At 40.0% G+C, this 129,545-nt stretch overlaps 5 protein-coding genes across 10 annotated transcripts; 4 read left to right on the top strand and 1 right to left on the bottom strand.

The window, feature by feature from the left end:
- The first annotated feature begins 309 nt into the window (after positions 1-309).
- Positions 310-27,940, top strand: LRRCC1 (leucine rich repeat and coiled-coil centrosomal protein 1). Of its 3 annotated transcripts, XM_083859264.1 has the most exons (19): positions 310-683; positions 763-968; positions 1,325-1,390; positions 2,138-2,305; positions 4,174-4,343; positions 4,444-4,653; positions 5,578-5,780; positions 6,509-6,668; positions 7,004-7,152; positions 16,551-16,755; positions 19,030-19,169; positions 20,470-20,671; positions 21,775-21,960; positions 23,140-23,314; positions 24,042-24,205; positions 25,046-25,254; positions 25,447-25,584; positions 26,919-27,054; positions 27,690-27,940. In XM_083859264.1, the coding sequence occupies exons 1-19, from the start codon at positions 634-636 to the stop codon at positions 27,819-27,821; spliced, it is 3,069 nt and encodes a 1,022-aa protein (XP_083715390.1). In that variant the 5' UTR covers positions 310-633; the 3' UTR covers positions 27,822-27,940. The 3 variants fall into 3 exon arrangements, with proteins under 3 accessions (XP_083715390.1, XP_083715392.1, XP_083715391.1); XM_083859265.1 differs by lacking the exons at positions 310-683; positions 763-968 and having other exon boundaries at positions 1,003-1,390; positions 2,227-2,305; XM_083859266.1 differs by lacking the exons at positions 25,046-25,254; positions 26,919-27,054; positions 27,690-27,940 and having other exon boundaries at positions 25,447-25,579.
- Positions 27,941-31,329: 3,389 nt separating this feature from the next.
- Positions 31,330-46,026, top strand: E2F5 (E2F transcription factor 5). Of its 2 annotated transcripts, XM_083863329.1 has the most exons (9): positions 31,334-31,570; positions 37,612-37,721; positions 38,389-38,550; positions 39,721-39,764; positions 41,538-41,602; positions 42,495-42,762; positions 43,451-43,651; positions 44,096-44,140; positions 45,443-46,026. In XM_083863329.1, exons 1-9 carry the CDS (start codon positions 31,439-31,441, stop codon positions 45,550-45,552), a joined length of 1,137 nt encoding a protein of 378 aa, XP_083719455.1. In that variant the 5' UTR covers positions 31,334-31,438; the 3' UTR covers positions 45,553-46,026. The 2 variants fall into 2 exon arrangements, with proteins under 2 accessions (XP_083719456.1, XP_083719455.1); XM_083863330.1 differs by lacking the exon at positions 43,451-43,651 and having other exon boundaries at positions 31,330-31,570.
- Positions 46,027-46,135: 109 nt separating this feature from the next.
- RBIS (ribosomal biogenesis factor) lies at positions 46,136-51,351 on the bottom strand. Its single transcript, XM_083863351.1, has 3 exons — positions 51,192-51,351; positions 47,714-47,830; positions 46,136-46,303 (listed from the first exon to the last, which is right to left on the bottom strand). The coding sequence occupies exons 1-3, from the start codon at positions 51,309-51,311 to the stop codon at positions 46,235-46,237; spliced, it is 306 nt and encodes a 101-aa protein (XP_083719477.1). The 5' UTR covers positions 51,312-51,351; the 3' UTR covers positions 46,136-46,234.
- Positions 51,352-52,056: 705 nt separating this feature from the next.
- Positions 52,057-70,852, top strand: LOC310909171 (carbonic anhydrase 13-like; the record flags this gene model as incomplete). 3 transcript variants are annotated; one of them, XM_083860739.1, is made up of 9 exons in its annotated part: positions 52,057-52,141; positions 59,056-59,253; positions 59,612-59,660; positions 60,345-60,370; positions 62,902-63,020; positions 66,303-66,398; positions 67,541-67,603; positions 68,473-68,628; positions 70,739-70,852. In XM_083860739.1, exons 1-9 carry the CDS (start codon positions 52,111-52,113, stop codon positions 70,850-70,852), a joined length of 852 nt encoding a protein of 283 aa, XP_083716865.1. In that variant the 5' UTR covers positions 52,057-52,110. The 3 variants fall into 3 exon arrangements, with proteins under 3 accessions (XP_083716865.1, XP_083716866.1, XP_083716867.1); XM_083860740.1 differs by lacking the exons at positions 59,612-59,660; positions 60,345-60,370; XM_083860741.1 differs by lacking the exons at positions 52,057-52,141; positions 59,612-59,660; positions 60,345-60,370 and adding an exon at positions 58,533-58,635.
- A 39,240-nt stretch (positions 70,853-110,092) lies between these two features.
- LOC310909179 (carbonic anhydrase 3-like) lies at positions 110,093-120,756 on the top strand (the record flags this gene model as incomplete). The annotated part of the gene is made up of 7 exons (XM_083860768.1): positions 110,093-110,129; positions 110,207-110,404; positions 113,696-113,814; positions 115,735-115,827; positions 117,449-117,514; positions 120,046-120,201; positions 120,637-120,756. 7 exons carry the CDS (start codon positions 110,093-110,095, stop codon positions 120,754-120,756), a joined length of 789 nt encoding a protein of 262 aa, XP_083716894.1.
- Between the last annotated feature and the right edge of the window lie 8,789 nt (positions 120,757-129,545).

Here is a 129,545-nt window from a genome sequence, read left to right on the forward strand (position 1 = left end):
GGTTTTTTACTCCTGACAAAGCCCAGAAAGCCTCACTGAGGTTATCACTCGGTGGCTGGGCAGGGGAAGAGGCTCCCAGGGAGGCGGTGACAGTCCCAGGCCTGGCAGAGTCGCACAGTCTCAGACTCATGGCGTGACTCCTGGGCCATGGATAATCCCTGTGTATTCCTTCCATCTCGGGATATTCTGTGATTCTGTGAAACCCTTAACACCGGGCGAGCTCTAAAACCCCCCGCCACGTCCCGAGAAGAATTCAAAGCAGGCCGGTCTGTAAACCCGGCCCCTTCCTGGGCCCGCGGCAGGAAGCGGCAGGAAAGCGACGGGAAAGCGACGGGAAAGCGACAAGAAAGAGACAAGAAAGCGGCAGGAGAGCGGCAGGAGAGCGTAGTAATTGGCAGGAGACGGCAGAAGGCAGCAGGAGGCAACAGGAAGCAGCAGAAAAGCGGCAGAGAGTGGCAGGAAAGCGGCAAGAAGCGGCAGGAGGCAGCAGGGAGCCCAGAGGAGCCCAGCGGAGCCCCGGGGCGGGTCCTGCCCTGGGCGGGCCCTGGGCGGGTCCTGGGCGGTTGTGTCCGGCCTGGGGCGGGCAGCGCTGCCGGGGAGACGAGGGAGGTTTGAAGCGGGGAGCCCGGCGGGATGGCGGGGATCCCCGGCGAGCTCAGCCTCATGGACAGGGGCGTTAAGAGGTGAGTGCGGCCGGGCCGGGAGGGGAGAGGAGAGGCCGCGGCCGAGCTCTCGGGTGACGGTGAGCCCTTCTCCCCACAGCCTGCGGGACGTGTCCCTGAGCTCGGAGCTGCACACGCTGAACGCCCACTGTAACCTCATCGCCACGATCCAAGGGCTCGACCACCTCCGGAAGCTGCAGCACCTGGATCTGTCCTCAAACCGGATCCGCCGCATGGAAGGGCTCGATTCCCTGGCTGAGCTGCGCACCCTGAGCCTGTCCTGCAACCTGCTGACCAAAGTGGAGGGTCTGCAATGTTTATTTCTGCCCGTTTAGCAAGTTACAAAGATGTTCTAAGAGTCGTCTTAAAGTTTACTTCTGGAATGTTTGTATATAATTAAGGTTATACCAAGTTAGTATGGGTTGGTATGCTAACCATATTCTAAAGTAAATTTTAAGATGAGTATATGTAGTCTTCTTAAGTGTTATAGCAAATGCCTTAATTTAGAAGGAAGACCTGATTTTTGTATTATAATTATAGTTTAATATCATACTTTGTGGTTATGATCTTTAAAGGTTCACTTTGCAGGCTTTGAATTTGATGAAAGCAGAACATTCTTCTGAAAATCCTACTGTTTCTATTTTTCCCCTCGTTTCGTTTAGGACTGGAAAAACTCTTTAATTTAACTACACTGAACTTGTCATATAATCGCATACATGATCTCTCTGGTAAGTGATGTGCCATGTGCTGTGCAATACAAAGCTTTTGTCTCACTTTAATTTTGAAAAACTTGACCAAGTGTATTTTGAGAGGCTCCTAGTGCTTCAAGTGCCAATTTCCTGAATAATTCTAATAAAGGTGGCACTTGCTGCTCTTCTGTGCTTTAAAGATTTTAACAGCAAAGATTGTTCTGAACTAGAATTTATTCCTCTGTGTTGGGTGAGGCCAGGTTTGTTCAGAAAGTAGTACAGTGAACATTTCAGACTTACTTCTAAAACACTCATATCTTCCATTTTTATAGAACAGAAATGCAACTTTACATGTGATATGGAAGTTCTCTTGTATATCTCTGTTAAAATGGTCAGTTGTTCTTATGATTTCATGCTACAAGATCAAGAGAACTTATAATGGGAAATTAAAAGAACATTGGTAACAATTTTTTGTCAATGACCTTGTGTTATAAAATGAAACTTCAGGGAAAAGGTTTATTTTTACATGCTTTGGAACAGTCAGAGATTATCTGTTTCTTTAAGTAAGCTCACATAACTAGCTTAAGTGTTGTACTTTGTGGTGGAGTAGCATAGGTAATTAACATGGAGACAAGGATATGGAGAAATTTCTCTCATTTCTAGTTATGATATATTATGTACTGAATATTTTTCAACAAGAGGCAATTTGTTCCAAACCCCATAGTCTAGGACTGTAGCAGAAAATATTACTTTATGGTTGTTTGGTTTTTTCCCTGAAATTTCCAGGATTTCGACCCCTTCATGGAACCAGACATAAGATTAGCCACATTTACCTTCACAGCAACTGTGTAAGCAATATTAATCACTTACTACAGTGCATGAAGGGGCTGCACTGTTTGACAAACCTCACACTGGACAGAAATGGAAAAGCCAATCCAGTTTGTCACACAGCAGGTATGGATCTGATCTTATGTAGATACTTTGTGCTCAGTAGGTCGGTGATTTCCTTTAAGCTGTGACCCGTTTTCTGAAAATTGCAAATTCATTCATAAACTGGCCAGCCTGCAGAAATCTAAATTCTGTCCAAATAAATTCATTTTCCATTTTAAAAAATCCTTTTATTCCCCTCATAGCAAATTCTCAAAATTGTAACTTATATGCTTTGATAAGGCTCAACATTTATGCTTGTGAGTCCAGAGGGCCACCAACATGATTAGAGGGCTGGAGCAGTACTCCTGTGAGGAAAGGCTGAGAGAATTGGCATTGCTCAGCCTGGAGAAGAGAAGGCTTCAGGATGACCTCATTGTGTCTTTGCAGTACCTGAGAGGAGTCTACAAGAAGGAAGGACAGAGACTCTTTCCAAGGGCATGTAGTGACAGAACAAGGAGAAATGGCTTCGAACTGGAGTAGGTTTAGATTAGCTACTAGGAAAAAATTCTTTACTGTGAAGAGTGGTGAGATACTTGAACAGGTTGCCCAGAGGGGTTTTGTGGATACCCCATCCCTGGAAGTGTTCACAGCCAGGTTGGATGGGGCTCTGAGCCACATGGTCTAATGGAAGGACAGGAGTATTAATATTGTAAGATGGAAAGGTGGAGAACGCAAACAATGTACATAGAGATACTAAACTGTATAGACAGAGGGCAGGCACAGGAAGTAGGTAGTCTGCTACTGATAGAGACCTCCAGAGAAAGGTCAGAAACAGTTAGCTTTTCCTTCTTTTCCCCCTGCTTTGGTTAGCAGTTCCAGACTCTAGGATCCTCTGCAGTAATTAGCATTTTCATCCAAATTGGTGCCCGGTGTTTCACTAGGCAGCATGGAGACAAGTTGGAGAATGCATGTGGATACATCACTTTCAGTTGGCTCAGAGCATCTGGTTTAGGGGTCGGGTTTTCAGGCTATTAAAATGTTACACTCTAAGTTCAAACAAGTTAAATTGTAGCATCCTATATTGGTGTAGGTGGTTTTATTTTCTTTGTGTGTGTGAGAGGGAAAATCTCTTAGGGGAAGGTGGAAGTGGTATTGATGCTTTTGCAAGAGTTCAAAGATAATTTCATTACAAGAATAGGACAGCAGGAATTACAACAATACAAATAGCAACCATATTATGAGCACACAGTTGATACAGGTAAAATGTATGTACAATCAAAAGAAACATCAAAGGTAATTGAGGAAAGCCAAAGAAGGTTTTAAGTAATGTTTTTAAATTAACTCATCATGTTTTGCAGATACATTTAGGCACTAAAGAAAAGCAACAGGACTCTTAAAGTTATCTGATCAACTTAGAAAATGCCACTAGTTTTCTTCTTGCAAGTATTTACATACTTCTTCATATCAATGTCTTTGGTGGCATCTTCAAAACTTCAGTGTTCAGCAGCCCAAATTCTAATAAACTAAGAAGGCTAAATTCAGTGCTTTATAGTTTCATAATGCCTTATTCCATTCACTGGCAAAGGATGAAGTTGTCTAAGCCTTTTCAGAACTTACTTTTCCCTTACATTTGTCTGCCCTTCCACTTGCTACAACTGTTTGGGTGCAGTAGGCTGATGTTGAAAGGTTGTCTGTGCAATTGCAGTGTGCTGATGGTGGCTGGAAAATCCCTATATAGATCAGGACTAGGCAGGCAGCTTCCCAGTTGATTTAATTTGTAATGATGTCTGTTGAAAGCCTTGAGTGGGGTAAAGTGATTTTTGTAAATCACTCACTACTTTCATTCTTACATTAAAAATGCAATGAATCATTTAAGATGACAAGGTACCTAAAATACACCAGGCATCTCCTTGGAAGGTTGATTTCAATTTAAATGTGGTCTTTTTCTCAAGGTTATAGAGAAACTGTTCTTCAGTCATTGCCCCAGCTAACAGCTCTAGATGGAAGAAATATTTCTGGTGAATCAGTGGACCTGGCAGAAGAAAACGGTTCAGATTTCCAGTGTTTAGAAGACATTTTGGGCTCTTTGGTTTCGTCTGGGTGCCCTCCTTCCCAAGATCAGGTGCCATAGTTTGTGTGTACTGGTTTTAAAATTGACACATTCTGTTTTTATCTTGCATGCAACATATTAATGCTACAAGGGTTGTCTTTCTTTCTGATAGAACAACGTTCCCTTACCACTGGCAACACCACACATCGACCAGGCGCTGGCTCAGTTCCGGCAGCGTACAAAGACTCTGGTGCAAGGTGCCACCAGCTCCTCCACGGAGCTTGTCTCATCTTCTGATCCTGAGAAGACCCAGCTTGATAAAATATACAGTGAGATGAGGATTAAAAGAATAGAAGATCAGATTTTACAGATACTGCAAAAGGTAATTTTTTTTTTCTGTGATTGCACAGCAAGTTTTGTTTGTAAGATAAGGTGTGCCTTTCTGATAATGAAAAATTTGATGACCCAGACTAGAGCATTTCTGCTCTAGTATGGTATGTGTGGACTGACTGTATTAATATGTTCCTAATCATTTTGAGAAGCTGGAAATGAAATAAAAACAAGTCTTTAAAACTGAAGATTGCACTTCGATCATGAATCATTCCATACAGAATAAAAACCATCCTGTATGGGACTAGCAGAGCTATCTGGTCATATTATATTAGAAAATGTTTTTTTTTTTTTTTTTTTTTGGGTTTTTTTTTTTTTTTTTTTTTTTTTTTTTGGTTGTTGTTTGTTTGTTTGTTTGTTTGTTTGTTTGTTTTTGTTTTTTTTTTTTTTTTTTTTTAATCCTGAAACCATCAATATACTAATTGAACCAGAGTAAAACATGAAATGCACCAAAGTGCCTGGATTATACAGTTGGTGAAAACTAATTTTACCAATTGGTCAGCTTGGTCTGATATATTCATCACGTATTAGAGTTTACGTTGTTGACATAGGTAACATAAGTTTGCCAAGTCTGTTTGGTAGTGGTGTTTCCAAGGCATTTTTGGTTTTAAGTGTTGTGTTTGTTTTACATTTTTCACCAACTGCCTAAGGATTTTACCAAATTTCAGGTATTTCAAATGGAAACAACTATATGTTCTCAAGCATCCTGGATTTACTTTAGCTTTAAAATAACAAAATATTTCAGCAAGGAGGAAGGTATTGGGAAAGTAAAGAGCTGCTAAGAATTGCTAAGTTTTTTGTCAAAATTATTTTGTGTGAACTTTTTAGAAGTATAAAAAGAGCGCCTGAATAAGTGTTAAAAATTAGCCAATCAGAAATTGTAAAATTTGTATCTAAAACTTTGATGTCTTCTTAGGTATCTGATAATTTGAGACAGGAAGCTGCTCCAAGTGCTCTCAAAGCTAAGAGAGACACAGATCCAACTTCTGAGAGTGAAACTGAGAGTGGAAAAGAGAACAGCAGAAAGGTCATGAAAGGAAGCAAGATCCCCACTTACCGTAAAACTGCCTTATCTACAAAAGGTCATGCAAGTCATCTAAAGAAGAAAATAACTGACAGGTATCCCAGTGTTTACTATATAAAGCCAAAATGAATTAAACTGAATATTGTCAGCATGAACATACTTTTAACTTGAAACATTTCACTGAAAGTGGTAGGTTGAGTAAATCAGGTCAGTTAATAGTGCCCCAAAAAGGAGTTGCTACTGAGGCTTCATTCAGTTGTTTCTCCATATGAGCTGTTTCTTTCTTCAAGTGAGAAGGAAATTGAATTAAAGATTCCAAAACAAATGCTTTTGAAATCCTAACAGCTTATATTTCCATCTTTATTTTAAATTGTGGTGACAAAAGAATTCTCCACAGATGGAACTGAGTAATTAAAAAATAAAAGATTCATGCTGTCAGAACAATGGTCAAGAATATATATCCTTAATGAAGAGAGGATGCCATAGTGATTTGTTTGATTTATATAGTAAATATCAGAATTGATGAGTAGAAGACAATACAAATTGGAATATATTTGCTCAGTCAGCCACTGCAGCTCTACAGCTACTCTATTCTTATGAAATTGTTTCATGTCTATGTGATTGTGAGATGGTTTTAGGTAGCATCTTCTAGTTGTATCTTTTTAGAGCTGAATATTTGAATTTAGCTGTTTCTGTGGTCTGATTGCAAGTTATTCTCTAAATAGTTTTGAACTCACTAGTATGCAGCTGCTGCACAGAACTGTAAATTCTTTTCATTTAAAAGTGTCTGAATCTGCTGTTACTGTTTAAACTCTGCATATAGGGCAGAGAAGAAGAGTTCCTTGAAGTGTCCATGCTCCAGTCAGAAAGACTCTCATTTTGAAGTAGTGGGAAGAAAAGCTGAAATACTAACTGGAAGAAAGAGCAATATGGAAAAAGTAGAAGAATGTAATTCAGATCCCATAGAGGAATCAACATACCGAGTAGGTTTTGCATCATTTCAAGTTAAATATGAGTATATCTTCATCTAAAGCCATATGTCTCCTGGTCAAACTAAAACTGGAGGTAACAAAAATAATTGCATGTAGATACTAAAAGTATCAAAAGTAGTGGAGTTCTTGTAGTGTCAACTGGGAGAGGATGTATTTCATTTCACTTTTATGGGAGTTTTTGGCCTGGTTGCTTGCACTTTCTCCTGTCATACATGAATTCCAGAAAGACAAAAAAGTCTTGTTCTACAATTATAAATATTGTTTGTTATTTTTGGCTATGCTAGAATGTTTCCTAGTAAGTTGATGCTTATCACATTCTTGCTAAGGCACTGATTCAAGAACTGGATCAGGAGAAAGAAAGGAGGTGGAAAGCAGAGCAAGCAGAGAAGAAATTATTAGAGCATGTCAGTGAGCTACAGAAGCATGCAAAAGAAGAAAAGAATACTCAGAGTATGACTATATACACTACAGACAGGTAGGGAAACAATGCTGCAGTCTAAGAGTTTGTTATGGGGTTTTTTTTGTTGTTGGTTTTTTTTTTTTTTAGTGTCCAGTAATTCATTTCATAGGCTTAAGAAACAGGGACAGCTTTAAACAATATACTTGGAAAATAAGGCATCAAGAAGTAGTGCTAGAATGTCTCTCAGTATTATCTAGTGAAATTCCCTTCTGGAGCTTTCTTCCTGTTCTTGTCATAGAACAATATCAGTATGCCACTTTCCTCCATTTCTAGCCATTACTTTCCAAACAATCTGTATCATAACTGTACCTTCAGCTCAAGCTCTAGTAGCTTATCAAAGTTATCTAGTCTCATATCAAACTTCTGCCTTCTGTGTCTAAGTCTCCCTGTCCACATATACCACATATAGCACATATAGAGCATTCTTGGCTTTTTTCTGCACAGCACATTAGAACAAAAACGTTTCTGGCAGGCCAGAGTTGGCAATGGATTGCGCAGGGCAGGCCTAGCATGCAGTGGTTCGGCTTTTCCAATGGGTGCAGCTCCGGCCAGCCCTGCCGCCACTACAACCAGGGGGCCACTTTGCCAGAGGCGTGGGCAAACCCGACCACGGTGCGGATAGTGCGCAAAATAGAAAGGCGGGACTCTCAGGATGTGCAACCAAGGAGGTGCGTGTTCCCCAAGGCAGCGCTCCGAGAGAGACGCTGACCTCGGGATGCCACGGCTCTTTATTGAGTGGGTTACAGGGGTGGGATTGCGTGGGACCAATCACAACCTTTTGCCAACGTATAATGAGGGAATGCACAACTTTTGAACCAATAATAAGTAACTTGGGGAGGAGGAATACATGATGAGGGGGTGGGGAAGTTATATAACTTAAAGATTGACACTTAACAGAAAAGTGGTAAACAACTATTATGGGATAGGGTTACCAGGACAACCAAGGTTTTGGCAGGAAAGTCTGAGGGAAGGAGAGAAGGAGAGGGAAGGAGAGGCCATCTTAAACAATAGTAATAATTACAAAATTATAAAACACAACTTATAAAACCAAACTGGAGCAGTGAAAACCCAACTGGAATTGAATTTAAGCACCACCACATCTCCCCCTTTTTTATTTTTTTGTGATGGATTTTAGTAGTATCTGTTCGGGGGATAGATTTCCTGAAACTGTTCTTGTTCCATGAGCCACCTCTCGTCATCAGTCTCCGGTGTAAAAGTCTTCTGGGTCAGGGTATTCCTCGTCTTCCCATGGCGGGAGTTGCTGCATCTCAATCTCTTCGACGGGAGGAACACTGGCCCAGACGTTGTTCACGCTGAGTGAAGAGGTGGCTGCAGTGATGGCTTTTTGAGTGACTCGTCGGATGATGCCAAACGCAATTCCAATTATGAATAACAAAAACAAAATTAGGAGTAAAATATAACAAAATAAATTAATCAACAAAAAGCCAGTGAGGAATGGGGAAGGAAGGAGCGGACCTCTCTTCCTCCGGACCAACGGGCTTCCTTTTTCTTCACCAAGCTACATTTTTCACTTGATGGTCTGACCCTTTGGAGGCCCTGGGAACATAAGGTCTCACCCACTTGGCCGGCACCCATTTAAGTTCGGTGGGTGTCGATACGCAGGCGTACCCGCATCCCCAAGTGATTAAATCGTGTGGACCTTCCATTCTCATGGTCTCCGGGTCCTTGACGAGAACTGGCGGTTTGGACTCTAATTTTAAATTTGGGTTCCCTCCAAAGTGTCTAATTATTGGGGGATTCATAAATTCGAATGAACAATTTAGGAAATTAATTGTGTGCAAGGCCCTGGCTAATCGAATTTGGGGTGACTCCAATTTTAGAATTTGTCCCTGTTGATTGAGGACTCTTTTGATGTTTTGGTGTGTCCTCTCCACAATTGCTTGGCCTGTCGGGGAGTAGGGGATGCCAGTCTTGTGTTCTACTCCCCATTGCTGGAGGAAGTTGCGGAACTCCTTGGAAACATAGCTTGGCCCGTTGTCCGATTTGATGGTCTTAGGGATGCCTAGGAAAGAGAAGGCTTGGAGAAGGTGTTTAATGACATCCCCTGCCTTCTCCCCTGTGTGGGCGGAGGCATAGACTGCTCCAGAAAAGGTGTCCACAGACACATGGACGTACTTCAGCCTCCCAAACTGGGAGACATGAGTAACATCCATCTGCCAAACCTCGTTGCTGCTCAGCCCTCGCGGGTTCACCCCGGCATGCAGGGTTGGGACTGCATGTCGCTGGCAGCTGGGACAGGTCGCCACAATGGCCTTGGCCTGATCTCGGGTCAGTTTGAATCCTCGGACCAGACCTGGCACATTCTGATGGAAGAGTTGGTGGCTGAGCTTCGCCTGCTGGAAAACGTCGGGCAGTGGGGCCTTCTCGACAGGGGCAGCAAGAGCATCAGCCCTCCTGTTTCCCTCCGCTATGAACCCCGGCAAATCCGTGTGCGACCTGGTGTGCATCACGTAAAACGGTTGCTCTCGGTGGGAGATTAGCCTTACCAGCTTCGAGAGCAACTTAAACAGAGCAATGTTAGTCACTTCTTGGAGAACTGAGTTCTCCGCTCTGGACACCACACCCGCAACATAGCTCGAATCGGTTACCAAATTAAATGGTTCAGAGAACCTTTCGAAGGCCCTGACGACTGCGGCCAACTCAGCAATCTGAGGGGATCCTTCCACCTCAGCAACGTCAGACTCCCACTGCTGAGTCTGAGGATCTTTCCAAGTCACCACTGACTTGTGGGACCCTCCGGACGCGTCTGTGAAAACTGTCAAGGCTTCGAGCGGTCTTTTGCTCTGAACACTCCTTAAATTTAATTTAAATTGAGCATCCGAATTAAAAATTTTGTGGGCAGGCCGATGGATTGAAATTTGACCAGTGTAACTGTCCAGGGCAAACTGAAGTGCTTCGTTCTCTTGAAGCAAGTGCTCTAACATTGCCTTTGAAATTTGGCCCGTACTCAACCGAATTGGTACGTGGATCACCTCAAAGTCGCAACCGGCCAGTTCTCTAATGCGGACTCTGGCCTTCCGGATTAGTTCAGCCATCAACTCCTGTGGGCGTGTCATCCTCTTGGACCTGTGGTGGCTGAGAAAGACCCATTCTATAATAAGAAGAGGATCTCTCCCGCCTCGGTCCTTCCGGGGTATGCTGGTCACCCCGTTGTCCCATTGGAATATCATTCCATGGAGGTGCGGCAGATTCCCTAGAATGACAAAGCGGAAAGGCAAATCAGCATGGCATCGATTTGCCTGTCTGGTGGACATCAACTCTTGAACCCTTTCCAGTGCTTTCTGTGCCTCCGGGGTGAGTGACCTAGGGGAACTCAGCCCCTCTCCCCCTTTCAATAAATTGAAAAGAGGTGCTAGGTCCTCGGTGGTAAGACCCAGCCAAGGCCTCACCCAGTTCAAAGCCCCACACAGCTGGTGCACATCCGCTAAGGTCTCGATGTTGGTTTGGATAGCCAATTTTTGCGGAACAATGGTCCGCTTATTAATTTCGAGGCCAAGATATTTCCAAGGTGGCATCTTTTGAATTTTTGCTTCCTGCAACTCGAACCCTGCAGCAACCAGTGCAGCCACTGTCAGGTCAAGCGCATGCGTCAACAGGTCGTCGCTGGGGGCGCACACGAGCACATCATCCATATAATGAAAGATGATGGCCTGGTGTGCAGCTGCACGCACGGGGGTCAGCAAGGAAGACACGTACCACTGGCAGATGGCGGGACTGTTTTTCATCCCTTGGGGAAGAACTCGCCATTGATACCTCTTCCTCGGGGCCTCTCAGTTGATGTTAGGAACCGAGAACGCAAACCGCGGAGCATCGTCGGGGTGAAGAGGAATTTGAAAAAAGCAGTCTTTGATGTCAATTACTGCCAGATTATAATTTTGGGGCAACATGGCTGGGGAAGGCATCCCTGGTTGGAGAGATCCCATATCTTCAATGACCTCATTAATTTGTCTGAGGTCCTGGAGAAGCCTCCATCGGGTCTTGTCGGATTTCTTGTCGGTATCATGAACACCGGGGTGTTCCAAGGAGAGGTGGTCTCCTCTATGTGACCCTTTCGGAGTTGCTCTTCCACGAGCTCATTCAGCGCCTTTAATTTTTCTTTAGAAAGCGGCCACTGCTCCACCCAAACTGGAGAATCTGTTTTCCAATTCAGTTTTTGGGTGGGGCGCTGTTCAGTGACTGCAGCCCGAAAATTTTGTGGAGGGTCAGGGAATTCAATTGTTGCCCCCCACTGGGCCAGGACATCTCTCCCCCACAGAGGTGCTTTGTAGTTCAAAACAAAGGGCTTGATGTTGGCCAATTGCCCATTGGACCCCTTAATTTGTACCATGTTTTCAGATTTTTTTGCCAATTGAAGGCCTCCAACACCCTCAACTTGTTCAACCACTGTTTGCAGTGGCCAACGTGACGGCCATAGGTGTTCAGGGATCACCGTTACGTCCGCCCCCGAGTCAAGGAGACCCTTGATGATGGTGGTCTCCCCGCCCACCCTTAATTTGCACACCTCCTCAGGTCTGTCATGTGTAATGTTCATGACTGTGCTTATCTGGGGGTGGCAGGTCTTGCAGTCGCCTTCGGGACACACCCTTTCGGGGAGTGATGGTATTGCCTGGGCGACTATCTGTCCCTTTGACAGATAAATGGGTGGACTCGTGCAGCGGAGCCAGAGTTCAAACCACTCAGGATCCGCAGGAGTGGTTTGGGGAACAATCTCGATCTCCGGCGGGGTATGTTTACAATCCCCCACGACTACATATGTTGTGCCAATTTTGTGCCAGGTACCTCGATTTTTAGATACCGCCACGCGGTGCCACTCATCATCACGGATCCACAGGGCATCAGATAATTCAAGATGAAAGGGCACTCCTTCGCTTGTTGTCGTCAAGGACTTTCCTGCGAAAGGAACAGGCACATTCGGGTCAGGATCATCAGGTGAAAGACTCCTCAAAGGGGAGTCCGTTGACTCGTCCGGTGAATTCCCTCTCGGACTTTGCAGAGGGTTCCTCTGCTGCCTCTGGGAAGAAAAAGTCAAGCTCGTTAAAATGTCATGTCCGGTGCAACTCAAATCAACATTCCCCATTCCCCCTCCCCCGGCTTGGACCGCCCGATTGGGGTCATCGCACTGGGCGGCTCCGCGCTCCCTTATTCGTTTTTTTGTTGGGAGCCTCCTCCCCTCCCATTTCCTCCTCCTCCCTCTTTCATTTGTTTAAATTCCTGAAACTCATGTCTCAGGGGGCAAGCTTGCCACCAATGACCTCGCTTGCCACATAAGACGCAAGGCCTGTCAGCTGCATTTCTAGATGACTGTCTCCCTTGTTTTGGTACCACGGCCGCGTTGTCCTGATGGAAGGTTGGGGTCGCTGCGGTTGCTGCATTCACGGTTTTCTTTCGATGTTCCGGCCTTTCTGGTTTTCCCGGTGTCATCAGGGGGACTACCTCAGTTACCACCTCGACATAGTCCTGTAATGTCGGCTTGGGATTCCGTGGAAGGGTGAGCATGGCTTGTTTGCAGACTTGATTGGCGTGCTTGAATGCCAGTGACATGACAAGCCTGTTCCTTGCCACTTTGTCCTCTTCCTGCTGTTCTATGGCTACCGTAAGCCTTTCCACAAACAACAGGAAGTTTTCCTGAGGTCCCTGAAAAATATCTAAATAGGATTCCATGGGGCCGGAAGGCCGCATGGTGGAAAACGCTTTCACAGCAACCTGAGCAATTCGTTTCAACAACGGCCTTGGGAGGCTTTCAGCTTGTTTTTGTGGCATCTCCCATTCTCCCTCACCCATTACTTGTGACAGCGTAATCATGTTTCCTTCATTGTCTACAGCCGTGTCAGGATCGTTTGACCACCCTGGGAGGGCGTCCTGCAAGTGCCTTTTCCAGGTTGCAAACCAGAGCTGATACTCAGTTCTGGAATGCAAGCACCGGAAAAGGTACTTGATGTCATGTGGGACTACATCACTCCCGGTAATCTGGCCATCCAACAAGCCAAGGAAGTACGGACTCATGCGGCCGTACTCCTTGAGGGCCTTCATGAGTTCCCTGACCACGTTCTGGGACAATTGCTGCCAATTTGCCTCCTCATGCCCTCCCCTACCCCTCCTGTAGGTAACTGGAGCGAGAGAAGGGACATGGGGGTCATCACTTCCTGGATCCCACCCCTCCCCCTCCAAGCCCCAAGCGTGGGAACCGGAAGAAGGGGCGTGGGAACCGGGAGGCAGTGGGCGGGACTTGGGTGTCACCGAGGGGAGTGGCTTGCGACGGGAGGGGGGCGTGTCAGGGTCTGGGAAAGGCACGCCTTCGGAGGAGTGGTTTTGGGTGGAGACTCGGGAGGAGCGGCAGGTGGGGGGGTCATAGGGAGGAGTTTCAGGAGAGGGACGGCCTCGGGGAAGAGTGGAAGGGGACAGAAAAGGGTTGGTGGGAGAAAACTTGGGAGACTGGGAAGGGGAAGGGAACGGGAGCGGGGCCATGGCGGCAGCGGCGAGCGGCGCCTCCGGCAGCGGGATGGCGGGCAGGGTGGACAAAGAGGACGATCGCGCCATGCGGCCGCCGCCATTCCGCGCCTCTGCCGCGCGGGCGCCGCGTGCCTGCACCTCTCCCGCGTGGCCGCCACGCGGCTCTCCCGCGTGGCCGCCGCGTGCGCCTTCCGCATGGGCGTCGCGTGCTCCTGCCACGTGGTCGCCATGCGCGCTTTCCACGCGGTCGCCATGCGGCTTTTCCGCATGAGCGCCACGTGCACTTGCCACGCGGTCGCCATGCGGCTCCGCGCGGGCATTTTGTGTGCATTCTCCTCCGCTAATGCTGAACCAAACTCGGGGTTTGTTTAGGGAGGTTCGGGGAAGGGAAAATTCCTCGGGAGCGTGGCCAGGGCTCCGTCGGATGTCCCGGGCAGACTGCCCTGTCTGCCCCGGGCGGGGGGTCGGCATTTTGAGGGAGCCAGGGCTGGCGGGCTGGGGTTTGCCCGCTGCGTCCCTGAGAATGCCGCGGCGGGGTGACGGGGAGCGGGACACAGAACGGGAACAACGGGGGGAAACAGGGCTTTCTCCAGGAGACCGCTCTTTCTGCACTCCTTTCATATTTCTTACGGCGGTCCGAATTTTTTGGGACCAGAACAGATATTTCGCCGCTTTTTTGTCCCCAGAGGCGGCCAAATTGGTAAGTTTAAGAACGACAGGCTCCCAAAATCGGAGCTCTGTCACAGCCTCCGGGGTAGTCTTGGGGAAATGCAGAAAGAGCATGTGCACAAACTGCTTCAGCTCTCCTTCGGAAAACTTAACATTATTAAAACTGAGAACGCCAACAAAACAACGAAACACGCCTTTCTGCTCTGCCGAGAGCTTGGCACCCATTTTTAACTTCCAAACCGTACCGCAACACAAAAATAAACTAAAAATCGAATCCCAGCACGAAAACTCCGGTCAGGCAGTCCCCCCCACTGCCTCCGCCCCGGAGGTGCCTCGTAAAACAAAAAAACCCGCTTTAAACTGCGTCTGTCGCCCGTGCGCAGACTGAAAACGGGGTGGGCTCCGGCTTGCAGGGCCCGCCGGGTCCGCCGCGCCCGAGCCGGCCAAGGGACGAGCACGGCGCCGCTCCGGTCCCGCCGCTCTCGCGGTCCCGGTCCCGCCTGACCGGGAATCGAACCCGGGTCGCGGCGGTGAGAGCGCCGAATCCTAACCACTAGACCACGGACTCGGCCGTGTCGCTCCCGATCACCGCGCGCGGCTTCCCGATAGCTGGGCTCAGGCGCACCAGCTCGGAGCCGCGGAAACACAAAACACAAACCAACAAAACAAAATAAAACCAGGAACCTTTAAACAAAAACCCGAGAGAGGAAAACAACCCCCCCCCCAAGTGCCGCGCGGCTTGATCCCCCCAGGACATCAGCTCCTGGGCTGGATCCCCCTTTTTGGGTAGGGTGAGGGCTAGGGGCTCACACTTACCCTTCCCTTGGTTCCTGCGTGGGTACGGCGGTTTGGTCTGGGATCAATCCGCACCGAAGAGGACTCCACTGGGTGCTGCGAAGCTACCCTCTTCGTCCTCCCGGGAGCGCACCTGAAGGCTGCTTCCACCAGGAGGCGCGACGACAATGAAAAATCCGTAAAGGTCCCGATCGACCGGATTCACCCGCGACGCTCTCGAACTGAGTGCGCCTCGTCAGTGCCGTCGCCGTCGGGTCGTCTGCTGTTTGCCCACGCGTGACAGCCCCACGTTGGGCACCAGACTGCAGTGGTTCGGCTTTTCCAATGGGTGCAGCTCCGGCCAGCCCTGCCGCCACTACAACCAGGGGGCCACTTTGCCAGAGGCGTGGGCAAACCCGACCACGGTGCAGATAGTGCGCAGAATAGAAAGGCGGGACTCTCAGGATGTGCAACCAAGGAGGTGCGTGTTCCCCAAGGCAGCGCTCCGAGAGAGACGCTGACCTCGGGATGCCACGGCTCTTTATTGAGTGGGTTACAGGGGTGGGATTGCGTGGGACCAATCACAACCTTTTGCCAACGTATAATGAGGGAATGCGCAACTTTTGAACCAATAATAAGTAACTTGGGGAGGAGGAATACATGATGAGGGGGTGGGGAAGTTATATAACTTAAAGATTGACACTTAACAGAAAAGTGGTAAACAACTATTATGGGATAGGGTTACCAGGACAACCAAGGTTTTGGCGGGAAAGTCTGAGGGAAGGAGAGAAGGAGAGGGAAGGAGAGGCCATCTTAAACAATAGTAATAATTACAAAATTATAAAACACAACTTATAAAACCAAACTGGAGCAGTGAAAACCCAACTGGAATTGAATTTAAGCACCACCACACTAGCACATCTTCAGAGAGGTGGTTGTCACCATCCTTGTGTGTTCTGAGCAGCAGCCTTTTTTTTAAAAGATCTCCTTATTTTTGGAGATGTCTGCTCCATTTGTCTTTTTCTTAACTGCATTGTAGGTATCAAAGCCACATTTTCTTTCCTTTAGGAAAAAACAAGCCACGTGCTTCCTGAGTTACCATCCATGACTGACTGTGAAAATTTCCCCTTTTGCCCTTTTTGTTTTAGGTTATTTCTACCTTAATTTTATACCTATCTACATTTATACCATCTTCTATAAGGGCCTTATTATGTTCCTGTAAAGCAAAGTAATAATGGAATGTCACTTCCTAAAAGATGTATCTATGAGGTTGTCTCAATCTCAGTTGTTTTTTTTAATGAATATAGTAATGCTGCACATGACAAGTAATAGTTTACATCTCTTTAAACAGTTTATTTTGACAGTGCTATAAATAGTAGAACTCAATAAAAAACAAGATCGATTGCTACAACAGCTACTAATGCCTTTTTCTCAATGTGTTTGGCATCAAACTTAAAAGTAAAATGTTTGTAATGCAACTTCATGGTGTTTATTCTCAGGTTAAAGGAATTGATATTGAAAGAGAGAGATGCTAAAGTAAGACTGCAAGCAGATGTCCAACAGCTGAAAGGTGAAACTGAAAGGCTTACTAATGAGCTAAATCAGGCAAGAAATAAAGAAGCAGAATATCAGAAGGCCATGCAAGCTTTAGAAGAAACACTATCCAAGATGGAGACACAGAGACTGCAGCAGCGAGTAGTAGAGGTAAACATTTTTCATGAGTAAATAATGCAATGGCAATAGGGTGGCTACCATAGTCCTGAATACAAAAAAATACTAGATTTTACCAGGATTGAGTCTAGGTTTTCCACAGTAAAAACTGGGGCTTTTTTTCTGCATAGTAGTAGTTAATAACAGGTATCCATTTTAATTGTTAATTAATGTATTTTTAAATAGTGGCCTTAAGATAAAGGAGAACATGTATTTATGTACTTAACACTGAGAATTGATATTTTCTGAAAATATAGAGTGGCAAAGATAAGTTTTTAAAGTTGCTAAAATCAATAGGCATTTAACTACTGAGATGGAAATCTGGTGGTTCTGTTTGTTTTGCTTATATAAAGAATTAGATGCTTTTAATTGCAACCAGAACAGAACAGTAATTGCTGAGAAAGTTAAAGATTCTGGTTAGTTTGTGTGATGTTTTGGGTTTGGTTGGTTTTGTTTTTACAGCTGGAGAATATAAGGATGCTTTTGTAGTCAGAGGTTCTTTGTTGGGTATACAAATATTTAAGATCAAGATGCTGCACCAGATACTGCCACTATTTCTGAAAAATTAATTGCTGAATTTTCAGTGTCCTCCAATATCTATTCCTTTTGTTCATATTCTTATGTTAGTTCATGCCTGTGTCACTGAATTAGGGAAAATGAATCTTAACACATCCATCCTGAAAAGTCTTTGAACTGAGAGTGTGGTGCTCTAGGACGTGTTGTTGTTCAGGTTCCCTGAAAGGAGTGGGAATCAGTGAGTGTGCTGACAGACAAACTGTGAAGTACCATCCAAGACACCCTCTACTTTTAGCCTCTCCTGTTTGGGCACTTGAGTGGCCCTTCCACTCCTTCCTTAGCTGTAGATACCCTGGAGCTGTTATGGAATCTAGAAGTTACTTCAGTTTAGATCAGGTATCTGATCTAAAAGCCTGTCAGTTTGAAAAGTACTAAATTTAGTGATTTGGAGAACAGGAGAGTGGGATTTGCACATGTTTTCTATTCTATAAGAATGGAAACACCTTATTGATGTATGAGGCTTTTATTTTTCCTTCAATGAGTTTGTAGAAATAAGTCATCTCTTGGTGGTAGGAACATTGTTTTTATTAAGGGAAGGTCTTTGTTCCTGTCTTTAAGATCCTGTAGCAAATATTCCTTAATAATTATGTTTCAAAGAATAATCATGAAACTCTCAAAATTCCAAGATTAAGAAATTCTAGAATATTTCATAGAGCTTTCTCATTGTACATCCTGGCAATTACTTTCAGGGGTAAATTATGGTTATTCCACCATACATTATGGAGCCACCACTGTTTAAGGCCTTCAGTCAGCATTTCTAATGACTTCTTGAAGGGATTCAAGATGAGTAAGTTAACTGTGCATCTAAATGTGTACCCTATTCTCTTGTTCTTCCTTGACATTTTTGTCAAAATGTGTTCTTGCTTGACATTTTTTAAGTGCTTCAATTTAGGAGAGAATTGCTTGTCTTCTTCCATCAAACAAAGGAATACAGTGTGGTGTGTCTAGAAGTTACTCACTGAACTATTCATGAAAAGGCTTAACATGTAGAACATAAGAACTGAGCCTTTGAAGGGTCCTGATTTTGAATTACCATCTAATGAGTAATCAAAACCTTTTTTATAACATTTTTCATGTCTTTTCATCTTCATGTTGAATCAGAAAAGAGTTTTGTATTTAAAAGGCTTAAGTCTATAAAATGGAATTACTCATAAAAGCTTGCATCAAATGGAAAAAGTGGAGTATGCCATCTGGTGTTTATACTGATTCTACATTTTTTCTAAAATCATTAGAAAGCAGCTCTGTTCAGCAACTGTACAAATCAGAAAGATGGAGATTTTTACAAAAGTGGAGTTAAAAAGTGAAGTTAATGTTGAATACATCTGAAAATGTTTTGTTTGAAACTAATACAAATATTAAAATAAAAGAGTTTCTGATTGAGGAACTTATTCTGCCAATGCACTTCTTCCACTTCTGCAGGACACCTTGAAGTTCTTTACAAATTAGGTAAATGCCCTTTGTTCTTTATTAAAGTTGCTTTTTGAGTTGTAGAAAATTAAGACTTTATTTTAAACAACTTGTCTTAAGTTTCTTCAACTGTTACAACAAACTAGGAAAAAACTAAAACAAAGCCAAACAAAAATCCCCAAACAAAAAACTCTTAGAAAGCACCTGTTCGTTTGTGTTCTAGTATAAAACATGAAGACTAGATTACAGTTTTAAGAAAATCTTGCTCTTGTCTTTATGACACAGATGAAACAGGTGCAAGAAGCAGAGCTCAAAGCATCAGCAAATGAAAGAGAAGTGCAGTTACTTCGAATATCCATGCGACAACAGAAGGAGAAGGTAAAACAGCTGCATGAGCTTCTTGTGTTAAGAGAGCAAGAGCAAAGGTATGGAGTCATTATTTTCCTTTCACAATTTAATAGAGATGCTTGTGTTGCCAACATGTTTTGTTTAAATGTGTTCTAAAGTACAGATGTGTTTTTTGTTTGGGGTTGGTTTGTTTTGGATGTTTTGATTAGTGGGAGAAATGGTCTTTGTAAATATGTAATGTCTTTTTCTTGCTCATTTAAGAATGTCTTGTAGATTCCCAATTCATAAGTTCATGTAGGCAACTTCCAGCCTTTCCTGTGAAAGGTCCTTGTCTTATGGCCAAATTCTCTATTTTAAATACTTGATCTGTAATCCAGGAATAATCAGACAAAAATAAAATTGTATTTGAATTACTGTGTGAAGAGCTGCATATGCTACAATAACACAAAGTGCTCCAAAAAATCAGTCAGCGTCTGCAGTACCTTGCTTGTTAGGCAGAGGGTGAGTTATTTGAACTATTTCAAATAACTGCCTGGCTGTTTTTCTCTTTGAAAATGTCCCTTTTTTGGAGAATACTTGAGGCTAAGTTCTCTGGTGTTCAGCTAATACAATCAATGTGTACAAACTATACCAAGAAGTACCATAAGGTGTAGTATTATATAAGGAAGGTTGTTAATAAAATAAGCTGGGTAAATTTGCTAAATCTTACAAGAGAAAATGTATTCAGATACTAATAAAATTGCAGATTTAGAAGGGAAGACTCTTACAGCTTTGTTTTAAGAACTTCCAATAATTACTTCATAAAGCTCTAAAAGATATAATGTGAAGAACAGTGGGTGTTTTGTTTTTTGTTTTGTTTTGTTTTGTTTTAAAGTAGATGAACAGAGTATTGTTAAAGTACAGGGTACATTTGCTTCAACACTGTCCTTTTAGGTCCCTGTTGCTGCTGCTTTTCAGGTTTTGAAGCTGAGTGAATAGCAGCAGTTGTTGGGTGAGGGTAAAAGGAATGACTGACTGCAAAAGAGTGTGTCTGCCTGTACAGGGCTTTTCTCTGATTCCAGTGTCATTTCTAGATGTTTGTTAACAGCAAAGCAAACAAGTGCTAAATCACAGCAAAAGCACAATTGAACAATTTCTACAAATGTTTGAATTAAAAAGTAAGAATATTCCTTTGGGTGTTTTTAACAATAGTCAACAGAATTTTCCTCATGCCAAGGCCATTGTCAGAGAAGACTGAAGGCTGTCTGTGATATGAAGGAATTTATCCCATTTATTATGTAATTCATTATCCTTGTTCAGTAAGACCAAGGAAAAGAATTAAAACAGCATTGTGAGGTCCTGCTGTTCATGTCACAAGTGTATGCTTGGTAATTTCAGGAAGGAATTTGGAACCCGAGTTGCTTTAAATGGACCTGAATTTCAAGAGGCTTTGTCAAAAGAAGTGGCTAAAGAGGGGCAGAGGCATGAACAGCATGTTAGAGAATTGCAGGAGAAAATTAACATGTCAAACCAGAAGTATAGAGAGTTAGAAGATGAATTTCGTTTAGCTTTAACTATCGAAGGAAAAAGGTTTGAAGAGGTAAGACTAAGAGAACATTTCATCTCACACTAGGTGGAGTTTTAATTCTCTTAAATGTGTGGGTTTGGGTGGATATTCTGGATGTGGTTTTGGTGTTTTGTTGGGTTGGTTTTTTTTATCCCTATGATCTTTGCTCCAAGTATTGATGCAAAAATAGTGGTAGAAAGGTTTAAAATAACAGTGGTTAGAACAATGACAACAAATGCCAAGACAGCACTCAAAAACCCTAGTATTTTTGTTCATACATAGAACTTAATCAAATAAAATTTAAAACCCCCTTCTGTCTGATATTATTAATTTCTTTTAAAATATGTTGACCTTCAATTAGAATCTATTCAATTACAGTAAAATCTCTCTTTTGGTTTGTGTTTTGATAAGGTTAGCGTTAAATATATATATATACAAATGTATTTAATAATATAGCTCCTTATTGTGTAAATTTTCAAAATTGAATTTCGGATATATATTTTGAAACTCAAATTCAAAACTTGCTTGCTAAATTTCTTAGAGAATTTACCTCTGTGACTAGTATTTACCTTTTTTATATATTAAATAAAATATTAAATGCTTCTCCTTAAACTTGGTTTTCTTTGTTTTAAATAAGTTTTAAGTAGATGGGAGAAGAGAGGAAAGAAAAGACAGGGGTTTTACCCTTCAGATCTTTCTGTTGCAAGAAAAAAAGGCTTGAATTAACTTTGTCCTTCTTTTGAGATTTTAATGTCAATTCTAAAAATGAGATTAAATCTAGATCCCAAGTATGATTTTTCTGGTCTACTTCCCATCCACCTGTGATTTTTTTTTTCTGTGTGGGTTTTGCTTGTTTGTTTGGGATTTTTTGCTATGCTTTGTTGGTCTTGCGTTTGTTTTTTGTTTTTTGTTTTTGTTTTTTTTCCCACAAATATGTAGCTGGGTAGAACCAGTTTTTCAAGGTGAAGTTTCATGAACAAACCAGGAGAAAACTGGTTTCAGATATTCACTAATTTCATATACAGTTGATGAATTTCTGTGTCTTCACTTGAAATTCAAATGTCACTTGTGTTTATATGTACACAGTTTTTTCCAAATGTTAGCATTTTTTCAAGTCTTGTCTTATAAAATTTTAGGTAAAACAGGGTTTTGAAAAAGTTTCTGCTGATCTAGTTGAACACAAACAAGCCCTCTTTGAGTTGGAACAAAAGGAAAAATACATGGCAAGCCTGATCCAAGACCTGACAAATTTAGTGGAAGAACAGAAAGTAAAAATTGCAGAATTAACAAAATCAAACGAAGAAGCTACAACAAACCTAAAGGTATTTGTCTCAAAACATTTCAACTACACAGATTATTTTTTGTGATGTTTCATCTATAAAAGTTAATGGTTCCATACAAGCTTGATTAACTGAAAGACACAGGTTTCCTGTTTCACTAAAACCCAGTTGTGCATGTCAGCCTTTATTCTTGCACCTTGCACTTCTATTTCTCAAAAACTTTGCTCCCCATATAGAAAAATGTTGACTCATTTCATGTTTTGGAAAGTGCTCTCCTTGTCTTGTGAGCAGTAGCAGTTTGTACATATCAATTGGCCAATCAAATCCACATTCATAGCTCTGACCCCTGTAAATTCAAAGAAATGGAACATGCTTCTGCATTGGTCACTGTATATGAACTAAAACCGCAATTGAACAAATAATGCAGTAGTTATTGGCAGCTTAGTATCTCCTAGTTGTATAATATTAGAAGTATTATTCATTGTCAATTGTCAAATTTAATTGTCAAATTTGAATCTTAAATACTGTGGGCACAGTTGCTTTGTGATAGCACTATTCTATTATCTGTAAATATTTTTTTTAGATTTTAAGGACATAACACTTGAATAGTGGTGTGATCCAGTCCAGCTTTGTGCTAAAACTTGGGTGCAGTACAATCCCTGCACAGCTGTTTCTCCCCTCTACATGTTGTTGTTAGGGTGCCCAAACATTTTGCTGTTGTACAGAATAGGATTCTCCTAGTCAGTGATGCTTTTAAGAACAAATTGAAAAATACATATATTAAATAGCTGTAATCTGTAAAACAAAAAGTAGCTTGGATAATTCAAGATACACATTTATCATTGGAAATGAAAGTACATCCCAGCTTCTGTCTTCTTCTGATTCAGTTTTTAATATCTTTACTTTATCTTTTGCTTTTCTTGACTTGTGCATTTATAATTCTAAGCAGGTTTTTATGATGACATTGATACTTTAGAGTGGGTATTTAGAAGTCAGCTTTACAGTTTTCTGGGATTGAAGTATGTCTATTTTAAGCAAACATTTGTGTTTCACAACTAGAATGAGATAGAGATAGAACCCTGAATGCAAGCAGAATATTTTTCAGCTAACTTAATTTAGTGTATATAAGGATTACTTTCCTAACCCCATCAGTATTGATTTGAAAATTTGAATATTGTTTCAAATGATCTTACTGTCTTTTCCCAATGTTTGTTTGTACAGTGTAGAACTGGAGAACTTGAAACTGTGATTGAGGAGGACAAACAAAAGGCTGTTCAAGTTGAACTTCTGAAAAAAGAAAACAGAAAACTTATTTCCCAGCTGACAGCCCAGGAATCTGTGATTGATGGATTAAAAATGGAAAGAAAAATATGGGGACAGGAGTTGGCAGAACAGGGTAAAATAGTGGGATTTTTTCTTTTGAAGAAAAAATGGTGGTGTTCAATATCTTATGTTTCAAATAAACACTCCAATATAGTTTTAATCGTGACGGGGTCATATGATGACTTCCTGATCTTATCCAGTTGTCAAGATGATGTGCAAAAATAGATGTTCTGTGGCACATGGGCTGATACAGGATCTATAACAGCAGTTGTGGGAGTCAGCTGTGAATACAGTTTATCTGTTTCCTGAAAATGTAAAAATACCATAAAGTTGTACAAAGAACTTTCAAACATGAAACTAGAAAAACAAGGATCTGTAAATAATGTTATGTAATGCTTGTCTAGCAGGAAAGTCTCATATGGAAATTTTGGTATATATCTTAAAAGAGTGTTAGATGCTGGTAGCAAAAAAAGAAAAAGTTTGGGCATTTTTCATTTTTCTCTATTCCTGTGACTCAGCACCACCTTGTGGTCTTTTGGGGTCTGTAAGTATTATTGTCAACTATTTTTCAGAAAAGTTTTCAGAAAGGTTAAAACACAGACCTTCAGTTCTGCATTTCCTCTTTAGTGTTACCTACCTACAGATTAAATCCCTACAGTGTTTCCAGTGGGCAAAACAGTCAATACTTTGGTTTGTAAAGTCCTTACCTTTGCTTCCCCCGGCTCAATCTCCCAACATTCCAAATATTGAAATCATCTATAAAATGAGTTACTGTAATGTGAATATCCTGTTTTGTCCAGGAGCTCATCTTGCGCAAGATCGGGGGAAATTGGAGGCAAAAATTGAAGTTTTAACAAATGAGATTGACACGTTAAAAAAGCAAAAGGAACAGGACAGTGATACCATAAAAATTAAAAACAAAATAGTGGATGATCAGACAGAAACAATTAGGAGACTAAAAGAAGTAAGTGCCATATCTGACAATTTATGTGCTTAACTTTCACTGCAAGTCTTAATTTTAGCTATCACAAAGCCTGTAACAAAAGCTGGGTGTGCACTCGTAGTTTTCCAAATCACAATCAGGCTCTTAGTGGCAATTCATTTCACTGAGAGCAGAAGAGGTCTTTTTATTAAATTGAGGCACAGTGATGCTACTTTGAACCTCTCATTAAACCATATTAATGTACAGACTTTCTTCTCTTTGCCGTGCTTCAGTTTATTCTTGATAATGATTTTAAGAGAAGTGAAACTAGGATAGCATAATTCTTCCTGAGTGTTTAAAAGAAAAGGAAAAATAATTTTTAAAAGGTTGCTTCACATTTATTTTACAACATAAATATTTTTCTTTGTTTTCTTTTTGTAAAACAGTATTTTGGCAGCAGAGGTAATATGTTTTGTCTAAATAATTCCATTTGTCTCATAAAGAGACTTAAAACTTTAGTTGCTTAACTAAAATTTTATAGCATGTTATGTAAGAGCTAGATGCATTACTAATTGTTACAGATTGTGAGCTCAGTGACTTACATATAAGTTGTTTATTCAACTCTTATATAGAATAAGAGTTCAAAATAACCTTTTTCTTATCTTGCTTTCAACATCAGATTTATGTTTTGATGACTTTTTTAAAAAATCAAATGAAAATTAAATAACTACTATCACTTTACTAAGTGTTCTTCATATGTTAAGAAGAGTAAACTTTCATGATCTTCTCTGCTGTATTCCATCATAAACTAAACACACACTCTTAAGGGGTAACAATAAAGTTAAGGGAGTTTATGTGTTCTAAAATATTTATCTTCTAAAGGGCTTACAAGAAAAAGATAAACAAATCAAAAAACACCATGAAGAAAATCGGGAAGCTCAGAAATTGCTTCGAGCACAGTTGGATGATAAAGCTGCTGAATGTGCAAAGCTAATGGAAAAATTAGAAAGGCAAAATGAAAGAAAAGAGAAATTAGAACAACTGCTAGAAGAAAAAGAAGTAGAACTTGATGACATTAGGAATGCACACAGGTGATACATACAAATCATAATTCTTTGGGATCATTGTATGCAACACTGCTCTGAAGTTGTTCTATAGTCAGAGAGTACTTGCTTGCTATTAAAACCCACAGAAAGGAGGAAAAATGGAAGCATGAAAAACTTTATTGCCTTCCTAAGAAGAGATATTTACATTCATTGTAAATATGTGCATTTTATTTTCAGTGCACTGAAAAAGAGGTGGCAAGGTAAAGGAGAGCTGTTAAGCCAGCTGGAGGTGCAGGTTAAACAAATGAAGGAGAACTTTGATCTCAAAGAGAAGAAACTGATTGAAGAGAGAAATAAAAGTCTTCAGACCCAAAGGTGAACACTTTAATAGTTTATTTTGTGACTATGCAGTTACTGTAGAGTTGTACTATTAATAACTGTGCAGAAATGCTTGATTATGTGGTGAAAGAATGTGTAATACCTTTTTAACTACTTGGTGAGCCCAGTTACAAACTGGGCCTAGAAGGAATTCCTGCTGTAGAGGTGACTTACTTCATGGAACCGGCATTGTTACAGCATTTGGCATCTGAACTTCCTTATTTCCATTTTCTTTGAAAATAAACTCATACCATTGGCCTCGTCCCATCGATCCAGCCTGCCCTGATCCCTTCTGTAGAGCCTTCCTGCCCTCCAGCAGATCATCACTCCTGCCCAACTTGGTGTCTTTTAATCACTGTTTCAGTTTGTGACTGTTTCCAAATTGCCTGTCATTCTTTTCCCATACAAATAGTAAGATTTTTAATCTATTTTCTTGTTCCTCTTGTACTGTCAATTTCTTTGATCAATTAATAGTTAAATATGAGATGATACAGAAACAAGTACTCATAACCCAGAAAATTATTTCATGTGCTTGGAATGATGGAAAAGTTTGCTAGACTGATACCTGTGATAAATTTAGATTCTTACTGTGATTGTTACCTTATTCTTTGGCCCCCTTCTCATGTTTTATTTTCTTTCTCCCAACTATTCTTGAGAAAATACCAGCTAGTTAATAAGACTGCATAAAAAGAAAAAAAAATCAGAATCACAACAAATCAACAACAAACAATAATAACAAAAAAGCCAAACAAAACAAACCATCTGAAACAGTCAGTAGTATTGGGATTTGGAAATTGTAGAAGATCAATAATGAAACTGAAATTTTTGTTCTAAATAATTCTTGTTTGTTTCAGAATTTTGATGTAAATTAATTGCATAAATTTGCTTTGCCTACATATTTAAGAATTATCCCCTAAAAGCAGAATTTGCTTGGAGTTAAAGAAATGCTTCTTTATGGTGAAGGAGACGCTTTTCTGTTTCTGTGAGACACAGGCTCACAGGCCATTCACAGGATCACACAGTTCATTCACTTCTTGGGAACCAAAAGCGTAAGATGTTTGAAAACAGGTGGAGTTCTTATCCATGTTGACAGTACCAACCCCTAATCTTCATATCCTTTGCTAGTAATTAAATGCCTCTCCTTAGAGAATGCCAGAGGTCCAAAACATAAAGCTAAAACTTATACTTGAGAAAAGAGGACACTTCTGATGCCAATATATAATTGTCTTCTTGCTTAAGTTATTAAAACCTTATCAAAGGCAGAACTGGACAAAGCAAAATTCTTCAGCTGTTTGCAGGACTATGATTTTTTTTTTCCTATTTTTTTTTAGGATTGCTGTGCAAAAGCTCCACGAAATGGATAGTGCTTTCAGAAAACAACTTGAGTCAGTGTTGGCAGCACATGAGGAAGAAATCTTGCACCTGAAAAATGAAAAGGAAAAACAAATTGAAGCAGCAAATGAAAAAGTAATTTTAATACTCAATTTATACATATATTGTATTTGCATTTTTATTCTACAGCTGTTACAAGAGTGATGCTTGGAAGTCTCCTGATTGAGTCTATCAGGCTGACTCTGGATGGAAACAGTCTTGGTTTAGTACTCAATCTTTGCACAGCAAGAAAATCTCTAGATTTGTGCCATCATAATGTTTTATATTCAAGCAAAGTAACGCTCCATGCTGTGCAGCTATTATTAATCAATAGCTAAACATTTCCTTATCTATACAGGCAAGGGTAATAATGACTATGCCAGATAATCCATTTAACTCACCTATGCCAACCTTAACTATTACTGTTTCTGTCATCCACTGCTTTCTTCCTTAACATGACAACTGCTGCTTTTTTTTCCATAAGTTTTCTGGATTGATATGGTGCTCGCTACCTTCGAGCACATTAATACATTTTTTTTAAGAAAAAATACTGCTGCTGCATCCAGTATCAAGAGTAATGCATTGCATATTCAAACATAAGCATATAAATCCTGCATTGCTTATTAAAAATTAAAAAATTTGCCAAGTGTTAAAAATTGCTAAGATTTTATATGGGTTTAGGTGTATTAAAAAAAGCAAGAATTGTATTTCATCTCTGTGTGCTCTTTCAGGTCTACTCTGTTGAAGAAGAAATGCGGGAGCTTCTGCAAGAAATGGCAAACAATAAAAAAGCCATGGAAAATAAAATACGACGACTTACAGATGCATTGAATGATATTCAACAAGACTTTGAAGATTATTAATATTTATACTAAAAGTGTGTATATCACACAAGCAGTTTCATCCACTACAATGCACTTTTCCTTGTTTTCTAGAGAATTAAGTCTTTGTTGTATATTATGATGGTTCAGGGAGCAGAGAAATGTTGTTACATTATTTTCATAATAAATAGTTATTTCTAACCTTTGATTATTTTTAACTTCTGTCAAAATGGGTCAGAACATGTATAGATGAAAAGCATCATATGCAATTAGCAATTAGCATGTTTAATAAGAGAAAAGGAAGCTGGAAAGTTCTAAGCCAAGAGCTTGAAGCTTTGCTTCAGTGAGGTAAAGATTCTTATAATGAGAGAACCAAGAACGCTGAATCACAGAAGGGCTTGGCTTGAAAGGGACCTTAAATATCCAGTTCCAACACCCCTGCCATGGGCAGAGACACCTTCCACTAGACCAGGTTGCTCCAAGCCCCATCCTACCTGGCTTTCAACACTTCCAGAGATGGGGCATTCACAAACTTTTTGGACAACCTGTTTTAGTGTCTCACCACCCTCACAGTAAGGATTTTTTTCCTATTAACTAATCTAAACCTACTGTCTTTCAGTTTAAAACCTTTCTCCCTTCTCCTGTCACAACATGACCTGGTAAACAGACTCTCCCCATCTTTCTTGTACCTGAAAATGTGTTTAATCTGCCACTGTTGGAGAATGTGCAACTACAGCAACTCAGAGTGGCTTTTTTGGCAGCAGAGTTTGGTTTTCTCCACAGCAACAGGCTTCCTACCAGGCTTTTGAAATAGAGGATATAATAACCTCAGAGCTTCTTATGGAAGCAAAACATAAGCCTTACATTAATATATTGTTACACTTATTTCATGGTAGAAGCTTTACTATCTCCACTGTACTCAGGCATTTACTTCACTTGCTTGTTCTCAGAAGATCCTAAACTTTTACTGAACTACCCCGTCCTCTGAAGCATTTCCATGCTGCTCTAGAAAAGGGAGCCGTGAGCAGTGAAATCCCGGGGACTCGCTGCTACAGCAGGTGGAGCTATTTCCTCCCCATTGCACCTAGCCGTAGCTGAGGCACAGTCCTGTTGCTCCAGTGCCCACAGCAGCCCCTAAGCCGCCTTTACTCAGCTGTTCAGAGCCCAGGCTTTAGCAGATTGGCACAGTGTAACTGACAGTGCATTTTGGTGCCTAGCAGCCCTGTAAAAGTGCTTTATTTGATGCTAGTTAAAAGCCCTGGCCTTTGGGTAACCGTGGGAGGCCTGCTGGGTTTGTTATCAATTTGATAACAAAAGCTTGTGTGAACCAGAGCTTGATACCAGCAGCTTAAGGGTGGGATGAAAAAGGGTGGGATGAAAACACGGGCACAATTTGAAAGCAGAGGCTGTGGAAGCAAAAACAACATCCTGATGATCAGTGACTAGTCGTTGGCAAAGCACAACCTTGCAATCTGGGAACAGACTCTTTGTTTTAAGAATGGAAGTAGCAGTGGCAAAGAAATTAAATTTTAAAAAAAATTAAAATAAATAAATAAATAAATAAAAATAAAAAATATAAAAATATAATAATAATAATAAAGGCAGCCCAACCACTGAATAAGGGGCCTGCAACAGCCTGGGAAAACAGCCCCCACCCTGCTTGGCACAGGGGGAGGTGTGTAGGGCTGGGAATTGTCTAGAGATTGCACAGTCTTATAAAAGGGTAAAATTCCAAATTTGTGAAGGGGACAGAAAGCAGACACCTGCTTCAGTTCTGATTCCCTGCATCGACTTCCCACATCTGACCCATGAAAACACCAGGAATGAGCATCAGCACTACTGGGGAGGTGTCTGCACTGTGCCACTCTCAGCTAAGGTAAGAGAGAGCTGTTAAGGACTGTTAGCTTGGAATCTGTGCCATTGGTTCATAATATGTAAAAACTAAGAAATAGTGGTAATGGTTGGCAGGGTGTAAGAACAAACTATCAGTTCTCCAAAGGCAGAAGAATTACTTCTTACTCTTGTGCTCTATATACTCTGCCCACAGCATGTGAGGGAAATGCTCACCTGGAAAGCTGTACAATAGCATTTTCATGGATATCATTGGTGCAGAAAGCTTGCACCACTCCAGAGTGCTTTCTGTCATGTTGATCAAGTGTTTCCTGGGGAACTTCTTTTTTCTTTGCTCATTATTTGACCAACCTACACTTTGGGTGAAGTAATTGGATACCTGGAATGCACCAGGAAGTTACAAGAACTATTCTTACCCTGATCCAATTTCTTAATATCTTCTCTGAGTTTTAACTCCAAAATTGTTGTTCCGAAACCTATTTTCTGATTTCACCATAGGGAGTTGTTAACATTTTTTAACATCAATTCTTTCTATTCCTTGCTCTTGGCTCAGGAATTTCATATTACAGTACTTGGGAACATGCATGTATTAGTAGTGCTTGGGACATTTTTTTTTTTCTTGCAGATGACTCTGTGTTTGGCATTGTTTCCCTCTTTATGCTTACATGGCTTCCTTAGAAGTTTTAAATAAGTGTTTAAATTATTTTTACCTTAAAATTGGTGAAATAATAAAGACATGGTGCAGAAGAAAGCTATACTGAATTTGCCTATTCACAATGATAAATTTCAACCCAGCATGACTGGAAAGGCATAGTTTAATAAAATAAATGAATAAATTTAATTAAATAAAAACATAAAATGTGAACACTGACCTTATCCAATGCAAGGCATTCCCTCATGGATTAATCATGACAATTTAAAATCAATTCCACTATTAGACTTTGCTTTCATTTCCCACCTAGAGAACTATCTGTTCCAATCAATACTAATTATGGAGTGAAGAAATCCTTGAGTTACTGGAGACCAGGAGAGCTGTGATTCCAGGCCCAGAGTGTGTCACCATGTCCTGTTGCCCTGAGGATACGCTGGCATGAGCGGGCAGAGCTCCTGTGGGGACCAGGCTCCACTGCCTGGTGTGTGATGGGGAGCCGAGGCTCTGCCCTTCTTTAAGTGCATGCCCGGAATTCTTACACAGTATGGACCTTACAGCTTCTCTGCTTTTATTCGACGGTAACTGAGGGGAAGAGGCGAATTACCTGAATTCAGGTGAAGACCTGAATTAAGGCCAAGTCTATGTGGACGCCAGTGGAAGGGGCTGGGTGAACATCCAGAATTCTCTGTGCCCCTGGCCAGATCATCAATCAGCGCGTCGTGTGCCTGGCCTGGGGAAGTGTGAGAACATCATCTGCAATTAATCGAGGTGTTTTTATATCAAATGCAAACCGTGAAACGAACGACAAGGAGCTATCCAGGAGAGGACAGGCGGGACATATCTTTGGCCGGCTCCAGGCCTGCGCTACCCGACCTGGGGGCCCTGAGCTGGAGCCGGGGGCCGGGCACGTGCAACCCCAGTCTCTCAGGCCGAGGGACCGCCCGCCCCGCTCTGCCCCGCCCCGCCCCGCTCTGAGGGCCCGTCCCCGCCCCGCTCTGAGGGCCGGCCCGTCCCCGCCGCCTCTCGCCCCTCGGCCCGGCAGCGCCGGTGTCCCGGCAACGGCGGCGGCGTCACTTCCTGCGGGCTGGGCCGGGCCGGGCCGCGCTCCGCTGGGGCCGTTGCGGCGGCGCTGGGACACGTGGCCCCGCGGGCGGCAATGGCCGCGGCGGCCGAGGCGGCGGGAGGCGGCGGCAGCAGCAGCCGCCACGAGAAGAGCCTGGGGCTGCTGACCACCAAGTTCGTGTCGCTGCTGCAGGAGGCCAAGGACGGCGTGCTGGACCTCAAAGCGGTGCGAGGGCGGGGGGGCGGCACCGCCGGGTTCGGCCGGGCACGGGGCAGCGCGGGGGCCGGGCAGGGGCCTCGCTCATTCCTGCCCTCCTGCCCTCCTGCCTTCCTGCCCTCCTGCCCTCCTGCCCTCCTGCCTTGCCTCCCCGGGCGCTGAGGGGCTGCGGCTGCCCGGGGCCTGGTGACAGCCGGGTGCAACACGCCTTTCGGCTCTTTATAAATGGGTGTAAGGGGTACCGTGCGTTAAGTTTAGCTTGCTGAGGGTGGTGTTATTTACTATGCCCTGTTTTGGGCTCCTCAGCAGAAGAAAGACAAGGAGCTGCTGGAGAGAGGCCAGCGGAGGGCTGCCGAGTTGGTGCAGGGTCTGAGCATCTCTGCGGGAGCCGGGCCCGGTTTTTCTGGAAAAGAAAACACTGAGAGCAGGTCTCATCAGTGCATATATATATATATATATCTTATAGGTGCCTGCCAGGAGGGTGGGTGCCAGACCCTTTGGTGGTGCTCAGTGACAGGACAAGGAGCAATGGCTGTAAACTAAAGCACAACAAGTTTCACCTCAACATGAGGAAGAATTTCTCTACGTTAAGGGTGGCAGAGCACTGGAAGAGGCTGCCCAGGGGGCTCATGGAGTCTCCTGTCCAGGAGACATTCAAAACCTGCCTGGATAAGTTCCTGTGCACCTGCTCCAGGAGACCGAGCCTTGGTGGGGGTTGGACTGAATGATCTCCAGAGGTCCCTTCCTGCCCTTACAATTCTGTGATTTTTTTTACTGTCTTATGTTGTTCCTTGCACTGACTCACTGTATGGGCAGCTGTTAAACCTGTTTCTTGCCCATTCCCCTCCTTTTAGAAAAAATGATGTTCAAAATCAGGCCATTGCCACCTTATACTTTCTATTATGTGTGAATGAAAGAAGCTGAAGTGGCATATGAGTGACAACTATGCTTCCTATGACAAATCCTTGTCCCCCAGCTCTGCAGCCTGCATTGCCTCCAAGGCATGAGAGCATTGGGCTGCAGCAGCTGGAGCGGCTCCAGTGATGCCCTGGGCCAGCCCACCTTGGCGAGGTCCTGGTGCCAGGAGGTCACTGTGGTGCAGGAGGGATCCTTGGCACCGTGTCCTGCCATTCCCTGTAGAGTACTGCTGCTGTGGCCTCTGGGCTGTCGGGTGGGCACTGCATTGAGGCAAAGGGGTGTTAACCTAACTCAGTGAACAGCTGAGGTGTTCAGCAGAGTGCAGCAAGAGGCTGGCTTGGTGCTCTGCTTAAAGCACAGGAAAGTTTTCCTTTCTGGAAAACCGACCTATTGTTTGATTACTCCTAATTACTCTTACTTTTATGCATCCCTGTTCAGAGTGGATGCACTTTGGTGATGTTACTCTGGCTAATGAAACGTCAGGGTGAACAGGAAAGGACATTGATAGGTTTTATATTCCTCATTTAGTTATGCAGTGGTCTGGATGAGCTCCTTAGTATTAGGTGCCTCTTTATCTAGGAAAACAGAATGAAGATGTCCAGATCTTTGGGATTGTTGTGCACTTTCCTTTGTTTTCTGTAATGTCCTGAGAGATATCCAGGGCAATCTGAGAAGCAAAACATACTCAGTTCCTAAGACATCAGGCCCAAAAGCTTGGCTAAAAGTGCCAAAGAGGACTTGAACAATAAAATCGGACTGTGTAGTGGGTTGGAATAATGCTTCTTGTCTCTTTAGTGAGGAAGGTACCTACTCAGAGGGAATGAAAGGGTTGATAGCCACAGAAAAGTTAAGTGAACATTGCAACCAATCGCAGACATTCCTGCTCAAGACCTATTGGGGACTGGGTTCTGAATTACAGGTTACAGTTTGTTGAAAGTAAATGCTAACTGCAGTGCATAAATTGTTGGTATTTTCATTAGAAGTGACTCAGAATATACATTTCTGTAACTGGTTTTCTCCTAAATAAGCCATATATGTAAAGAAAAATGCAGACCAGTTTGTGTTACATCAGTGTGCTCAGCAAACTGAAGAACAGGATAGTCTTGAAATGGAAGAAATTCCAACAAATTATTTGTCCAGTGCAGTGAACACCTTTTAAGTGTCTCCCTGCTGGGAAGTGTTGACTGTCTCATGTTGCGCTGCTGGTTGGTATTTCTGTAGCAAAACCAGCACTAGAAAGAAAAAAAGAACAAACTTGAAAACAGATGGACTTCCAGTATTGCGATTTAGCAATTGAGAAGGAAAATCTCTTCCATGGGACATTTTCTGGTGATCTTTAATACCTCTATAATTATAGTTTACAGGCTGTAAGAGGAAGCTGTGAAAATGTTTTAGTGCTGGACACTTCTCTGGTAACATCTGAGAAGTTGTGGGAGTGGAAGTGAGAATTTTCTTTACTTGAAATTTGAATTTTGCATTTATTTAAAATCAAACAGCTATTCTAAAGTAATGACATACTCGTCACAGAATAGCCCTGTATAAAGAAATCTAATTATGGAATTAAGTATAAAACACTAAGGGATGATATAGAAGGGAAAGAAAACTAAATTTCTATCTGCAGCAACCCATGAATTGCAGAGAAGAGAGAAAAAGAGCAAAATGGGTGAATAAGGGATAAAACACCTGAATGGATGCTGTTCATGGTGTACATACAATACTTCTGCCCTAGTTTCTTAAGTGGGCTTTGTTTCTAGCAGAATACCATCCCTGCTCTAATGATGGTTAAATAGTGTTTCTGATCATCAATGCAAAACATGAGCTGTTCTAAAATCTACTTGTTTTAGAAGTGTACTGGTCAAGGACAAATAACTGCCTTACACTTGCTGTACTCCACAGAAGAAGAAGGAGCCTGTCTATTAGATTTTTACATTCCCTTCCTGTTTGTGTTGCAATGACATTCAGTACTTTTAAGACAATTTGACAAGAGCGCCATTCAATTTAAAACTCTCACCAAACTGTTGACAGCTCTCCTGGGGAGAAAATGTTGTCATGTGGTAGAGGCAGAGTTCAGAAGATGCAGGATCTTTCCTTTGACACATGGAGAGAGCAAGCAGGCAGTGCTGGCCCTTGTGCTTTTTTTGTTAAGGTTCTCAGTAATGACTGCCACGGTGCTCTGTCGAGTTCCTCGACTCTCTAGGGCTAAGGGAGCACATTTACAGCTGGTGATTTCTGCTGCCTTTGGCTCCCAGGGAGCAATCACGTTGTGGAGTGGGGCTACAAACTCTCAATTGCCCTTTTCCTGGCCTTTCTTTCTTATTTCGAGGCATGTGTGGCTGTCTGCAGCTGAACCTGTGCTGAACAGTGCCTTTTCTGTATTCCAGGAGCTGCACAATCAGAATGTACACAGAACCATAGCTCTGTGCTTGGATACTTTATTCCAGCTCTGATCCTGTCTGTGAGACACTCATGAGTGCTTGGCTTGATTACATACTTAAAGTATGAGGAGGTATTAGGAGGAATAATGATGGAGTTCAGCAGCTTGACATTAGAAAGATTTTATGAAAGAACTCTGAATGTGGAAGCAATGTCCACCATGTTAGCAGGGCCATTGTTGCATGTGTCCCTTTCTTGTTGCAGGCTGAGAAGCAATGAGTTTTGACAGTGTTTTTGACAACAGATTTGACTCAAGAAGCTCTTTTAATTATTTTAATTATTAGTGAACCATTTATGTGGAGGAACTTAATTTGTGATCCATGTACCTGGCAGAAGGTATCACACTGATAACTGCTAGAATGTCAGGGAAGAACTTCTCAATTAAAGAATATCTCAATTTTAAAATATTTGTGAATTTTTGTAAAGATAATTAGATTTCAAGGTCTGTACCAGAAAGCCAGTGAATGTCTGGTTTAAACTTCTCATCTTGGGAACAGGCCCCAGCTTGTTTTGGAACTCCTGCTGTAAGTAGTTGAACTTCATAGCAGTGGCTGAATTGTATACAGGGCTAGTCAAGCCAAATACATATGTAACTGTGTCCATTTTCCTATGAAATGAGCCCCTGTCTTGGGGATCTGGAGCTCGTAGTAGTGAATCTGCTGCTGTTGATCATGGGAGCTGTGCTTTGGGCATACAAAATGCAATAGCAGTTAGACTGGAACAATAACTTCAACTCTGAAACATTTTAAATTGGACACTCAGAAAAAGTGACTTCTTTTTTTAAAAAAAATAAATAAAATCTTAAGCCTTGGTTTCATAGCTCCCAATGTATGTACATTGGTATCTTTTGCTACCAGTACAGTTTGAAAATACATTTAGATCAGTAAAGCATTTCTATTTTGTAGTCAGCCCTTTGGGAAAATCTCAAGAGGTAATGAAATCTGTCTCCAGAGCAGTTTCTTTATCATTCAAGTCATGAGTGGTAGACTAAGTCCTAGGTCAATATGTGGAGCAGTGGGGAAAAAAAGCAGAAAGTTGAATAGCATCTAAGTGTGTGCTGTCCATTCCTTGTGCTGAATAATGTAAACAGCTTGTAGAATAACTGAAGACTGAAAGATGTATGAGGTGCTGATTCAGCATTGTGCAAATGGCACGAACTCTGTCACTTGCTAGATTTTTAAGGGTCTCTTTCAGTCCTTGGAAGCAGTGTGTATGTATGCAGCAAAAATAGCAGATTAAGATAGCAGGTACATACCTACTGAGACAAGGGATCAAAGAGCTAGTTTCCTTGGAGAGAACTAAACTGCACTTTGTATGTATTTGCATGCATCTTGTTTTGTTAGTTAAGAAAATATTTTAAGACTCATACAGAAGACCATACAAAGGATAAATGCTGTTAATGGTGTCAGTGGAAACGGTGTTTAGTGGGTACATCATTGTCAAGGAGAAAGAGCAGTGTTTATATTTCATGGTTATAAGAGTTTTTTAAATCACTGTTCTTTCTTTTTATCCTTTCAACTTTATTTCAGTAGCAAAAGGTAACTGTACTGTACTATTAGGCAAAGAAATTTGGTTTTCCTTCCAGGTTATGGTTGTCTTGAGATGTACCTTTCTTTGCTATGGACTGCTTACAAAAAGGATACGTTTAATAGATTGTTGGAACAAGCTGAAATAAATCATTATGCTCCTGTAGTAGAAATTATTTGCCTTTATGCATTAGTTCAAATTCAGAAGTCTTTGCCTACCCTTCTCTTTATTTTTCTTCTTTTTTATTTGTTTAATATATACAATCCAATGTAAACATTGTATTTAAGTGTCCCAAGTAACTACAGAGTCAGACTCTTCTCTGCTTTTCCTTCTTTTAGTGAATATGCTTTGAACTTGAGCTGCTTTTCAGGTGTGGAAGGCGTGACTAGCCCATTTGCTTATTTTATCTTAACTCTTTGTATCAGTTACACAAAAGTCACCATGGAGAGAAAGAAGTAAGGCACGAAGTGGTTTTCTTTGCCTGACTTTGCCTTGTTCAGAGGGGTGAGGTGTGACAGCCCTCAGATGCACTGCACAGCTGGCTATGTGTCAGCAGCAGCATCCCTGGCAGCTGCACCAGGGTGCTGGTGCTCAGAGAGACAGATTGAGTGAGCCCTTTTGCCCTGCAAGGGGCACTTGTGCAAGTACAATGCTGGCCTGGAATACTGCAGCTCTCCTGCAGCCACTTTGTGGAATTACAGCCGTGTTGTTTCGTATCCTGGCACCACTGAATCCAAACAAGGGCTCTAATACCTCCAGTGTCAGTGGAAGGAGTTAGAAACTTAGTGTGGTCTTGGCTTCAGAGGCTTGCCCCACTGCAGGGTGTTGCTGCTTGCCTTCTATACCTTTTCCTGCCCTCCAGAAAGAAGATAGCAAATGAGTATCTCCAGATACCGACCACAGTCTTTGCAACACCCTGGAGCTCCCCTCTCTGTTGTGAGCTCCTCCCCTCTCTGCTGGGGGATGGCCTGCTGGCCTTCAGCCAGGGGACTTCTCCCTGTGCTTTGTTGCACTGCCCACAGGTGCTGAACTTCAGAATTCATGATGGTATCTGGCTCTTGTAGAGTGGAACTTTCTCCCTTCAAAGTTATATTAGATGGCATTTTTCCAAGGGAGTGGCTTAACTGTCTTTCCCTCAGCGTGCAAGTTGCTGATACTTGTTCTCCCGACAGGCTGCTGATACCCTCGCTGTGAGGCAGAAAAGAAGGATCTATGATATCACCAATGTTCTGGAGGGGATTGATCTCATTGAGAAGAAGTCAAAAAACAGCATTCAGTGGAAGTAAGTTATGTCAGTTCTGCAAATCTTCACATGCCTAAGAGCAAGAAAAATTGCCTCTTTCTACTTCTTCTGACTATATATGGCACCATAGGATTAACATTGTGAGCAATGAGCAATAGGATGTTGTAGAAGTACAATAAAGTTGCAAATGAACTGTATTTGTTTTCCCTTTAACTTGTGTCTGTGATACATAAAATCAAGTTTAAAGCCCACAGAAGAGAAGAGTGCTACTTTATAACTGGCACTTGTAGTTGAAAAATTCACCCAGATTGAAAGGGGGGGGGGAGGGATGAGGTTGTCAGGACACACTGTCTCCACCTACCTGCCCTACCACAATCTTTGCCTATTTTCTCTTAGGTCTCTGAAGGTAAAAGCTCAAGATAAAAATTATAGGGGCAGGAGATAGGCCCTGCCAAACAGAAAAAAAAAAAACCACCCCTGCATTCCAAAAGAAGATACATTTTTGTTGAGGGAAATTCTAAATTTGACCTGAAATTAAGAATTTTCATTTTCCTGTCAAAATGCTACTGAGGGGTTAAATGCTCATTTCCTTCATATTGAATAGTAGCACATTTTTCAAACATTGAAAATAGTCTTAAGAAATTATCATTGGACGTTTGCTTTAGATTTTCACATGTGATTACATGAACCCTTATACCTTTTTAAGAGGAGTAGGTGCTGGCTGCAATACAAAAGAAGTCATAGACAGACTGAGGTATCTGGAAGCTGAAATTGAAGATTTAGAGCTAAAAGAAAAAGAATTGGATCAGCAGAAACTGTGGCTTCAGCAAAGTATCAAGAACGTCATGGATGATTCTACAAACCACCAATATCCTTTTAATTAATTGTGTGCATTCTGGAACTAGAATTAAAGCAACAATTAAAGTGTAGGTAATGGATAAAGCATAATGTAACTCATTTTATCCTGAAGCAAGTTAAGGCAAGTATTTTTTTCAGGTTTTGCTTCAACAAAAGAAGATATAAATCTTATTTACATGATTTTTTAACTTCTATGACTGTGATTAGTAACATGAAAATAATATAGCATATATATGTGTACAGCAGTAACTATTAAGCCAATAGTATAATCCTAGTGTCTTACTTGAAATTAGTTATATTGCTTTCCAGAACTTGAATTTATATTTTGTTACCAGTGCTTTACATGAATCTTTTTTGTTGCTTCATTCTTTTGAAAAGATTAAGCTATCACCCAAAGATAAATGGAGTTGATAAAATCCTGAAGCTTGTTGGGTTTCAAACTGGAAAAAAGAATCCTGTATATAAATACCAGAGAGTTCCAGCTGCATTGCTTATAAGCATGTGTTAGCTGTCTTGCCTGAGAATGGGAGCAGGAAAGTGCCCTTCTTATCTATAATACTATTGATAAGTAAAAAAACTTAAAATTACTGGAGTTTCTGTTCAGAAACTGTTTCTGTAAAATGGAATTTGTAACAAAGGAGATTGAAGTTAAATGTTAGGACAAACTTTTGGGAGAGCTAGCACTGAAATTGATCCCCCAAGGGAGGTGGTGAAATATCTGTCACTGGAGATTTTGCAGAAGAGGAAAGACAAACATCTGTCTGGAATGTCTGAACAGTGGATTGATCCTACCTTGAGGCAGAGGAATGGGATGACAGATGAGTTCTGAAGTTCCTTCTAGCAGTATTTTTGTGTGATTCTGGGAAATATACCTGAATTCTGTATTGTCAAATTAGCAAGGTAAATGGTATTCTTCAAAACAAGATTTTACATGTTCTCCTTTTTTTAGAAGAATCTCTTCTCATTCAAACTACACAATTATTTTTCTTTTTGAATTTTCTTTAAAACACAGAACTCTTGTTATTTGCAACGAGCCATTCTGAAAGTCAAAAAGAATGCCTTGATCACACCTCTAACCATAATAATGTTATAGTTTAGGCTCAGTTTGAACAAACTTCTGAAGAGCAGGAAATACCAGTTTGATATTGTTTTAAGAAAAGTGTTCCTTGACATAAGTTACATTTTCATATGTCACCCATGAAGATATCTGCAACTGCTTCAATGGTAAGTTGCTGCTAGTATTTCTAAAGTGGGGGAGTTCTTGAAAAATAACTTGCTAACTAACCTATTTTTTTTTTCCTGCTAGTATTTTGAATTGAGAAGTACTTAATAATGATCAGTACTAGGTAGAGGTCTCAATGTTCATGGCTACCAAGTTCTGGCATTTTCTAGTTGTAGTCACAGATTGTATAGAATGAAAGCTCAGCTGGAGTCCTGGTTTTGGATTTTTTTTTTTTTTTTTTTTTTTTTTTGGTATTCATACTTTTCAGCAGCTTGCCATGGGCCATTAATGGAACCAGAGACAGGACATGTTGGTCCAACCCTCAAAAAAAACCCAGGAAGATCCAAATTTTGTATCATTTTCTGGTGGCAACTGTGGCCAGACAGAGCTTGTGATGCTGTATAAATGGAGCCAGCAGAAGGTCAGTGATGGGGCATTGCTATTAAATCTAAAGGATTCCTGGACAGGTGCTTTGAAGAAATTGCCAGGAAGTGCTGGCAGAGGTTACTTCCCTTGACATCATCTCCTGATCCTGGGGCACCCCAGGGAAGATTGTTGTTCAGCCTCCAGCTAGGCTCAAAACCATCTTCTCTTTGCCACAAGGAAGATTTTTTTTTTTTTAATAAAAGCACAAGATTAGAAAACTACTGCAGAATTTAACAAAAATGAGCTGTTACTGAAAAGTTAGTCATTACAAAACACAGAGGCACCTGGCATGGTGCTCACATAGTACTTCACCTAAGTGTTTCTTAGGAGGCAGAGAAAGAAAAGTGTTATTCCAAATTAAGTATGTACAAAAATGATGTGCAGGTAGGCAAGTGATCTGCAGTTATTGTGCCAGTGCTGTACATGTAACTGTGGTCCCGATTTTAACCAACACATTTTAATGTGCATAGTAAGCCACAGATGAGTGTGACAGACAGCTGTTACATCCCAGTTGTATGTGCTGTGGAAGCCATGAGCTTAGATATGTGGAAGTGGGGCACTGAAGATGGACATTAGTACCTCTTCTTTCTTCTGTTCTTCTTCTGTGGTACCACTATTCATCAAAGCCATGAAGTGAGCTAGACCAGAGAGCTGGTTTAGCTGAAGTCATATGAGGAGCAGCTGAGGGAGCTGCTGTTGTTTAGCCTGGAGAAAAGGAGGTTCAAGGGAGACCTTATCACTGTCTACAAGTACTTGAAAGGAGGCTGTAGCCACGTGGGGGGTCACTCTCTTCTCCCAGGCAACCAGTGACAGGACAAGAGGACATGGCCTCAAGCTGCACTGGGGAGGTTCAGGTTGAAGATCAGGAAAAATTTCTTCAAGAAAGGGTAGTTAAGCATTGGATCAGCTGCCCAGAAAGGTGGTGGTCACTATCTGTGGAGGTATTCAAGAAACAACTGGACATGACACTTAGTGCTATGGTCTAGTTGACAAGGTGGTGATCAAAGGTTGGACTCTATGATCTTGAGGTCTTTTCCAACCTAAATGATTCTTTGATTCTGTGAAAAAAGGAACTAATTAAATATTTTCACCTTATGTTATATATACAACTAGAAGACAAATGGGTAAAGAACATGATAAATCTTGTACTGTTGTGAGGAAAGTTTTTTGTAACAATGATCTAAGTATTGGAATTTTGTGATTTATACTATGCAATATACTTGGATCTTAGAGGGACATGTCCTACCACAAGTTTATATATGCTAAATTATGCAGTACTTTAAGTGGATGCTATACAAGACCTGAGAAAAATACACTTAACACTTTCTTAAAAATTGCTGTTTAACCAGGAGATACACTTCTAGCAATTCAAGCACCTTGCGGTACACAGTTAGAAGTACCTAGACCTGAAATGGTATGTACTGGTTTCTTGTTTACCTTAAGTATTCTAGAGAATAGTGGCAAAGAGGAGTTGTTTCAGAGCAGAGGATTTATCTCTGTCCATGTGCAAGAGGAAGGGAGAAAGGGTTAGGATTGTTTCAGTTGAGAAGAGAGAGGCCGGACAGAAAAAAGTGGGTTTTGTTCACTTAGACTAATGTAAACCCTGCCTTCTATTAAAATAAAAATACACAAGTGGGTTTCTTCTTCTCTCTTGCTTTAAATGTTGCAGCTTTCAAAATAACGCATAGTTGTCATGAATTCTCTTGAGAACTCAGTGACTTTTGTGTGTCAGGTTTCTCTGTTATATTGTTAAAATGGATCTCATACGAAAAAGCCCGTTAGTCTTGTGGTAATAGACTGGATAGAGAAACAGACTGCTGTCTCACTTTAGCCAAAAGGATTGAATTGGCAAGATTTAAGTAGGAAGCCAAATTTTTTACTTCTGTCCATCTTTAACTTCTTTTTTTTTGTTGTTGTTGCAGTGCTTGGTTTTAAATAGTGTTTACATAGTTGGGAGAGAGCATTGTATGAAGCGTGATAGCCACTGTGCTTATAGAAGGCTGAAATTCACCTGAGAAGTTTCACAAGGAATTTTTAGTGAGGCTAAGCACAGTCTAATGACAATAAAAGCATCCAAGGCTAGAGCCATGAAGTGATCAATGGTACTATCTTTGTCCATCTCTGCTGAAATCAGTTCAGGCAATGGTAAGGTTCTCTGCAGGACCTAAATTAGCAGCTGTGATGTTGGATTTTGGTTTTTTTTTTTCTTTTTGTTGAGGACTAAAACAGCTGATCTTAGTCTTCATCACCTTGTACAGTTCCAAGTTCTCAAGAACACTAACTTTGATAATACATCATCTTTACAGGGACAGAACGGACAGAAGAAATACCAGATCAATCTTAAAAGTAGTTCAGGACCCATCCATGTGCTGCTTATAAATAAAGAATCGAGCTCCTCCAAGCCTACGGTGTTTGCAGTTCCTCCACCTGATGACCTTGCACAGCCCTCATCTCAGCCTGCAGCTCCAGCAACTCCACTTAAACCAGCTGCAGCTCCTCCACATCCCCCAGAACAACATGAGCCCAGCCAAGGACAGGAGTTACCACAAACAGCAGCTGCTGACACACCATCAGGTAGATCCAGGGTTTTTCCTACCTCTGATGGGTGGGGGAGGAAGGCAGCTGGAGGGAAAGAAGAAACTGTTAAGAAGGGTGGTAGACAAAGGAAAGATCAAGAATTTGCATAAGCTAGCAGCTGTCCATTAAAAAACTGCTCCAGGGGCTTAGTAACAGCTCTCAGGAGGTTACAGACACCTCTTCCTCTTCTGTCTGGTGAAACAGATAATTCCCTCACATCATCTTACACTGAACAGGTTTTGGATGTAATCCTGTTAATTATTCTGAGGTGCTTCTCCAGAATGCATTATGGAGCAAAATTGCAAACCTCTTGATGGAGGATATGATTTGAGCATGTACCTTTTAACGAGACTGGTAATACAGGCACCAGTTCCAGCTATTATACCACAAGGTGGCTTACCTCTTACCTTCTTCCACATAGCCACAGTAAGAGGCTGCCTGAATATTGGGTATTTTTTCACAGTAATAGTAAATCAATAGGTAATAGGAAAAGATTTAAGAAAATGCTGTATTACAACTGCATGCCCGAGGGGTCCCGATTACCTTCGTTTATTAGCCTTTAATTAATTGACAGTTAATTAAATCGTGCCCGTGATTGTGGAAGGGGAAGACTCCTCTCACCTAGGGGCAGGTGCTGTGTTCTGTTTCCCCATCACACTTGTAACACACCTTCCTGTCCATGCAGATGGCAGTGCCCAGCGGGACAGCGCAGCCCCTGCAGCCCCTTACTCCAGCCTCCCGGAGCCAGAGCTGTACCCCAGCCTGGCTGGAGACAGTGCCCAAGCCTCAGCCAGCTCCAGTGACTACCAGAGCTTGCTGCCTCTGGATGTCAACTGTATTCTCAAGCCAAACTCATTTGATATTGCAAAGATGGAGGAGCCTGCAGGTAGGGAAGCAGTAGTTCGTGTCTAAATATTTCACTGGTTCCCTGAGCCCTTCTTTGTGACCAGATAAACAATGAGTTACACAAAGGAAAAAAGGAAAAAAAAGGCCTCTGTTTATCTTCTAATGAAGCCACTGATCCAGCTCTGAGGAGCATACTAATTTTGAGCAAATGAGTTTCTTAGCCACCAAATAAGCTTCATGTTGTATATGTCTCTTAGATTTTAAGAGATAAGTGAGAAAAATGTACTAGGGTGGGGGGGGAACTGAAGGATACAAAGATAAGTATATTTTACACTTACATGGCATGCTATCTCTGCAGCTCCCACACTGCACAAGCCATAGTGTACTTGGCAATTCAGTGTTTATGCAAACAATGTGCTGACTGCTATAAATACATATTTTAAAAACTACACATACATAAAGAATGTGTTCCTCTCTTTCACAGGAAATATCAGTGGAGATATTATTGATGAACTCATGTCTTCTGATGGTAAGTATTTAGAATCTTTTTTAATAATCACAAGTAGCTGCATGGTTTTTGTGTGAACAGCACTTAGAAGGCATCTGTTAAATCTGATGCCAAGAGTCAGTATGAAACTGTTCCTTTCCCGTGTTGCCTCCTCTGTCACTCTTGTCTTTGCTTCCCTTTCTATTCCCTGCAAGAGTTTTATTTAACAGTCAAAATATGAAAACCTTAATTCAACAAGCACTTACATGCATGAATAACCCACCAGTACTTAATTTAGGGACAAAATACAAGCTGATGACTAGTGTGCCACCTTAAAAAAAAATAAACTGGTTGAATTCTGTTCTGCCTAAAGCTTTGTGCCGGTGCTTTGAGTATTTCAGAACATAGTTCTGGATGCAGACTGATACATGTCCAGCTGTGGTACACTAACAGAACAAATGTCACCCACTTCTGTTCTTGCACCTTTGGCCATGAGTGCAGCACTGAACCACAGCTACCACAGAATTCCTGTGCTCCCTACCTCTCTGCCACTCTTGCTGAGGTGCCAGGCAAGGAGGTGAACTTGACTCACTTTGTTCCTTCTGCCCTGTGTTCTCTAAGGCCTGTAATAATATCTGCTCTTCAAGCAGACCATCTCAGGGCTCATCCAGAAAGAGACATGTGGTTATAAGATCCAAGGGGCAAGATGGGATTCTGTGAATGTGCCAGTATGTGATTAACATGGAAACAGCTTCTACTTCTAGAGCAGGGATGGCATGCCCAGCTCATGCACACTGCTCTGAGTTCTGACAGTGCAGAGGCAAGTGAAGGCTGAGTGAGGCTTCTCTTCTTGCATTCTCCCCACAAAGACAGCTTCAAGTCCATGCTTGAAATGCAGTGCACAGACAAACTGCTGCCTCCATTTCCCTTCCGTAAAAACAGAGATAATGCTAAGTTCCTTACTTATTTGAAGGCTGATACATGCAATATTGGAACAAGACAAAGGAATATAAATAGAAATTATGGCATTCTGGTTAAAGTTTTCAAAAGCTGCTCAGGAACTCCTTTGCTGCAGAAGAAGAAATTAAACACCCATATTCCACAGCTATCACTCCACTTCAGCAAATGTACTTAAAATACCATGCAAAAAATGGTAGATACATCACTTACTGCCTTAGTTTGAATGCAGTACAGGTTTTCACAGTGTGTATCCCAGTGAGCTTGTCAGATTATCAAGACTATTTTAATTATTAAAACTAACTCTGATGACAAACATACTGAATTATAATAAGGCTGATTTTCCAAAAGTGTTTTAATTTAAACTAAACTATTCCTGCTTTACAGTTTTCCCTCTCTTACGACTCTCTCCTACTCCCGGAGATGACTACAACTTTAACCTGGATGATAATGAAGGAGTCTGTGATCTCTTTGATGTGCAGATACTAAATTATTAGATATTGTGTCAACCAGACTACTTATCTACCTCTAACTGTAACATTCTAGACTTCTTCATAACCTAAGTATTTGAATAATGAATGTATAACTTCTTAGTTCACTGACTCTGGGAGTATATTTCCTTTTGCTTCCTTTAACTACTTCACAAAACAAATTCAAGAACAAGAGAAAAAGGGCTCTTATCAAAAATTCTGGCACTTTTTCACCTGAGTGTTTTTCTGTCCAAGTCCATTGTTTGGAGCTTTCTTTAGTAAGAAAAATGAAAATACTTTGCAGCCTTTTGATCGTTTTTTAAAAAATGATTAGGCTTCTTGCTCACAGTTAACAGCATTTTCTTTGAAGCTTTACTGCCAAGAAGCTCTTTATATTCTTTTTTAACTTTTCAAACAATTTTGAAGCTTTCACTGCCAAGTTGAAAAGTGAAGGGTATCAACTTGAGTTATGTAAATTGTTTCAGTGAACCAATTTTGTGAAGTGCCTTCTGTTTTAGCACTTTAAGTTTCTCACACTGACTTCTGACATTCCACTTTCCTAGATGACAGGAAAGGTCTGTTTGTAGTTTGTATTAAAGTGTGCCAATGCTTGTATATTAACAAGATTTTTTTAATAAAATTGTGCAAACAAAGCCATCAGTATTTGTGGTCTTTCATTTCTTCCAACCCTTTCATTGTCCGTTTTGCGTTACAATTGAGATAATAGGCTTGTGGCAGCATCCACATTTGCTGGTTCCTCTTCTGGATTTGTGGAAACCTAGGGAAAAAAAAAACAAAAAACAAAAACAAACCCAGACTGATAAATACACATTGTACAGAAGATTAGTTTGTCTTTTATATATTTAATTTAGACTAATTTTTCAGTCATACTTCAATAATTTGGTGGGAGTGCAGGATACACTGAATTTGAGACATAAGCAAGAAATGCTTTGGGAGCATCATACCAGTAACATAACACACAGAGCCCAACCGAGAGAGGCTCAGCTTTTAGTTCACAACTACTCTCAACAACACTTCTGCAACTTTGGAGAAAATACTATTAATACAGCCCGAGTGATTAGATTCAGCAGTCATGTAGAGCCCTACTGGCACAGGAGCAGTAGTACAGTCTGAATTCTGGGAGGAATAAATAACAAGCCAGCAGGGATGGGACCACTGGCTCCAACTGCCTTGAAATCCTGGCTTGGCTTTATCCTGTGCTGGCAGCACTGTCACTTATGTTTTACTTTTCCCTCAGCCTCTCCTTAAGGTATTTGACACTTGTTTAGTTGCTCCCAGCTGTACAGAAACTTCATCACCTCAGGCACACTGAGAACTTATGTCCACTTCTCCAAACTCCACCTTCCCTCAACAGCAAGGATGGGATGGATTCATCTGCATCTCATCCTGAAGCACTGTTTTCTCGCTCTGAAACTGCCTAGAGCATCAGTCAGGAGAAAGAGTTTATATGGAGGAACTTGTCAGGAATTAAACTTTATGAATTAATTCTTGTGCAAGACTGCAAGTAGGCCTGTATAGAAAAAAACTAGACAAAGGCAAGAGAAACATGTCTTGAACCCTAAGTGCTGCAGGCAAAACCTGTACTACAGAAATTGCTGTTTCAGGAGTTGGTCCTTCTGATGAGGTAATAGGAGGGCTTAGGAACTGGGAACAAAGAGGGGCAGAACTGTTTGTTTCAAAGCATTGTCAAGTGCTTCAGGTAGAGTACACCCAGGTTCATCCTCTCTGTGTCTTGTATCTCATGCAGAGAAACAAGTTTCAAATCAAGGGGATGGAGCTGGGACTAACTTAAAAAAAAAAAAAAAAACAACCCAGAACTCAGCTAAAGGCAATTTAAAAATATGCTTTTGAAGCATGCTTCAGCATGGCTGCCCACACTCCTCTCTCTCTCTGCTTTAGTAGTTACATAGAATTTGAACATGCTAACCAGGTTTCAGCATTACCACACAAATGAAATTCATAAAACTGGGACTCTTTAAAGCAACTGCACGAATTCACAGAATGCTCTGAGGTGGAAGGGACCCAGGAGGATCATCAAGCAGAGTGTGGTGTCACCAGCACCACACACTGACCAACTGGGCTAATTGTCTGCAGTCTTAGAGACACATTATAATGCTTTGAACACGCACGTTCTTTTCATTCTCAGATTTTTACAAAGGGAAATTACCTGCTGAGTCTTCTGAGGTTCTGCTGGGGTACCTTTTGATAGCTGCCGGATTTCTTTCTGAACTTCAGCAAATGCTTTATTTATTGTGCTAACTTTTTCAGCATTTTTAATGTTTATCTGGGAGAGAAAAAAAAGACACGCATCGATATTTTTAACAAAAACTGCACTTATGTGAAATTGCCCCATTTTTGTGCTATTATGCAGCCAGTGTTACATACTTTTCAGTATATTTTATGTTAATTCATTAGGTCATTAGCTGTGTACTAATAAATGAAAAATTAAGAGTTAAACTTGCTCTATTGGAATGGGAGCCCATAGCGATCCAGAAAGAGAACACAGAGAAAACAAAAGTCAGGTTTTACAGGCCCTGCTGCACCACCCTCAGCTCCTCTTAGCTGGAGTGAAGTCCCAGGAAGGGTTCCTTCCTCCATCTCTCAGGTGGAATGACCCCGGCTGGATGCCAGGTGCCCACCAAAGCTGCTCCATTGCTGCCTCCTTCAGCTGGACAGGGGACAGGAGATATAATGAAAAGCTCATGTAATGGCTAGACATAAGGGCAGGGAGAGATCACTCACCATTTGCCATCATGGGCAGAACAGACTTAACCTGGGGAAAACTAATTTCACTTGTTGTCGAACAAATGCTGCAGAGGAATCTCAGCTCCTGGAGCACCTCCTCCCTCCCTCTCCTTCACCAACCTTGGTGTCTGCAGGCCTATTTCTTATAAAAATTCTCACTCCTCCGTTCTAACTGCTGTTGGTGGTTTGCTTCTTAACTACATCATCCCAGAGGCACTGCCAGTACCTGATGGGCTCTGCCTTGGCCAGCAGCATATCCATCCTGAAGCCAACTGGCATCAGCCCTTTCAGACATGAGGGAACCTTCTGGCAGCTTTTTAGAGAAGCCACACCTGGCTCAAACCAAATACAATTTGTAAATGATTTTACTAGTTTGAATTTATTCCAGTAGCTTACCTTTCATCATCACACCTTGCATCCTAATAGTTCATACTATAGGTCTGTCCAACGTCTACCACGTATTGCCTCAGTATTTAAAGAAACTGTGGCTGTAGCAGAGTGGAATGTGCATCTCTGGGCACCTCAGCCTCTCTTTTAGCCCAGGTCTGCTGTTGTAAGTCATTTCATCAAAGAAGCACTAGAATATGGACATGTGTTGCACTCTGGGGACAACTGTCTGTGGTAGAGGAGCAGGGTGGGTGCAAGAGGGCAAAAACTCTCACCACTGCAGCAAAGTAAGATTCAGCTGATGTCAGCCCTAGCACCTGCTGCTTCCAAAGTCTGGAACAGAATCATAGCCAGGTAATCACCTATTACATCACAAACTTTCCAGAAGCACGCTCATAGGTCTTCAGGTAACCCCAAAAATCAGGGAACCTACTGCTGTTTCAAAGGCTACCCCTGTAACTCACCTCTGAGCAATTTAAACAGGCAGAAACAAACTGTGAATGGTTACACATATTCATTTTGCTTTCAAAGCCTCCATAATTTCAGAGCAGGTATACAGTAACAATAATTCCATTCTGACTGACCTCAAAAAAACAGTATTAAGAGAGCAGTGGCAATGAGGCTGATAAAACAGGCCTACTCAGATGAACACTTTAACTGGGACAGTGACTGGAGAAATACAGCCCTAGCTCTGATCAGAGTCAATGGACTGTTGGTAGCGTGATGTACAAAGACCATGTGTTCAATCAGGGCTTGTCACCTTCCCCCAGGTTCACAGGGGTTTTAGAAAGTTCCAGTCAGTTTTAAAACATGATATCCCCAGGTACTCAGGCAGGACTCCTCCCCAGAGAGAGGCTCTATAGCTAGCACAGGTATCTACATCTAAAGTTGTCTGAACAGTTACAATGGGCTCTCAGCTGTTAATGAATAAACATAATTTTTTAGCATTTTTTTTCCTGAGCATCTTCCTCTACTGCTTAATGATAAGCAAATCACATTAAGCCCAAAGGCTTAATGCATTAAAGAATACAGCTTCAAACATAGAGAATAAAATTTTACCTCTAATAAGCTACTGACTTTTCATGAATGTTATTTAAACCTGTTTCTCCCTTTATTATACAGAACTGTCTAGACTAAGAGGAGATGCGACGCCAGTAACATGAAATTGTTTTTTCTAAAGTTCATTACATTCCTGTCTGTCCACCAGATTAATTCATCAAGTGGCTTTAGCTTGCAGGAGAAAATGTGAAACAGCCTTTTTTTTTAAGAGGCATTTACTTATGTTTGTCCAGCAGACTGCAACTGCACCAAGTGGAAAAACTAAGCCACTATCTGCTTTTATTATTTTTATTAACAGATGCTTTTCTAGAGGGACAGCTGAACTCTTGCAGAACACACACCTCTGAGGCAGGGTTTGAGAAGATACCATATAATAACTCCCTCCTCACAGCAGGAAAACTCTTGCTTAGATCACCCCCATCCCTCTTCCCCTGCACTGCTCCATGATCCACCCTCTCCCTTCTCTGGGCTGTGCTCCTCAACAGACACGAAAATAACAACATTATTTTTGCTTCTTTGTTTTTCCATTGCTTTAGTATGTTAAATTGCCTCACAGAAGCATCACAGCCCATGTAAGGTGCAGAGAGGAATTAAGAGCAAAACATCCAGCAGTGCACACTCCTAGGTCTGTTCAGTGCATCTCACTGACAGTTTTACTTGACAGCTGAGGCAATTAAACAGCTACTGGATCGGAACAGGCTCCAGCCTTTCTAGTCCTTCCCCACCAAAACGCTTCTCTCTACATTCATTCATAATTAACTGATCACCAACCCGGCACATAAAAATGCAAAACGTATTTTTAATTTAATGGCTTTTACTGCTGATTTAGCAAGTTGAGTCACCTAGTGGGCGAAGAGTTCCTGAGCCGGCAGCAAGGAGAGCTGCGGGAATCCAGCCAAGCCTGCAAAAAGGATCCCTTCCTGGGACCAGGAACGTTATGGAAAGGAGCAGGACTTCCCCTTGTTTGTTGTACTATGCCCCGTGGTTTGGATCGAGGCGTTTTGTTGTTTGTGCCCTGGATTACACCTCAGCACACTGTGAATGCAGTCAGCCCAGTGAAGGCGCATTCGCTGCGCTGCTGATGCGCCCTTTGGCATCGCATTCCCGAGGACAAGGCGAGATACTGTGAGACACTTCCCAAATGACGCCCCTCAAGCACAGCCCGATGCTTTCTGCGGCACATGGTTTAATTCTGCAGATGGATAAGTCAAATGAACTTGTCCTTCTCTTTTCGCAGATGATACATCCCCATACAAACGTAATTTCCGTGTGAAAATAGTGTAGTTTGCCGTTTTGTGCCCAGACGCACAGTGCCCCTACCACAGCTGGATTTAATAATTTCCGAGCGCCTGTCCCACGGCGCGGCGAGGCCCAAGGGGAGAAACCCCCGCCGGGCCCAGGCCTCCGGCGGGCACCGCGGCCCGGCCAGCGCCTCCTCCCGCCGCGGCACTCACCTGCTTCAGCCCGGAGGTGACGGGCCGCGCCTTGCCCTTGGCCTTGGCTCTGATGCCGGCGCTGCGGGCGATGCGGAACACGCTCCCGCCCTTGGCGGCCCCGCCGCGGCTCTTGCCCATGACGGATGGCGGCGGCGCGCAGGCGGGTGACGTCACACGGGGCTGTGACGTGGGTGGGGAGCCGCCAATGACGGACGGCGCCGCCAGCGGCCGCCAGGGGGCGCCCCGGGCCAGCGCTGTGGGGCTGCACCGGGGAACGGAGCGGGGCTGTCCCTGTCCCCGGTCCCTGTCCCCGGTCCCGGTCCCTGTCCCGGTCTCAGCCTCGGCCCTGCTTGCGCCTCCCGTGCCTTCGCACCCCGCTTTTTCTGGACGGGAAGGCTGAGAGCTCCTCGGCGCGCCGAGTCCGAAGCCCCGCGTTGCCACAACCAAACACCTGCCCTGGGCACAAGCGGCTCTTGGATAAATCCCCAGTGGGGTGTGGGACACCCGCTTGGTGAAACGTGAAATCTTCCTGCGGCTCATTCCAAAGGGAATTGTGTTTACACTGCTGGGAGAAAAACGGGAGGGGACGCAGCGGGGCTTTACTCTGGGGAGTGGCGGGATGGCCCCAGGAATGGACACCGCCGCCTTTCCCTCTGTGGGAGCGGCCCCTGAGAGGTGGCGCTGCCTCCCTGGGGCCGCCCCGGCGGCGCTGGGATGGGGGGCCGGGAGAGCCCGGGGGGCGGAGGGCTTGGGGCGACAACAGGCCGGGCGGGCCGGGAGCCGGGGCTGGAGGTGTTCCCTATCAGCGCCCCGGGATCGGGGCGGCGCCCTCCGTCCGGCGCCTTCAAATGGGGCGCCGCCGCCTCTCCCGCCCCAGCCCGTCCTGTCCTGTCCCATCCCATCCCATCCCATCCCGTGCCGGCGGGAGAGCAGAGCCATGCTGCACTGGGGATACGAGGAGCACAACGGTAGGAACGGCCGGCGGGAAGCAATTCCCGTCCGGGGCTCGGCAGCTCCCGCGTTCTCTCCCTCCAGGGAGAGCTGGATGAGCTGGAATGCTTTGGAGCGTGAGAGCGAGCCCATTTTTGTCTCGGTATTCTGCGGGGCTGAGAGGTGTCCGGCATTGCCTGCAGAGCCGGACTGGGCTTGGCTCCGGGTCGGGTCTGCCTCGTTCCCGAGTGGAATTTCGTTCCCTCATTCAGCTGAACACCTGTGTGCACAGACCGAGTGGGTGCTAGAGAGCTGCCCTGATCGGAACTGCTGCACCCGCGGTGCTTTTCTGATTCCAGCTGTGCTTTTCTGATTCCAGCTGTGCTTTTCTGATTCCAGCTGTGCGCCGCTTCTACTACACGGTGGGAAATCCTCGTCGCTTGACTGGGTTATTTAAATATTTAACTATGTACCCAAGAGGAGATGCTTTTGGGTTTTAGTTGTTCCTTAGTGGTTTCCTTCATCTTTGTCAGGCTTTGAAGTCCCAGGATGGGCTCATCAGCAAGCTTAAAGGCTTTGCTCTGTTTTGCATCTTCCAGTCATGCAAACGCCGCTCCAGCGTGCAGACGGTCTCACAAGTCGTGCAAGTAGAAATGAAAGTGTTTTGTAAATTGTAGGCTCAGCTCTGATAAAATACATGGAATATCTTATATTGTCTGTACGCAGAGAAATGAAACGCTGTGACAATAAAGGGAGACAACTATATATTTGCATATACTAATGCCTATAAGAATATGCTTTATGTATATTGTTACTTAGACTTTGGAATACTGTTTGTGCAAGTACTACCTTTCCTTCCTGGCTTTCTTATTGCATCTTTTCTGGATAGGTGTACTTTTCCTGAAAAACTGGGTAGTGGTGGTGGATCGCAGGGATGTGGCAATGATTGGGTGTGTTATCTGCTGTTGTGCAGTCTACCCTACCCCTCCCCTGAAGGCGTAAATAGGTCTTGTTTTTCAAATTTTTTTCTCAATATGTTTCTATGCTTTGAGCTTCACCTGCACAGTCCAGATAAGAAGGTCACTTTCCCTCCCTTATTCTATCTCTTCTTGTTTCCTATTCTCAACTTCTAGAGAGGAGAGGCCACCAGAATTTCTACTGGAGTGGCCCTGGACCTTGCTTGAGGTCCCGTCTCTCCTATAAAACTCTATTTACTGCCTGCCTGGTAACAGATTTGGGGTAGAGTTTGCCTTTCACTCCTTTCTTGGAGTCCCACAGCAGCTGTGGGGTGAGTGGTTCCTCATCAGTCCATCCCTTTCACCACACCTTTCACAGGAGGTTAGAGGCAGGAGGCATGGATATCGAACACTTCAGTGCTCTTCCCTACATCAGTTTTATTTCTCAGCTTTTTCTCTTTTACTGCATTTATTTTGCTGATTTTGCTTGTTTTTATTGTTTGATTGCGTAGCAGATGAAGGAAATTGCTCTGATTCTTGAAAAATTTTGTTGGCCTTCATGGACCTGAAAATAGTTTCTCTGAAACTAAGATTACCTTCTACAATTGAGATGGAAATAAACTGAAATTAATTAAATCTGGTAAGGTTATACAGTATGGGTGACTGCCTGTAGAGTTGAAAAGATATTTGTGTTCACTCTGAGTTCTGCATTTGTCACTTGAAACAGTCACAACATAAATCATTATGTCATAAACTGGCAAATATTAAAATATACATGTCTGCATAAATGGAATATCTATGTTTAAGGACATGGGCTCACTGTTAGGTACAGAATTAAAAGTTTTGGGGATTGACCCTGACTGGACACTGAGTGCCCACCAAAGCCACTGTATCACTGCCCTCCTCAGCTGGACAGGGGAGAGAAAACAGACTGAAAGGCTCAGGGATTGAGATAAAGACAGGGAGGGATCACTCACCAGTTACTTTCACAGGCAAACCAGTCTTGACTTGGGGAAATTGGTTTTATTTGTTGCTCATCAAATCAGAGTATGGTAACAATAAAATAAAATAAAATCTTTAAAACATCTTGCCTCCAACCCTCCCTTTATCCCGAGCCCAACTTCACTCCTGATTTTCTCTATGTCCTGTCCTGCAGCAGCTGTGGTCAGTTCATCACGTTGTCTCTGCCTCTCCCTTCTCTTCAGGGGAAGAACTCCTCACACTCTGCCCCTGCTCCAGCATAGGGTCCCTCCCATGGAGACAGCCCTCCATGAATATCTCCAGTGTGAGTGCTTCCCACAAGCTGCAGTTTTTCACAGGCTGCTCCACATTGGATTCCCCGGGGAGCCCCAAGTCCTGCCAGCAAACCTGCTCCAGCTTGGGCTTCCCATGGGGTCCTGCCAGGAGGACAGTGTGGGCTGTCCATGAGGTCACAGCTTCCTTCAAAACACATCCACCTTCTCCAGTTGTGACCTTCCATGGGCTGCAGGTGAATCTCTGCTTCACTGTGGACCCCCATGCAGGGCACAGCTGCCTCACCATGGTGCAGGGAATCTCTGCTCTGGCTCCTGGAGCATGTCCTCTCCTTCCTCTTGGTGTCTGCAGAGCTGTTTCTCTCACATATTCTCACACCTCTCTTTCAGCTGCTGTTGCACAGGAACTCTCCCCTACTTAAATCTGTTATCCCAGAGGAGCACTAGCACTGCTAACACTGTCACTGATGGGCCCAGCATTGTCCAGCAGTGGGTCCAGCCTGGAGCCAGCTGGCACTGTCCCTGTTGGACACGGGGAAAGCTTCAGCAGCTTCTCACAGAAGCCACACCTGCAGCCTCCCTGCCACCAGTATCTTGTCACACAAACCTAATGCAGAAGTTCTCGGTTACTTTGATGCACGTTTTTCTGAAACACATGAAGGCATTATTTTATTTCTGTGAAAACCTTGGCCTTTGCTTTCTTGCCCTTTTTTCTGCCTCACAATTTTGATGTTGTTTATCTGTAGAGGCATAATACTGAAATTTTGAAAACTGGCTTCAGTGTGGCATCATACATGCTTTTCACTGCTGCTCAAAGTTCCTGTCAGGACAGAAATGTCCCCACCCCTTGAGTCCTTTTTCATTTACAGGGGAATTGTTTTAGTTAAAAGGCAAATCGCAGAATGAGTAAGGTTGGAAGGGACTACAGTGGGAAATCAATTGCTTTCACTTTATTATTTGTTTAATGAAATATTTGGTAATTATTTACATGTATTGTCTTTTGCTGCAGAAAAAAAATTCTCTTGAACTAGTTACTGCTGTAATGCTGAGGCATTTTATAAATAAAAGGGATATTAATTCAAAGAATCAAATCATAGAATCATTTAGATTGCAAAAGAGACCTTTAAGATACTTCAGTCAAGCCATAGCTCTTTATATATTTTTTTTTTTTCGAGAATAATTAAATCATTTCAATATATGCTTTAAAAAAGGTGCTTAATTTTACCGTAATGAATTTTTAATTGCTTTTGTTTGAGCTCATCTTACTATAACCTAATACACAATCAAATTACTTGCAAACCTAAGTTTGCATTTAAGCACTCTGTGTTTGATAAACTGGGCAATGGATTCTCTTTAGAAATAAATGAGGATGTGATCCTGTCAAGGTCAGATAATACTAAAATAATGAATTTTCTATATATAATAACAAACTGTGGGAAAAAACCCAACTCAAACCCTTTTTAACCTGTACATGGTCCATTTGTGCACATATAGAGCCTCACTGTACCCTCAGCTGTATCCTGTAGTGTCTTCACTGAGCTTATCTCAAGTTATCCTGTTGATGAAATTTGTAATCTTTAGCTTCAGCTGGATCAAAATGCAACACTGTGAGGTGCTATGGTGAGTTCTATTTGCTGCCAAATCCTAACTGCCTTCATTGTGAGATCTGTTTCATGGACTGGTGGTGTGCAGTGCTGGTGAGTGGTATGTGCAGCGATAGTCTGACCTAAAAGTGTCAGACGATTCATTGCCTGTGGTAATTCTGTGTCCAAACTAAAGGCATGAAATCTTCAAGCAGATGGTTCAGTTTTTTTGTCATAAATCTCAGTCACAATAGCTTTGATTGTTTAAAGCTACTAGAAAACTGCCTCTAGCAAGAGAACATTTTCCCAACAGCAGGAGAGGATTTCGCAAGTTTAAAAAGAAGTACATTAATCACTTTCATTCAGTAAAGGAAAAAATGAAGGGAGAGGAATTAATGAGTTACACTCCCTGGATATGTCTTAAAGTGCATATTTAGAAAACTGAAGTGGACATTATTTTAGTATGGAGGCATCTAATTCAGATCTGAATTCAGATGTTTTCACCCTGGAGATCCCACTGGTATAAATTTCTTTGTATGACATGCATTTCAGCATCTCTTTCAACAGTAATGACTTTTTTTTACAACAGTCATACACAAAGTTTGCATTGGGCTAGAAAATGTAGAAATTAATTGAGTCACAGTTTTCCTAGAATGGCAAAAGCATGACAATTGTACTAGATTGCTGGTAGATTACCTAGTAAGGAATACTTCTTGATATATAATCTGGTGGTACAAAATGAGCTGAAGTTTCTTGATATTTTCCTGTATATTTGAAAGGTCAGATGTCTGGTAGTTTGTTTACTGGTAGATGTTTAATCACCATAGCAAAACACTATTTTGGTCATCTGAGACAAGAACAAGTGCCAAACAAACAACAATGTCTTTTTAGAACTGAATATTACTGTTAAATAATTAGGTAGTGACCGAATCACAGCCTTGGGTCCTCTTTTTGGCAAGTTTGTATTATTTCTGAATGCAAGTCATCCATATTATTTAATTCAAATAATTATGGTTATTTCTGAGACAGAACAATAGGAGACCAAGTAGTTAAGCACATAAATATATTTTTGCCTTTTATCAGTTAAGGAGTATTAGAAATATTAAAATTAAGTATTTAAATATTAAAATTAATTGTGTATTAAAAGCAATAAGCTTTTTCTAGGCATCCCAAATCACGTTAGTGAATTATGGACTGGTGCTTCTTACAAATACAATTTTGTGTTGCATCCCTAACTACAGAGTATTAGGATCTAAACACATTTAAAATTGTATTTTAAACTATATGTAATTAGAATATTGAATAGCTTTGATGACCGTTCCTGAACTGAGAGGAATTAAGTTTAAATGTTTTTATGTTTCAGACCAGTAGGATTTTTTATCTTCTGCCTTAGAATCTATTTCTTTATTGAATTTAGCTAATGGAGTAATTAATTTTTAACAAATCAAGGCCTTTGTCTCCGTTCTGAGGTTTAAGTCTTAGGCTATTCTTTACAAGTTTTTCCCACTTCTATTTTTCGGTGCTGCTCAGAGGAGGCTCATTCTCTGCCCAGGTGCTGTGCGAGCAGCAGCCCCCAGTGCTGTGGGCGCTTCCTTCCTGATTTACTGCCAAGGTGCTTTTAACACCTGTGGGTTTCTGAGCTGTGTTCACTTCTATTGAAGTCAAGGGAAGAAAAATCTCTAACAGCTTTTGATGTTAGGCAGTTAACCACTGCATCATACCGTTTTCATTCTTTTTTGTCATCATTTTTGTTTCAGTGCCAAGACATCCAGGAAGATGCAAATCCAATTTTTACACCGAGGTCAGTTATCTTCAGTATAGGGAGAGAGTTATGAGGATTTCCAGTGATGCAGGTTTTACTGGACCAGGTTCTGATGCTTATATTAATTATTTCTTATATCCAGTATATCAATTGATTTATTATGCTTCTTGCCATTATAAGCCTGGAGGAAAAACAAGTGCTGTGCTTTACTGAAAGATATTTTGCCCTGCAGACTTTCACCTTTCTCTTTTTTCTTTCTTCTTTCCCCTTGCTTTCTCCTCCTTTCCATCCTAAACCTTGTTTTCTTCTTTATAGAACATATTCCCCAGGCAACTTCTTGTTCATATTTTTCTTTATCCTCTTATCCAAATATGGTTAAACAGTGGCACATATATTCTTATTGTGAATTATTGGGAACTCTCTGATGTTTAGTAGGTGACAACAGATAAATCACACATCCTTATATTTTAGGATGTCATTTGCCATTTTCTCATATCCATATTACTGATTTATTAGCTTTTCAGGTGACATTTGGCTTAGCCTGCTTAGAGAGAGGACGGTTGAGATGACTAGTATTGATTAACAGTTTCTTTAGTCCTGTAATTTCTGCCTAAGTCTGGTGAATGGTGCTGCATCTGTGTCTGGAAGATCTACTCTCATCAGCCAAAGGCAGTAAAAATCCAAACCTTCCCAAGTGTTCCTGCTCTTTGATTTTGTCAGTGCCACACTAGTGTGTGTGTATGTGTGCCTGTGTGCATGGGCACTTCATGATGAGAGGGTGACAGTCTCTCTTTCTTGTGACAGCTGGTGTGTACAGTTGGCGGACTGGGAGGAGGTGCTCAGAGGTGCAGCAGTGTTTAGGGTCCAGGCACTGCCATCAGGCTCCAGGAACCACTCAGCATTTTCTGACATCACCAATCACCTTTTTTGACATCTCCCCATCTCATTCAGAGTGATCAGTGGAAGATATGTTCTCAGGTCTTTTGAAGCAAATGACTGAGGCATAAAAAAAATTAATCCATAAAGACACAAGGAGACATGATATTAGGCAAAAATGGCATGTCAAAAATTTGTTGGGACATAGTGCCTGTTGTATACTGGATGCCTGATTTGAATGAGCATTTGTTGTATGTGTCTTGTGCATAGATGAGTCTTACCTGGGAATAATTAACTATCTACATACTGCATGTGGCCTTGATTAAAGGGGTGATGAAGGGGTCCTGAGATCTGCTTTTGCAATGTGATGCAGCAAAAGTAGCTGAATATTTTGATCTGTGTTTTTCTGGTGCATCTTTTTTGAATTTAAAAGATGCAGATGAGGACAATTTAAGCAGAGTTCTCTTCCATAAGAATGAGGGTGCTGTCAGCAATTTAGACTTTTCCTCCAATGCATTGCAGGGCCTGCCCACTGGAAGGAGGTTTTTCCTGTTGCTAATGGAGACCGTCAGTCACCCATCGACATCAAAACGGAGGAAACCAAGTATGATCCCTCCCTCCGTCCTCTAAATCCCAGTTATGATCCAGCTTCTGCTAAAATCATCCTTAACAACGGGCACTCCACCAGTGTGGAGTTTGATGACACCGTCAACAAATCAGGTTTGTTCCTTTATCCTTGCACTGTCACTTCTTCCACCAATTCCTAAATAGAATGCCTACAGCCTCGGCATATCTCACTGCTGGGTATAAACTCCTTATAAACAGTAAGGCTTTGCTGCTCTGGATGAGAAATTCCTTTTTCCTTGTCTTTCAGCATGATACAGTGTGGGAACATATTTGGACACATGTTCCAGGTTGTATTTGTCAGAAAGTGCTGGGATTCCCTATTCAAAGGAGTGGTTTGATCCACCCCCAGCAGCTGGATATTGCCAGCCCCCTGTTTGAACAGTGTTGTGTACAATTTTTCAAATGCTGCCCTCTCTCTCACTGCAGATGAATCCTTTATGTCTCATTACAGGTTCATTCCAACCGAATCGCTCAAATCTCTTGTCTGAATTTAGCTGCAGGTTTGGTTATGTGTTTTTCCCCTTTTTACAACCTATACTCAGACTTCTTATGTCAAGTAAGAGCCAATACAGAACAAGTGAAATAGATCTCAAGTAATCCCTTTTCTTCTCTGAACATATTACTGCCCCTGTCTTTTCCAGGAGTATGTAGCTTCCCTGTTAGCAAACAATAATTCTTATTTAAAAGTTCTCTGGTTTATCATACTTTTTGTAATGTTAGTACCTTCATCTTTGAAACCTTCTCTTGGATTTTGGGCAAGCCAGCATGCCTCCCCTTGAAGCTGTAGGAGTGCAGAATCTTCAAGCAATAAAATCATTTTATGGCTGTATGAGGCTTACCTGAGGATCCAAGACCATATGATGCTTTTACGAGTGTCAAAGCCAGAGAGAGACTAATTTGTGATGACCCATTAGTCCTGGAGACTTATTAGCTCATAGTGGCAAGAGGGAGAGACATGGATGGAGACACAGTCATGTTTTTGTTTCCTGAACAGTCTTAGTTTTAAACTTTCTGTCAAAATTGGATGTTGCCTGAAAGCCACCAGCTGACCATCCCTGATCAGTCTGACCTTGTGTCAGATGCCACGGAAGTTCTGCTTAATCTCTGCTTCGAGCCTAGTAGATGCTGGTGAACTAAAGCACATCTCTTAGAAAAATATACAATCTTGATTTCCAATTTTTCAGCGATGGTGAATCTACCACAGCCTTTGGTAAGTTGTTCTAATTGTTAATTACCCTGAGAGTTTAAAAGAAAAAAGGTAATGAATGTGAATACACCAAGAACCTTTTCCACTCTCTAACTCCATCCATGAAGTGACAGGGCCTGAACACAGTGTTTCTCAAGGGTTCCCCTGGTACCAAAACAGTGGTAATGTGATCCTCCTCTTACTGCTTTCCTCAGGTCATATCTCCAAGGATATAGTTCATATCATGGCAAAGCACTTACAGATGTTGGTCAGATAATTAACAGATGGAATTCCCAGTCTCCTTCAGTAGACTCTATGTCTTTTATGCATGGACCAGATTCTTCAGTCCACAACCATAAACTGAGTAATTCACTATTTTCCATAATATTTGTCATTGACAAACTTTATCAGTATTGTTTTTGTTTTCTTTCAGGTCATTGGTCAAAAAATACTGAATATTCTAGGGCCCAAATTTGGCCTCTGGGGCACCTCTGTGAAGTAAGAATTCCTGCCATGTGTTGGTTTCATGAAAAAAAGTCAAATTGATTGGTACTAAATACATTAGTATCTTCTAATGCATTATTAACTGGCTCCCATATGAACTATTTCCTCACTTTGGTCAGCATTGGAACTGGGCTGTCAAGTTTGTAAATGTTTGTGTAAGTCTGTTTATGCTCTTTGGTACCACATTAACTCCATTCTTTGAAATTGTTCTATTGATATTCCTCCAGGATTTTACAAAATTTGAGATACTGATATTTGTTGTAAAAATTTATGACTACCCTCTTCCTTAATTACTGTTGGAATGAAAGGGTTTTAACATCACTGTGTGATGTGGCACAAATACATCAACAGGTCATTTTCCACATTTTTCAGCATAAGTATTTCATACTGGTACATTTCTACATAATAGTTTTTCCTCAGCCAGTTAGAACACCGATCTTCACACTTTTCTATGATCATTTGCATCTAAGTTTACAGTCCTTAAAAGAAGAAGTTTAAAAGTGCCACTGCCCCATCTCCTCTGTTTGATAAGTTTATAGGCTGCGTAAATGCATGGTTTTGAGTTGAAGCTTTAAGGAAGTTAAATATTTTTTCCCAGAATAAACAGTCCCAATTCCTTTTAATAATCCAAGCTACTTCTGTCAGTAAATAGGCAACTTAAAAATTCTTTTTTCATCTTTATTTGATGTACTTTGTTCCTAAGAAAGTTTAGGTTTTGGACTAAACGTAGAAGAGAGAAAAAGTTGCTATTGTCATCCCTACTAATATTAATTTTAAAAACATAATTTAAATCTCCCCTCATTTCCCCTTAAAATTTCTGTAATGAGCCAGTAAACTATTCCAGACTGATTCCCAAACACTGAGAGGACATATGGTGCTGGGAGAGTGCAGTGATGTGTTTTGCTGTGAATAAAGAATCTTTCTGAGTGTAATTCACATTCAAGGCTCTGTAAAGAGATATTTTTATTCTAAGTCTGACAAGAAAATTATGAGCACTTGCAAGAGCAAAATAATGAAAAACCCACCCATATGCATGAATTAGAATTAGAACAGAATAGAAATAGAATAGGATAGATTCTTTCAGCTGGAAGGGACCTGCAGCAATCATCTTGTCCAACTCTCTGACCAGGTCAGGACTAACAGGACTAACCAAAAATTAAAGGGCATTTTCTAAATGCCTCTTAAACTCTGATAAGTCTGGGGCTTTGACAACTTCTCCAAGAAGCTTGTTCATGTTTGACCACCATTGTGGTAAAGAAATGCTTCCTAGCATCCAGTTTAAATCTTCCCTGGCACAGCTTTGAGCCTTATCCACGAGGCCTATCACTGGATACTTGAGAGAAGAGACCAGCAGCTCTCTCTCTGCTTCCCCTCCTCAGAAGGAGAGAGCAGTGAGGACACTCCTCATCCTCCTTTTCTCCAAACTAGACAATCCCAAAATATGTAGCTGCTTCTCATAGGACATTCTTTCCAGCCCTGGCTGATTGTCAGTAATATTGCAGTTGTACAATGCATATGTAGCATTGGCTTAATTTTATTTATGTATTGTATTTATTTATAAGCTCCTTTCTCTCAGACTTCAATCTGATATAAATGGATCTGGTTGAAAATTAAGGAAAGAGCCCTAAAAATTTAAGCTCTGCCTATCTTTCACTAAATTTCAAAGAAGAGAACGAATTCTGGTGACATAGCATTTTTATGATCCTACTCCTTATTCATAAAACCTCTATTTTGAGCTTAATTTCTTAGTGATTCTTTTGAATATAATCAAGAGAAGAAAATTTTGACTGTTGTGAAATGGAAGTATTTTCCCATTCTCTGAGAAATATTCAACATTTACAATAGCAGCATACCCTTTAGTGGGCCCTAACCCACTAATTTGCCCTCGACAGGTGGGTTTCAGTAGTACTTCCAAGAAATGGGAAATCTGAAACAACTTCTGAGGAGGAGCAGAGGAATGTCCGAAGACTGAAGTCTGGTTTGAGGTTAGAGGACGTGGGTAGTGACTCTTGTTCTCTCAGTGAAGCCTTTTCCTCTGCTTGGGTTTCCAGTGCTGACTGGGGGGCCACTCAGCGGGACCTACAGGCTGCGCCAGATTCACTTCCACTGGGGATCCAATGATGAAGCCGGATCTGAGCACACGGTGGATGGGATGAAGTATGCAGCAGAGGTAAGGCTGTACATGGAGTCATCTATACCTCTAAGTTTGTGACTAGTTTTCCATTGCAAGAATAATGTTGCCCTTCCTCTTCCTGCTTTTCATCTTCCCCGCATTTTATCGAAAGACAAGCGGTCTTCCTGAAGTGTTGCATGTTTGGTCCTTTCTCAAAGGAGAACCTCTTTGAAAGCTTTGGAGAGGATTAAAAAAGGAGTACAGAAGACAAGAGCTCGATAAGAGCAAGACTTAATGTTCAAGAGTTATTTTTAACTTTGTCTTTCATTGTTTCTTCCTTGGAGAACATTTTCAAAGTCATCTTCAATGACAAACCACAGAATTACTGGATTTGGGGCCTATGTAGTGTAAAGTTTATGCAAGACTTAGGAATGTTGCATTTTGTGGTGCACTTAACAATGTTATGGTTATGACTTTGAGAACCACACTTTAATATCTGTGGGATGCCTGCTGTCTGTGGGATGGCTGCTATCTATGGGGTACTGTGCTTCAGTGGAGGTGGTGTGCCACAGGGAGAAGTTCACCATCTGCTCTGGCATGGAGCCTTCGCTCCTGCTCTGTCTCCCTTGGTGCATTTGTGTAATCTGCAGGAGAAAGTTCTCAGTATGAGATTCCTCTTTGCAAATGGAAGTAACATGGAATATTTTCAGGAGATTGAGGTCTTTAAAAACATATGATTCAGACAGTGTCAGAGTTTTCTGGGGTTAAAAAGAAGTAAAAAGTGTAAAAATAAATGGACAAAAGGCATAATACTATAGAAGAAAAAGATGTATGCACTGTGGTGTGATCAGATTTTACTGGAAATGCTGTGAGAGATACTGGTCAGGAAAAAAAAGATAAATTTTCTAACACTAATGGGGAAAAGTGACATTTGCAGTGTTTAAAGGCTTATGTTTTCCACAGGAACCAGGTGAGATGGAATATAAAGAATTAATAGAGGTGCTTTAAAGCCATTAAGTACCAACCCCAAATTTCTAGCTGAGAAAATGTTTCCCATCTAAGAATCCAAATGGAAGGAGAAAATATCTCTGAATTTCTAGCCAGTCTAAAAGCCTTTCTGTTACCTGTTGGTTGGGTAACCCTCCACAAGAAGCCCTCTAGATGTCACTTTGGCTTTGGGATAAGAAACTCAGAATTAAAACCAAGGATTTTGAATATTGTTCACACAAAAGAAAATACCTCAGAAGGAGACACGTGCTCACCTTTGTAAGGAAGATGTGCAAGGTTTCAAGAAAAAGCATCAACTGAATTGGAAAAAGAATTAATGTACAGGTAAAGAAGACTGCAAGGTTTGGCCCTTGAGCCCACCAAGAAGCAGAAGGGATCCATGGCTCCATTCTCTATGACAACATACAGTCTGATCAAGGTCTCTTCACAAGCTGCAGTGACACGGCGGTGGTAAGACGGGATCTATTCCTTAGAGAGAAGTCACAAGCCGTTGAGAACGGGTCTGTACCCAAAAGTGTTCCACACTCTGTGAGGGTTTTGGTTTTGGGAGGTTTACCTTGTTGGGGTTTTTTTTTTTTGGCAAAGCTATGAGGGAGTGGGGGTGGGCTTTTAGTAGCTGTGGGAGTTTTTGTTCTTTGTTGGGTTGTTTTTGGTGGTGTTTTTTCTTTCCAAATCCACAATAAAAGTAATTTCTGACTGAGAGTATGTTTCCTTTTTGCATATGAAAAAATGTAATCGTTTAAAAGTTGTTCAACATAGGTTCTGTGAACTTAGAATAGGGAACAGTGCAGGCACTATGAGCCCCAGGATATTAATGCACTTGAGAAAGGTTTAGTGGACCATGTTCTCCTCCTGGTTTAGTGTATAATATTCTTTGCAACTTTCCTTCAAGGATTTCTAAAGCTGTAAGCCAGCATGCTCACCATGGCTGTACATGTATTATTATTGACGACAGTCAATAGAGATTCCTTACTTGCTGCAAGTAATGTGTCAGCACTTTAGAACCCAAATGATTAACAAACATTGATATCAAGTAAGAGTTCCATTTTATAGATATGGAAAATTGAAACTCATAGAGGTTAAGCAAGGATTGATATTTATAAGAAAAATCTTTGTATTCCTGGATCCTTGTTTCAACCATGCAGCTGTGTTGCTTCACGTAGAAGTCCTTTAAAGCAGGTTTCAGCTTTCCTAAATTTCCTTGTCTTGTAGGTGCTATTCCAAAAGGAAGCCTTTTTTTATGGGTTCATCCCAGTTTAAGTCATTCAATGAGTAGCTTTTCAGCATTCTTGAAGTTCCAAATCTGAAAAGATGGTTACCAATTTTAGAAAAGCCAATCTCACACCCTGCTTCTGAGCATCTTTAGCTAAAAACTATGTGTAATAAGATTTCCTAATCCATTGAGGATTTCTGAAAGTAATTAATGTTTGTGAAGTTCTTAGAGTTAAATGCTGTGTGAGTGTGCTCTCTCCAGTTTGGCAGTCAGACCGTGGCTCAAGGCTGAGACAACCTGGCACCTCCTGGGAACCAGGAGCTCCCATCATGAAGTGTGGTCTGGAATTTGGAAACCTGATTGAAGTGGAGGGACTTAAGTGGCATGGAAATAGCACAGGCTTTTCCTCTTCCCTCCTGGCTGGGTAGTGTCTTTAAGATTCTTAAGCAAATATGACAGGATACTTCCAGAATAATGCATGTTGGAAATGCAAATACTCAAACCTGAGATAATCAAGCTGCGTGTAAGGGCGTCACTACTGGTAGTCATAGAAAATAACATTTGAAAAGTGTCAAAAATGAAATGCTGATGTTCCCTTAAGCTAAACAAGGGAAAAGAGGTCAGTGCAAGTTTAATGTGTATTTGGCTGTTTTCTAGCTATTTATTTGGATGATTAATGTTTCTGAAAGCTTGATTAAAGAAAAAAGAGGAGTAAAATACTAATGACATTCTCATGAATTTTAATCACTTTTTAAAATCAGCTGTACTAAAAATGGATTTAAAACCTCTAGTTATATAACTATTGGCTTTTTTATTTTCTTTTTTTTTTTTTTCTGTCTTAACTTCTCAGTGCAAAATCTGGGGACCCAACAGCAATTTGACAGGCACTGTGGTGTGCCGAATGCTGATAAATTTTTAATAATCTCAGCCACTGAGCTTTTGCCATTTCTGTGAACAACATATTTACTGATTTCATTAAATATCTGTATTCAGAACACTGTATGATTCTGCATACAAAAGAGTGAAATGGAATGTCAAACCCAGTAAAGTTGTAATATTCATTTGCCACTACTTGAGTTCAGCGAGAGTTGATGCTGTCTGTGTCTCTTGCTTTTCAGCTTCATGTGGTCCATTGGAATGCAGAGAAGTATTCCAGTTTTGTTGAGGCAGCTTGTCAGTCAGATGGACTAGCAGTCATGGCTGTATTTCTGAAGGTAAGAAGATAAAGCTTCAGCCCTCATAATAAATCTGCATTATAAACCTAAAGAGATAATGATGGTTGGTGTAATTATTGCTAAAGGGACACTTATTTTATACTTATTTCTTTCATAGTGTTTAGCTGCCAATATATAAAAGGAAGCTGTGCTGCTTTTAAGAATAAAAATATCAGCTTAACAGATTTTTCAAGACAGTGAGACTCTTCAGTTTACCTAGTCTGCAAGCCCATGCACTATTAGATGTGGAACTTAATTCAGCTGCCTCTAATTGGATCCCAGTATCTCGTTCTTGACTAGCATGTTCCTTTAGGGGGACAGATTGATTTAAAGGTTTCTTTAATGGCTTGTTTCTGAGCTGATAGTTTCTTCTAGAAAATAATAATAATTAAAAAATGCAAAACCAGAAACTGGAGAATGCCCTAATAATTATTTCATACCTTTTTGATGTCTCTACCTGTTCTAAGAATAAATTCATGCAATAGCTTCACTGACTTCTGTATGAAGAAGCAGATGGGGAATTCACACAATTGAAGAAAGAAATTGGCAAAAGAGAAGGCTTTGGTCAATTCTGTGGTTTCTGGTGGCTGACTCAGCTTCCTGAGAACAGCTAGTACTGATGCTGGCACAGTCAGAGAGCCATCCCATGCAGCAGTTGCAAAGGACTGCTTCAGCAATTCAGTAATTCTGTCTTTCAAGTTTGCATTTCAATGGCTCAAGGGAAGTGTTAGTGGATTTCTTAGCACATAAATTCTGTTTGGAATGTTCTTATATAAAAACAGTGTTTTCAATGTTATAAGCAGTTTAAATTTCTGATGTTATTCTGTAACTTTTAATATCCTGTATATTAAAACATGAAAGATAAATAGTTTCTATTCCACTGTAGTGAAGAGCTTGTAATTCTTCTGTAGCTGAAATAATTACTATGATTAGGCAGAATACTATGAGCAAGGGAGTGGGTCTTCCTTACGACCAGTATTGTATCTAAGGACCAGCTAGTCACAGGTTTGTACTCACAAAACACATCTGATCTTACAGTCACCTCAGTTATATAAAACAGTTTCATTATGCATTTTCTTTTCATTAATTTTTGTTGCTTTTCTCTGGAGCTCCACTATTTCTTTTTTCTTTGGTGTTATTAGATTGGTGAATGCAACCCTCAGCTGAACAAGATTACTGACCACTTGGACACCATCAGAATCAAGGTGAACAAGGGCTTCTAAAAGAATACAAGCTAATTTTGGTGGTTACTTTTATTGGGATTTTTTTATTTTTCGGTAGGGTATTTTATTTTTAGAAACCTGGCTGCTACTCCCTGCACCTTCATGTTTCCTTATCCCTAATGATTGATACCTGATTTGAGACAGTTTATGTGCATTCTGTTTATGTTGAAAACTAAGTAGACAAAAAATAATTCTTACACAGTAAAAGATATGGGGAAAATGCTAATTTCTCACAGAACCCAGTCTTTGATGAATCTGTTGCTATGAGGATAGTAACAGGGGAGAAGCATACTTTATGTAAAGTTGTAAAAAATATGAGGGAAAGACTTCCTTCCCTGTTTTGCTGAGGCAAAGGGTGAGAAATAACGTATTGTTTGTGTGAGAGAAATCTGCCAGACTCTCAGCATGATGTTTCAGACAGACATCTCTGGCATCTACTGGTGTCTGGTACAGGGAGAAGCAGAGATAACTCCTGGGAGGAGTGAGTGGGGAGGGAAGCAAGTGGCAGTAACCTGTGGGGTAACTCTGCCAGCCCCACAGAGACCACACTGAAAGTCTAACATCTTCTGCCTTCTCCCCACAACTTCCATCTCATGGTCATCTGTAGCTTTGGGGAGCCTGTGCTAACATACCTTTCATGGTGTCCTGCTGGCATCAAGGAAAGCCACAGCAAAGCTGTCTCTGAGGTAAGACCTCAGAAGGGCAGTGATGAGGACTCCTGTCATTACCCAAGATGCTGCCACCCCACCTGATAATGGAACAAGCTCTACCTCCTTTGGCATGGTTTACCTTGGCCTCTTGCTTTTAAATAATATTGCCCTGGTATTTCTTTCTCTTTTATTTCTTTCCAGGGGAAAAAAGCACTATTCACAAACTTTGATCCCAGCTGTCTGCTTCCCAAGTCCCTGGACTACTGGACTTACTTTGGCTCTCTCACTGTTCCACCTCTTCTTGAGAGTGTCATCTGGATTGTTCTGAGAGAGCCCATAAATGTTTGTTCTGAGCAGGTATCTTTGGATTTTTCACTGCTATGGAAATGTTGCTTCTGTAAGAATTGAAATTGTAAATGCCACCCAAACTTACAGTTTTTTGCAGACTTTGGCACTGCAGACCTTACAAGATTTTCAAAAGCCCAAATTTCTATATCAAATTTATTCTAACTAGTTGCCTTTCTTGATGTAACAGCTATTTATTTTTCATTTTTAAAAATAATCTACATACTCTAAAAATTAATAAACAGAAATAATTCATAAATTAAAGGAAAAAAAGAGTTCTGGTGATGCTTAGAAATTCTGGAATTCTAGTTAATTTAATTATTTGCATATCCTGCTCAAACCTCATCTTTGGCATTTTTTATCTGGCAGACAAGTAGTAAATTTCTTCTTGCACTCTAAATACATAAAACTTGATGAATTTACTAGACTTGTGAAAAGGGAATACTACCTGTAATAAGTTGGGGTTATGCTAGGCTGTATTAGGAAAGCTGTGATTCGACGTAAAGAGTCTATTTACATTTCTTGTTAAAGCTTCATGCTGTATCCTAACTTGGTAACAGTGACACCCAGCGGGCTAATCTTCTTAGGTGTGAAGTGTTTCTGAGTAGAGACCTCATGCTCAGCAGAAATGGTGACTTCAGTCTTTGCTAAAAATGTTAAGGCAGTTCCCTGAATGGGTTGCTTGTTAGGAAACCTCGAATTTCTGTTTGTAATTGAGTTGAAGTAATTTATTTGCTCAATGTATGTATTTTTCTCATCTGTATCTCTTCCTCTCTCCCCTCAATCTGGCTTTGTAAGGCTCACTGCAATGTGTATGTGACTGAAAACTTGTGTTAAGGTATCAACTTTCCAAAGACAAGCCATTTTTCAGATTAAAAGCTTCTTATTTGGGCAAAAATATAATAATTACATTCTAAAATGTGAAGTGCTGTAAACAGCCACGAATAACAGGCTCAGAGAACATGGTGTGGGAAAGTGTCAAGTATAGTGATCTTTTATTAGTCATTTTTCATAAACTTTAGCTATATCTTATGCATTAAAGTAGAAATTGCTATATTCTTATCAATATAAACATGCATGCAGATAAAGTGTTTGTTTCCAGTAATGTCCACATTGCGATTGATCAGTCAGCACCATGACTGATATTGTTCTATCATTTAATTTTAATCCTTGAGTTTGTATTTCTTTAGGGCTTTAGAGTTTACTTTGGACTTTTTGTTACACTTTTCAGGTTGAAGGAAATTAAAAATAGCTTTTAAGTGTTTAGAAACTTACAGGACCCTGAATTACAAATATTAGCTTCAGAATGGGGTGAAGCAAGATAGCATTGACCTTTTCTGCTCTTATGTCATTACAATGCAATGTGCCATTCAACTAAATGCTCTATTATAATGAATTGGCTTTTGTGCTGTCCGACCTTTGGTAACCTAGGAGGGAAGTAAGGTGGTGTATAGAAATAGTAACTATTGGAAATCTTAGAAATTAAACAAAATTCTATACCTAGATCAGAAATCAGGCTCAGATTTCCCAAGGTTTAGATATGGAGCTCTGATGGGATTTCTGCTGAGATCAGCATAAGCTGAGTTATGAATAACTGCTTGTCCTGTGTCTTCACAAGGGAAGAATTTGGAATCTCTCCTGGTTTGAGTGAGTTCTAGTTGCAGAAGCTTTCTGTAGAACCACACCTGCAATTCCAGGTTAATTGTGAATTTACTCTTTGAACAAGGAAACATGCAGAGAATGTTTGTATGATAAGAAACATAATCTCATTTTTTTGGGCAAAAAACATTCCAGAATCTCCAAACGATGAAATCGACTTCAAAATATAACCCCCCTGGTTTAAATCAGGTTATGGAAGACAAAGTGTGAATAAAGGAAACAAGTAATCCTTATGCACGTTTTCATGTTGACATGTATTTTGGGATATTTTCTCAGTAGTCATCCTTTTTCATTTACAAGGATAGAAACTGTGAAATCACCATTCCCCTCATGACTTAGTAAAACACAGTTCTCTTCCTTCAGGTGGAAAAACAGTGACAAGTGTCTTTAATATTTACATGTTTTTTTCATTAGTATTGACATGAGGGTTTTCTGCTGAACCCAATGTCTCTTTTGGTTCCAGCTGGCCAAATTCCGCGGCCTCCTGAGCACTGCTGAGGACGAGGTCGCCTGCTGCTTGCTGAGAAACTTCCGGCCTCCCCAGCCTCTAAGGGGACGAGAAGTCAGAAGGAATTAAAGGAGTAAATCCAGAGTAGCCTCCCTCTCAAACCAAAGGATGATTTTGTTTTAATAGTTCAATATACTTAGTGATTTTCAGATTTTTTTTTTTTTTGGTGAGTTGTTTTAACAAATAGGTGTTGTTTTATTAGTGGTTTCCATGCAGTCATTTCTCACAGGCAAGTATGTCCAGAGTTGTGACAGGTTCATTGATGGTAACAGGTCTGACTGGGTTTGAGTGCATTGCCTTGGAAGCACTGAGCCATCAGCATTGCATACACAGAGGTCACTACTAATCATAAGGGTCAAATGTGGTGAAGGAGTTGCCCAGATTTTCCACCAAATTACTGAACAGGATCCCTGGTATTATTCACAGTATAGGATTTCTGGGATCATTCTTTTGGTCTCTAACATAACATTTACCTTCTGTATAAACCTCACATTGCAGTTCTCAAGGAAAAAGTATTTCAAGGATGATGTAATTTCATTGCTGACTTCTGCAGTACCATGCTTACTTTCCTACAAAAAGCAGTAATGACTAAGAGCATTTAAGTAAAACAGATATTTATATGATCCTGTTATTCTGGTTGCTTCATAGCAGTAATTATGTACTGATTGATTTAAAAAAAAAAAAAAAAGTAGTAAGGATTTTATATATTGCAAGATCCTGTCAGGTAGATTAGGTATTCCTGAATTTCACAATGTTACAAGATGAAACTGTCCTGAAACCTGCAAGGTGGAAGGACATAGAGGGAGCTGTTTGTGCCTAATTCCAGTCTGTTGCATTAGGTGAAAAATAAGGGATTATAACACTATATCCATATAGCATCAGACTTTTGCCACTTCAAATCAAGAAGCAGGGGTAGCTGTTGTTCCAGTCTGTTGCACGCTGCAGTGTGAAGCACGTGCTGCTGACCTCTCATCTTGCTGAGGAGCACAGTACTGCCCAGGTATAGAATGTACCAAGGTGTTGGCTGATGTTCTGCTCTCATAGTTGAACTTCAGTGGTTGCACTTATATTCCAAGACCAAAGAAAACAGTCAGAAAGAGCCAAAAACAAGGGAATCAAGTCAACATCTAATAAAAAGTTCAGCCCTTAATGGCAATATTTTGAAACATCTGTCTTTATGAGTTGACTTGAACCTCCTTTCTCTCAGGAGCTTGTTTTTAATCTGAATATAATAAGGGCTTTTAACACCAAATATTTTTATTAATGAACATGCCATGGGATGTATCTTAGGATAGAATTAGATTTAATTTCAAACTGTGATTTAATCTCAAATAGTGAAATCCAGTGATACCTGAAAGAGGCAGCTAGAGGTTTTACTGGCAGCAGCTAACACCAATCTCTGTAGTGCTTCTGACAAATTCATCTTCTGTAACTGCTCTCCTTGAATTCTTATTTAAATAGGTTTTATATGCTCTGCCTTTTACCTCAGTGGGTCATTTGATCTTAGATGAACAAACATGAGAGAAATCACAATCAAGATTGACTTTATATGCTGTTTTAGAACAATAAATTAGACATAGAGATGTAGATATTTTATCTTAGTTTAAGATATGTAGAGTTTTTTGTTTTCTCCTCTCTGGAATATAGCTATTATATCCTGCAAGGCCTCCCTTGAATATGCCTTTTGAATATTTTCTGAAGAAAAGAATACAAACAGACCATTGGAGAAATAAAAGGCATTTAGCAGCACTAAAAAAAAAAAAAAAAAAAAAAAAAAAAAAGCCAGGAGTGTGTTGTATGTTTTCACTCCCTTTTTTAGACTTTGGATTGGATCTCATGTTTCCCTGTTATGTGAGTAGCTACAGAATGTAGAAAAAAATGTTTACAAATTGCAGGATGGATAGAAAGGATTTTTTTGTCTTAGAAGAGAAAGGAATAAGGCAACTGCTTCATATTGTGAACAGAAATTTTACAGAATATGTATTTCTTACATATTTCAAACAGTGGAGTTGATTCAATGCTTTTATATTTATAAGGATTTTATCAAAATAAAATATGGATTTTATGAATGTGTCTTGTATTTTCTATTGAAGAGCCTAAAGTTTTACAGAGAAGTCTATATTTTTATAATTAACACCTGCAGCTTTAGGTTTGGAAAAAATTGTCGCCCATGGTTTGAAGTCTGTCTTGGGCAGTGTAGTATTAGGTATGTCTTTATGTTTCAAATAAAATACTTTTGACAGTGGTAAGATAGGCAATAAATTCTGCAAGTTTCTGATAGTGCATTTTTGAACAATTGACTGTTTTTATAGTTATGCTAATAAGTTTTAGAAGTCATCCTTTAAGCAATTCCCCTTTTGTGGAGATGCCACGTTCAGATTGGCCTAGCTGAAAGTTAGTGGTGGCATCTGAAATAGACTAGAAATGCTCAGTTGCCTGAAATCCTTTGGGAACAGCTTCTCAGGTTATCCATCCCCCTACAATTGTAAAGTGAGAATTTGGACACAGTCTCAGCTCTGAGCACATGGTTGCACCCTTAGTCACTTCCTCTATTCTCAAGCTACACTGAATCTCAGACTATTCAATGTGCTCCCTGAGAATCTTATCACAAGTATGAACTCCATGTTGTCCTCTACAGCAACTGAGGCTGAAATATGTCATCATCCCCCAGCCCCCTGCAGCCACACGTCCCTTTGATCAACTCTTAACTCTCTGACACACTTTGAGCCTTTCTATTAAGAAGAACAGAATGCTCAGTGACCAAAAAACGTACAGTGTATTTGCTGAAAATAATAGCTGTCAAGAATTGTGGACTGCTGGAAGGTTGATCACCCATAAACTTATTCTCAAAATTAAATAAACCACAGCAGAGCCCTGGGGTCAGCTCTGCTGTTTTTGGCACAGGACAGAAGCAGTCTGCTCTGCTATAAGCATAGCATTTGTCATCATTCTCCTGATGTTTTTAATGTTGCACATGTTTAACATCAGCTGGGAATTTTCTTTATGTCAAACAAAAAACTTGAATAGCAGTCTCCCTTTCTGGAGTACAGTGGGCTGAAGATACACCAGGCATCTGTTTGATGCCATACACCCATTTGCTGGGTACCTGTGTTTTCTCTGCTGGTTTAGAGATTTGTCTCTCAGTTGCTTCCAGACGTGAACTGGTACTTAAAGGAATTCTAACAAGGAATTTGAAGAACACCCCCCTCTCCCAAGTCAATTAATAAATCTCAAAATAACTTCACAGGAAAAAAAAAGTGGAATATAGCATATGAATAAAATATGCTATATTAAAATATGCTATATTCATGAATAAAATAACATAAATCAAATATGTATGTTATACAGTTTCTACAAACTTAATAGAAAGAAAATTCTGGATTTAGATTCTTGGAGCTTTAAACAACCAAGGGGGCAGATTACAAGAGTTAAATCTTCAGATGTTAAAAGCTGCAAATAATTGAGAAACTTGGAGCACCTTTAGGTTGTAAGCTCAATGTGAAGGTATGAATACCAGAGGAATCTTGCTCAAGAGACGTGGCTTCTTTCTTTTACTGTCTAATAATTAGTCTAAAAAAAGCATAGTGACAATCACTCTGCAACTAACTTCTGACCTAGCTGTTACATTTTTTTTTGTTCTCCCACCCAATCTGATCTTGCTTTCTAGCTATAGATGTGAAATACAAAGATTTAGTCTGTGATTTAATCTCTTAGATACTGTTATTTCTGTATCTCTTCTTAGTGAAGTGCTTAACTCAGTGACAGAGGACCTTCTCTGTGTGTCTGCTGTTTTTGTGAGACAGGAGATAATACTGAAATGCTGAAACAAAAATGTTTCTAAATTCATGTTTTGTTTCCTACTTCTGTCAACTTCTCCATCATTTATGCCAAGTATAAGTTTTTACTGTGGTGAAACATTTACATGTGTCATCTGTGTCTCTTCTGTGCAGCAGAACTTGAGGACAGGACATGTCTCTGACAGAATACTGGATTGTCATGTGAAAACCAAGATTCTCTGCCTCATTAACAGAACTGATGTGCTGCACTGTCAATTCTTGTGTCTGTTTCCATTTTATCAAATTTCACCCACATACTTAGGTAAATAAATTTGAATAATTTGTAGATACTACTGACAGTTTCATTTTTCAGATGAAAATCATATAGGTTACATGCAACAGGTAGATGAAATATGTATTTTTGTGAAGATCTGATTTAATTATTTTTGTGTCTCTGGTTTGTAATATTTTGAATGAAATGTCAGCTGTTTAAATGCCAACACTTTACTTCCATTTCTCTTTCCTTTTCTCCATTTGTATGAACAACAGACAGAAATGTGGCTTCAAAAATTCTTCTTTTTTAGCAACACTTTGGTGATTTTGAGGAAGAAAGTGAATCCAGTCATTCTCGGTGGTTTTCAGACAGATTTTTCTTGTTTCGTTTTTTTTTTCCTTTTGTCCTCTTGAAGCTTCAACTTCTTTTATAGTTTATGTTTTCATTAATAAACTGGCAAATGGTGCTGATGATATAAAATCTTCCTCTGTCAGAAATAGATGAATGATTGATCGAGAACAGGGATATTAGGTCAGAAAATATGATAGCGGATTAAGCTATATTAAGTAATCTAAAATTCTGAACTAATTGGGAAAAACTGAGTGGTGAGACGTGGAGAAGATTAGAAATGCTAAAGATAGAAGAGGCACTCTAAAAGCCTTCTGATAGAAAAAGAGACCCTTTTTATATTGCTTTTGCCAATAGATGTCACTGTGAATAAGGCAATGGTCGCCTGCCCACTGACACGACATCCTGAGTAAGACCTATGGTGTCCTGAAAGCTCAGCCTGTGAAAGAAGAATATGCAATATAACTCACATATTAAGGATGTGCTGTTGATAGCTATTTACTCTTTCTTAGAAGTGAACAAGATTAGAAAAAAAAAGGAAATAATTACTTTCTGATGCATAACAAAAGACACTCAGAACTAAAGAAAACCATATTTAGCTGAATCTGTGCATTTAAATGCTCCCGTTTTCCATAAGCAGTTGCTACTATATATTTGCACATATGCCTAAAGCCACATGCCAGAAACAACCACTACAGGAGCAAGGTAAGTTTTACTGTGTTTTCTTCTATCTGGAAGTTTCCCTAAGCATTTAAAAAAAAAAAATCGAAGTCATTTGTGTGCTGGGAGCCTGGAAGGTGCATGGCCACATCAGCACTACCAAGCAGGTTCTGTAGCTCTGTAGGTCTGGTTCATTCTGGCTTAGCTGGACATCCCTGAGCCCATGGAAGGCCACTGGGCAAAGCATGGGCAGCAGGACAGACTATGCCAGTGCCTTAAATTCTGGCTACAAACTCTGGGCAAGGACATATTCACACATACAGTAAACACAGCTGAGCACACGTAATCATCATTAACCAGTTATGGTGTTTTTTAAAGGGTGCAGTGAAGATTCATATTGAAAATATAAAAATATAATAAGTTATTTAAACTGGTTTCTGCTTTAGTTTTCTGAGTTCGATGAATGGTGGTGCTCATTTCAGCCATGGCACCACTATCACTTCACTCTCTGCATGAGGTTCCAGAAAGGGCTTCTCTACCCGTCTCTCTGTTATGAGATATTTAAATATCACTGTAAGAACTCAAGGCAGGCTCCTTGGTTGACACAAGCACACTGTAAATGTATCTTAAAAGAGCTTTGTAGTATTTCAACAGTCACATCAGTCAGGTGAAGTCCCTGGTGTCTGGAAAAAAGGAAAGACTGCACCCATTTTAAAAAGGGTAGAAAGGAGCACCCCAGGAACTACTGACCTGCCAGCCTCACCTCTCTTCTGGGGAGATCATGGAACAGACCCTCTTAGAAGCTATGCTAAGGTACAGGGAGGACTGAGAGCTAATTTGAGAAGCCTGGCCAAGAACAATTTAGGGGTCCTGCTGGATGAGAGGCTGGATATGAGCTGGTAATGTACACCCACAGCCCAGAAAGCTAATTGTGTTCTGGGCTGAATCTCTTCCTTCGTTTAATTTATTTGCATATCTGTCATTTTTGCTGCCCTGGATTTCCTCCTTCATGTCAGCATACAGAGGATATACACAGCCTACATGGCCCTCAGTTCTGGGTTATGGCAATCAGGATGTAATCTGGTAATCTACCCCTGCAGTGCAGCCATGGCTGAGGGGGAACACCCAGGATATCAGAGCTGAACAGCACTTGGGTAAACATGCTGCTTAGGTGTGATATTGCATAAATAATACAGAAGTCTCATGATTGTGCATCAGTTTTCCCTAGTGAGTGGTGTATTGCCTCCCAGCATTGTGTTCAGAGGTGCTTACAGAGACATTCACACTAATAAACGGGGTTGAGATTTAAAAAAAAAAATATATATATACAGCTAAGGACTTCCTCTTGCATTTGCATCCAGTAGTTCATGCAGGAGGAAAACATGACTGACTGAACTGCTTTTTAGTGAAATAGAGAAAATGTCATTTAGTTTTCTGGAAAGTATGTGTTCCTGTTTAGTTGTGCTTTAATGCTGTTATTTATATGTCTGTAGTGGACTTCTTTTCTATTATGGCTAAAGGCTCTTTAGAATCTTTAGACATTCCAGCCTGAGCAGTGGGGCAACTCTTCAGCCTGCACATCTTTGAGTGCTAAGATGTGCTTCACTTCTAATACCTATGACTCACTGTGGTAGGCATTGAACACACATGAGCTAATTTTTTTACTGGCACTGTGTTCACTGGCACTAAGTGTTACTGTTCTCATTTGACACCAGAAAAGCTATCTAACCAAAGAATAAAAGCACTAACCAAAAGAGAGGCTAGATTGTGAAAAAAGAACAATATTTAGTTGCATATTCTTGCTTGCTGACACTGTTTTCTGAGTTTACAGCAAGGCACGAAATCATACTTACCATGTAAGTGCTACCAAGTTACATCAGTGAAGAGTTGGCTGTTAAAAAACAGTGTAGCCTGTTCAAAGACTGCCCATCAAGGCACTTGCAGAGGCAACAGGGATGCTTCAGGCTGAGCAGGGAAGAGCTACCTACTTCTTGAATTAATGTGCTAGCTACCAACACCCCTTCCTTTTCCAGACAGGAATCAAGCATATCTGGTGTGCCTTACAGTGAACTTATTTCTGTGCCTCTCAGGGTAAATAAAACAAGCCAGGACTCACTTTCTGGTCCAGGAATAAGGGTCATAACATGTCCTGAGTTTGTACAGCTGAACTTCCTGCATATTTTATTCCATACAATCTATTAGAAACCATAATCATACTTGGTTTACTGAATTTAGGCTCCTTTGCAAAGAGTTCTAGCTGACATATGTCAAAACCACTTTGGGGAGCTTCCACTTGACCATGGCCAAACCTTCCTTCTCCAGCTGTTAGTAACAGTTGTGTTAGGGCACAGCTAACACTTCTGGTGTGTGTTTAGGGTGCCACATAGACCAGTGTGAGCCAGGGCTTCACCACCATTCTCTCTTCTTTCCAAATCCCCCTGGAGTGGCTATGTGACACCTTCTCCCCAAGCTGGCTGCTGTCTGAGGACCACTGCATGTGACATTCCTGCACAACTGCACTATTTAGATGTCTCATAAATGAGAGAAGCAGCCTGGTGTCTGCTTTATGGAGTTCTTTACTGAATTTAGCCACTGGCATTCATTCTAAGTTTCATTACAAATGCCAACATGCATCTTCTGGAACCTGTTGTATGTTTTCTTGTGCCTTTCCTGATTTGCAAAATGGTGCATTAATCCTTGTTCCATTCACTGTTGTCTTGCACGTGGTCATTCATGTTGTCTTTCAGGAGAAATTCCAGATTTTTGTGACTTTTGCATCACAGAAGACAGCACTTATGTGAATGCTGTTTAACCACTGTCTTTGTCAGGTATGCAGTCAAACTGAACCAGCTGGTCCTGTGCTCTGAGCCAGGGGCATGAGGCTGAGATCAAGGATTAGAAATTGAGTCCCCTCTTCTTTCTCTTTGGGCAAAGGTTTGCAGCCTGGAAAACCGGATATGTAGAGGGAGTTGACATGGATACGTAGACATGGATATGTAGAGTGAGTTTCCAGAACAGGTCACATATCATGTTTTAGAGAGAGCAGTGAAGGGTGTTTTTAGAATGCTGCGTTTTAACAGTAAGTCTGTCCTAGGGGACTGAGCCACTTCAAGGATGGCAGCCTTGTGCAGAAATTCATTTCTGTTCCTAACTTTGCACCACTTGTTTTTTTGCGGCTTTGCAGAAGTCACATTATGTCAGTATTTTCAAACAGATACTTAACTTCTTGTTTAGCCATTTAAAAATAAGCTTTTCATTTCCTTTAAGTACTGACTACCTAAAAGATCTCTTAGTTAACAGAAGCTCCAGCCCTGTGGATCATTTCTGTTATGGTGTTTAGAGATTTTATATTTTATTTATATTATTTATATTTTATTCTAAAGCATAACCTTTAGAACAAGAGCTCAGGAGTAGCTGCTGAGTCTTATTATTAGTCTAACCATCTCACTGGAATAACTGTATCCCTGTATGTTTGCAGATCTACAGAACATGAGTAAGAGCACAATATATGTCACAGCCTTTAATACAACTAAGTTTAAATATATAGTCCTTTATTATTATAATATTGTTCTGCTGAATAATTTATTTGAATTCCAGCTATGTTCCTTTCACAACTGACACAACCTGCTGTAGTATCACAGAAACAAGATTTCAGAAGTATATCTAGTGCTTGATCTCCTGAACATAAGTGTCTGATCTTGCAACTGTTTGAGCCAAATATCTGTTCTCCACCTCCCTCTCATCAATCAGATATTCTCAAATGAGTTAAAATGTCAGTTGAGGAAAGAAATATGTCTAGAGCAAATGCTTGGAAGCAGAGCAAAAGGATCACAGGATAGGACAGCAATGTTCCTGCCAGGGGAACCTAGGAGGCAAAGCAGGGTGCAGTGAGTGAAATAGGAAACAATTCTGTAGGTCTTGGCAGAGCTTTCCCTTGCAATAGTTGTCTAAAGCTGTTGGGAGGCTTTCCCTGGAGCCTTTCTCTCTCTTGAGCCAATAACAAAAGAATTCACATTACAAATTTTGTTGTGGGATATGTAAAAGAAATGCAAACCACCAAATTGTTGGCTGACAGCCTAGGGAAATACTGCCTTACGTTAATCCTGCAGACTTGCTCAAGGGCTAAAAGCACTCAGAATAGCTGGACTGTAGCTGTTTCGGGCATTTCTCTTAAATACATGAATTTTTACAGACAGAAGACACAATGGATCCATGGGATCATAACTCCAAAATATGTAGGAGAAAAAAACCTGTATGATTCCATGAAGATAATTAAGAATAAAGGGTCTTGAGAGGCTATTAGACCACACTTCACAATGGTGCAGATCAAAGCAGGAGCACACAGTTTGGGGAGGGCAGAAGGGACGTGCAGATCTGGGCTCCCCTGAGGAGGGCAGGGAAGCCCAATCACACGCACAGAAGGGGCTGTGGATGTTCCCCTCCTTGCTCCTCCTCGTGGGGAACCTCCTGATAAGGCAGGGGAGGTTCTATTGCATAAGTTGCTGACAGTGTTTTGCACCACTACTACCAAATCTGTCCTAACACATTTTTAAAGGGTAAATCTAAACATTTCCTGATGTCACGTTGCAGGGGTGCCAAGGGTCAGTATCTCCTTATCATGAGGAAGCAGTTTGGTTTCAAGGGACAGCCCAGATGACCAGATTGCCACAGGCTGTCTCCTAGTTAACACCCTCCAGCTGAAGGATCAGCAGGGCAGGAGAGGGTGTGCTCTGAGGTACCATTTCTAAAAGTATTGGCAGTGCATGTCTTGGTCTTTTATATTAGAATCACCCAGTCATTTAGGTTGGAAAAGTCCTCTGAGACCATCAAGTCCAACCATTAGCAATTCACATTATTGCATTGCTCTGGATGCTGAAGGTCCCAAATTCATCTAAGATTTAATTGCATTAGTCATGCCAGATGTTGGGATTCACGAGAGTGAGACAGACTTAATTAGCATATTTAGTTTGGTGACTAGGATGCTTTGGAGAGAACAAACAGAACTTTGAGCTCATGAGAAGATAGGATTAGAAACTTCTTTAAAGAAGAAGATTTAATTAACGTTCTACAATGGATATGTTGAAAAATGTATGAGTTGTTTATATAATCTTTTAACCACATTATTGTAGTAAAAATTATTAACCTTACTGAAATGGTATATAAGTCTTAGAAAACCTGAGTAAAATCGGATTCTGATCATGGTCAGTCTTCCCATCTCTCCTTCAATTGCCAATAGCCAGACACCAACTTTTGCAGTCTTTTGGCTCCATTCACTTCTTTATGCTGTTCAGCTGTGGTTAACTAGCAGTTTGCTAAAGACTCCAGTGGCAATAAGAGCACACCAAACTACCACACATCAAATCTTTGGCCTCAGAAATGCACATCCTTGTGCCACCAGGTTTTCTGTGAAGAGTTGATGCTTTTGTGACCAAAGGGTCAAAAATAGTGCTTAGGAAATTCAGCTGGTGCTGACAGTCAGCACTGGTCCCCACAGTGGGGCCCAGCTGTGGCTGAATTCAGTGGTGTGGGGCTGCCCTGGGTCACCATGGCTGTGGCAGAGCTTTGGCAGACACCTGCTGCTCCCCTGCCCCACTCTATCTGCTCTGGGGCTTCTCCCAGCTCAGTCTTAGATTTCCACCCTGTGGTGTGTATGTGTGTATTTATGAGAAAATTAAGCAGAAGAAGTTACACGTTGCCCAACACAATGAATATCAGCGACATAATAAATATCCTTGGAAGTGTTCAAGGCCACGTTTCTCAGGGGCTCTGAGCAACCTGGCCTAGTGGAAAGTGTCCCTGCCCATGGCAGAAGCTTTGGAAATAGGTTATCTTTAAGATCTCTTCCAACCCAGGCCATTCTATGATTCTATGATTCTAAGATATTCCCACTTCTATATTTTACAGATTTGTCAGATGTGAACAGTAGCTCTCCAAAGAAAAAATGGGAAGTGAAGGTGATGGATATCTGAAATAGGATCATCAGGTCGCAATAGATTGGTGCTGAGGGAAGTACTCATTTCAGTCTGAAGTTTTTATAGTGTGATCTCTTGGTTACCAGAGAATTGCAAAAGACTTAACAACTTTAACAATCAAAAAAAAAAATACATGCATTTTATGTGAGCTCTCTGCTAATGCAGAAAAATTCAATAGGGCCTGCAAGGAAGGCTAGAACACATTACTATAACATAGGCAGCAGCATACCAGGAATCCTGGTGATGCCTTGGGAAGGCTGACCTGAAACAGAGGCTGGACAGAGCTAGAGAATAAAGTAGGTATTTATTGGATGGCCTTTAGGATCCACCTTGGGTAGGACAAGAGCCTGACCAGGGCTAGACCCAAGGTGGACTAAGAATGGTCACAAAATGGCTGACCGGTTATGAGATCTTACATTTTCTATAAATTTTGGTCCATTTGCATATTGGGGTTTAATTGTCCAATTACAGCTTCAGATTGTGAGGTCTCATCCTTCTTGTTTCTCTCTTCAGTCCACCGTTGTTTATGCTTTTGGGCCTGTAAGTTGTCCTTGGTTTGCAGCAGGAAAAGGATTTATTTTGTCTACCTACTCTGTGAAGAGAAATTACTAACACTTAATGTGAGGCTCAGAACTACACCCCTAGCAGCACAGAATCTGAAAAACATGAATGCTAAAACTTAAGGCATCACTGGTGGTATTTTTTCCAGATTTTCTCCTTTTCTCTTTTCTTTTCTTTTCTTTTCTTTTCTTTTCTTTTCTTTTCTTTTCTTTTCTTTTCTTTTCTTTTCTGTTAAAAAAATCACCCATTCAAATTACTACACTGGGTAATCTTCCTTTCCATCTCTCTTAATATTGTCAGTAAGTCCTATTAAATGTCAATATAGTGATAGTTTCATGTCCTAAACTGTAATCCTGTTTGTATTTTGTTGTCTTTCTTTGTTATAAAGATAAGAGAAACCTCCTACCCTGCTAGTTGAAGTCTGGACATTTTATGAAATGAAATTGCCTTTCCTCGATCAGGTTAAGGATATTTCCTTTTCCTTACTATTTCCTAGACTCTCAATCACTTATTCATTTTCTTTGCCATCATAATCGGGTCTATTTGATTTTTGAAATTGTTTCTACTTAATGTTTTCACTTGTATTTTATTAAAAGTCATTCCTGAAGGAGCTACACTAAAGGAAGAAGGGTGAAGTCTTTATGTTGAAAATGAAGTTGAGACAAAGCAGTAGATGCAGCTGCCCACTTCCTGTCACTCTTGTGCACACATGCAAAGGTTTGCAACTAATTGAACCCACGGCTCTGCCGCTCAGGCCCACACTAAATCTGAGAAATTACAGGACATAGCCAGTTAGATATGTTTTTAAACGGGTTCTAAATGAAACAGTTCTGTATAGGAAGTTGTCGTTCTGCCTATCATATTTATTTCCATTTCTCAATGGCGTTTGGCTTGTGATCTCTTTGTGAAGTTTAATTATTTTGCCATCATAAGGAAAGTAGTTGTTTTGAAACCAGCCAAAGTGATGTACCTGTATCTCTGTTCTCACTTTTCCCACAAGCACCATCAGCTTTTTCTGAAGAATTGAAAGGAGTGAAAACAATTATTCTTCTGCTCATGGCAGTTAAAGGGACAATGCTCCAGAAAGGCAGAGTAAAGTGCTGTGGTTTCAGGATTGCTCATAAAGAAGATATCAGCTACCAGGGAGAATTATGGGCCCCTTCATAACTGTTTTTGTTATGTTTTCTTACAAACAGAAAAAGGCTTTGCTTAATAAAGTAATAGGATGAGGATTGCAGGAATATCTGACTGAATGTTACTTGTCTGTCTTTTAATTAGCACCGAGGTGAAGAATGTTTATGAATATTGAGTTCCTCATTCCCATGTTTATGGGTGAGCTCCCATTTTTTTTCACGATTCTGCATCAGAGATTGATATTATTAGGAAAATACACTTTTTTTTTTTGACAAAGGGGAAATTTTCCTTCATCAAAGTGGAGGTCTAAGGCTAAGCTGAAGTATTGCATTTTAGCTACTATGTGTTCATCTGCAGTTTGTGCTCTCTCTTCTGCACTTTCAATTACCATTTTTTTTTCCTTTAATTCCAAGCCAGGAGAGTAAGACTAAATTATCTTTCTCTCTCTTTTTTTTTTTTTTTTTTTTTTTTTTCCTTTCCAGGTGTAAATTGCTTGTGATATCTCAAAATCTGTTTCATATGAAAAAATATCCATAAATGTAGTGCCTGTTTTGGAATGGAATAAAGACAGGGCTCAGTATGATTTCATTGTGTTTCTTACAAATGCATTACATTAATTAAGTTAGAGTATTGACTTCTGTCATCATGCTGAACAAGCTAATGGCACAGGACAGCAATGTTACACAAGCCAATCAGGTATAATGTAGTTTCATTTATTTCACAGGTTCTGATATACTTGTTGCTCCTACATTGTGGTAGCAAGTCACTGACCAAAGCCTTGGTGATCCAGTTGCTGGCTACACAAATTGGTTAGCTGAAAAGGTGGTCCTAGGGGTATGGCTCACTGAATGAAGCTTATTGCAGCAGAAGTGGTATTTTCTATTTAAAAAATTCAGCTTTCGAGTATGTTTGGAACAGGAATTTGAAACTTCTCTGTAGTTTATAGTGGAAGTGTGAAGACCTGAAAATGTTTACAGCACTGCCATGTAGTCAGAAGCATGCAAATGTAAAAGAAGCAGCTCTATCTGTAGCAACATATGCTGCAAAACCTTAACAGATAACATTTGCTGACATAATTTAATGCAAGTACTTCATTTCAAACAAAAAACATATGAATTACATAGTGGGGTTGACTAGAAACATAATTTCTGATGCTTTATGTTGTTCTTTGTGACGTCTGACTATATTCTTCTGACCTTTCCCACTGATAGCCTTTAAGTAATTCAGTTGTCCTGGCTGGAGGAATTTCTAAAGCTGAGAACTGCTTTGCATGAGAAATAGTGAAATGGGTGCTGCAAGTGAGTGGCTTAAATGTACAGCCAAACCAAGGTCCTTTATTTCTCCATGGACATATGCCAAATAATTCTTTATTAGATGTGCAGCAACTATCACACAATTCCTTTTAAAACATTGATAATGTAGCACCCTTACAATACTGTTTAATTTCAAATTCTATCTCTGGTTATCTTCTGCCTTTATGAGGGAATTGGTGTGAACAGTTACTTCTTTACAAGACAACATAAGAAAAGTGCATTTCTGGTGTTATTTCTCCCTGTTTTCTCTTTCCTTTAAGTGAGTGAAATTTCAGTATGGTTATTGTGAGGCTGTGCTGGTGATAAACACCAGGTTAATTTTTAAATAGGCAGATGGATAGAAGTGCAGGATTAAGTAGGAACCAGTAATGGTGAACTCTCACTTCTACAAAAAAAGCCCATATCTATCTACAGGATAGAGCCCTAACAATACAGAATTTCTCATGGGACGCCATAAACTCATACCCAAGATCATGCTTTCAGCTCTCAAATCTCAACAGCCTCATTCACATGAACTCCTGCATTACTTCAAAGTCTTCAAAAAGGTGGATGAGAGATAGCATAGATTTTAATTTAACTACTCTCTGTATTAATGTAATCAGGCTGTGATTATGTTTACCCTAGCTTTTGCTGAATTCCAGACTGTCAAGATAACGCAACCTGCAAATAAAAATATACTTTAAAATCCTAAATACATAATGATAGTTTTATTCTTACAGAATAAAGAATAAGAATATGCTTTGTAAATATTGATTAGTTGAACTTTGCAAACCCATTATGAACAAGACAAAATTTAGAATTTTTTGAGAAAATGACAGGAATTTTTTCCTTCTGCTTTGCAGAGTAATACAAACAGTGATGCAAAAATAATCTGTGTTCAGAAGTATATGATTGCATTGATTATATGTGTTTATCCTTGAAATTCGTTTTGAAAACATTTTTTGCTGGTATCTTTTTTCAATATGAACGATGAGTAATTATATGTTAGGAGCATATAATATTGTCTAATACTGTGTTATAATGGTTCCTTAATATTAAAAAAAAATCTGTAATAATAAGGCATTATTTTTCCCCTCCCAGTTGGTTTTGAAAGTCTGAGTATGTCATGCAGAGAATCAAGATTTCTTGGAGTTCTGATCTAGAATTTTCTTTACTGATTGATAAGACAGAAGTGCCACACATGACTCAAACTGAGAAAGTCCCCATTGTTGTAAATGAAGTGGAAAACAAACACAAAAGGTTTGAACACTTCCTGTTACAAAAGTAAATGAAACTACACAAGTTCACTAGCACCCATGTTTTGAAATACAGCTCCTCTTGAGGGGTCTGTGGTTTAAATGGGCATTTGGGTAAAACATCCATCTAGAAGCACAGGCAAAGGTGGAAATATTTGCTATATCAAGATAAGAGGCAATCATCTCTGCTTACTTAACACAAAGGCATATTTTTTCTAGTCCTCACCACTTCAGCTTTGATAAGGAAAGGGAAGAGAAAGATACGTGTTTTCAGTATGCCAGTAACCAACCTCCTGGAAACAGTGACAATTGCCAAGCTATGCAGCTTGTTGAAAGCCTCAGCTGCATTCGAATTCTTGTCTGCCTTCCAGTGAACGACATAAGGCTAAAAACCAATTAACAGGATCAGTTTTGCTGGTTCTATTACAAAGGAATGCCACAATTAGTGAGAAATAGAAAAGCCACTCTGCACTCTTAGGGTCTGAGGAAACTGAGAACGTGCTTGTGAATGTTTGCAGATTTATGGTGGTCAGCTGAATTGCCCTGGAATTGTCAGGGCTCACTCAGGCTTTACCTTGGGTAGGCAGAACTGAAGGGATTCCTGAAAACAATTTAGGGGTAAGTACACAGAGATGTGGACAAGCACAGCTTACAAAAGACATACATTTTTATAACTTTGCTGCTATCATTTTACAGTGCATGCCTTTAAAAATGTAGAACATTAAATAGTGTTTTGAGGAGTGTAACCACTGTTACACATGGTGCAATATTTACCCACAATAGTCTCATTTACTGCAGAACATTGATGGTATGGCCATGAATGTCATAGAGTCTTAAGGAACGTTTGTTTAGTCTAGCATTGCATATTGTACCTTGAGCTTTTTTCTTTTTTTTTTTTTTCCTTTTTTCCTGAATATAAACTTGGAAAGCATAAGAATTTCTTTAAATGCTGTCTCACCTATAAATACGCTTAGCAATTCTGTAGGAATTTAAGTAACTCTATGGCAATAGACTAGTCCTGGTTTACTTGTATAATGTTTCAGCAACATCATAAGAGAAAATAGAAAATCTTCTTAAAATACAAGGAGATTCTAAAATACAGAAACAGAACATGGAAATTATAATGTAATAGACATAATCTTACAATTCTGATTTAAATTTCTTTTTGTTTCTAATTCATTTTAATTTTAAATCTGAATTACTGTATTTTCAATTTAATATCTTTACTGCTTCAATATATTTTAAACTATTGATTCAAAACAAACTATTAAACACTTAATCATGTGCTGCTTAAACACAGCTGAAGTGCACTATCTTTTTACAATTGAAAGCAATTCTAAGGGGACACCCCTTTCTTATCTTGGCTGTATCAAGTGATAACTTCATCACTCTGACAAGAGAAAAGGTAGAGAGTTCTGGCTGTGTGTTCCTAATGCCTGGACAAAAAATGTATAATCCATCTCCTTAGTTTGTCATGTTGGAATGTTCATAAAATCTAACAAGCTGCCAAAGATAACATTACATGGAATGAATATTAATAGTTTGTAATATGCTGATGACTATTAGCAGGACTTTAAGGCACTGGAAAACAAATAAAATGTGTTATTTTAGAGATGGTTTTAAATTTTTGTAAAACAGACCTTGCTTCATTATCTGAAGAAATTTAATGTACTGGACAGCTGCTGAGGCCCTTACTAAATAACTTTTTTCTCTCTTTGCTTCATTAATTTCTTTTGGATTTCCTTCTTATTTGCTGTCTTTAAAAAGCCAGGAAGAACAAACCCAACAAGCACAACCAGCTTGCAGTAATCAGCATGCAGCTTGTAGCTTTGAGGAGCTCCAGCCACAATTATAGTGGGGCATCGGGTGATCAGGCTCTCTGAAAAGCAGATGATGTAGTACCAAACTCAATGCACTTGTACAACTGACCTTTTAAATATTTACCAGAGGTTGTTTACTATTATACCTGTACCTTACAGCCTCATTTCATTATTTAAACATGGATTTAGATTATCTAAATTTAGCTCAATAAGCATGGTCAACATAACCAAGATTGCTCTTGTAAGGTCTACTTTGCACCTGCAGGGATGGTATTACTTTTGTAAAACAAAATACTACCAAATCTATCTACATATGCTTCCCCCCTCCCCGGGATGATATATGTGAACAGACCTTAAAAACTTGAATTTGGGTTTTCTTTCTTTGACTCTGCCTCTGAGGCATATTTCCTTCCATCCACTGTGTGCTCTGAGCCTTGTTCATTAGTTTGGAGTAGAAATGAAACTGCTGCAAAATTTATGTTCCAGAGAGGGGTCCTCCAGTCAGTCTTGTAAATGCATGAAGTATGGTAAAAATTTTATCAATTAATAAAGTCTTCCTGGCAGCCAAGTCATAGATTTCAAAGATTTTATACTGTACAAGCAGTTTTCTCCCTATTAACACATTTTTACATAAAATTATTTTTAAGTATCTAGAGAAAAAACCTGACAGTTTATGCAGTTAAGCCAAAGTCATTGAAGGTTTTAATTCTAGGTATGGATATGAGTGCATGAGTCACAGTAAATCTGCATGTCTCTTTGACACAGTTTAAAAATTCAGGTGAAATATATCTGAATACATCTTCTACTCCAGAGAGTATGACAGTGTTTTAAAGGTCTATTTCTTCACAGAAGAATCAGTTATAGGTATTTGATGTTTTCTGAATTTAGAGTATGAGCTGCCCCAGGTGCACTCAGATGTTACTGACTTTGCTTATTGGCCATTACCATTAATTCCTTGCTTACAAGCACATAAAAGTGTATTGATTTCCACTGTAGTGGAAGGCACCTGTAATTGTGCAAGATGCCTAGGAATATGTGCTTGGAGTCGCATTTGCAACATCACACATCCTCAGAAAGAAATCTCCTTTGCTATCAAAGCAATAAGACTCTCCAAGGGAAAACAAAAACCCCTAGTCCAGAGGGTTTTCATATGGGGTAATAGTGTAATTTTTCCATATGTATAGATCTCCCACTGTAGATATTAGGAAAAAAAAAAAAAAAAAAAAAAAGGCACAATTGAGTAACCGTGTTCAGAAAGTCACCTCCTACATTCCTCTCCCCAAATCAGTGAGTGTGCACTGGGAAATTACCTTTTACCATTGACACACTTGCCAACAAGTCCTAATTTTAAATAACATAATTTGGGTCTTCTCTGACATTTAAAAGGTATTGCCAGCTAGTGTAACAGAATTAGCAAGCATATCCTCATCTATATAAGTACTTCTGAAAAGTAAATAGTCTTTCTATATAATTTTTTTAAAAGAAGAATTAAAAAAGAAATCTCATATCCCCCTCTCCCGCCTTCAGGCCCCCTTTTTACTAACCTGAGGGGTCATCTTTATCCTTATCCTTAAATTTCATGTGGAATGAAAGTCCAACACCGATGATCTCTTTGCATCTGGAAGGTTTCCAAGTGACTCACAGAAGACCCACAAATTGAACTTTTTTTGCATATTTAGTTTTAGTATCTATAGGAGACTGAAGGTTTCCACTGGCAATAGAGTATAATTTGTGTCAGAGGTCAGGTCTTAGGCAAAATAAATAATTGAAGTTTTCTGCTTTTAATTCTGTACCAGTACTACATTGATGTCACTTTCTCATGGAATTGTATGCATAACAAAGATACTTGATATATAATCCAAGTAACTTATTATTGTTATAATTAGAAGAAATTAATATTTTACAAAAATTCTGGTTTTCTGTTAAGGATTGCTTTTACCATTATTGCCAAGCTCAAACTTGCTTTTTCTCTCCTTACAAGGTGCTGTCTTCTTTTAAAAAACGCTACTAGTGCCAATGAAAACCATCAAGAAAAGATCTCTGACATGAATTTTTTCTGAATTTTTAACTTATATATTGGCTTTTATATGCCTGCTTGAATAGTAAAGATATTAGCATTTCTAACCAACCTTTATTGATTCCATGACTTCAGAATGGCATGAGAAACCATAATAAGACAAAGGTTTGTAATAAGGAAACAGTGTGGTTTGCACAAACAAAAAATTTACTTTTTGATTCAGTACATATATTAAAACAGATGTGAGTTGGATGCCAAATTAAAATATAAATCATTGAACATTGCTTTTGAAAAATCACTAAAACATAGTCTATCTCCATAGCTCTTAGTGGTGGTAAACGACAATCAGTTCAAGAAAATTGTCAATATATTATTAAATACTACATTAATACAACCAGCAATGCTCTTAATAAGAAAGGAGGTCCAAAACCTACTAAGTCCTACCAGCTTCAGATGTTTTGGGAATGATCTCAGGCCATTTTTGTACTGCTGGGAATATTCAAGGCAATCTTTTGGGGATTGATACCTGACTGTTTTAAAGCTAAGCTCTCCTAACACGTATGGGATTTTGCCTGGGTAAACTCTGTCTCATGCATACTTAAAATCAGGACTGCACTTTTAGGATCTTATGCATGAAAGGTACTGCAGCACAGTTAAATACTTGTAGTATTATCTATATTTGTAAACATTTGAACTGAGTGCATGGAGTAATTATTTCCATACAAAATAAGGTTTATCGTAGGTTATGTAAGTCTTGCCTTGTCATCCTGCGTTGCAAAACTGGAACCTGTTGACATTTTCCTGTTTTTCTTACAGGCTATCCTCAGTAATAGGAAACTACTGATATCTGCCTTTGCAGATGTCCGCAGCTGACGTCAGGAATTTCAGGCACCATTGTGAAAGTTGTGTTCTAACCTGTAAAACTTGTTGCAGTGATGATTAGGGATATAACAACTTTTAGTTATGTCTCAATCATAGGTGGATTGCAATTTTCTGTTAATTTTTTGGGTTGTGCAGAAATTATGTTTTATCAGAATAGAAAATGTTCAAAGGAAAATTAACACCACAAGCTTCTGCTTAGAGACAGCTTCACCTGCTAAGTCTCTGATCCAAGCCAGAATACTAAAATGCTATCAGCCATTTTGAAACAGATTGTGCATCTTGCAGGACAGAAATTTTCACTTTTGACAAGATCAGATATCAATTATTATTGTTCCTTTGGAGTAATGTAGGAGATAAATTCCTTCACTCCTATGAGAGCCAGAGCACCAAATCATCTGCAGTTGTTTACACTCATGGCAGAGTGAGAGAGGCACTCAGTTCCTTGTCTGCCATCAGTTATCTGTAGACTGTGTTACTGTGAATTAGTTATATAGCTAATATCAAAGGCCTTCTGCCTGCAGTCAAGAACCATCAGCTGAACTACTGAAAAAAGTTAGATGGGACTAACCCAGAGATATTTGAAAATGTATTTATGGTTTGTGTGAAACAGATGGTGCATTACAGCATGATAGAGGGACAAGATAATATAAAGAAATTCAGTGACGAGGAATACAGAGGAGTGGGGCAAGGTAATTTTGAATTCCCTGAGAAAGGAATGAAGTTTTAGAAATAATACCAAAGGAAACATGAATATTATCTTGTTATACAGATGCAATGGGAATATAATTTGGTAATATTATCATAGTTTCTTTTGCTTGATCAGATAATCAATGTCAATTTTATGACTATGAAAAATATTTTTTCTGCACAAGGTGAACATGGCAGAGATTCAGTAAAATGATCCCTTGGAAGAGGAGCCAAGATTTCGGAACTGTGACCTTTTCACTGTCCTATCAGCTGGGCTGCAAAGTAATTCTAGACTCTGGTTTAATGCAGCAGATTGTGTGTGACTGACACAACAGCTGGTTTCTTCTTGAAACCCAACACAACTGGCTTATGATTCCTGCCATTACTGTTTTCTGTCTCTACATCCCTAAGCGTACTTCAGCTTTTAGCTATGATCCTATCACTGTTGTTAAAATAGTTAATTGCAAGTATTACTTAAGTAAACTCTAACCTGCTAGTTCTTACGACTTCAAATAAAAACCTGCCAACCCCCCTTTTTTTTCAGCATGATTGCAGGGAGTAAGGCTAATGCTATGAAGGAGCTCTTGACCTCATGCAAAGTCTGTGAGCCAGGATTTGAAGAAAAGAGTCCAGTCTTTTTGAATAATTTTTTTAATTCTTGAAGTTACAGTGTGGCTGTGCAATCAGGTTTTCTCCAGATGGCAAAGAAATCAAGTTTGACTTTAAAGAAAGTCCTAGGAAATGTAGCTTAGAAAGGGTGGCTGGAAGTTTACTGCTTGTTGTACAGCTCTTTCCATTTGGGCAACTTCTTTCAGATCCCTTATCTAGCTGACAAAATCCATTTCAAGGCTTTTTTTACAACAACTTCATGCCAGGAGGAAATACCTGAACTCAAAGAGCACTGAAATCTCTTTTTTTTTAATAAGAGGTTTTTGTAAACTGCCATAGGGATGAAGGCAAATTATTTATAAATTTAAGTTAAAACAATATGATTTAAAGAAGTGTGTTTTCTGTGGCTCTTGTGCATTCCTCCATTGTTCTTGTAGTCCAGACGTTGCCATGTTTTTGCAATACGTTAGAACTTATGGAACCAAATTGCTGAGAAAGCAACCACAAAAAATGTTCCAGCAGCACAGAGCATAGGAGGGCTGAGGATAATGGATGGTAATACGCTTCTTAAAACACAACCCTGTATTACATCAACCACCACCAATTATTGTCTACACATTTAAGGCTACCCTACTCTGCAGGGAAAGTGTTAGCACCCTTCCAGGAAACTGGGATTAATGAAATGTGATAGCCTGGGCAAAACTTTCACAGTATAAATAGAAGTGGATCCCTGGCTTTCTGGATGAATGTGTGCAAAGTTTTAATGTGTAAAGCTCTGAACCTACAAAACATTATACATGTGTTTAACTTTATGCATACCAGTACACTTAGTGATGTTATTTGAGAGTAGAAAGTTAAAAATGAACATGGTATAGGAATGAATGAAAAATAGTCTAATTTTAAGGATGCTAGTCAGAAAAAAATACCAGAAAGCTCTTCTGAAAAATATATCATATCATATCATATCAATCATATCATATCATATATCATATCATGTATTTCTTTATATTATAAAAATATTGAAATTATTTTTTTCATTTTATAAGTTCCAAATACTACAAATCTCAATAGTGTATTGATTTGTGAAAAAAACCCTGCAAATATTCTTACTAAATATTTCACTAGCTCTCATAGTGACCTTTTTTATTGAATGTTACTGGGAATCAAGATACTGTTATTTGTAATGGTCTGGTCAAAATTAAATATTGCATTAGATAATCTTCCCATATAGCTATTGTAAGTAAACCAGTGGGGGGAAAGTTGCACAGTCATGAAAGTCCTGGAGTGAAATAGGAGGGTGCTTTCAAACCACTGCTTCATCTGAGGAAGGTCTGGCCATCCTGGTGTAAACTATTTCACACGGTGCAAAAGATAAGGATCACCTTAAAAACGAAATAAGTAATAGTAAACTTTGGCCTATGGCATAAAGGTGTGAGATAGGAGAGCCCCGATGGTTATGAAAGAGCTGTTGTCTCATATTACCTCACACCTGCTTCATGCACTGGGCTTTGTTCATGTCAGAGATGCAGCTCAGCTTGTGTGTGTACAGCTGGTTATTGTGAATAGGATCAAACCTGGCTCCTCTGCATGAGGGAAGAAATGTCTTCTAAACTGAGGGATTTTATCTGCTATGGCCTACAGTTTTAGGCTTTTAATACTAACTGAGCATATGTTTTAAACTGTGAAATATACACACCAATCTATATAAAAACTATAGAACTGTCCTGTAACTCCCTGTCTCAATTAAAAGAACAGCAAAGTCTGAAGCAACGAAAAAACTTGTGTCCAAATAATGAAGTATTCATAATCTTTTCTTGTAACTGGGTACTAGGAATATGTAGTCGATATTTTCTAGCAAATAACAAAAAACTTTATAGTTGTCATCATGCACCTCATATTCAGGGAATACATTTAATTGCAACTAATACTTATGTTTAGATAAGAGTAGAGATTTGTAGGTGGACATGGAATGATAACAAAAACATTTTATGTTTTGCAGTTATACTGATGCAACATTAAACAATTGGTCTTAGAAATGATGAGGTAGTTCTATGTTTTTGTCTTTTCCTTTTAACTCTGTATCTTAATATGAAAACAGCACATATAGTGGCAAAAGACTCACAAATTTCTAAATATAACATACAAAAGAGACAGACTGTTATGTTGGTATATTTTACTTTCCCTACTTAGGGGTTTTCACCAAGCAGGCTTGTTCTTCTTGCTTAGTTTAGGACCAGAAATTGAAAATCATATTTTTGTGCCAGGAGATTGCTGAAAATTGTTATTTGTATCATTATACATTTTCAGGATTTACACGCTTCAGCTGGAACTGCTGATGAGTTTGAACATAGTTTTGCCAGGTTATCTATCTATCTATCTATCTATCTATCTATCTATCTATCTATCTATCTCACTGCTATTGCTTGCAAATCAATTTGAGCTGTATCTATGGAGCTGTTTGTATGGATCAGCTGTTTGTCCAAAGTAACCAAATGTAACCAAAATTTTTGGAGTTCCAAAACTTTTAGGGTTTTTTTGCAAGGGTGTGTGGTGACAGGACAAAGGGAATGGCTAAATGGTAAATTAAGAGAGGGTAGGTTTATATCAGGTATTAGGAAGAAATTCTTTACTGTGAGGGTGGTGAAGCACTGGAACAGGTTGGAAACTATTCCATAATTCTACAATACTTCAGTGATTTGTGATAGCATTTATTCTGGAAGTTTCATTAGGCATTACCTAAATCTCATGAGTGTTGAATAAATAGCACAAGAGAAATGCCTTCTTTCAGAGGTGTCACTGATAGTTTAAACTGCATTGTTTTAACCAAAATGTTGCCCCTGATAGGAAATATTTTAATCAGAGTAAGGCAGTCACACCGTCTCCTACTTGGAGGCTTTCAGCGGGGAGCTGTGCCCTCTGCTGTTGGTTTGAGCACAGTGAAGGAATAGCACTAAGCAGCAGCCTGAATACTTAGGACCTGAAATACGGGTAAAATGGGACAGTTCAAAAACATCTTCTAATAGAACTATTTTTATAGAATAAGGTTGTTGTCCAAAACCTATTTGTGATATGTGGATTTTTGTCAAAATGCTACAGAATATTTAGATCAAGTTTCATTGTAAATTGCATCTGGTGGCTTAGAATATTCTTTTGTTTCTCATCACCTAAGAGACTCATCAGTGAAAAACAGGAGCACCAAACTTTTGAGATGGATTTTTCTTTTCTCAGTGATGAAGCACTAAAATTCATGATGTCTTCTGAAACAAAGGGTAGAAAAATACTAACTCTTCTATCAAAACAGAAGTACAAAACCAAAAAGTATATGGTTACTGGAAAGGTTATTATCATTTTATTGTTGTTGAACCTTTTTTCATCAAATACGGCCTAAAACCCAATTCAAAGCTTATTTGTCTATATTACTGGCTGACTATTCTGTCTGTAATTTGCCATACCTTTTAATTTCACTGTCCACCTTGGTGATAGTCACAAAGAATAATTTCTATGAACTGATGAGGGATACAATGCTTCTTTCACAATTTCTCAAACATACTTCTTAATAACAAAGAGACAGGGAAAAAATAAATCATAATTTCAGTTCCAACTCTTTGCTGCTATTCTAAACTATTTTTCTCTTTGAGCTACTGAGCTGCTGAAAGCACACCTACACAAGCAACATATTAAAGTTTTACAAATGTAAAATGCAGATATGTACCTATGCAAATAAGCATCACAGTGGTAGTTTAGCTGATTTTCATTCAAAGATTTTATTACACAATTGGCTGATGTAGTTGCCAAGCCAGTCTCCATGACATCTGAAAAATCACAGCAGTCAGGTGAAGTCCTGGGTGACTGGAAAAATGGAAACATTGCACTCATTTTTTCTAAAGGGCATAAAGGAGGATCCTGGGAACTACTGTCTCGTCAGCCCTACCAGCTGGGAATATAATAGAACAGAGCTTCATGGCAGATATGCTGTGTGGAGGACAGAGAGTGAATCAGAGCATCCTGCACGGCTTCACCAAGGGCAAGAACTGCCTGAATAACATAGTGACCTTCTGTGATGGAGTTGACTACATCAGTGGACAAGGGAAGAGCCATGGATGTCATGTATGCACAAGGCCCCCACAGCATCCTACTCTCTTGATTGGAGAGAGATGGATTTGATGGGTGCACTATTTGCTGAATGAAGAATGAGGAATTGGTTGAACCATGATATCATCTAGAGGGCGGTGGTCAAGGGTTCAGTGTCCTGATGTATGTCAGTAACAGCTGGTGTCCCTCAGGGGTCCAGATGGGGACAAGTACAGTTTAATGTTTTTTATCAGTGACATAGGGATCAAGTGCACCCTCAGCAAGTTTGCAAATGACACCATGGTAGGGTTAACACACCTGAAGGATGGCATGCCATCCAGAGGGACCTGAAGAAGCTTGAGAAGTGAGCCCACAAGAACCTCAAGACGTCCAATAAGGCCAAGTTCAAGGTCCTGTACCTGAGTCAGGGAAAACCCCAGTATTATATAAACTGGGGTATGAAGGGATTGAAAACAGCATTGCCAAGAAAGGCTTAGAGCTGCTGGTGGATGAGAAGCTGGAAATGTCCCATCAATATGTGCTTGCATCCCAGAAAACTGAGCATATCCTGTGCTGCATCACAAGATTGGCCAGCAGGTCAAGGGAGGTGATTCTACCTCTCTGTTGTCGTGAGATCCCACCTGGAGTACTGCAACCAGCTCTAGAACCCCCAGCATAGGGAGGACATAGATCTGTGGGAGCAAGCCAAACACAAGGGAGCCACAGCAATGAGTAGAGGGCTGGAACACCTCTCCTACGAAGAAAGACTGAGAGAGTTGTGCTTTTTCAGCCTGGAGAAGAGATGGCCCCAGGGAGACCTCACTACAGCTGGTCAGTACTTAAAGGAGGCCTATAGGAAAAACAGGGTTAAACTTTTTAGTAGGGCATGCAGCAATAAGACAAAAGGTAACATTATAATTAAAAGAGGGCAGATTCAGATTAGATAAAAGGAAGAAGTTCTTTACAAAGAGAGTGCTAAAACTCTGGCACAGAATGCCCAGAGAGGTGGTGGATGCTGCATCCCTGGAAACATTCAACTTAATGGACAGAGTTCTGAGAAATATGATCTAGATGAATATATCCCTGCTCATTGCGCAGGGGTTGAAATTAGATGACTTTTAAGGTTTCCTTCCAACACAACATGATTTTATGATTCTATGGCTCTATGATAACTGTATGTATGCTCTTGCTTGATGGTGCATGGACAACCTGGCACAGTGTGACTTGCTGGTATCTTTCCTGTTTCACCAGGGCATGTTTGAAAAATACTGCATATGCAAACTAAGAAGCATATTCATTAAGAACCAGAAACAGTTTTAGGAATGTCACAGAATTCACAACTACCCGAGACACATTAGACCAACGCTGTCACCTACAGACACTCCATTTCTGTATCTGCACAAAAAAAACCCACCCTGGTGCTCTGTAGAGTCCTTATAGATGTGCAACTAATAAGAAACCCAATTGGAAAATTCTAGTGTATAAACTGAAGTATGAGAATGTGAGGAATGATCAAGATTTAATGAGAATTGTAGAGAATTGAGCAAGACTTTTGCAAGAAATCATACATATTTCATAATAATCAATAATCTTCCAGTGGGCACCCCACTGGAATGTGAGTGAGCTTTGTGATCACTCCTCCCCATCTTTGTGATTCCCCTTCCTAAACAGGAGGGGGAATTCATTGTTTTTAATAGATAAATCTTGATATCTTTTCTATTCTTAAATGAACATCTGCTTTTGCAAATTTCTAATAAAAGTATTATGTGCCTCAAAACATCAAAAATATGGCATGTTTCCATGTTTCCCTGAGTTCTTGCTGCAGTTTAGCACATTCCACATTCCCTGCTACCATGAAATCACACTTTGTACTACCTAGTTATCCTACTCCTCTTGCAGAGATACAAAAAAATAAACTCTGGTATATTGCCAAAGCATCAGAGAGAATTGTGTGAGTCCCAGGTCAACAGAGCAGGCTGCAGGTCTCCTTTCAGTTTAAAGTAAGTTTTTTCATCTGTTTTCTTCCCAGAGATGGCCTTGAAAACCTGAAACAATCTGAACAGATTGAGATGGAAGGCAAGGAGCCAAGGAGTTGATCTCAGCTTGACAACTGGCAGAAAGCAAGAGTGTTGTTGAATGGAGACAGGTGCATGATGGCACTCCTGCACATTCATGCACATTCATGCTCCTAGCTATTCAGAAAAGAAGAAATCCTTAAAAGATCTCCCTATCCCTTCCCATCTCCCTGGCCATTGTCCACCCCCTTTCAGGCTGACAGAGCAGCAGTGTGGGACATCATGAAGGGCTCTTCCAGCTATTTCACTTCAGCTCTGAAGAACATCTTTACTTGAAAGGACAGATAGTTAAAAAATTGTAATTATTACTTTTGTGAAGAATTCATACTTTGTCTGTTTCTTTGCAGTTTACTCAATTTCATGCTTCTCAGTAACAGTGCCTTGAAAAATGCCCACTCTTATTTGAAAGGACTGTACCCTTGTGTTTCTTTAATGGAAGATTAAAACCACTCAGATGATCTCAAAAACATCAGTCTTTGACAGCTTCCTGAAGTGATGAGAAAACAGATCTAAATAAAGATATTTTGGCTTCTGTGTTTTAGAAACTGAATGGGAAAAAAAAAAGTGAAGAGGAGGCTGTAAGATGCAAACAAGAAATGGAGGACCCACAGAAAAGTATCTAAGATGTGTAGAATAATATGGGATCAGAGTGGATCTGAAGATGTGGGAAGATAGAAAGGAAATGTATGTTAGGACAACCTGGTGAGATTAGAGTTTTAGCTTGTGGCTGCCTTACTTGACACCTCTTACATACCTCTAATGCACATAACACAGAACCAAGACTATTTTCTCTTCTCTCCATAGTAGAAACAGTGTTTCTGTCCTTTTCAACAATCATTCTGTACCTTGATGGAGATACTAATTTTCAGTGGACAGCCCTTCTTTTTCTCTTCTTTGTATGGCTCTCTGTTGCATTCAACAACCACTGAATTTCAGTTCACTATTTTTCTTATGGTAGTATTGCTTTCAATGTTCTTTTAATTGACCATATGATGCTACTGTTGCATTTGCACTAGGATTTGGTGTTCTTGTAGGAAGGTCAATCTTGTCTAATGCAAGACTTTGGACTTCAGAAATGTTATTTTCTTTCATTGTTCTACTCTTACTGAACATCAGCATATGGTGTACATTAATAGTTCATGTACATTAACCCTCTAACACATTTCTTTTTACGTGGCCAACCATTTTGAAAGTGTATTTCATCCAGAGACTACTGAGAACACTAGCTCTTCTTCTTTCCCAAATTTATATCAGTAAGGGAAATTAAATTTTAGCAAGTATTTTAAGAATGAATTTTGAAAGCAGCTCTTATGCTAAGCAAAATTAAATTATTTTATTATATTTTCTGAAATACATGTGAGATATTTTGAGGTTGTTATTTCTGCAGGAGGTTGGATTAATTTTTTTTCTCAGGTCCCTTCTAATCTGAGTCTTTTTATGGCTCTGTGACAGGAATGTTATGAAATACTTCCCTATCTCCATAAAAAATATTGCAACACTAGATAAGAATATTGAGTTCCTGTTTTATTCTATTTCTTTTCCATGAACAGATAGAGGAATCATATTGTGCTGTGCAGAGAATATGTCCAGAATTAAAGACAAGAAGAATGACTCAGAGATGTGGGCATCGCCTTGGGAATTTTGATCATGGATGTGCAATGATTTTTATAATTCATTACATTTGGATTAGGGCATAAATAGATAATGGCTGTTCTCTGAGTTTTAATCTGCAGTGAAACCCATCATGTGAATGAAGTAAAACAGCCATCAGTCCAAAATTTACCACTTTGTTAAGATAAACTAATTAAATTGACAGTTCAGATATGTGCATTTATAGAAAAAAAATAGAAAAACAATATTATCCAGTAAGGGATGGTGTGGGATGTTGCAAGATGGGGATGATCTCAGTTATTACAAACAGTAGATTTAAATGAAGGGGATTATAAAAGCTATAATTAGCTAATGCCTCCTAAAAGCCTAACCTAAACTGTTGAGTTTTTTCCATTCCAAGGTGCAATATCATACAGAGATCACGTATCATGTAGTAAGTACAGAAAGAAAAACAAATCTTGTATAAACAGTATTGTCTTCAATTATTTCAGAGCAATCCTTTAAACTTTCTGGAACACATACTTTTCCTCTAATGATGTGATTGTTGAAGGACTGCTTACTTATTGTAATGGAATAGAACAAACATATTGCAATTAAATGTCACCAAGTTATGTTGATTTTATTTACATGCTTATAGATGATGCTTTAATCTCTAATTTGTGCTGTAAATTCTGAAGAAAGCAGGTGAGTTGGTGAAGAAAACAGAATCCCTTTTCTTTTAAAAACAACCTCACTGTTCTCAGGAGTGATTTCAGTGCTGTTTTACTTATTCTTTACAAATATTCACATGTTAACATAAAACCTTGAGGAAGGATGGGTATGTGTGTTCTGTGAGAATCTTATTCTCTGTCTGTAGAGTTTTCAAAGTGTGCAAATATGCAAGAGTTCAAATCCTGACTGAGAATCAGTGAAGGGGCATGGGAGATCCTTCTTTTCACAGAGAGCCAACAAATGTGTTTTGCCCTTTACTGTCAACACCTGGATAACAGAGGGAAGCACCAGAGAAGAAGAAGGACTATGAGCAACGCCAAAACTTTTCAGAAGTGTGGTTAATGCTATCATACAAAGAATAGGCAGTTTGTACCATCTGCTAGAGATGAGAGAGAACAGAGTGCCTTGCTGAGACATATAGAGACTAAACAGGGAAGCTCAGGCTTGATTCTCCCAAGTCCTCCCCAGTGCATTCAAAGAACATCTGGTAAGTTAATTTAGTAACAATACCATGCTATATTAATTTTTTAAATAAATTCATAGTTTCTTCAAATGCAAAATTTTATGTGACTTTAAAAACAGACAACTGCTATTTAATCTAAACCTCCAATATCTGGAGTAACTAAAAATGTTACTTACCTGAACTGTGTCTATAAAAAGTACAAGTATGAGCACTCCAGCTAAAACACAGAATCTAGTTATGAACTTTAAATTCTTCATGTGCTTAAATTTTCTGTTAGGTTTGGCTTTTGTGCTAGATGACTTGGCTGTCCAGCAGCAGTTCTTTTCTCTAATTTTGGAAGCAGAGGAAGGTCTTGCAACCATTTTGTCCTACACAGCACTAATCTATCACTGCAACAGTGTGTCAGTGGTCCACTGAACTCCCCTTTTCTCCCCCATTGTACCAAATAAATGAAAGCTTCAATTATGCCATAGAAGCTATGACTCACTGAATATTTGACTGTCTAGTAACAGCAAATCTTAGTCTTTCTGAGTCAGTGCTAAGAATTGCTTTCTGTTTGAATGATAGATAAATACAGCTTATATCTGTGACCCATAAGGAGATTTCTCCACTGGGAAGACATCTTGCCTTCATGGAGGCACTAAAGCTATAGTGGTGACTGTTGAAGCAAAGACATCAGTTTCTAATGTATCTTTTTCTCTGAAAACCATCAGAAGTCTCATAATAAAAAATGGCTCATATTTATCTTCACTCTTGCAGTTGGGTTCTGTATTATAAGCATGACTGACTATTAAAATATAAACCTTCTGTGAAAAAGCACATCCTGAAGGTCTGTTTTTCAGAATTACAGGATGTTTAGTAGCCAGTTATTAGATGTTAGTCTGTGTACCACTACCCAGAAAAGTCATAATATTGCCAAAAGCAAAAGACTGCTGTCAAAGCTGATAGATCCAGAAGGGCTTAATGAAGGTGTTGTCTGTTTGTGATGAAACAAGGACATATAAGATGCCTTTTTAAAAATATTTTTGGGATTAGATCATTGCTAGTCCACATGAGATAGCTTACACTCTCAGAAATTGTGTTAGGTAAGGATTGCTCGACCTCCTGGACTACGCATCCAGCTATTGAAGTTCAATTCTTTGTATTTCCTTGTGCTTTGGGTAGATTATCTGTTATTTTATCATAATAAATAATTTTGGTGATTTTTACAAGATTAAAATTTATTATGTTGTTATACTCAAAGATATTGTCAAACTCAGACCTTTAATAAACTCAGAGAATTAGAAATACAATGCATTCAGTATCTCGGAATTTATAGCTAAACAAATGGTATTGGTCTTGGAATACACAGATGAAAATTGTTGGCCTGTTGCCCAATTGTATGTGTAAGACCTATAATTGAAACACTAGGTTCATTGCCTCTCTCAAAAAAGGTATAGTGATGCAAGGTTAGAAAAATATTTTCCGTGTCTAATGCCTTAAAATACTTTGCTATAATTTCTGTAGGGAACCTTTGCAAAAAGCACGTTAAAGCTGGAATGCCCAGCCAGAAGCACATGGAAGAAGACTGAATAGTGAAACTAACTTTGCAAACACCAATGTTTAGAGACACAAACTGAGAAGTATTAACGTGAATTTCAGGTTGTTGTGGGTGCTTTGATCTGCAGTTCATTCCATCCAGCATGTTGCTTGCCAACAACAACTCAGCAAGAAAATAAGGAAATAGATTGGTCATGTTCTGCAATGGGGACACCCAGAACAGGCCAGATTTCCCCCTTCAGTAAAGGTGCTCCTGTAATGACTAGTTAGCTAACATTTAACATCTGTGTGGCTGTTTTGATGAATAACAGAGTTTGCAAGAATCATATTACCCATCTTTAACACAGTCCTGTGAAATAGAGAATAGGGTGCTGTACTCTCTGCATGGCTACAGCAATGTGGATGCTGGCCAGGGACTGACACCCACAGCTCCTCAGAGGACATCACTGTTTGAGATGGGACTAAATTTAATGGCTTCTCATTTTTTGTCGTATCCCTTTCATGACAGTTGTGCTCTCCTGGAGGAATTTTTTTTTTTTTTTTTTAATAGATGGGAAATCTTTCCTCTGTCCATGTGGGATGTCTGAGAAATTGGCAGATGTTGATTGACTATACAAGCTGCCAGGATTGATGGGCTTGAGATTCTTATAGGCATTTCCTGATCTGTGATTCTTCATTATCATATATTTAATCCTTATGTCTCCATTTCAGCTGAGCGTATTTCTTAAAATTAACGAGTAAGATCTACTAACAAATGAGGTCTGTTTCATTTTGTATTTGGGTTGTGCAGTAGTGAACTGGTGCATTATCCACGTCCTCAGAGAATGCACCTGAACACAAAGGTTACATTGATCTCAGTTCTGAGCAAACCAAAAACATTTTACAAGTTTAGAATTGTTGATTATATAGAGTTTCTTGGCATCACTAGAATTGAGGGAAAGACACCAACCCAGCACCAAGCAAATGTGAAGGATCAAAGAGAATTACTTATATTCTCAACTGCTTTCCTCAGTCAAAAACATGTTCTCCTCCAATGACAGTGACTAGGATCTGTGCCTGTGACAATCTGGGGAGGATGTACAATCACCACTGCTGGGAGGGCCAAAGTCTGTAGATCCAGATGGCTGCCAGTGTGCTCTGGGGTAGTAGTTTCAAGCCAGGATAATAAAAAGCATTTTGTTGTTCACTATTACTGAACTCTTCACGTGTTGGATTGTAAGCCATGGCCATTACTGCAGTGGCAAATACAGCAAATATCAGAGGGCACCTCTTAGTGTCACTTCTTGGTATGATGCAGATAGTGCTTCCAAAAAAGTCTGAAGTGCAGCCCAGTGCAACAGTAGTCACTGTCTTTCTTACAAGGATGAGGCATAATTGCCTTATTTATCTCTAGTTTATCATATCAAAGCCCTTACTAATCTTCTCTAAAGACAAGTTAGGAAGATTGGGGAATTTGTGATGGAAAATATTCTGTCCTTGCCTAGGAGGAACAGTTCCACAACGACATAAAAGGCTTGCTAGCAAAAAAACCCTCCCCTCAATCAGAATATTCAAACTGGCCTATTACATTTGACTGCTTTCACAGATACCCTGAAGTATCCCTAAGGTCAAAAGTAAAGAGCTTAGTTCTGAAAAGGTCTGATTACTTTGTCCTCATACTTCAAATGCATTTCTGTACCTCAGCCCTACTGTGTATGTGATACTCAGCACACTGGGTACATGAGTAAGTTCTGTGGGTATGTGAGTAAGTTCACTGAAATTACTATGAGAATAGAAGAGTTTGATTGGATCACTGAAAATATGTCTGGCATCAATCTTAAACCAGCCAAGAAATCTTGGCATCCATTCAGGTGAAGAAAAAAAGAGTAGGATTATGTTTTTCTTTTCAAAATACATAATGTAAAAATGCATTAAGCAACCAACGCATCTGTAGAGAATGGAGAGTAACACCACAGAGAAATTTTTAAAAAGAGACTGAGGAACATGAAGACACAGAAAGGTGTCTAGTGACTAGTGAAGGACTAGGGAAAGACAAACTAGCAAAATCTTTTTTTTTTTTTTGTACTCACAAACCACTGTTCTGAGTCAAACTGCATTTCTGTTAGCTACACTGGCATCTTTAAATTAGAAATGCATTTTAGAATCCATAGCCCAAACCTGTATCTGGACATATTAGAGAAAGCTGAATATTGCATTGGAGCCCACCAAGATGCATCAGTACAAATTCAGATAAATGAGATTTAGAATGCAGGAGATGGAATCTGAGGATTTTGTCCATTAGACTGTAATCTACTATCAACTGCAAAATGGGATACTACTCTATTATTGTATCCTCAGATCAATTTTTAAAGATTAGATCTTAAGATCATTGCATATCATTCTTTCAATCTGCTTCTGTAGGATTTATTAAAAACCCCTCAATTTATGACAGACTGTTGGTTTCTTAAACTGCTCTGAGAGGAACATTAATATTCCCAGCCAATATTGTTTCTAGGTTACTAAAGGCTTTTTGTTACAGTTTAGTTTCCCTTCTCTTCAGGTAATACCTGCTGTTCAATATGTGTGACAAGCATGGGCTTCCTAATACTGACTCCTTTTTTATTACATACTACTTACACTTGCAATGCACATATAAATGTTTATATTGCACACATGCAGTTACCTTTTTGTTATCTACAGATGATTCTTTCAAAGTTGCTTTGTGGTGAAAGAGTGAAATTTTGATTCCACTGAAGTGAAGCACAGATTTTGACAGAAATGGGATGTTATGCTCTGACCTTTCAAACTGCACAAACTGTATGGATTAAGGAGTGACTCTCTGAAAACTTTGGGAAACATGCATCTCACGGAATTTCTGGAAAATGTCCATGAGAAAACTCTTCTGCCTGCAAAGACCATATTTCAAGGGCTGGAAACACTTAATTTTCTTATAAATTTTTCTTTTAGGAGGATGTATCTGGAAAATATGTGTGAAGTATTTCTGATTTGGTGCATCATTAATTAAATGATATATTTCATTGAGATGCCTCCTATAGAACTCTTAGGAACTCCTCCAGCCATGTTAACATTTCTGTGGCCTGGCTAGGATTGTTCCCAGGCAAACGCAACTGCCAGAGTATCATGCAAGATAAAGGTCATACATAAAACTCTATCTCGATATAGAAGAGTTGCCAATCTGCTGGGATTTCCAAACAGGCACATACAGACCTTATAAAGCAAACAGTACAGGTCAAACTCTCGTACTTGGATTATTTCAAGTCAGACTGTGCCAGTGTATATAAAAGTAGACAGCCCAGCTCAGATTAGGATTTCAGTGTGAGTGCCATACAAGCAAAGCCCTAGGGGAATCAAGAGGAGAGTCATATTCCTGCAGTTTATCTGCTTAGTTTTTCAGATCTGGAAGAGGTATCTGAAATATACACTGTATTTTTGTTGTATCAGATTTGTATGTGATAAATAATAAATTTACCTTTTTTTTTTTTTTTAATGCTAGCACTTCTTCAACCTGTGCTCATTTTAGTAGACTGCTGCAAGGAAAGCTTGTTCACCTTTTAGTTCCTTTTGCTAAATCTACAGTCTGGCTTCCTGTTTTCATGTTTATAATACATCACTGATTAAATCTTAAGTTTTCCAAATGGTAATGTATGTTCTAAACCACAACAGAAGGATGATGGGATTTTGTAAGCAAGATCCTAAAGTCTAAACTGCAGACTGCTGAGTTACACACCTTCTGAACTGGAAAGATGCAGAAAAAGTCTGCCTAATATTTGCCTAGAGGTACTACAGAAATAAAAGTGTTAATGTAGCTAAAAAACCTCATTGTTTATAAAAACAGCAAAATCAGCCCAATATGCTTCTCATTTGCCTTTGGAAAATCTTCCAATAAGGTCTGGCTGTCAAGAGGGGTTTCCATTCATTCCTACAATGTTTTCCATAGCATGACATCTCAGTGGAGGCATATGACAATTTGGCTTTTTGGCTATGGCATGCCACCATGGCATCCCTCAATCAAAAGCTCTGAGTGACATGCTTTTCTTGCACTGCCTGGCATGCAATGTACAATATGTCAAAAACACTGCTGCCCCTTCCATACTGTGCATTATCAGATTCCTTTTTGTTGTATTGTTTTCTTCCACAAGGTATTAAATATAGTAGAATATATTTTATATTTAGATTGGCCAAAGGCACTGAGTAAATGCTTTTGCTCATCTCACAGTGTACTCAGTATGGGCTCACTGTGCTCCAGAAAAGCCCTTTGCATGAAATCATCCATGGAAATATCCCCAAGCATGGTGAAACTTGGAAAACCTTAGCTTCAAGCAGAGACATTCTTGAACTACATGCTGCTGGCATATTTACCTCTATGTGTCCCCTCACAGTCAGCCATTCCTAGCTGTCATGCTGGCTCCTGGAGACAGATGGAAATTGGCATGCTGAGGTGAAGCAGTATTTTGGTTGTTCTAGTTATTTCAAGGTGTTGGCCAAGTTAATCATGGCTGGCAGAGCTCAAAACTGCTGCCAGTCACTTTTCCATGCATCGTTCTCCTGTACGTGTTTCGTAATGTTTTGTGCTCTGGGTAAAGCCATGGCTCTGAGCCATTTTCCAGAGTCTGCTCATTCCTGCTTTCCATTCTCAAAAAATAAAGTCTCTATGACTTCAGGTAAGGTATTTTTGTAAGTGAGATGAGCATGATTATGGTTTCTGCTTGTTTAGCAGAAGCAGATGCATCTGAACTGCACATCCAACAGGTGGTGCTCCACAGGTATAGCAAGTTATTTGTACTGGAGCCTCTGTTTCCATCTTTCATTCAGGTTACAAATGTACAAACTCCTCTTTTGGATGAAGAACACCTTATGTGTTAGTTATCTAACAGGACCACCATTTTTTATTTATTTTGATAATCTTTTGAATAAACTGTTATTATCAGGTGCCCAACTGTGATTCTGTGACTGGGTGTCAATTTTGTGCAAGACCATGTCTGCAATTACTAAAATCCTGAACTTTTTCATGAATGGTATAGATTGATCTTGTTATGCTTTTGCCTTTGCTATTTCAGATGGCTGATGGCTTTTATGTCCAAGGTTTATAAAATCAAAGGAAATCACTGAAATAAAGTTGTGACTGCACTAGGTGACTACAAGCCTCTTAAATGTTTGAAGCTGCGACCTTTTCTTAATTATAATGCCACTTCTGTGACAGAAGTGTTTATTTCCTAGAAAAAGCAATTTTTACAAGTTAGATGATAATGAATTTCTGAGACAATATCAAAAGTATAAAGGTAGATCCTAAGGAATGCAAAAATAATGTTATTCTGATTATCTCTTAAGGCACATAATGTTACATTTGCTTTTTGCTCTATCTTTGAAGAGGAAAGCAACAGGAGAAGAAAGCAGTCAGTGAGACCCTGTGGGATGACTCAGCATCTGGGGCCGACTCCAAGTACCTACATTTGTCACTCTGTAAGTTACTGCCTGGAAGGCACAACACACAGAAGCTGACAAAAAGATGCTCCTCTGGGTGCAACAGGACCAGCTCACTGGAAAGCTAAAATATGAAGTCTTTTGATGTTGGCTTGGGCTCTTTAATAAAGAAGATTGTAAAAATGCTCACGTAGAGCAATGAATTTAAATACTAGGGGAAGAACTGACTTGCATCTTTTTCTGTGTAATAGAAATCATGTTCCTCAGCTCCACAAAGGGCTCCAATAAGCATTCTTTGTGTGTATGAAGTTGATTAAAAGTCTCTCTGAGACTTCTATGAACAAGGCCACTAAAGCTGTCTGCTTATACAGACAGAAAATGAGCTGCTCCAATTAGAATTCCATGAGCTCACAATTGTTTCTCTTTAGACAGATAAGGTAGAAACCAATTCAAAAGGATTAATGTATAAGCTTTCTGAATTAAAATTGCAACAGTTGTCAATTTTACTTGCCTTCCCTTCCAACAGATGTGATATTATCCATTTGATTGATGACAGAGTTTTTTTTAAAAAAAGTTTTCACTTTTGTCCCAGAGTTCTCTTTTGAAAGCAAAAATATGTGTTTTCCCATACCATTGTACCCAAGTCACCTCTTAGTATTTTCTTAATTGAATTCTGCCTAAAGCATAAATGAGGAACTATGTTTTGAAGAATACTTTAATGATGAAATCATCTCTGTTCCTTTAAACATAGTAAAAGGATGCCTCTTACAATATTGTGTAAGTTGCTAAGGTTTATTGAGTTTCAATTTGATGTATCTTCTTGATGTAAAAATACTATCTACATCACTACAGAAATTTTCTCAGATGCAGATTCCTTAGTGAGACATCTTGTCCTACCTTTGTTTCAGAGGATTTCGGATATCTATTTATGATTATACTCAGAGCAAGAAGAATTTGCTAAACAATTTTAATAAAATAATTTTAGTTATGCTAATCAAAGTCCATATTCAGATATTTAGTAGCCTAGCTACACAGCACAATTAGAATGGGAACCTTTATCTTCCAGCTGGTTTTGGGACATAACATAGCACCAAATCAGTCCTAAGCTCCTCAACCTTGCAGCTTCTCAACCTTTGTCCTGTACCTCAGCAGCACAAAGGGTAGAACCTCTCAAAACTGCAGGTTTATTTCCATGCTGCATTAGAGTACTGATAGGCACAAGCAGCTTTTGAACAAGTTTGCTGCACCTGTGCTGGAAATCTCCATGGTTTGTGATGCTCCTTGACTGACTCCCAAATATTTGTCTTGGAATAGCATTTAGTTTGAGTTCTGTAATTTGAGTTTTTAGCTGAAGGTAGACAGAGCTGCAGCAGTGTTAGCAGGGACTGACAAAGCTATGGGAGATCTCAGCAGAGGTGGCATTTGAGAGAAAAGCCCTGAGTATTCAGAATAGGTGCATGGACAAAGGCAACTAAGGCAGTCACACTGTCACCAGCTAACACAACCACGCTGTCACTAACTCCCATCATCTGAAACCCAAATGCTTTCCTGGCTAAAATACCCCCTGCTAAGTCGCCTAACATGAGAAATACATTTGGTATAAAGCTCTCTCCATGAAGAACTGACTGGACAACACCAAACCCAACTTGAGCCAATGCTCAGGAACGGTCTCCTTTGAGCGGGGGGCAGAGTTTCCCTTTGCTCAATGGTTTTGCAGGCTCTGAGATGCCCTTTCGAGCAGACATAGGACCTTTCTGAGCTGTTGTAGAGGAGCATTTGTGAAAGCAGGGGAGCGGGAGTGAGGGAGAACCAGAACCCCCGAGCGCTCCATTCCCGCAGCGCTGCCCGGGAGGGACAGCGAGTTCCCTCCTCCCGCTGCCTTCCCCGGGGAGAACACGGCTCTGCCCCGCCATCCTCTGCCTTCCCCGGGGAGAACACGGCTCTGCCCCGCCATCCTGTGCCTTCCCCGGGGGAGAACACGGCTCTGCCCCGCCATCCTCTGCCTTCCCCGGGGAGAACACGGCTCTGCCCCACCGCCGCCCCCTGCCCAGCCCTGCCCGGCCCCGCGGGAGGACACGGAGGTCTATAAAAGGCCCCCGGGGAGGTGAGCGGGCAGCAGGACGGGGCACAATGGCTCAGTCCGTGTGGGGCTACGACAGCGACAACGGTGAGCGGGCTGGGGGCTCCGGGGCGGTGTGAGCCCCCCCTGAGCAGCGCCGACCTTTCTCTGTCTCTGTCCCTCAGGACCCGAGCGCTGGCACGAGAACTACCCGCTGGCCAAGGGCGACAAGCAGTCGCCCATCGAGATCAACAGCAAGGAGGTGCAGCACGACCCGTCCCTCTCCTCCTGGCACGCCAGCTACGACCCCGGGGCCGCAAAAACCATCCTCAACAACGGGCGCACCTGCCGGGTGGTCTTCGACGACACCTTTGATCGATCAGGTCGGTTTGGGGTTTTTTGGGGGGGTTGTGAGGAATCGAGGTTTGCAAAGCGCCGGGTATCAAAAAGCATCCTTTAGGATCCAGCCCGTGCGGGCCAGCAGGGAAAAGTCTCTTGGGAATTTAGAAAAATCCTGGAGTTTATTCTGGATCTGAAGTGATCTGAAGTGAGAAAGAAAGGCTGTTTAGCTGCAGGGGAAACCCTGAAATACAGACTCGACTGGATGGTGGATTTCTCCCTCTGTCACCTCCTGCAACAGACACACCACCTCTTCAGGTTTTGTGTAAGGGGCAAGAGTGGTTTAGAATGCTCTGAGGCATTTTTTTAACCAGAAACTTCCATATACATTTCTGCTGACTGTGATCTTGATTTCTTCTGCAGGGTAATTCTTTAGGTACTTCAGAGCCTGAAAAAGTTATTGAAGTAGAATTTATACAAATTGTATTTTATAGTTTCTGGAAAACTATGAAATGGCTTTGTTATTTAATTGAGAGCGAGCAATCTCATATCACTAAATTAAATTGTTCAGAACTTGATTGCAGAGCCCTGTCTGTATAGCTCTGGACGCAGATAGGAAACAGCTGTCAAAATGAATAATAAATCCACAATATCATATAATGCAAAGACATCTCAAAAGCATACAGTATTAATTGGTCCTTCATCAAGAAGGAAAGCAATCTAATTAATGGAAAACAGTTACTTTCCTTTGTATTCCTGTGCATCTGTTTTTAGGGCACTTGTATTGAGATTTTGTTCTTTGTCAGCTATATCACTAAGGAAGTACATTCATAGTACATAGAAAGATCACTGTCCTGCTTGTTTATCTTGATGAGCCTCTTGTTTCCTTGGATTTCTTTACAGCTACTTGTTATTGTTCCATATCTCTCAGATGGAATCTCAACTATTTAGGACCAGGACTATCTCTAAGTTATGTATTGTTGTGGTCCTTTAGTATTTATGAGCACAGTTTCTACTCATAAATTGCACTTTCATTACTATAGAAACACAGAATGATCTGGACTGGAAGTGACCTTAACGATCATCTAATTCCAACCATACCCTGATCACCACCTTCCACTAGACAGGGTTACTAAAGGTGCATCCAACCTGGTCTTGAACATTTCCAAGAACGGAGCATCCACATCTTCTTTGGGCAACCTGTTCCAGTGCCTCACTAACCTTGTAGTAAAAAATTTCTTCCTAATGTCCAATATAACCATAGTCCCTTTCAGTTTGAAGGAGTTCTTCCTTGCCCTATCACTACCTGCCATTGTAACAAGTTCTGTTCATAAGCCAGAACGCTCTTCCAAAAGCTCTGCATAAAATGAATGCCATGACTGAAAGCATGGGAAGGAAATTGGTAATGAACATTTTCACAGTGTTGTTCTATTCTATCTTCTTTACAGCTTTCTAAAGGGTGTTTTAGGCTACTCAAGAAGTTGTATTGGAGAAAGATCCCAATTTGGCCAAACCAGCAGCCCTTGGTGCAGTGCTTCCTCTAAACCATCTTCCCTCTTTTTCCTCCCTGTCTGTCTCCTCCTGATCACCTCTGTTGTTTCTTTGGGCATGCAGTGTGTACATGCACTCCTGGCTGCCTTTACCTTCTGCAGGTTGCTGGACAGTAATTTAGGACTCAAATGTTTCATAGGCACATGTCTGATCAGAATCAAATACAATGATTGACAGTTCTCAAAGACCATGAGGAAGACTTTTGTTGACATTTTATTACCTTCATTTGTTTACTTCTGCAGTGCTAAGAGATGAGGATAAGTAGTAGTCACTGATTCCATTTTAATTGGAAAAAGAAATATAGTTGAAGATATTTTTTTTTCCAATTACATGGAAAATCTTGAATGTTAAAAAGATTTGGTTTTCTGCTAAAGAAATTTGTATACTGTTATGAAGTGCTGATTTCAAGTGCTTCACAGTATTTTAGCTCTGGAAAGGGCCACCTGTAAGAAATGGGTGATAAATGAGTTTCCAAATCTGACACTGATTCAGCTTCTAAATGTAGGTAGATCACATAAATTCAGCTCCTGCCTCCCATTGATTCCAGTGTGAAATGGCAACCAAATACTTTTGAGGAGTTGAGCCTTAGATTCTATGCCTTTTTTGTCCTATATTTGAAAGATAAATAATAATAACAATAGTAATAATAATAGTAATATTAAAATATTTTCCCATTGAAGGCTTCTACAGAAGGTTTACTCAATATTACTCAATACTATACTGAGTTATGATTATTTATGTATGAACAAGGTAAAAAAATAAGAGGAACTATATGCTTAAGTCTCAACAGTGCTTTTTTTCTGGCCCTCCCCTTGATGGTTGTGACACCTACCAACTAAAAAGAGAAAGTGCAAAGTTTAACCTCTTGCTCTGTGTAGGTATTCCAACTTGTAAGATATCAAGAATTCACTTGAGACCATTGGGCAAAATAGGATTTCAATGTTAACTTTGAACTTCAAAGCTATTGGTAGAAGTTCAAACTTGAATGCTATTTAAACAAGGCTTTCTGGCACTGCAGTTGTGAAGTACATTATCAGCTTTCTGTGTAAGGAAACACGACTCATTCCAACCTTAGGTAATGAATGAAAAATACATTTGAGAGCTTATCCTCTAAGCAGTCCCTACTCAAAAGAATCTCCAGGCTGAAAGAGCAGTGTGATGTTTTGAAAGTCAGAGTTGATGTCAACTGTCAGACTGATGCATGGTCAGCATTATTTGGCTAAGCACAGCAGAAGTAACAGCTTCTAAGTTTCTCTTGTTGGTGGCTCAAGAACAATTTTTTAACTCACTTGACCTAAACCTTATTGTCTTCCCTCACTTCCAAAAAATAGATAATTTTTAGATTTTTTTTTTTAGAAGCAGCTATTTATCTGCAACCATTGTTACAGATACAGATTGTTTACAGTTGTCTGACCAATCTTTTGTTAAAAGACCCTTTCTTGACAAGAGTCACTTGTGAACACCCCCCTTCTCTCTCCATACCAGGATCCGTAGGGTATCCACTTGCCAGGAGAAAAGAGGCTTGTTGGGCAGCTGCCATTTGATTCTGTGCTTGACTCACAGGAGCTTCCACAGTTTTCACACCAAACAAGAACTCCTGACAAGAGGATTTAGCACCAGCCACATAAACTGGCGAGGGTTGTGGGCGCCTTGCAATGGGGCTGTGGGAGGGGAGCTGCGGGCGGGTGCTGATCCCGTGCCCTGCAATGCTCAGAGGGAGTGATCACAGCCGATCACGGTACCCCTACCTGATCAGGATGCTGATGGATGCCGTGTCCCCGCAGTGCTCAGAGGGGGCCCGCTCACCGGCGCGTACCGCCTGCGCCAGCTGCACCTGCACTGGGGCTCCTCCGACGACCACGGCTCCGAGCACGTCATCGACGGGGTGAAGTACGCGGCAGAGGTGGGATGGATTCTTGTATTTTGTATAACAGCACTCACTGATGACTGGAATTTGACTGATTGTGCATCTGAACCCATTAACCGTGCTCCCTCTCGAAAGTATTGGTTTTTCTCCGCCTGTGAAACTCGTGGATGCTGCTTAACGTGCAGTGGGATAAGTCGCATCTGCCAACAAATGTATCCCTGCAAGTAACTACTAACACGGATTTCTTTCCTTCATGCCAGAGTTTTTGCTGGTATCTTAGAATGTTTTAAAAATATTTGCGACAAAGCAATCTGTTATTTCCAAATAGGAAGAACTGCTGAAATTATTTTGGCTTTTAGTCGTTTCTGGTATAGCTTGAGTTACCAAGCCAGTTTCAGAAAGAACAGAAAAACTCACTAAAAGCACATTTGATAAGCTGACATGCAAAATTAGATCCATCTTAAAACTGATTCAGGGTATATTTTAGTTCCTGAGCATCTCTGCTTTAAAACAGCTGAGTTTATTTTCAGGAACCACGGGAAACATAATGTTTGGGGTTTGTTTGGTTGGTTTTTTAAAAATGCAAACCACTGTAGGGCTGTTGTCTTAGTTTGTTAAAAATTCAGGAATGCTCAAGGCCCTGAAGACTCCTTCAGGTTCTAAATGTAAGTGAATTAACTATTGATGCTAGAGAATTGCTAGAAAAAGCTGCCTCCTTCTTCCACTTTATTTGAGAATAGGCTCAAAACACATACCTATGCTCACAAAAATCCTGCAGTAGTGTTTCCCTGCCTTCCACCTACACTCTCAAGGCCCACAGCTTGGAGTGGCTTTGCTCACCTCTCACAGGAGAAACCTGAGGCTGACATTTTCAGAGTCAATGTGCACAAACATTGCAGAGATGACTGCGGGTGATGGCTTAGGAATTTTTTTCCTGTTCCTTAACCACAGCCAGTCTTTGCTAGTGTTCTGCTTTCTGAGGCCAATGAAAGAGAAAAAAAATCTACTTCCTCAAACTATTTCTTGGCTAGTTTCAAGCACAGACTTTTTATGTTACTTTTGTTAGCAGTACTCCTGTATTTATTGACAGGAGAAGAAAGCCTGGAATAAGAAGAAAGCCTGGAATAGATGTACTTTAGCTACATTGCAACCAAAGATATATGGTGGCTCCAACTTTATACTTAGCATTAAAATCCTTGCGCTAAAGAGAAAATTAAAACAGTAGATTCATTTATATTCAGGACAATTTTTTTATTATTTATTTTTATTTGTTATTTGTTATTTGTTATTTGAAATAAAATTTTAAAAAAAAATACTTTCCCCCTCTCCCTGTATGACTGTGCTTCAGATGCTCCTTAATCTGAGATTGCACACTGCTGGCTGCAGCATTTGTAGCTATATGCCTGAGCTAGAGATTTTCTGGACAGAGATGCAAAAATTTGATATATATCCTGAAAATACAGTATTATTGAAAGTAGATAAAAGAAAGGCCAGATTTTATCCCCACTCTCTTCCAGTACAATGTGCCAAGAGTAGCAAGAGATACAAACCAATAATGTATGCACTACATACAACCCAGTCTAAATCTTTGAGCTGACATCTGCATAACCTGAAGATCTAAAAATGTACTTGAAGTGCATGTCAGTAGGTGTTTTATGCACTGCATGTGTGCATGTCATTTGCTTAGATTAAACTATTTATAGTTGCATTGTCTCATCTTGTGTGGTAAACTCCATTTTCTTTATCCTGTGTTTAAATTAAATGCAGAGCAATGCTTTGTGGAAAGCATGAGCATATAAAAGGATGGGAACAGCAGTAATACTTACTTGGGTTTTATTTTTCATGTCCATTCCTTTACTTACTGTGTACTGAAATCTTTTCTTAATTTAATTTTAAGTGAAGATTGTGCTTTTGACAATTTCTTGTATGTATAACTGAGATTTAATTGATTTTTAGTTACATATGGTGCACTGGAATCCAAAACACGGTAATTTTGCTGGAGCTTTAAAACAACCTGATGGTGTAGCTGTTGTGGGCATTTTTCTGAAAGTAAGTGGCAAATATTCAGTCTTTTTAATTCTCTGTATTTTTCCTCTTTCTCTAGTGCCAGGGGAAAAGTTACCATTGTTTTTTCCTGTGGTGTGCACTGGGTGGGGAGGAGGGTCTGCATAGGCTGAGTGTTTCCTCTTGTCTTTTGTTTGCTGGCAGGTGTTGTATCTGCCTGTCAGCAAGGTTATGTTGACTGATTCCCTTTTCTGGTCTCTTGTCGATTCCCACACAAGCTGGGAACCAAAATGAGTTCAATGAACCTACTCCAAAAAGAAACAATTGATGGTAAAATAAGATGACTCAACATTCTAACTTTGAAATACAGAAACTTTTAAACAAAATAATACTGTAGCAGTATTTCCAGATAGATTTTTTAATAAACTCATGAGAAAGAAAGTAATCCTTATATCAGATCTGTATGTGGTCTAGGACATTGAGAAGTGCTAATGGGCACACAGCCTAAAAGTAATAAATTACAGAAATTTCAGTCCTTTTAGCTGCAGGTAGGCATTTCAGCTTGAACACACCATCAGGGAATAGGTGTCTTTTTATTGTTTTATCACTAGTAAGTGACATTTGTACAAGCAAGAGCAAGTGGATGTAATTAATTTTGCCACAGTGTCCCTGGACATACTAGACACAGTGTCATTTTAATTCTATTACACTGTGAGCCAACCTGACCTTTTCTCTTGTGGTTAGTCTAAATTGAAGGTCAGCACCTGTCCAGATTCTCCCCTATGACTATGTCCTTCAATTATTCTTCCTTTGTAATTTCTTTTGGTCTATTTTAGGCTAAAGTTTTATGTTGTAAAACACAATGTACAAAGTACACCACTATATTCCTATTAACCATGCTAAGGTCAGCTAAAAGGTCTAGAAAAGTAAACAGCATCATTGTCTTCTCTGGCCCTCTTTCCCTGTTTCCTTCTTGCTCTTTGGTGAAGGAGCTGTTGTTTTTCTCTGAATTTGTCATGGTCCATTACTGGGTTTTGGGATACTACTAAACTAGGATTGAATTATCTTCTGAGTAATAAAGTTAATCTATTTTGGAACAAGACATGGCAGTAACAGTACATCTTATGCATACTGCCTTTATGCTGCCTTTACTCTTCTGGGATATCAAAGATTTTGGAAGTGCTAAATGTCATGAACACAAGCAATAAAGTAACTCCATAGCTTGAGGTCATCTAGACATGAATTTGCCACATGTCTTACATCAAGTCTGATCTGACTGTGTATGTGCTGCAGAATGAAGTGTCTGCAGGAACCACAGCCCTTCAGGCCATCAAGACTTTGCCAAGTGCTCAGACATCTCACAGTGGCTGTGGGTTGCTTTTGAAGCAGGAGCCAAGGGTTAAGCCCTGGGTAGTGACACTGAGTTGTGCAGTCCATTCCTCAGACAGGCATGCCTTGTAGGGTCCTTCAACGTGTTCAAATTGCAAAGCCAGCTACTGGAGTCTGCTATTTTGGATGTTCTTTGCACACACATAATTTTCCGTCAGTCTCTGCTGGATTCTCTGAGACTGCTGTTGACTAATGTGACAGATGGGATGTGCTGAATTTCTTTCAAATACTGTGGAACATGATGAAAAAGATAAAGTATTTTTGCCTCACATTATAGGTTGGAAACACTCCCAAACCAGAGATGAAGAGAATTCTTGAAGAAATTGAAAACATTAAGACCAAGGTATCAAACTAATTTTTTGTGATATAATGTAGCTGAAAAACCACAGAAGCAGAAGCATTAGTAGTTCAGATCCATATTTTTGCATCATTTCGATGCTAAACAGTAGCACCAGAGATGATATATTAAGCTGTGGAGCATGATACTTTCTTTTGCTTAATTAAATATTTAACTCCTCACTTCCACAAGTATTCTTGTTGAAGATGTTGCATTTTGTTTGGTTGATTTTTTAAAAATGTAAACCACTGCAGGGCTGTTGTCCTAGTTTGTTAAAATTCGCAAATGCTCAAGGCCCTGAAGACTTATACAGGTTCTAAATGTAAGTGAATTAACTATTGATGCTAGAGAATTGCTACCAAAAGCTGCCTCCTTCCTCTACTTTATTTGAGAATAGGCTCAAAACACATACCCATACCCACAAAAATCCTGCAGTAGTCTGCATATTTTTTAATCAATCCTTGCATACACAATTGATAGCCTTATTAGTCCTGGTCTGTAAAAAAAATGCCAGTGGGCCAGTACCAAGAAGAAATGAGAAGTTTTTTGAATTTGCAGACAACAGTAGCCAGAAAAAATGCATATAGCAGAGTCAGAAATTTAGTTAGCCTAAAATGAGAAGAACCGGGAGTGATGGAGCAGGCTTACAGTCAGTGTAAGATTAAAATGTTATTAAAATGAGATTAAAAATGTTATTAGTTTTAAGAAGGGACTGTATTTATAAAAGATGCAGTTTCTGCACCAGTCCTAAGTTCTCTCTTCCTATGATACTAGCACAAATAGCATTGCAAATATATTCTAGAGTGTTTTTCAGTTTAATTAATGAAATAAGGCAGCAGTACATACCTATTGCATAGATATAGCTGCTGAAGGGAGTTATTTGCAGAGAACAGCAATATTGTATCTATTGTCATTTAGCATCATCATTCACAATAAACTTAATCTCCAGGTATACTTTAGCAATTCTACTTTATGATAAACTTTATGATTCTAATAATACTAAAAGTTGTTGTTCTTTTTTTTTCTTTTATTTCACCTTGAACATGCCACCAGATCATCAAATCTGTGGGCATTTTCTTGCAAATTTACCAGAATTCCTTGCATTTAATGTATGTATGTGTGTACTGCCATTGGTGTCCAGGTCTGAGCCTGAACTTCTCTCCTTTGTAAGAGTCATGTTTATATTATTTTTTCAACTCAATTTTCAAATCCAATTAAGTTCTTCCTGCTGAGGGAACTGAAGGTTATTTTTTTCACTCTCTCCATGCCCCCACCTCAATTTGTCAATGGTATCTCTTTTAATGGCTTTCTCTCATAATCCTCATATCATTTTTTTGGCGATTTATATGTAGCAATTCTGGAAAAAAGCAACAGTTGAAGTAAAGCAGAGAAAGATAAGTGGATATGCAAAGAACCACTTGTTGTATTTTATCTCTTATTTCTTTTCTGCCATCGCAGACATTTTCCAAGATTACTTATTTTTCAGAAAGATTAATGGGTGGTATCACTGGTGTATTTATCACACATGCAGTTTCAATTGCTCTGATGCATTACAGGCAGAGGGATTTCTTGGTCACTGTACTGTATTCACTGAAAAAGCACAATTTTGTGAATTTATTTGCAAATTCATATTGAACTTACAGCACAATCTTTTCAGGAAGATATAATTGGAGTCACTTTTTCTACTCCTTATTTGTGCAAGGATGCATGGAAACAATTTCAGCTTCTGCCACTCACTTTGTTCTAATCTAGAGAAGATTCTCCATGATAGAAGAAGGAAAAAGGAATAATATATCTTCCTTCCCAGAGCTGCATCCAAAATATCAATAGAGAAGTGAACTCTATTTCCTCAGTTAGTTTTGGTTGCCCAGAGGGAACAAGGAATACTCATTACAGTCCTGTGGAGTTACTATCCTATTTGGTGGAAGATTTAGCAGGAAATCTTGTCTGATGTCTGCTTTCTCCCTTGCCTGGTGGTAATCACCTCGACTTGTAAGATGTTTAGGACCCAGTACTCCTACAGGAAATATTTTAATTTTTACCAAGTGTAATAGTGCCAACAAAAAGACTGAGAGTGTCACCATGAACATATAATTAGAGCACAATCTTGGGAGGAGAGAGGTGCAGATTTAAATTCCTCCAGATAGAAGAAAAGGCTTTAATGAATCTAGGATAAATGCCTGGCCACTATCCTGTTGGATAAAAAGGGTAACAGTACCAGTGGGGCACAGGCTTTAACTTTTATCCCAATGGCCCAAAATAAAACACAATTTTGATAATTCCAGACTAGAAAAATGTGAAAATGAATTTGCTTTGACCCCACACAATTCAATTTGTAATTTCTTTGAATTTATTAATGTAATCAAAATGTCAGTTATTATTAATTGCTGGGAAAATGCTTGACAGGAAGAAAAGGAGATTGATTTCTTGCATGAATCTTGGTATTTAATTACTTCCTTTATAATAACATAGATACAGATGACTTTTGAGATGCATATCTCTGGAGTTACTGCAGAGGATTTTTTTGTTTCCCTAAGGGGAAGGAGGCTCCTTTCCTGCACTTCGATCCTTCAATTCTTTTCCCCAAATCTCGGGACTACTGGACCTACCACGGTTCGTTCACCACACCCCCCTGTGAGGAGTGCATCACTTGGATTCTCCTGAGGGAGCCCATTGAAGTCAGCTCAGACCAGGTAAACTCCAGCCAGTCCTGCTGCTCTGTTACCAGTTCTCAGCAGTGTTTCAGTGTGTCAGTGTGATGATTTGCAAGCCCTGAGTTGCCTTGAACTTTTTTAGCTGTGGACAGTGAGAAACTGCCTTCAGAATGGACTGTTGGAATGGGCTGTAAAACTGACCCTGACAATCAGGTGCTCTTGCAGGAGCAAGAGCAAGGGTCAGATGATGAACTGTTCTGTGGATGAAGAGTGTGAATATCCACAGAAACAGTGCAAGCTCCTGGGCTGCAGCAATCTTTATCAGTAATCTGAGTATTGTCAGAGACTGTCATTGATAAAGTCACTGTGTGCTTGTCGTTATATAAGAAAATTCCTTTTTCATCTCAGAGTTAGTTCTGGGCAGTAAGGTCTACAGTGCTTCCACGTGGCCACTTGAATTCTTCTTCCTTGCAGATGGCAAAGCTCCGTAGCCTTTCCAAGAATGATGAGAACGAGCCCCTGAGCCCTCTTGTTGACAACTGGCGCCCGCCGCAGCCTCTGAAGGGCAGGACAGTGAGAGCCTCATTCAAGTAAAAGCTCAAGTCTCACTCCGCTGAACCTGAGTGAGAAAACCCCTACATCACAAAAGTGTAGTTAGTTTTTGCTGTCTACTGCTTTTCCTCTGGATCCAGGTCTGTGTTTCTCAGTTTGAAATTCTGAGTGGTAAAAAGTGAATGTGTTTTTAAAGGCAGAAAAATACTCTATGCAAATCCTAAGCATAATAAGCAAATCTGAGAAGTAATGATTCTTGACCACAAATGCCTCAGGAGGTCACTCCTCTGCCTTGTGGTCTTGTAAGAAAAATAGGCTCAGTTTCAATATTCAAAATTAACTTCAAAGGCAATATAGTAAGGCAAAAAAATGTACCAGTAGTTCAGGAAAGCAGAAGTAATAGTAGATGAACAGGAGCGAAATGCCTGTCTCTGCACTGTGATCTTGCTCAGAGAAGACATCCAAAGAATAAGTACTCCTTTAACATACCAGATTTTCCCTTCCCTGTCTTGTTCATAGTTTTTTATCCAAGATTTGATTAGTGTTCTGAGGGTAAAATCAGGCATACTCAGCTTCTGTGTGAAGAAGAAAAGAGACCTCATTTGTCATTTCAGCATTTGCTGTCTTTGCCATATCCTGCTGCTGCCACTGTTGATCTTTTCTTCTTTCACTTCTGCTGTTACTTCACTCATCCAGTGTAGAGTCCTGCTGGTAACATATTGCTTTGTATTCAGTATACCAGCTTTAGTACTGCTGAGGGGGAAGTGCCTTTCTTCCGCTGCTCTATGTTATCTCCCACAATGATGGATTTTTGATGCTCTGCCTGCTTTTTATATTTGACACCTTAATGGTTTCACCTATTAGGGATTTTTTGCATATGGAAAGGATCTTTCTGGATGATTCATATGTGTCATTTGTCATCCCCACTACTGAAAAATCCAGGTCAAGTCACCTAAGAGTTTGTTTATTTGACTCTGTAGCTGGATAAGTGGATTCTATTTGGCTCAGTTCCTTTCCGGGGAGACACATCAGCTTTCAAATATGATCCAAGAAAGGAATCACTGGCAGACAGAAACATCTAAATCAACTTCCCCTGTCCTTCATCATGTAAACTTTATTATTTCAGTGTACAAGTACCATCTAGGTTGAACCCACACACAGATCATGTGAATAAAGATCTACATTATATTCAACACGAAGGTGGTTATTCAGTATTGGACATAGAGGAGATTGGTGCATAAATCCCACTGCACAGGAAACCTCTGGGTCCTCTGTGCTCCTGGAACTCATCAATAGGTAGCAGTGGGTGTTCTTCTGGAGAGGTTCCCACAAACATGTTCACGGCAGCATTTATAAGAGATATGTGGAAGTCTGAAAAAAACAGGGCTACAAATGGCTGGAATAGGCATTTCCCAGTTCTCCTTAACTATTTCACTTTCCACCTTTAGTAGAAAAATGGTGCTCCAACAGGGAAGTAATGAATGGGTAACACTGGACAAATTCTGCTGCTATTACCAGCACAATTCAGTGAGAATTCAGAAATAAAACTGAGGGCAGATTTTGATCCTTTTTATTAATTTAGAATTGTTCTAAGGATAGCTGAATTCCCATTGAAAGTTAGTATTTTAGTTTATTAGGAATGTATTTTGCTTAGTATAAAGCAGTTTCTTTTTAAAAACTAAGTTAATGCGAGTAGAAGCTAAAGTATTGATTGAATCCTGTTTACAAATGTTTTGGCACTGGCTTAATTTTATCAGAAGATCAGCTTTTGATATTATGAGTGCAGCACTTGCAAGGATATTGATTTTAGGACTCCCTTAGATCTTCTTTAAACTCCTGAATGTGTAAATCTTCTCAACACATAAAAATGTTACTACAGAAAGCTCATAAGCGACAATTTTTTCTACTGTACTATGTCTTACATGTAAAATTTCTTCTTATATTCATATCCAGTTGATCTTGGTGATGAGAAAATTTTAACACAAGTAACTGAGACAAGGGTTTGAGTCTTTCAACCTTAAAGCCATTGACTGTGATGTTTTAATCTCTTGTTATTGAGGCAATAAAACAAAATTAGTTGTCTGCACTTGAAATAACTGCTTTTATGTCTTCAGAGAATTAATAAATAGACTTACATAAAAAATAAACTGATTGCTTGTTTTTATGCTAAGCGATGACTGAAAATAGCAAGAACTTAGAAAACCTTGCTGCCCCTTTCTTTGATACATATGCTTATAATACAAGGGGGACAGACACTTCAGTACTTTTTAGCTGTTGGAGTTTATTACAAGAAGCACATCAATCAGTTAGCTGAAATGTTACATAATTCTGAAAATTCCTGATTAGTTTGTACTCTTGAAGCACACAAATTTGTTAAGAATAATTGCCTGCAAATCAGCCAATGAGTGACTTTACTTGCTTTGCATGTTTACTGCTTTTGAAAGGTAGAATAGGCAGAAGTTTATGAATTACTGAAATAGTTGTTTTGTTTCCAACAAGTAACATTTGGTTTATATGTTGGAAAAAACGAAAATACAAGTCTGAATTTTATATTGTTTCCTCATGCATCTCCTCTGATTGCATTCTGTCTTTGAACTATTATTACACAAAAGCATCACCCTCACTGCAAATATGCTTTAAAGTTTTGTTTTTCTCTTGAAGAATAAAGTGCAAACAGTTTTGTTCCATTGCCTTTCTGTCTGATGAATAGTGTAGCTCAGCATTGATTTCCTTGGTGACAAAATCAGAATATGTGGATTCTAATCCTGCTACCTCATGTATCTTAGAGGAAAAAAACAAACAAACAAACAAAAAACCCCAGTAAAAATTACCTTAATCATTCTGGGGCACTAAATCCTCATTAATTTAGTACCTATAATGTATATATTAACTACAGCAGGGCAGCTTAGTGATTCAAATTAACTACCATCTATTAGGTTTAGACAAATATTTAAACTTCCCCCATTTCCCACACCTCACAAGAGAAATTACTAGAAAAAATAAAAGCCTGTTCCTATAGTTTCAGAGCTTTTATTAACTGAAACAGGTGTCACCAACTTTCAGTCATATGTAAATTCGTAACTGAACTCTGAATTCCTGGTATGACCCTCATGTACAACCAGCTATGATTCTGCATTTCTACTACAAAGTGAAAAGAATGTCTATCTTTTCTTTCTGTATCTCAAACAAAGATGCTCCTGGATGTCCTTGCTGATGTTTTTCTGCTGAGTAATCATGTTGAAGAACGTTCATATTGTCAGGGAGCTGGACAAAACAGAACAGTATCTATTTCTCCCTGAGGCATTTTGTCCCATGCCTCAGCAAAGGGAGCAGTTGTATGGTGTGTGTTCCACCTTGTCTATCTGCCTTTCATCTCAATGAATTCTGGCATTTATCTTTGTCAATATTGGAGCACAAAGCATGTATTCAGGAATTATTTTATTTCTCAGCCCAAGAATTTATTAGAATGTTTTATAAGATTCCTCACTCCCACAAATTTAATAGAACTTTTTATAACATTCCTCAGTCCCCCAAAAGGTAATGTACAACCAACAATGAATTAGGCATCAAATCACACTCAAGTTTTTTTTTTAAACATTTTTTTAAAGCATCTTCTTTTCAGTTTACGGCTGCTGTACATGTTGATTTGCAAAAAAAGTGCAATAAAATTAAATTAACATATTCAGGGTTATTTGTGAGGGAGAGACAGAAAAACTGTAGACTTTTGTGTTCATTAAAACACACAAACAAATTTGAATACAAATGGAGAACTTGTGACATTACTGGGAAAATAAATACCAACAGTATTGCTATTATAGAAAATTTTAACTATATTTGGACTGGATAACACAATACTTGCAAGAATGTCCATGAAATTAAATGAGAAAAACACTTGCAGAATCATAGGCCTGAATTGGACCTTAAAGACCATCTAGTTTCAACCCCCATGCCATGGGCAGGGACACCTGCCACTAGATCATTATTTGGAATAAAAAAATACATAGTAGATGGAAAAATTTTCCCATAAAATGGGAAGATGGAGAAGAAATAAATGTAATTTTTACTGCAAACTCATGAAGTGAAGATACAAGTCCACAGTCTAAATTAATACCTCACTTTCAATAAGGACAACTGTGAAGAACATGAGTGCAAATAAAGAAGGGCTAATAGGAATATATATATATATATGTGTGAGAAATAAAGTTATTATTGAGATGGTAAATCGAGTAGGACAGTAGAGCAAACTTCATACAGATGGAGTTGTCTCTGCTTCAGAAAACAAAAAAGATTGGCATAATAAATTGCAACCCTTCTGTTGAGCACTGTTTCACAAGATCTCCCTGGAGATAGCATCCTGCCTCTCTGGGAAAATCCAACAGGAACATTGGAAGGAATTATGCCATCAGATATGCCAAAGAAAGGTTTCAGTCACTAATGGACCACACCTGTAATTAGCACAAGCAAGAGCATAACAGAGTGTTATCTGCGTGGGAATTCTCAAAGTCAGTCTCACTGATTCTGCCACTAATTCTGAAATCAGAGGTTGACATTAACTCATGCTTCTGCAGTTCTGTCATGCCATCAGCAAGCAGAACATGCAGTAGGTGTTAGGAAAAAAATATGCCTTTGGTGAATTTGAGTAGCACACTGTCACTCTTTTAGTGTTACTAATATCTTGCAGAAGATCTGTCAGAAAACTGTTGAAGAACTTGAAATCCTTCCTGGAGTTAGACCAGTTTCCTCGCTGCACTAGGCCAGCAAGCCCAGGGATCAGTTGTCTCAAACCTTTATGGTGGAGATAATACATCTTTGTTAGAGTAAAATTTTTAATTCTTCCAATTCCTATGAATTTATTTTTTTTTTAAACTGACATTCCCACGATTCATCCTACCTTCACCCCATAGACAACACAAAGATCCCCGCTGAAAACTGAAGCGAAGGATGCTGTATCTTGCTTGTCTTGAAATGGTCATTTTCCAGAGCCCACACGGTGGAGCCAGTTCTTCAACAGTCACCTTCCTGACACCACTTTCAGCTAACAGGAGGCCTGGGCACTGCAAATGCTTCTAGTCCTGCACAATTAACTGAGCATTGAAACAAATGCAGTTTATCCAAGTTCTTCTTGAGCTTAAGGACCTAGTATTTAAATACATATTGATAGTAAAGGACTGGTATTAATTTTTATCTTAAAATCATCTGTATTTTGTCTGCATGTTTATTCATGCAAAATCTATGTACGAAAGCACTTTTGCTTTTATAGGCTGAGAAGAGTCTGGATAATTCCATTTCTAAAGTCCCAAAGAATCCTATCAATGGGTAAGAGGAGTTACAGGTGAAAATCTCCCACTGCTGTGTACTGAACTGGTTACTGATTTGAGTAATTATGAGACCAAGACTGCAGAATACATTACCCTCCACAGTAGCAACACCCTGGCTGAATAGCAATTTCAGTCTATATAGCTCTTTTCTCTCTGCACATGTCTCAGCCATCCTTTATGGTTATGATAATTTCTACACTGAATTAAAAAACAAAGACATTTCCATTAAGGTTCACTTCTTTCAGAGAACAGTGACTTTTTTTTTCTTAACACTGCAGGCTACCAGCTATTAAGCCCTAATTTAAGAGCTCCCACAATGTTGTGAATTGTCTGTGTAATAAATCTCTGCTGGAGAAAGAGTATAATCATCAATTTATTTATTTCTTTTTGTCAGACATCATTGAGCAACAAATGGCAACAGTGTTAGCAGCCTATCTAAATTTACAGCTAAGCAAATGCTACTGACCCTTGAATAAGCAGATGAAAGTTGATTTGTTGCCCAATAGTATGTAAGACCTATAATTGAAACACTGATTTCATTGTCTCTGTTGGGAAAGGTAGGGAAAGCAAGTTTAGAAACAATACTTTCCATGCCTAGTGTCTTGGAGCATTTTGCTGTAACTTTCACCACTGAAAAATTCCATGAAAGGGATAGAGTCAGTGTAATCTAAATAAAGCTGTGGCTTTGGGACATTTCTTCTGCCTTTAAGGTAATAATTGTGCCAGGACTTCCATTAAATTACACACTGTAAATATGGTATAGTATTAATTAACAGTGAAAATAATTATGTTCTTATACTGGTGTCCATCACCAGACTATTTTAATGCTACTGTATGTAGTCCCATAAAATATTTTGAACATTCCCAACCAGATTTCCTACATGTTCTTCCCAATAGCCTCAAAACTCCAAATTCATAATATTTGCTGGGTATACAGGTATCTTCTCCTCATTTTAAAGATGATGGGAGGTAAAAGTCCACTGCAGACAATCTTGACTGGCAGTTCTCTGTAAAAGAAACTTCTGGCTGGACTCTGATTGTGACCTTTTACCCTGGGTATGATCTGAGTTATAGTGAGGTTTGCTTTCTGGTTTGTTTCAATCAATTTGATCTTTTAATGGTTAATACTTAATAGTATGCAATAATTAAAATTGTATTAGGTAAAGTTAATAAAATAACCATTGCCATTAAATAGTAATTTTTGGAATCCTGACAAAAATCTGCTGCTTTTGCTATTTTGCTGAGCTTGGCTGTCCTAGTTATCCTAGTCCTAGTCTCTGTCATCCTTGCTGGAAGCACAGTGTTCCCTTTTTACAGAATCTGACTGAAGGGGTTGCCGTTTTTACAGAAGTTTTTGGTGTTTGCTGGTGTTTTTGTTTAAAAGCAACAGTACATTAGAGCTCTCTTTTTTTTTTCTTCTTACTGTATTGAAACGTATTTAAGCAAGAAATGAAGTCCCGTGAATTGGAAAAGATCTTCCTGGAACAATTTCACAATAGCATCTAGGCAACAATATGCATAGAACTTCAAGTTAAACAGTGAATCCATTACTTGAATTTGTATCTTCACACCACAGGATGTAGGGTTCCTGATGCACCTGTTCAAGTGACCAATCTGTTCACATGGCATTATTTACTGTGACTGAGCTGTTGAATAAAAGACACGCACTAAAATTTGTTGCCTGGATGGACTTCATGAATGTGGGTGCACATATTTCCATGTCAGCAAGGGAACTCAAGGAGTGGATGAATTTAATTTATTGCAAGCATGGGGAAATTTTTGTGACCAGTAAATAAGCACCACAGCAGTGCCTGGTTATAACCAAACAGAAGACAAGCTGTTGAACAGCTCCTTGCTCCAGCTTCTGATTCACAGTGTGGTCTCTCTGATGCACAAAAATGTCAAGCTTCCCTAGTTGGAAGTGGTGGAGTGAATGTGTGAGAATATTCACATAATCTTAAAGTAGGATGTGGAGTTTTGCCAAACAGCCCAGATGGAGAGGGCACAAGGCAGTATTACCTGCAGAAGCTTTCCTGTCTGTGCCTTGTCACAGGGAATCTCTGTATAATCCATCCATCCTGTTAGCAGTTGCTGGAATTTATGATTAGGCTGTGATTTTTTCATTACTGCAGGGGCACTTAATTAAAGCATGCAAATTACTTATTTACACTTACTTCACTTGGAAAACACCCCTGGTTGCAGCTGGGGAGGGAAATGGCAGAGTCTTCATCATAAGGCTAAACCCATCTCCATATACACATGATTATACTGGCCATAGCCCAGAAATCCCTCATTTCCAAATCCCTCTTATGTTTCCAAAATAATCTGTGAATCAGTGTTATACACCAAGCATCAGGTCTTGCTGTGGACATGCTTCCTCCTTGTGCTTCTTTTGTATGTACTTGGTAAGATCTACAGAGATTATGCCAGCCTGTCTCGATGGCTCTCTTACTGCTTGACTTGTGCCAGGGTTGTCTCTAGCAGTGGGTCTGATCTAGAGTTTGCTTCATGGATGCAGGATTTTGGGGGGCACCTTCCACCCTTCTCCTGGTGATGCCTTCTTGCTTACCCATGTCTGGTCCAGAACAGGCTGCTTCTCTTTGCGTTGGAGATGGTCACTGCAGGCTGCAAACTGAACTGGCATAGCCAATGTGGACTTGTTAGATTTTTTCTGTCCTAGGAGGCAGACAGAGTTTCAAAACTACTTGGAGTTCTTTAGACATTCCCTATGGTAGGTAGCTAGCACATCTCATTACCAGATAGACTTTTGCAGGTGCAATCTTTCTACAGAAATGCATGTTTCTGGATTATCCTGCACTGCCATCTCAGCTGTACCAATGGCACAAAGCTGTTATCCCTAAGATAGCTCCTCACCCATCTAGGAATTTGCTTCTTGGGCACACTGAAGGTGTTCCACTAAACTGCTGTACAGTCACTGCAGTAAACCTGTTGGCTCCACAACTAAACATGGGTGGTGTGTGTGTGTGTGTGTGTGTGGGTGTGTGTGTTTGCAGAAGCAAGTATTTTCCAGAGCTTTGAAAGGAATTGAAAGGTAGCAGGCAAAAATGCCGTTGACAGAAATGCCTGGATGGCATTCAGAAAGTATCCAAATGAACTCACAATTATGTGTTGTAGCTGCACTGCATTGCAAAGTGGGTAGATGGGAACACATGCTGAAATAGGCCAAGTGTTTTACCCACATTCCAGCCAAGAGTGCCAATACATTTTTAACATTCACCTAGATAGGTTTACTTGGGCTTTTATTTCTAGCTTATCCATGTATAAAAATTTTTACCTACAAATGTGACAGAAATGCTGATACTAACAAAATATGCTCTTTTTTTCTTGTTTCAGTATAGATTTTTGTATATGTGGACTACTGAATAATGTAAATGGTGGAGCAGAGTGTGCCATAGCAGCTCTTTGATGTTGTAGATGAGTAGCAATAAAACCTGGCAGAAAGATATTTCATGGAGCTATCTACTCCTAGTCTGTAAGTATCAGTTCCTTGAC

This window comes from Zosterops lateralis (assembly GCF_965231275.1).
Source record: "Zosterops lateralis genome assembly, chromosome: 1".
Classification (NCBI taxonomy): Eukaryota; Metazoa; Chordata; class Aves; order Passeriformes; family Zosteropidae; genus Zosterops; species Zosterops lateralis.

Coding starts and splice junctions, on each gene's coding strand:
- LRRCC1 (XM_083859264.1), top strand. CDS start 634: ATGGCGGGGATCCCCGGCGAGCTCAGCCTCATGGACAGGGGCGTTAAG. Junction 20,672..21,774: donor AAGGAAAAAGGTTTGAAGAG/GTAAGACTAAGA, acceptor ATAAAATTTTAG/GTAAAACAGGGTTTTGAAAA. Junction 27,055..27,689: donor TTGAAGCAGCAAATGAAAAA/GTAATTTTAATA, acceptor GTGCTCTTTCAG/GTCTACTCTGTTGAAGAAGA.
- RBIS (XM_083863351.1), bottom strand. CDS start 51,311: ATGGGCAAGAGCCGCGGCGGGGCCGCCAAGGGCGGGAGCGTGTTCCGC. Junction 47,831..51,191: donor TCACCTCCGGGCTGAAGCAG/GTGAGTGCCGCG, acceptor TTTCTCTCCCAG/ATAAACATTAAAAATGCTGA. Junction 46,304..47,713: donor AACCTCAGAAGACTCAGCAG/GTAATTTCCCTT, acceptor TTTTTTCCCTAG/GTTTCCACAAATCCAGAAGA.
- E2F5 (XM_083863329.1), top strand. CDS start 31,439: ATGGCCGCGGCGGCCGAGGCGGCGGGAGGCGGCGGCAGCAGCAGCCGC. Junction 41,603..42,494: donor AAGTACCTAGACCTGAAATG/GTATGTACTGGT, acceptor TCATCTTTACAG/GGACAGAACGGACAGAAGAA. Junction 43,652..44,095: donor AAAGATGGAGGAGCCTGCAG/GTAGGGAAGCAG, acceptor TCTCTTTCACAG/GAAATATCAGTGGAGATATT.